This window comes from Zosterops lateralis (genome assembly GCF_965231275.1).
Source record: "Zosterops lateralis genome assembly, chromosome: 1".
In the NCBI taxonomy this organism is placed as follows: Eukaryota; Metazoa; Chordata; class Aves; order Passeriformes; family Zosteropidae; genus Zosterops; species Zosterops lateralis.
The window spans coordinates 28,928,495-29,072,673 of NC_139762.1; the positions used below are offsets into that span (position 1 = coordinate 28,928,495).

General features: G+C 39.9%; 2 protein-coding genes across 2 annotated transcripts; both read left to right on the plus strand.

Annotated features, from left to right (window-relative positions):
- Positions 1-772: 772 nt before the first annotated feature.
- Positions 773-49,017, plus strand: SCIN (scinderin). The gene is made up of 16 exons (XM_083866662.1): positions 773-976; positions 4,637-4,791; positions 6,160-6,321; positions 18,367-18,516; positions 33,647-33,739; positions 35,480-35,612; positions 37,293-37,381; positions 37,564-37,779; positions 38,815-38,936; positions 39,120-39,210; positions 41,693-41,863; positions 42,357-42,534; positions 43,079-43,200; positions 44,897-44,974; positions 46,288-46,348; positions 47,306-49,017. The coding sequence occupies exons 1-16, from the start codon at positions 778-780 to the stop codon at positions 47,437-47,439; spliced, it is 2,154 nt and encodes a 717-aa protein (XP_083722788.1). The 5' UTR covers positions 773-777; the 3' UTR covers positions 47,440-49,017.
- A 14,225-nt stretch (positions 49,018-63,242) lies between these two features.
- ARL4A (ARF like GTPase 4A) lies at positions 63,243-66,207 on the plus strand. The gene is made up of 2 exons (XM_083860780.1): positions 63,243-63,459; positions 63,682-66,207. The coding sequence occupies exon 2, from the start codon at positions 63,748-63,750 to the stop codon at positions 64,348-64,350; it is 603 nt and encodes a 200-aa protein (XP_083716906.1). The 5' UTR covers positions 63,243-63,459; positions 63,682-63,747; the 3' UTR covers positions 64,351-66,207.
- The last annotated feature ends 77,972 nt before the right edge of the window (positions 66,208-144,179 follow it).

Genomic DNA, 144,179 nt, shown 5'->3' on the forward strand with positions numbered 1-144,179 from the left:
GTGATTTGCTGTAATTTTCATATTACAATAAAATCTGCAATTGTCATGCTGATGTACCAAACATTTATAAAGGAGATAGACAAGTAGGAAGTGGGTTTAAAGCCTTTGGGCTGCTGCACAGTTTTGGAAAAACACTGGCAGAACCCTTTGAATTTTCTGAGAAAGGGAAATTTATATAAATTCTGGGCTTCATCTGGAATCCCAGATGAAATATTCCCCCCTCTCCCGAAAGATTCCTATCTGTATTGAACAAAAGAAGTGAGATTAGTGGGTGAATGAGGGCGGTGCTCTGCCATTCCAGCCGGGAATGAAAAAGCGCTCCGCCACAAGTGTAAGCTACAGAAACTCTTTGTGTTCTGGTATGAGCAGTTCATACAAGGCAGATGTGATAATTATAGAAGCAAACAGCACAATGCTACAACATCCGCAGACACTGGATTAGCCAGTTTGTACTTCTCTTTCTTGTCTTTTCTAGGTTTTCTCCTATTATTTTAGAATAGAGAAACGTTCTCTGCTTGCAGTGAGGGTGGCTGATTTTTTTCAACCACCCCTGCTACGGCGCTGGGCACAGAAGCAAGAGGGATTCCGGGCTAGGTTGTTTTCCAGGCATGTTAGAAGCGAATAACCAAAGGGCAGCTCAGCCGGCCCCGGGCGCGGCTGGAAGGGGCGGGTCGGGCGCATCCCCGCGGAGCGCTCCGCACCCGCCCCGGCCCCGCCCGCCCGCCCAGCGCTATAAACGGGCCGTGCGGAGGCTCCGCCGGCTCTCCGCGTCCAGCCATGGCACCCGAGCGGCCCTCGCCGGCGTTCGCCGAGGCCGGGCAGCAGAGTGGGCTGCAGGTGTGGCGCGTTGAGCAGCTGGAGCTGGTGCCGGTGCCCCCGAGCTGCCACGGCGACTTCTTCGTTGGGGACGCGTACCTGGTGCTGCGCACGGAGCGCCGCGGGAACAACGTCGCCTACCGCCTGCACTACTGGCTCGGTAGGAGCGTGGGGAGAGCCCACCCTGCTGCTGACGGGCCTGCCGGGCTCTGGGGGTCGGGGGCCGGGGTTTCCTCACCCTTCTAGTAAGGCTGCGGGTGTGAGGCTTCCAACAGGGGTGCTCGAGGTGGAGGCAGAAGTGGGGCTGCCACCAAGGAGCGGGGTGGTGCCCAGCGTCATCCCTTCTGATGCTGGGGGACTGAGTGGTGGGACAGTGGGGTCAGAAAGGTGAACGCTTTCTCACTTTGTGGTGTTGGTTTGGAAAAGTATTGAAGTTTTAAAGTCAAATCTTGGCTGCGCCCGACAGAGGTTCTGGAGTGAAATCCTTCCTTCATCTACCAGAAGAGTTTTCTTGCCTTTGCTTCTGTCTGGATGAAAATGTCCTCTTGGCCATCTCCTTGTGGTTTTTTTTGCCCTGGTTAGTGTCCGGGTGTGCCTCTTCCAGGTAGAATAATCTTGCTTTCTTATGGTACAGAGGTCATGTGCAAAGACACCAAGACACCGGGTTTTCTTTAAAATCTCGTTAATATCAGTCTGACAGCCTACTGGAGTTGGCTTTTGCCTTTCACCTTGACTAGCCCACTTTACATCAAAGCTGAAGCCTGACATAAAGGTTGTGTTTTACGTGACTTCCTCATCTCCTGGAGGTTTCCTGTAACTTTCCCCTCTGGCCACAGAGTCATCCTGCCACAGCGATTGCTGTTCAGCTGCCTGAAACTTACTGCCTTTTTTTCTTGTTTCACCAACAAGTTTGTGTTTGTAGGCAATCATCTCAATGAATGCATAAAGAGAGGTGTATTAACGTTAATGTGCTTGAGTTGCTGCAGTTCTCATTGTACTTTTGCATGCATTGAAAAACAATTGCAGCTAAAGCTTCGATTGTTTCTGCACAAATGTTTGAGCGTTGAGTTTGCATGTCTTCGGAGTTTTCCAGCTGGCAAGCAGGATAGTATCTGCCTCTGGTAAGAGTATAATCATAGATGACAATGTGAATGAATTTCTGGCAGGGACTTTTCTGTCAGCAGTGCTGCTAATTAGTAGCAGGGTTTGGCTGTGTAGACCTTTCTCAATGAAGCTGGAACTACTTGTGTTTTAGTGAAGGTCTAGTAGACACATTCCAGGGAGTGATGTAAGGGCTATTTGCAGCTCTTGGTGAGGGAACGTGGAACAGCGACTGACATTTGCAGCAATTAAAACCTCATTGCTGGTGGCTAAAGAGCTTTAGTTGCACATATTGATGCACGTGTTGTGCGCAGTGGTGCTATCTAGATATCCTAAATGGCTTCAGGTGATCTGGGCACCCACTCTTGTGCAGCTGGCAAGGTGGCAGCAGGGAGGCTCACTGCTGGCAAATCCCTTTGGGCTTGCAAGATACTCCAGCAGCAGGGTGGAAAAATCGCAAACACTGCTGCACGCTTAACAGGAACAGGAGACCAGGACTTCAAATAAGCTGAACTGGGAGGGCTGATCACACTCAGAGCAAGAACCACAGAATCATTCTGGTATTTTTAGCTGATTCACACAGCTGTTATGTACACCAAACTTTTCCCTTGTAAGCAAAGACTGTATAACCTGTGAGCCAAGAGGATCACAATAGGGTCTTTCTAAAGACTTCCCATAAGTGTCTCTTGATAGCGGTCACTATTACTTAGACTTCGGGATGTAAAGAAAGAATTCTTGTGATGGGGGAAACACTGCAGACTTTGGTCTTATGTACTTACAAGGGCCTTGCCATTTGGTGACACAGTCCTACTCCTGCTTGTCATCTGTGATATGTTATTGTGGCAGCCACATACAGTGACTGAGCATGAACAGATTCTAAACAGCAAAAACAAATTTTCCTATTACGTAGTGGGAAAGGTCCTCCTAATTCCTTGCTTAGGCACCCTCCAGGGGTTAGAAGAAGGTCTAGAGCATGGGAGGATGGTCAGTGACCTCAATGTGCTGACAATCTTCAGCTGTGACTGGCATCTTATGGGTAAAGTGATCCCACAGTTGTTCTGCCATGCTGAAGCTTCCTATGGGAAAACCATTGCTTTCCTAAGTATCTCCTGTACACTGAGATGCTGTTGAGGTCGGATAATTTCTGAGCAAGCTCACCTGGGTGTATCAACAGTGTTGGCATGGCCAAGCAATCAACGTGGATCTGTTTTGCTGCAGCTGTATCCACTTTTAATGTTGCTCAGACATCCTGACTCAGTTGTCTCTACTGGCACTTGAGAGATGCCTTAGCAGCTGTACTAATCCCTAAGGGAACTGTCTGGACTTGAAACTACCATTAATGGAAACAACATGCACTGTGCCAGTATGAAACTACTTGTGTGAGTGAGATTGGCTATACCCCACTTAGTATCATTAATCAAATCATGCATGGTGGTTTTTAACCCTTGTTCTCAAAGAAGTCATAAAATCTGTCGATGTGAACCAGGATCTGTTTGGTAAAAACTTGGGGTTTTTTCCATTATGCTCTGGCTTATTTGTAGCTGTTTTTGCCTTAGACTGTAAGGTAAATCTGGTGTTCATACAAGCTTGAGTAACCTATGCTTAGATTGATGCTCACTTGATTTTTTTTTAATGGTGTTTCACTTAGTATTATTGCCTAACAGTTATGAAACCAAGTCTGATAGTAGGTCTTATCTCTGACTCTGTTCAAAAACCATTTTTTCTTTAATCCCGAACCCTGCTATGTAATTGCAGGTAATAATTTAGAAGGATCTAGCCTTAATGGATATGATTGCCCCTATTTAGAAAAAGAAACGAAACATCCCTAAAACCTTCAAAACTTTACCACCAACTTTAAGGTGGTACCCAGGTCTGAGAAAGTATATTGGAACATAGCAAGTTCTGTCATGGAATGATTTGGAACCAAATGGAAGACCTTACCTTTCCTTTTTTTTCTATAGTTACTGAGAAGCCTGGTTTTTTAGACTTGATTCTATTTGTGCTTTTCTTGAAACAATTAAAACTGCTGAAAATGTTCATCAAAAATGTATGGGCACACATTAAAATCTTTGGCTTAATATACAGCCTGTTTTTGGCATGTACAGGCATCAGCACACTAGATCAAGAGGCTATTTTACCACAGTCTTGGGAATAGGCTAATCACTATAAGATACAAAACAAAGTGTGACCTCATGAAGCAAATATCTGAGCCCCAAAGCTGCTTCTCTTTCTCCCAGATGTACCAGGCAAAATATCTTGCTTGCATTATAGTGTCAAGAGGACTGCTTTTGAATTATTTTGGCTTTATGGCTTGGTGAGTATTTCTTAGAATAAATATATGTTTTACTATCCAGACAGTCTGTTCACATGACCTTTCTTTCTTTGAACTTCTGCTAAAAGTCCAAAAATCATTACAGGTGACACTTGCCATGCTAAACTCAATTAAATTATTCTTTTGTTTGAAGATTCTAATAGAAGATGAACTTCACTATTTTTCACTCTTATTTCCTTATGAATGCAATTCTACAAATAGTCAAGAAATGGTCTGGAAGATCATGTTATTTGGTGGTGAACAAGATTGTGATTCAGTGCTTTGTTTCCACATAAACATGGGTTACACAACCTGCTGAAGGCAGTGCCCAATTGTTGCAAAAATAATTTCTCCAACTGAATTCAAAATTACATTAATGCTTTATTGACATATTTCCTCTTATTTCAGGGAAAGACTGCACCCAGGATGAAAGCACAGCTGCAGCTATCTTTGCTGTTCAAATGGATGACCATCTAGGAGGAAAGCCTGTGCAGAGTAGAGAAATTCAAGGATATGAGTCTACTGAGTTTGTGGGTTACTTCAAAGGAGGAATTAAATACAGGGTAAAGAGTCTGTCAAAATACATTTTGAAATTAGATGTAACAATTTTCCCTACATAAAAATCAAATGTTTTTCTTTGTAAATAGAAAATTTTAAAAATAGTTTATTGATGCTTTGTGGCTTTAGATCTGAACTACCCATTGTAAACTGTAGGAGTCCCAGTGTTTGTACAGAAAGCAGCAGCTTGTATGTCTGTGCCTCTTCTGATATGTGAAAACCTTTCCTAATTTTTTTCCCCCCAAAATAAAGCTGAAATTTCATACTTGTGTGTCTAAGAGAGCTCACAGTAGGGACTCTCTGGGAGGAGTTAAATCTCACAGAAATAATTTCTGTCTTGCAGACCAAATATTTTTGTTCAAATGCAGAACCCAGTGTGCTCCAGTAGTTAGAAACATGAATAGAGTGGAAAAGATCAGAACTTCACTTGAATCTAAAAATTATTTTGCAGTTCCTTGTGTCACTTCCAGAAGCTGAATAGCTGAAAAGTAACTTTTTTTTTCTACATCTGTGGGGAGTCTTTAAGAATAAAGTAATGTATCTCCTGAGAATATCTCCATAGTAGAAGCTCTGGGAGCCATGGCTCATTCAGTCTTTTTTCCCCCATTATGAATATTTGTGACTTCTCTCTGCCTACACAACCAAGCTTTTAATTCTGCATAAGTGAGGTTGGCAGTGACGCACATAAACATTTACATTTTGGGGTTTTATTTTGCGATTTCATGAGTCACTCTCTGTTCCAGCACAAGGTCTGGGTCTCCCAGAGGGGAATGCTGCCTCTCAAGGGCAGACATCCAAGCTAGTTTACAGGATTATGCTTATATTTGCACTCACTGATTGTAAATCAAGTTTACTCTCACTTCCCCTAGTTTAGTACTCCTTGCCAGGTTGACTCTTAAGTTGCAAATATTCCTTTCATAAAATTACAGAGCTGCTGTGGAATTATCCATCCATCTACATGTAACCAGGGCTAAAACCACCTGGATCTCAAAGATTCAAGTTCAGAAAACTTCAAAAGGAGTTGCATATTTCTCTGCTTTTCCTCAGTCCTTGACTTTTGTCCTAATTATGGGGTTCAGTGTTATCTCATCCTCTGATGTGCTGTAAATTCTATGCTTTCACTTTCTCTGCTTATCTGAAAACCCTTAGAAGGTGGGTGATACCTGCTCTCTTGGCTAAAGGTTCACACCTGAGAGTTCAGCAGCAGCGGTGTCTGTCTGGTCTGTGGTCAGCACTATTAAGCAGTACATTACTTTGGCTTGCTTCTCACTACATAAACCATTTTTTCCTACTGCTATCTCCTCATCTGTAGCGAAAAAAGTAATTTTGCAGAAATGAAGCTGAAATAAAGCTGGCTACTTTGTTTTATTCAGGCAGGTGGTGTAGCCTCTGGATTTAATCATGTTGTCACTAATGATCTGAGTGCTCAGAGGCTGCTGCATATCAAAGGCCGGAGAGTTGTAAGAGCTACAGAAGTCCCCCTGGCTTGGACCAGCTTCAACAAAGGCGATTGTTTCATTATTGACCTTGGAAATGTAAGTATTTTCTAGAGCAAAACACTGAAAACCAAGAGTTGCGTCCCTTCCAAGGTTTGAGTCATCCCCTAAAATGCAAAACTGATTTTGTCACTCTTGTGAACCGGCAGAAAGAATCTGCTTTAGGAAATTAGTTTTAGTGTCACAGCACTTTAAAGGTTTCAAACTGCCCTAAATATTTCCTGAAGTGTGCACAGATTATCCTTCAAGAAACACTTCCCTTTCCCATTCAGAGCATTGGGTTTTTTCCACTACTGGTGTCTGAACAGCTTAAACAGTGCACTCTAAATCCAGTTTGACTTTGGCACTCTCTACCCCATGAATGGGATCAGGGTCAGTGTTCAGAGCAGACACAGATTCAACCATTCTCTTAAGAGCATTTCTTCATAGTCATCAAACTCTGATAGTGATAGTTGATCCTAAAGAAATAGCTGCAAAAGTGATTATAAAACTACTTGAATATTTCAAGAGATCACTTTAGAAGTAATCCTGTGCTTTCAAGGCTTTCTGCTGAAAACAAGTAGACACAGCACAGAAGAATATTGACACATAAGAGAAGAAAATGCTGTTTGTTTCAAATGGTTTAAAGTATAGTGCTGTTGCCTCTAAGCTGTCACATGCTAAGACCTTGATACTAAGAGTAGCAGCTGGGATGTAGTACACACTAATTAGATGCTAGTTATCAATTTGAAATTATTCCCATGCCTGATATGTTCACATATATAAAATGGAAAGCATGTGAAAGGAAATAGTTTATCTGCAGTTGGTTTTAGTTCTAGTGTTTCATAAGGAAGTGGTTAGCTGCTTCAAGATCTCAGAGTTCCCCTGACCTATTGATAAATGGGCTCTTCTCAATTCATGGTGTGCATTTAGCTTTTCCTCTGAAAGTGTCCCCTAGCATGACAGTTGAAGATAATCAGTATAGCTTCTTGATATCAATATGTCTTTGATTTTTATTACGCTTCACAGCCGTCTGATGGAACACCAAAAAGTGTTTTTTGAATATGATCCTATTCCTCTTACATCAATGTGATTTAATCATCTGGAACAGCCTGGCGATCAGTAACCAAAGTAATCTCGCAATGTCACTTTGCGTAAAAAACCCAAATCATCTATTCCCTTCCAGAGTTAGCCCATGGGAGATGGAAAGTTTGGAACTAAACATTGCTAGAAAATGCTGCTTTTGCAGTAAAGCTGTAATGTGGCTTGAGTTTTCTGGAGTTAACCTCCCATGGACATGCTGTGGAACTGGGTGTACTCTATGAATTCAGCTTGTTCTGATCCTTATTGTGCTGCAGTGACCCAGATGACCTTGACTAATTACTCAGGCTGCACTGCAGGCGAGGCAGTGACACTGATGAAATGCACTATGCGTGTATTGCAGTGTTACATGTATAGCTTGGGGCCCATCCCTTTTGGTGGGAGGAGGGTGTTGTCACTAAGCAATTTAAATATAATATGGCTTTAGAGTCTTTATCTGATACTGATGGTACATTGGGAGCCTTTTACTATTTTTAGTGTAACATCACCAGTTTCTGATTCACTGTTTGACAAGACAGAGGTCAAGCAGCAGTGCAATGCTGTGCCTCTGCAGGAAGAAAGATTAGATGGGAACAATATCTAGATTTTATTTTTTTTTTTTGCCATTTTATGGGAAATGTCAGTCAAATCACATGACTAAACCAATTCTTGGTCTTGTCATGTCAGTTGTGTCAAAGAGATGGGTTTTTCTGGATGTAATGACAAGTTAAGGGAAAAAGTGTTTTATTATCTGGATATTCATAGTCATAGGTTATTGCATAAACCAGACCATGCTGGTGTGAGGTGAAAATGTCTGACATAGTTCAAGATGAAGATGTACAAGTCTAGTGAAGTCCCCCTTAAATAAAGGGGTGTGATGGAAAATATGATGTCACAGGAGAAACCTTGTTCAATTTTTATAAGAACTATTTTTCAAGCTGAAATAACTGTACTTCATATTGAAATTTTCCATGACTGGAAGCCCACTGTAAATGGGTGAGGCTTTTTGAGCCTTTACAAGAGCTCTGCATTGAATTTAAGTTCGTTTGAAAAAAGAAAAGTATTTTGGCTAAAGTAGATTCCTTTACTTAACAATTGAAATAAAATTAAATAGGGTTGCTTTTGAGTCTTGGTATTTATTGCAGACCACTGCAGATTCATTGTCTTAAGAATAATGGGTGGTAATTGCATAAAATAATGAGCTTATGGTCAGTGCTTTTAATATCAAATTATTGTAGTGTGTCAAATAGATGAATTTCCAAGATGTAGTTTCCCCAGTCTCTTAGCTAACCAGAAGGATGGTCTCTATGGCACTGAAAAATTGCTTGTGCTGTCCATTTTGTATTGTATTTTATCAAGCCACTTATCTAATATAATAAAAAGTAATTTCAGTTTTCCCATTGAGCTCAATTACTGCAGTATTTTAAACACATGGTTTTAACAGATAAGGGAAAATTATGAAAGGTAATAATGAATAGAAATAAAATCATTACTTATCACTAGGATTTCCTTTACAGGGATAGTGCTTTAAACAAAAAGTATGTGTGGGCATTTTAAGCTAGGTACACATATTTACAGTTCAAGTTCTGATGTTTATCTCATACCTAGATCATAGAATAGTTTTGGTTGGAAGGGACCTTTAAAGGTCATCTAGATAACTCCCCCTGCAATGAGCAGGGACATCTTCAACAAGCTGAGGTTGCTCTGAGCCCTATTCAGCCTGATCTTGAATGAAAGTTATTCTATCCTGATCCAGCCTTCTAAGTTACTGGAGTCAAACCTTGGCTGGAAATAAGATCAAAAAATAGTGTTGTAACTGCCTGTCTCCTGACCCCTCTCTTAAATGTGGTCAGGATCCCATGGGGCTGTGTCCCATGTGCACAACCCACAGAGCACCTTGGGCTGATTTGTTACTAAAGCACATTTACAGCACTTCAAATACCCTGCCCAGGTCTCATCTTGCCTCCTTTGAATTTTCTTGGCTGGAAGAGAAAATAGCTGCAGAAAGCAGAAAGCAGCACTGTCTGTGCTATGAGGGGAGTTGGTATCTGTGGGAAATGTGTGAAGACCTTTTAGTCAAGCAGTCCTCTGTAACACCATGAACTGAGAGCTATGACTGTACTGATCTTCCTGTAGAGTGAGTGATCTGGAAGAGTGATGGGATGCCAGACCCTAATTTAAGTTGGGGTGGTTTGTCTACATGGGATTTCCATGACAGCTCATTGATAAACCTGGGAATTTCTCTGTAAGGGAGCCTTTGGGCAGGCAAGACAAGTGCAGGGCAGTTGCTGAGAAGGCTGGAGTGGAGCACACCTTACTTTTTCAGGTGCTGCTCAGTGCATCTTGTCTGGGTGTAACTCTGCTCAAGGCCTCCCAGGGGCTGTTGTTTTCTGCCACACAATCACAGAATATACTAAGCTAGAAAGGAACCAACCTGCAAGGATTGGGAAGTCAAACTCTGAGCCCCACACAGGACAGCCCCAAGAGTCACACCATGTGCCTGAGAGCATTGTCCAAATTCCTCTTGGACTCTCTCAGGCTTGGTGCTGTGATCATGTCCCTGAGCAGTCCATTCCAGTGCCCGACCACTGTCTGGATGAAGAACCTCTTTCTAATATCCAACCTAAACTCCTCTGATAAAGCTTCAGACCATTCCCTTGGGTCCTGTCACTGGACACCAGAGAGAAGAGATCAGTGCCTGCCCTTCCTCTTCCCCTCAGGAGGAAATTGTAGACTGCAATGAGGTCTTCCCTCAGTTTCCACTTCTCCAGGCTGAACAGGCCAAGTGACCTCAGCTTGTGATCCTCACACAGCTTCCCCTCAAGGCTCTTCCAAATCCAGTCCTGAACTGAACTGTTGCTGGTATCCAACCTGAGAGGCACCAAAGCTGGGTTTGACGTCGGTGGCCTAAAACTGCCTGGCGTTGCTCTGTGCTCCCCTTTACCTCCAGATGCAGCTCTCTCTGTTTCACCCCATCCTCCAGCCACCTCCCCTTAGACACAATCCTTTTTCTTCCTTCATCACCAAGACAATTCTCAGAACAACAAGGAGCAGGAGGACATGGAAAATGATCACAGAAGGCAAGGGAAAAGATGAATCACTGTGAGTAACAGTGATTGTAGTGAGTATGTATGTAATGAATAACATACATACAGTTTTCGAGGCTATTTTAGTATTTCTCTAGATGCATATGTAAATATACTGTATATGTGTTAAAATAAGGGGATGAAGGGCAATGTGTGATATCTTCCACTGAGGTTTGAGCTTGGGCCTGATTGCAGCTGGAGAGTTTTGTCAGTACAGGAAAAGTTCTGCAGGCAGAACATCACCCTTCTCCCAAAGGAAAACTGCAGATGGGTGAGGTGATAACTATAGCTCAAGCTAAATGAAGATTGAAGGTAAACTGTACTCAGTTATCCATTCTTCCTATTCCTATAGTGGTGCTTATAAACAGATTTATAAACAGCCAAAAGGTTGCTGGTTTGAAATGTAAAAGCCTACAATATTCTTAGAAACAGCTTTTGCCATTTAGCAATCAATATATTTCTCAAGGGCTTCATGAATCCAAACGAAAATTAAGAAGTTAGAACTCAAAAGTATGAGACTGAACAGAGTTGTCATCATGTATCTGTCAGCATGTTCCTACTAGAACACCTGATATAATAAGCATGTCAGAAGAAGAAAAATTGCTGCCTTGCAACAAAGACCCTAGAAGAAATACATCAGGCAAAAATGCTGGGTTTTTATGACAGCTGTTAACTTTGTATAGATTAAATTATGTTTACAAAAAGAAAACTAACTTCTGCTTTTTAAAGAGCAAGATAACAGATACTTGCTTTATGATTATGACCACAGGGTATGATTCAGCATCACATTGCAACCTTAAGCACAGTTGTCTTGGTGGCTTCTGTTATCTTCTTTTCTCACTATTTCTTTTAGGTGGCTTTGCTTCTCTTCCATTGGATAAAGCAGTTCACAATAGGCATATTAATTGCTTTAATAAAGTCACTGTTACGGTAAAAACAGGCCTGGAAGAGCAGATTCTTGTATTTTGCAGTTCATCACTGTACATTTCTAGTTGCTTTCCCTAGGTCTAACAACTGACTCATGTTGTTTTTCCATTCACATGTTTCTCCTATAACTAACCTCTTCCCCAGTTTCCCCCAGCTGACAGTTAAACTATTGCTCATACTGCAGCAGGGAGCTGCCAAACAAGTAGCTGAGCTTGAAGAACTAAAGTGCTTAGGTTCATAATTAACTTTATAGACTTATTAACAGCATTAAAATGTTACTCTGTCTATACAATGTGTATCTTGGTAATCAAGCATCTTAATTTTTCTGTAATTCTGTGAACCAGTTACTCCAACAGTGTAAATGCCAGCATTTACATCGGGAAGTTGTTATAGTATCAAAGTCATCAGATGGAGGAAAAAAAAATTAAGTCCTTTTGCCCCCACTTCAGTTAAAGTATTCAGAGTATGGATTTTTTATTCATACTCTATGGACTGGAGAGTTTCCCCTTACCCCCATGTGTACACAGAAAAGTCGCTGAACCAGAGATCATTGTTTAAGCTTCAGGTGGACTGGACACACATGTATCCACAAGGATTCAGTTAAGTTAGTTTTCTTCCTAATGTTGTAGGAAATCCAGATGGTTTGCTGCCTGAGCTGCTGTTGTTTAGAATTAAGATTATGCTGATATTGACCCCTTAATCCGCTGTGATATAGCAAGAGCTATTTCTAGTGCATACTAGCAAAACAGGTGTGAGAGGAAAAATGAATGTACTGAGTGCATGACTCTGCTATATCTGACTTATTTTTATTCTGAAAATTTGTTCTGAGTCAAATGGGAGACTCCAAAGTCTGTTTACAAAGACACTATTGTAATTTTACTAGGGCCAGGCTCATGGTGGCCTCAGAGGTATTCTGGCTGAATGAATTTGGAGTTTGTTTTGGATTATCAAAACTCCACAACTTTCAAAGGTTCACTGTATTACAGTTTCAACCAACTAGATTTTATGGATATGTGAAATGAGAGGTTTTTTCCTGCCTGTATCAAGAATTCAACAGTCAAGAAAGGAAAAAAGTGAATAATTTAAGGAGAAAAATGCCTTCAGAAGTCTATATTAATCTGGTTGAATCCAAACATTCTTCTTAATACATATTGTGTCAGATCCTTTAAAAACCTCGGATGTCTGAGCTGACAAAAACCCCTGCATTCCAGTTTCTTTTGTTCAGTTCACTTATTTTCCCCAACATGTGGACTTTGTTTTCTTGTTTTAGCACTTTTCTGTACTCAGAACAAAAAAAAAAAAAAACCAAACATAAAAACTCCATACTCTTGTTTTAGGGCTCTCTGTTATGTTTCCAAAAACTTGGTGTTTGAAATACAAATACCAATGTAATATGCCATTGTTTTACAAATACTTAGAACTGAAGCCATTAGAAGTATTTCTGTTGTTTGCAGATCATATATAATTTTTTTCCAAATATATTTCTATTTTGTATTGGCCTTTCTTTGTTAAGCATAGTAAGTTTAATTACAGGACTAGACTTTTAACAAGCTAAAAGGAACCTGTGCCTTATCAGACCAGCTGTTCAGTAATGACCGTGAAGAGTCTCAGCTGAGTGCCTGCCCATTATTTTGATAGTAGCATGATAAGATGTGTATAAAGCTTTGCCAATATTCATCCCTGTGCCTCTAGCATTGCTTGGCTTTTTTTTCCCACTTCCTTCAGGAGGTCAGTACTAGGAGTGCTGGCTCTTTTGGGGACTCCTACATCACAGCTCTTCTCCTCCTGACCCAGCCATCCTTACAAGCCTCATCAGCCTTCCTTCTGCCTGCTGTGAAAACACTAAAGTGGCCTTCTGGGATGTGGTTATTTGCTCAGGCTCTGATCTGCTTCTGAACAGCAGCAGCTGAATCAAAGGGGAGAGGAAATGAGGCAATTATCACATTACAAATATTCTTTTCTTGCTTTCAGCTCTTTCGTCTGAGTTGTGGGAGTAGAGAGAATGTAGTATGATGTTTCACAGGAGTGAGCAGATTTAGCTGAAGAGTCTTCTTGTGTTGAGTCCCTCTGCATTAGAGCTGTACCTCTGCTGCACCAAATGTTGGGGTTTAGAGGAATGGCACACAACATCCTGTCTGACAGACATTGAGTTAACCATAAATTGCATCATGACTACATGAAAAGGTCCACACTACAGATTTTAGCTGTCTCTCAGCTAAGAGTGGTACTTCATTTATTTATTTATTTATTTAAATTGAGGTGCTACTGCATTCTGAGAGCCTGTTCTGAGGTGTATGTGGGCAAAGGTAGACAGGTTTAAAGTGTATCAGGGCCTCCAAACAAAGAATAGAGGCATACCAGCTTGTGATGCTTGGCTTAAATTCTTTCCTTAATTAAAGTTTGAAGTTTATTTTAGCATTTTAAGGTTAATGGGACTTAAGCATGTCACTGTTATTTTCTACGTAAATTGAAGTTTCACCACAAGCATGTTTCAAATTAGAGTTTTGAAACCTATTTAATTTGTTTAGCTTTTTAATATCTCTTCATGTAAGAGAATGCAAATCAGCAGTTACAGTAGAGGCCTGGAAAATAGTAGATATTTCAACAGACATATAGGTTTGAAACGCTTGCATGTTTAGGGCATGTTTAACTACAGAAAAACTACTTCATGGATTTAAGCTTCTTGGCTTTTCCTGTTGTTGTCCTGGCTAAGATCCACAGAAATGACCACAAAAGATCCAGAAAAGATATTTTTATTTGCCTCCAGACTAGGGAGGCTGCCAGTTGAATACAGAGGTGGCTATGTGTTGGAAGAGAAAAAATTGGTTTTTATGTCACTTCTGAAATAAGTGGGTTTTTTTTGTTTTGTTTGTTTTTCCTTCTCTTGGTCTGCAGGCCATTTGGGGCTGGAGCAGGAAGCAGGAGGTGTACTTTCACAGTCCCCTTCCATGTAGGGAAAAGTGCCAAGGTGCTCTTGCTCAGGGTTACACTTGAGCTGTGCATAATCATCCTGATGCACAACTTCTGTATAGAAGCTAAATGTTTGGGCCATTAAAAATGGGTCATTTTTAATGTGCTGTAGAAATCTCATATGACTTGCACAAGGTCACTCTGCAGGCCAAAAGCTATTAGGAGTCAGACCAGTGAATTCTGACACTGTTATTGGGTGGAAGACCAAACTGTGTCGCGAAAATGTGCAGTTGAGGGAAGAGCTCGTTCTGACCACAGTGTGCATGGCATGGACCCAGCCTGCCTTCCTCACCTCAGGAACTCTAGGCTGGTCATTGTTATTCATGATAACATTTTTCACTCTAACATTTCATTATGAAGTTATTCATTGTAAGGTTTTCTTGCCCTCAGCTGTTAATTGTCCCACCATGATCTGACAACTATATTGATATCAACAGACATTAATATAGGGTATCTCTCTCAGAATTCTGTTTAAGAGGTTAAAAAAAAATAAATACTGCTAGTGCAAACTTCTGAAAATAAACTGGGTTTGGCACAGGAATTACTGATGAATGAAGCCCTTTTATTTTGAGGAGAGGGAACACTTGAAGTCTGTTTTCATTTTAATGGAAACATTTCTTGTCAACCTGCCAATTCCAAATAAAGTTAGCAAAACAAACCTAAAAATAGTGAAGGTGTAGTACAGCTAGGAAACTGTGAAAGTATGAGTGAGCTAAAGATAAATATCATATTTTGCCCATAGTTGAGCACTTTATATGTGTAAAAAATAAATACCTGAATAATGATATATGACCCAAAAACTCAATGATTTGTTGGATATGGTTAGATAACTAATTGACTGTATTTCAGGTAAATTCAGATATAAACATTAGCCTTCTCAAGAAGCGGCTTTAACTTCTAAAACTCTTTTTCTGGTTTTAAATTGTTGAAAAACTGAATCTGCCTAGAGGTTGAAATGAATAAGTTATATCAGGAAGGCAAACTTGTAGATACTCAGCTTCTCTACTCTGAGGCCTCAAAATTAGATACATTGAAAATGAGATGATTTCAGTTCAGAAGAGAAAATTAATCAAATCCAAGCTCCTGAAAGCTTCTAGCACTGAATGATTAAGATATTTTAATGATCATAGTAAATGCATTACAATATTATATACTTTGGGACATTTTCATGACTTGTGGCTGCTCACGTCCTTCTATTTGGTTATACAGTACATGAAATTTAACTTTCAGACTTTTAATAAAGAATAATGTCTTTATTCTCTAGTGCTAAAAAGAAGCAGATTCTTTCTTCTCTAGCTTTTAAAATTAGTATTTTTGAAATAACCATGTGAGATGGATCTTGCGAATCTCCAGATCAAGAATATTTTCAGACATTGTTTGTTGATTCAAGTGGTGGTTTGTGCAGTAGAAGAAAACCTGGAACATAGATGCCATAAAGAAAATAATGAAACCTGCAAATTTAAAAATCTGAAATCCATTACTGTAGATTGTTAAAGGTCTTTCTCCTTCCTCAGGGTCATTTGAAGCCTAGAGCCTGTGGACTGTAGGAGAGCTCAGTTTCTTCAGTCACTTGCTGATTGAAGGCAGACAGGGAGAATAGACTGTGAATGTGGAGTAACTTGGGTGCAGTGGGGCCTTTAGGAGGTGCTAAGAAAAGAAAATGTAAATTTATTGTCCAAGAAGTAAAGGTCTTTGTAATTTGCAGTGGCAGTTTAAGTCTCACAATATCCTTTGTGGTCAGTACAGCAAAAATGTTCATTTTGTAGATAAAACTACTTGTTGGAGGTTCCATCTCCAGTTGCCAAAAACCCAAGAGAAGGCCAGGGTACAACTGAAGCTGCACTTCTAACCTTTCTGAATGAGCAATCTCCACCAATTGCCACATCAAAACTGAGATAAAGCAATAGCTGCCTTACCTCTTTCCCTAGTTCTCTATTATATGACTTCTTACTCTTCCTTATTGCTTCTACAGACTGTTGGAAATAAAGAATTCCTGTTTATTGCTGCAGTATCTCTAGTGACTCATGATTTCTCACATAATTGCAAATAAGCTCAGTTAGTAGGATGTAGGCCAAGGTGAGACGCATGCTAAGGAGTCTGTGTTGTGGAAGTCTCTATGAAGTTGGTAGAAAAGGGCTGAAGCAGTGCCTGGCAATAACAAATGTATTTAAAAATCTGCTCAGATTGTAATATTTTACTTTCTATGCATTCAGGTCTTTAGAAAATTATTTCCCTAAGTATGAGCAGACATTTTTTTCCTGGGGAAATGTAGAAAGTCGGATTTAAGATAAGGTTCAGACCAGACACCAACTATGTCTCCAGATTCTGGATACTTGGTAAACTGACAGTATTTAAAGCAGAACTTAGAAGTTGTTTTTTTTTTAAGCCTACAGCCAAGTTGTTAAAGGCAAGTTGAAAACTTCACATCTTTCATTGCATGATACCTGAAAGTTGAAAGGGATACAGAGCTGTGAATCTGTGGTGTAATCCTGACAAAGCTTAAAACTTTGTCTTTGAAGAGATGCTTTTGAAGGGCGGAAGGGAGGTTGGAAGGGAACAGGGAGATCACTGAGATCTCCCTCTGGGTTTTTTTTGTGTCCAAACTGGTAAAAAGTAACTGTTGGAAGTTACTAACACTGTTTTGCATGTAGATGCCATCAGTATTAGCTGTCTTCTAAAAATGTGCATCTTCTAGTACAGAGAAGCTGTGCTTCATCCCTCATTTGTTTCAAACCACTCTTTCAAGTAATTTTAACGACCAACAGTGGTCAGCAGAAATAACTTTTTTTTTTAATGAGACAGATTTTTATCTCAAATCCTAAGTTTTATACAGTTGTATATACAACATAAAACTAAACCCAAGTAATTTGTTCAATGAGGCCTCTGATTAAAATTTGCATTGCAGACAAACACAAACCAGTTGAACCTTTTTAAAACTGAAAATTACTTTGTACCTTTATTACTGTACTGTTTGAGCTATTTGACAGAATCATGTGAAGAATCAAATTACCTTCTTCCAGGAGAAGGTGGGGAAAGCAACCAACCAAGATGAGTAATTTCCTTGGACTGGCTCCTTCCAGCCTAGCCTCTAACATCCCTGCAGCTTATGTTAGGCCTTTTTTTAGTAATTTTCATCAAGGCTGAAATCTAAAGTCTTCTGAAATGCTTCAAGTTCTGAATGAATAATGGGAGTTGCCAAAACTGGGGATCCTTGGTCTGTGTGGCTAATCAGGTGACCTGTCTCAGGCTGGATCTGGTGTCTCCCTGTCCTGAGACGTGCCTTGGGAACATACTGTATTCTGCAAAAGGTCAACTAATAAAAACTAGATTGGAAGATCTAACTGTACTTTAGTAACACATATAGTCAGCATCATCCTTGAGATTTTGAAATTAATTTGTTTCTTGACACAGGTGAATACCAGCACTGCTGAAGTACCATACAAGAGGAGCTGACACATAAAATTTGCAATAGCAAATTTCGAAGTTTCTGATTCTTTAATTAGCTGAAGCTCTATGTGTAATTGGGATAAAACTCAGTCAAACCAAAACTCTTGACTATTCTGTGCTCAAGTGATATCCTAATATGTGGAAGCTAAATTATATTATGTAAATATCTTGCATATTACAGTATCACATGATGCAGACCTCTGAGATTAAAAGACCTCTGAGATCACAGAGTTCAACCTTTCACTGAACACCACTTTGTCAACCAGACCACAGCACTGAGTGCCACATCCAGTGTTTTCTTAAACACCTCCAGGGGCTTAAACTCCACCAGCTCCCTGGGCAGCCCATTCCAATGTTGATTCACCCTTTCTGTGAAGAAATATCCAACCTAAATCTCTCCTGGTGCAGTTTGAGATTATGTCATAGGTGCTGCAAATATCTACGTGATTAAGCAACACTCTTCTAGGAAGTACTTCTGAAAGATGAGGATTCACTGATTTTCTGGGGGTTTAGATTCAGTAGGATAATTATTAATAAAACAATAATTTTACTGTGTTGAATCCTATTGCTAATGTGTGTGTTCTGATTATTTCAGGAAATCTATCAGTGGTGTGGCTCATCATGCAATAAATACGAGCGGCTGAAGGCTACACAGGTTGCTGTTGGCATTCGGGACAATGAACGCAATGGAAGGTCTAAATTAATTACTGTGGAAGAAGGGAGTGAGCCAGACCGGCTCATAGAGGTATTGTAATGTGCTAACTTGTTCCTGACAGAGCTGTGAATGAAAGTTTTTGCATGTTGGGAACCAAATCAGATTGGGCTGATGCTAGGAAGACAGATAAAGGGTATAGTAGGCCAGTTTATACATTTTCCTTCCTTCCTTATCCAGGCAGTGTTAAATTAATTGGGCATTACCGTGTGAGATAATTAATCATCTGAGAACAATTTTACAAGAACAAATGTTTGCTTTATTGAGTTAGCTGTACAGTGACTGAATTAACAGCATGGCTCACACCAAAGTACACTATCAGCTCTGTGTGAGGAAGGAGCATCCATCTGGGAAAGTACCAAATGAAGAAAGACACAGAATTATTGTGTGAAGAAAGTAAAATAATGTAGCAAATTGCATATTGTTGCAGGGGGCCAAGCACACTGCTTTGCATACTTCTGCTATTTCAAGATTATATGCGCCTAAGCCTCTACTAACCCCAGTAAGCCCCTTCCTCATATGTTTAGAAAGTTTAACCATTTACTTAAAATCCCCAGATTTCAGGTATCATAACTGAGCTGATCAAAGTAGAATGGAAAAAAATTTCCCAATTTGTGGATTTTTCAGATCTCAAAAAATTAACAAACACTCGTGTTGTTGCAGGCCGCATACTAAAAAAATTATTGGCACTTGGCATTAGTGTCCTAAATTAAGCTTCTTCCATTAATTCTCTAAAAAGAAGGAAGAGGGAAGCAGAATCACAAAGTAGTTCTTCAATAAAATGCAATATGTACAGCCAGGATATTATCTTGTACTCCAGATTAAGTTCAGGAAGTAAAGCTAATGGTGCATGCAGGAGGGTAATTAATTTTTTGGTGCTTTCATTCAGTGTGGTCATAAGTGGCATAACTAGTTACTGCCCGAGCAGAAAAACAGGTGCTGAGCCACCAGCCCATGGCCATGCTGCTGTGGGGACCCTTTGGGTGGACTGTCCATATGCTTGCAAAGACCTTTTTTCCTGTGGGTGTGAGTACAGATGTGGCTGTGTTCAGAAGTAGGAGAAGTGGGGCCCAGTATACTTGAGATTTTTGAAGAGGGGGAAAAAACCCAAGCAGACAATCCTCTATCTGTTTTTTTGCTTCCTTATACAGACTTTCCACACTGGCTCTGATGTGGCGCATATTTTACTCTTTTGAAAAGAGCACAGAAGGATAATTAGATTCCTGATTTGAGTCACAGCATTGGGTTGCATCCTGCTGCAGCTGTGGCTGGGTGGCTGTGGGACCCTGCCCCTGGCCACAGCTGCTGCTGCCAAGCCCATCCTGGGGTTACCCCTGGGGGCTCTGAACAGAGCTTCTGATACACTCATGTGTGACTTGGGAGCAGTGATCAGAGCAGCTCCCTTTGCTCCTCTTAATCTGGCTAAGGCGCGGGTAAGTTGGACTTATGTTCTACCCCAGCGAGGACATGAGCCAGCTTGCGGGCTGCCTCCCTGCCATCCCCCTCCTCTGAGGGGAAGGGATATGTTGCCCTTGCCCCTGCATCTCTTTGCCAGACTTTTATTTATGTGCAACTGTTGTTTTGTAACAACCTTGACATCTGATTAAGAGCAGGAAAATACCAAGGTTGCCTTTTGATCCTGTAGTGCACTGTTATTGTATCAGGGAATAAATTTTTTCTTCATTTGCACAGCAGTGTATGAAGAAGTTTCTGCTTTTCTTTGAGGATTCTGAATATAGAGGGAACAGAAATGGGTAGTTCAATGCAATTAGATTAATTGCTTTTATTGCTGCCACTGTGATGAGCTCAGTTTGAGTGAGTGTGTCTGCAGTCAGGGTTTATCTTCTAGTCTGCATCATGCTAGCCTTGCTTATGTAAGTGCTGCTTCCATTACAGGGTCTGCAGCTCAGCAATAGCTGTCCCAGTCCACTCTGAAATGTGCTACTAATAAGGAGGGTAGTTAACCTCACAAACATATAAAAGTTATTAATCCTTATTGCTGCTCAAATTGTTTCTAGTTCCTGGTACTCTTTGTTTGGATTTCTCCTTGCTTCCACAAAATTGTCTCTTAACTTGCTGTTACACTCTCCCAGGCTAACTGCTGTTGAGCTGACATAGTGTTTGTTTCTTCCCTCCACATCAGGAAGGGTGGATTTTTTGGCATCTCCAGCTTTCTTAGAAAAAGGTTGATTTATTTTCTAGGGAAAAGAATTACATACTTTAAATATTCATTTTGTCATCCAGTATGCCACTGAAATCAGAAAGAGATTTCCTAAAATTATCTCCTCTGAGAAGTGTCTGGAGTGATTGATTCCCCTTCCTGTGAACTAGAAATCTGCTTCCATATCAGTGGCCAGACTTGCTCATGCAGTGCCAGGAGGAGCTTCAGGGAGGAGCTGACATACCCACCACGAGTATCAGCAGAAAGAGCCAATAGTGATCTTATTTCTGCTCCACAAGCACAGAGTTGACTCCCTACCAGAAAAGCAAGACTTCTGTGCCTGCACCCCACCATGGAGACAAGACACAGGCTGGCTGAGCTAACCCTGCCACTCTTCTGTCCTGCTGTAGGATTAGCAGAGGCAGCAGTGCTGTGGTGAGGTGGTGTTTCCTGGCCATCCTACTGTCTTGATGGGAGCTATGGTGCTGTGGGTGAGGTGAACTTGTATGATAAGGGCAGTTACCTGCTCCCAGCTACCATTTTTAGCAATGGGAACAGGCTGCACTGATTGAATTTGCTCATGGAGAGAACTGTCTGGAGCTGCTGTAGGACTGGACAAATTGCTGTGGCAGACCAGCAAGATTCAGCTTGCTTGCCCTGGGAAGGGAGAATTACTAGAAGCTGGGTATGTGAGTAGTTTTACAGCAGCAAGCCCTTTTTCATCTACTACCACAGATGAAAAGCTTTCCACTTGGGAACACACAGTGACCACCCTGTGCTTGCACTCTGGAAACACAGCATGTCTGGAAAGCTCAGACTTGCAGCAGGTGCACAGAAGTTTTCATAAGATGCTTCAGGGATCACTAGAACTCTTGACTGTGAAGACAAGGCAGAAGCTTTCTGTGAAAGCACATCTAAGATGTTTATGTATCTGGCTTCACCTCCTCCTTCACCTTGCTTTAGGTGAGGTAGTGACTGGCAAGTTTAAAGAAACAGTGCTGTACAGGGTTGCTGCCTTGGAAAATTAAAAGAGAAACAGACTACCTTTGACAAATTGCTGCTGTTGCTGTGACTGGTCACCAGTCTCAGCAGAACATTAAAAAAATCACCAGATGCCAACTCTGCTCTGATTTTCACATGTAAACAGCTGAAGTTACCCATTCTGCTGAATTTTACACTTGAATGTTCAAATTGTGTTACAAGAATTTTTTGACCTTCATGGGACCAACCTAAAAACAGATCTTAGCAATGCTTGACTTAGTTTGGTAGCTGTAGAGTGACCATTTTAGGAAAAGACCTACACTTTTTTTTTTTAAGGAGGAAGACTAAATATATTATTTCAAAGATAACCTCATGCCAACATCCTCTAGTGTCTGTTGCTAGCCTTATCTGCCCCCTTGGGCCTATTGTGCTGACATTGATACTCATCCTTCTCACTGCTTGCTGTGGTAAGCAGAGATCTCACAGCACTGCTTTTAGTTGCCCAAGAGATCACTGAGGACTGAGAGCAATCAAAGTAATAGGCAGCCATGCTCAGGACAGGCAATTTTCTTAGTCTAGTTGAAAATCTAGTAGGATTCTGCTCTAATTTTGAAGAGAGGACAAAATTGGAAAAGCTGTATTTTAAAAAGAGTTTCCCATAATCTTGTTATCTAATATTGTGGAATAATAGCAAACTGTAGAAACAGGAATCAGAAATTACTGTATTTGTGAAGATTTCTAGTCAGCCAGCAAACTGAAGGTGCTTGCAATAATGCAGGAAGCATAGAAACACTCAGTTCTGAGTCACTCAAAGGAAAGACGCAAAGAATCCAATCCTCCATTCATTGTGCAGCAATCCCTTAATCTGGTCTCATAACTCCAGAGAGGAAGTAGAAGGGAGGAGAAAGTCTTAGTATATTTGTTTTCCTCTATGTAATTTAAAATATTAGACACTCTAATAAATGTTTTATGTTTATAGTACTTTCTGTCTTCATAGACTCATCTCCCTGTGATACATTTCAAGTATGTTGGCAGCTCTGTCAGGCCATAGGATATGAGAACCAATGAAAAAGTAGGATAAGACTGAGTTTTACCTAAACTAAGTGTTAAACCCGTGTCTGCCCCCTCTACTTAATCATACCGTGTTCAGCTAACACTTTTCAAGATGCTTCTGTTTTCTCTGAGCCTGTCTGATTCATAGAACTGCTTTATTGTTCCTCTACAAATTACCCCCTTAAAACTGCAACTCCTGGTACTATATGATTGCTGTGGGTTTTACTTCTGAAACTTCTTGTAGTTTTGCAAAGGTCTTGGTTTTCATGATTGAAAACAATGAAACATGAGAAATGTGACAGCTGAGGTCCAAAACCACAAGAAAATGAATCATCTTGTTAGTATGCACCTTTGGAATCACTCCTCTGCATTTAAACATAAAGCTCCGCCTCTTTTATTAACTCAGCATTTGCAGTTGTCATGTGCCTGTTTTTGTGAGCATTATAGAGCCCTTAAAACAGGTGAGTCCAAACCTCTCATAAAATACTTGTGTAAAGTATTCAGCTAGTGTAAATATTGAGCAACAGGGGGAACCTCTTCCTCCTTGTTGGTAAAGCAGCCTTTCTCCTCCCTGCTTTTTCTCTAAAGCCCCTAAGCAATGCTTAATCATGAGAATTCCTGAATGCCATTGTATTCAGTGATGTTTGTTTTTACCTATGGTATGAATAAATACTACACCTGAGTGGTCTGATCATATTACAGCCAGTCACACTTTCCTACCTTTGTAGCTGGAAAGGGACTGGCAGCACTGCCCAGTGCTAACTCAGCCCTGTGGATAAAATCCCAAGAGCACAGATGCTAAAGAGATCCCATTGCAAATGCAAGTTACAGAGGCTCTAGAGAAATAAAACAAGCATGTTGAAAACATGAAACTCCAGTAATCCTTAAACTAACTGGATAGATGTCTGCCTACATGGATAGAAGAACAGGATCACTCCTTCGTTTCTTATTAAGTTCAAGCCCTTAAAAAATATTTTTTACAAACCAAAGATAATTTCCCAGGACAGCATGGGGCACAGTGAGGTAGCTGGGAAAACGTGAGGCTTGCCATGGCATGTAAGTGGGTGTGAGAGTGCAAGGACATGTTGCTCTGAAAGAGCTGTGCAGGTTCCTGCAGTCCCTGGCCCTGTCACATGGATCATTACATAAGGCAGGAAGAGCAGCTTGTGCCTCACTGATGAAGGGACTGATTTGGTACCTGCTCCTTTCTCAGAGCCAGCAAGAGCAGGATCTGTCATCACAACTCTGCAAAGGCAAAAACTGCTCCTGCTACTCTCAACATTTGCGTTTCTTCTTGTTTCCTTGCTTTTGGTTGTATTATTAACTCAAGTCATGCTAAGGGGAGGTTTGTTTGTTTTGTATGCAGAGGAGTGGAGGCAGGGTGATGCAAGAGGAGGAAGAGGGGTCACTTCTTAGAATAATATTCTATTCTAATTTTTTGCAGACTACAAACTCCAGGCATTTGTTAGGGATTAAACAATTGTTTAATTGTGTAGCTTGTACACAATTTTACTCAAATGCTACATGTTCATAAGCTCTGAATTAATGTAACTGTCAGGGTCCAACTTGACCTGTTCACGACCAAAAAGATTCCCAATATGAGAAGTAATGAAGTCCTATCTATGGCCTTGGAAATATGTAAACCAAAGTAATGTCTTTTATTATCTTAATTGAGACAGCTAGAAAAAATAGACAGAATCCCAAGGAATTTTGTGAAGTAAATACTAGAAATGAATTTCAGTCCCAGGGTAGAGGCAGTATTAAACAGTCATGTATAAAGGAAAATGAATGCATTGAGAGAGGAGTGAGGACAATGGAAGTTTCACCAGTGCAAAGACTCAGTAACACAGGCATGCCGAGAAGTCAACTACATTTTCATGAGAATGCCAAGATTTAAGAAAGCTAATGCACAGAAAATAGCAGAACTACTAGCTGTAGTTTCTATTAGTAGTTGCATTGGCTACTCAAATGAACAGACAGCTTTCTCAGGCTGCTTTGAAACAAACTAAGGGTCAGTTTTACTCCTCAGGAAGATGAAAATGCTTCTTCACTGGAGTGATTTTGGGTATATGCAGGTGCCAGCAAGAATTTGGGTCCTGTCATTTTGAGCAGTAAGAGTTTGTTGGCTACAGCCCAAAATAGTCCAGGGGAATAAACCTACAGGGGTAAAAATCTTACACATGACTGTGCACCTTTCACCGCAACACCTGTTCAATCTGAGGAGTGGCAATTTACCAAACATTCCAATGTTTAATTAAGCTTTATGATGGGCTGTGAATTTGGGTACAAAGTGCAAACCCCTTGCCTTTCAGGGTGCCAGTTTCAAGCTGTCAAAACCAGGAGTCCTGTTCTCTTTACAGGGATGGAGCCTATCTCCTTCATTAAGGAAAGTCCCTTTTCTTGATGCAAATTTACATTTAAATGACTAAGTTACACAACTCATACTCAGACAAAATTTGAATGGCCTGGATTCCAGTACAGCTTAGCTGCTTTGCACCAGCTGAGCATTTGGCCCAGTATTTTCCCCAGACCCATGTAGAAGATCAAGAGGGTTTTGGCCAGAGAATGGCAGAGGCTGATAAGGAGGAATCTTCCTAAACTTCGGGAGTTGCCCATAATATTCTTCAAACTGAAGTTTTCAGTCTTGGCTGCCCAAAGCCAGGTGCTTAAATGACAGGGAGCTGAATAGGAGCTGCAGGTGGCAAACACATCTGAAAGCCAGGCTTCTAATTAAGTCTCTAAATATGAATTTCAATGCTTGCATTAGAAATTTAATTTCAAAAAAGAAAATGCTCAGGTGTATCATACTGCATGGCATGAGCTAAATTCTTTATGAGCAGCTCTACTAGCAGATGGTTGAAAACCTAATTTCTAATGCTAGGAAAGTTGCTTCTAAACTAGGTATTCTAGTGTATTTCTAAGATCCTAATGATTTTCTGGAAGTGCTTTCAGTCAAATTATAACATGTCTCATTTGCATTCTTGAGAAAGCCACTCATCTTTGTTATGTTTCCTTCTTTAGCACTGTAGTGCTTGCAGGGCTTGACTTATGACCACATAAGTCAATTATAATCTTATAATTACATGTTAGAATATGAATAGAGCATGTAATGGCTTTTTTCCTTTCTGTGCTATACTATCAAGAAATCTATTGGTGAAAAAGTACTATAATTTTCAGTTTTTAAGTGAGCCTAATTAAGAGAAGGCCAAAGGCAAGAGATGTTAGCACTTGTCTCCACATGGTGTTGTTAGCTCTTATTTCAAGGTACTTTCTTGCAACAAGGGAATTTCATGAAGAAGACCTGAAAGGGTAGATTTTCTTTGCTGTATAAAAAACTCTGAGATAGTCTCTTCCTGGAATCCTGCATCTCCCTAACAGAAATGGACCTTGAAGGGATATTTTTTCCCTTATTTTTTCTGCAGATTTATCTCCTCCCACTCCCTTGCAGAGCATCTGGCATCTGTGTGCAAGGTTGCCTTTGAATTTTCCTTAGTGAAAATTCTGTAGTGAAGAAGGGCTCAGGGAGGAAAATCTTTGTAGATTGTTTTATTGTGTTTTTTTTAAAGAACTCTGTATGTGCACAGATTGCTGTTCCCTGTCCAGACCATGTAAAACTGGAATAAGAGTCCTCTCATGTTTGGGCCAGAGTGAAGAACAGCTGTTTGGAAGAAAGCATCCCACGCGTTGGGGGATCAGTTCAGTATTTTCACCACCACAGTGTGTGATGTTGAAGAAATCTGTAAATATAATTATTGCAGGTACTGCAGAGCAGGCTGTTAGGGCCAGGCCTTCTGCTTACACAACTGCCTATGACTTTGATACTATCTGGCTTTACCTTTAAAAATAAAAGGTAGGTAAATTAAGATGGATTTAAATACTGCAGTAATGAGTGCTGCAGCTTCTAACTCTGAAGAACTGTAAATCATAGCTGAACATTTTGGCTCCTTTACACAAAATTTTAGGTCATGTACGAACTTAAAGCCTTAAAACAGGTAGTGATGGGCACCTAAACTAGCAGAAGAAAATTATTTTCAAAGAGCTAAGAAGGATATATCTCTTAGACAACGAGGTGAAAGGAACATTCTTGCTGTGCTAATAAATATTTAATTTATTTCAAGCTTCAGCAGGAATCATTAGAGAATATCTGTCAAAATACTCTCTGAATTGCTTTCTTAAATATTAGAGTCCAATCTATGCTCTTTGATTGCAGAGTTTGGTGTCATACCAGAGGAGGATCCCCTGGCATATCTGGTCTATTTGCTCTGTGGGACTGGAAATGCTGAGTTTGTGAATACAGTCAGCATTGCACTGCAAAAATATTCCAATGCCTTGAGTAGCTTTTTCCACCTTCCTCTCTCATGTTCTAAGTGCTGAGATACCTTGATGCAGCTCCTCTGCTCGCCCTGATGCTGCTGTGTATCACGGCTGCCTGCTGCTCTTTCAGCTGCTGTGCATCCCCTGGGAACACTGATTTTCTAGCAGGGTCTCTGACTGCCAATTGTGGGGCTGCTGCCTCCAACTCAAGCTTTATGGAGTGTTTGCCACACACACTCCCTTATTGGTATGGTCCAGCCACAGCCTTGGGACCAGCTGCAAAGCTGGAGGCACTTAAGGAATGAAAAGCTGAGTGTGTTGTGGATTTTATCAGATAAATATTCTTTATGTCTGAGGCTCCCCGTTGGCATTAGTTACTGATTTATTTCATTATTATCCAACACATAAGCATGCACTGTCACGCATCACATAAGATACTTTATCCACAAGGCCTTCAAACAGAGATCTGCAAAGCTGCAAAGGCTTCAGTGTGTGCCTCAATTTATGTTCCAATAAAGCAGAAAAAATGGGCATCTTAAGTACACGTGCAAGTCTCTGCAGGCTTTGGATCCCATATTTAATACTACTGGCATCAGAGGATGATGTTAACAAAAGAGTGAGATTCAAAATTTAGGTAGGAAGAATTAGTATAAATCCAAAAAAGATGTGGAAGTGATTGATTAGTTCATTTTTAATTATTCTGCAGGTAGACATGTGCTGAACAGCTCAATTCTCCCAAGTTCATTCAGCAGCAGTAATGGTTAGAAAAAGACTACTGCATTTCATAGTTACTGCCATTCACCCTCCTGGTTTCTTTAGCATGGGATCACTGTTCATCTTGAAGGCATCCTAAAAGCCAGATATTTGAAGATAATGTAGGCTGGGGGTTTCCTCATTTCATGCACACCCAGTTTCCAAGTGAATAACTGGCTTAGATACTGCCAGCTGTGCAGTCCCAGTAGGACAGAAAGATGCCTGTTTTACCTTGGAGCCAAGCTATCAAAAAAATCAGACTTGTACTCTCAAGACTGGGGTAGCCACCTTTTTGTGAACATGTTATCTGTGGCCAGTTTCACAGAACAGACAATTAATGTTAGAATATTGTTATCATGTGAGTAAAGGCTTTATATTCAAATTTCCCCAGGCAGATATGCAAAGTTGCAAATATTTTATTAAAAGCTGCCAAAGCCTAATGCCCTATTTTTAGGCAGTTAAGCACAAAGCTTTGAAAAAATTATGATTTGCATTTGAAATTCCTGAGACAACAGAAACTGGCTAAAAATGTAGGCCATAATTTATGCATCAAAAGTGCCATGAGCAGCTGATGTGTTTTGCTGTTTTGTAGCAATCTGAATTCATACAGCTCAGATTTAGACCTTAAATGCCAGAAAGTCCTTTTGATAAATTACATAGTAAACCCAGTAATTAACAGCATGCTGGAACTATTTGTTAAGATAACCCGTTCTTTTGCCCACTTCTCAGTGCATTATGGCTGTTTCCATCTTATTTTCAATCTGTGTTCAGGGGGGTAGGAGGTTGTCTGCTCAAGGTGATCACGTAATGAGATCTGTTGTTGCTGGAATTGCTAGTGAGAGACCATTTCAGGCAGAAACCCTATGAGCAATTCAGTGAAAGGACAAATTTTTCCTGTTGGGAGTGTAATTTTTTTGTGAGACAATGAATGTTTGTTCAAATTGATGGGAAGAGTTCCAGGTTACAATAACCAGTAGAATAAGTGTGTTTGGTTATTCAGAATCTAACAAATATCAAAAGTAATTTTTGTCTGGCCCAGAATATCCTCAGCAGTGGTTGTGCTCTGTCAGAGGAACCAGTAACCCCAAACAATTAGAAGTTAAACTTCTAATTGCTGCTAAAGTGGCTAGTTACTTTAGCAGCAAAGCCCTAAAGCCACCTTTGCCTGATGATCCTCTGTGCTGGTACCCAGGGTCAGCCAGGTGGTTACTGGCCTTCCCTTCTCTGATGGATTTTTTCCTGCTCAAGTACATATTTGAGAGAATACTTATTTCAAGGAGATGTTCCTTGTAACAGCTTCTCTGCTTTGAAGGTTAATAAAAATCTAAGCATTTATCTACCAATGAGGTCATACTGTGTTTGTTGTTCAGACCTGTAGTACTGCACAGTGGCTTTATTTTCTGTCACAACGTACATGTGTACCTGGAATTTGTGGAACAGGATATACTTGCTTGTGTCAAAGCATACAGGAAAGTAAGTGATGAGCTACTACTCTGACTGTTTTCCAAAAGTATTAAGTAATAAAATGTCAGGTCATTTATACAGCTTTAAGCTGTGTAAATTTCTTGCTTTTCTTTCTATTGCTCTTAGCATATGAAGAGGGGAGTTTGAGTGGTTTTGAGATCTGATATTTGGGATCACGGCCAGAACAAACAGTTCTGTTTCAGACCCAGAAACCTAACCCAAAGGGTGTATATGAAGAAGAAAATCAAACACAGTGCTAGTGTACACAAGTTAAACTGTATAAAACTGGTTTTCTCTCTTAATTAATCTTCACTTGGCATGTTGTTCAGGTATTGTTTACCTAGGTAGATTTTCAGCCTCACTGAGCTCTTTTAACTTGTTGCTCCCATTAAATCAATATCAACTATTTTATGATGCAGAGCTGGCTTCTCCAGTTATGAAGAAAATATTTGCCAAATTTCTTTTAATGACTTTATTTTATTTACTTTGTCACATTCCTTTAGATTAAAAACTTTTTGTCTGTGATTTCTTCTATTCTTTTTAAGGGTGCAGATATTTACAGAGAAGAGCTTGTGCACATGCAAATATGAAACAGGTTTTGCAGGCAGGATAAGTTATGTTGAATTTACCACAAGAGTGAACTTGGGCAATTTTAGAGGAACTCGTGTTCTGTTGGTTTGCATAATGGTATTCTTGTACTAACCTGTCAACACAAAAGTCTAACAGAACTTAAAAACCCCAAAATTTTAAGATTAATGCAGACTGACTTCCTGTCAAATGCCTTCAGACAAGATCTAAAGGTACAGAGTTAATGAATACTTCTGTTAAAACAATGCTAAGCCCAAAGAATGAAGAAGGTGGGGCATGGATTTGCTTTCAGGCCTCTTTATTACTCTTCATATTGTTATTATTGTAGTGGAGAATAATGATAATGATGATTTTAAAAGTGTTTTCAAGGCATGTGTGTGCACCTGTGTATTTATGAGATGTAAGGTTGGAACTTTGCCAGCATGGTTGGACATCTGGGGAAAAGTGTGGCTAGTTTGTCTTGTGTACCCAAGACAGCATTGCTGTTTCCAGGTGTGTAGGGTGGATTTGTGGGTCTGAGTTCTTGGCACATTTGTAAGTCAGGGCATTGTCCCTCAGAGCCAACCTAAGGCTGTCAGCACACTGGGCCATGTGGTGTCAAGACCCAGAGGAGCAGCCTGACTGTACAGAGGGGATTATATGAACACAGTCCAGTGTATATAGCTCCCACAGGATTTGTGTGAAACTAGAGTGTATGTAGGTAAGTATCACAAGACCTGGTGTTCTTCAAATAGTGTGTTGGTATAAATGATTTTATTGGGATACCTTGCTGCAAAGCTTTGGGAGCCTGTGACTGCAGTCTCAGCTGGAGTGAGATCCATCACATGAGAATTATCTGTGAAAAGAGAGGTGCTCCAGAGAGCTACAGCTCAGCCAGCAGGTGCTTATGTAATGATACAACATAATTTCAGCATAGCAGTTAGCTGTTGTTTAAATAGTTGTAATCTTACTGATAAAAGTATTAATTGTCATAACATGCAGACATATGCGTGTGGAGCCATAGCATGGGAGACTGCCTTAGGAGGATTTCTTTGGAGAAGAACTTAACATTATTTCCACATTTTTTTACGCTTTGTGTTTAAACACAGAATCTTCCCTTCCATGATCTGTCTCATCCTCCAGTCTATAAGGCAAGCTGGCAACAAATGCATGTTGGAAACTGTGAACTGTTTATAGCAATACAGATGTGTACTGACAATATATATTTCATACAATATCACTTCATATATTGAGTATATATCTATATGTATATATGCTACATGTCTTCACAATTGGTGCTTTCACAGGCCTTAGGTCATTTAGCCTTGTATCATCTTCTGTTTTGATACCAACACATGCAGGTACCACTAGTGATTCAGCTGAAGGCATTTTCTGACAGCTGTGTTGGCTGCACAGCCCTCCTCACAAGTCCTGGGTTTTCTTACCTGGTGGGAGGAGAAGCACATCGTGTCCTTCTTAACAAGGGTCACAATTCCAGGGTCTACAAGCAACTGTGACTCAAAATGCAGGAGAAGGGGACACTCTCAAGGTCCTTCTCCATTTGTTTTTGAGTTCTTCTGAGAAAAATGAGTTGCAGAAATTAATAATTTGTATTTTCTGTTTGCCTGTGCTGAAGCACAGGGCTAGAGAAGCTAGGCAGAGAAGCCCTCTTTGGCCAGAGAACCTACTATGCAAGCTGCTGTTCAATGAGTTGTGGAGGCATTTCTCTGGAACCAGAATGTCTCATATCTATAATTGCACCTGCACAAAGAGAGTTCTAAGCCCTCTCCCTGTGTTAGTACCCATGAACTGAGATTTCCTAAGACCAACTTTGTGAGTCTGACAATAGTCAGACTCTATCAACGTCAGATGAACATTTTTGCATTTGGTTTTTAGACAGCAACAGGTCAGACCAGCAATCTAACCTGTGCTGGGCCCAAATCTAAAGCCCAATTTTCAAATTATAGGGGCTGCTTACTTTAATTGCTGCCAGACTGCAGTCTCTAGACCTTGCTGTAAATAGAGAGGCTGGTTCTGTCAAGATGCTTTCACAAACACCAACAGGCACTATTTGCTTTGAAATATTCAGAATGACACTTGCAGAGTTAAAAGAAATAAAGGGATTTTATATCAACGTGCATGACTTCCAAAGATGCTGCAAAATAATTGTGATGCCACAGGTATTCTATATGCACAGCAAGGAAAAACACTGACTTTAACTGTGTAAGAAGTCAGAATTTTTGTGGGGTTTTTGGGGTTGTTTGTTTGGGGGGATTTTCTTTTACTGTAAATGCCTAATTAAGCAGAGCACTAATGAGTACAAACTTCTGAGAGTTTTATTAACAAGACTCTTTTACCCACTTATTGGTTACTGAAAGTCAAGTGTTTTAAAACCCTCAAACTTCTTCAGTGTCTGTTCAGGTAAAGATGTATGCCTGTTATTTGGCAATTTTGTGACCCTGGCATTACAAAGACAGGTAGGAAGGGAAACATTTTAGAAACCTGGTGCCAATAAACTGCATATGCCCACTGTTCTGGCCGTTCACCAGCACGATGGCACTCTGTTGTGGACATGGAGCCCTACTTGGCCTATAGAGCAGTAAACCTGCAGCCATCCAGTGTAAATTCTGGAAATGCCAATGAGTAGCTACTGAAAAGCTATGGGTAACAGCTTTATTAAACAAGACATTGCTTTCTTGTCTTCAATGAGTCGCAGATAAAATTTTCTAGCTTAAACTGCATCGCACTTGAAAAGGCTATTTTATTTTATTTTACTTTACTATTTTACTGATTTTACCAGGTGAGAAAACTCCACAGATGGCAGATTTCTATTAAATATCTATTCTGTATTGTTTTTCTTTCCAAATTGTTTGCAGCTGTATACTTTGTTTGGCTTCCCTGTTATCAAATATTTACAAGGCTTTTGCCTGTGACTCCATGTTATATTGCACAGCATGTTATACAGATAATGCACAAGTTCATAGAAAGACTGGGACTGCCCTTGTACTTTATGTTAATATTTATTCTCTCCAACATATCAATTTCTACCCTCACTCTAGGACATAATTTCATAGGAATCCATAATATTCTGTGTATAACTTTTGGATCCCTCCACATATATCAATCATTAAGGAAAGATCATCAAGAAGGGGTAACTAGGACTTAATAATGACTGCCTGACCTAACATATTCTTGATGAACCTCTGTAAATTTCTTGTAGTGATAGTTGTTGTAATATTGCCCATGGTGTAAAACTACTGCAGTGTTAAAATTGATATTCTAGTGGTAGAGCAAGAAAATGTTTCACTCATACCATAAATTATTTTCAAGACCCTAGCTCAATTTTTCCCCTCAGAATGGGACTAAGAATCTGTAACTTTTAAGATTAATGAACTCATAATCTGGTATTTTATATTGTTAATTACTTTATAATTTCAACTAATATATTTCATTTTGTCAGTTTTAATTTTACTATTGTTAAACATTTAAAGAGTAATGTCATTCCAAGAATTGTAAGATGTGCTTGACAACAGTTCAGAAGTTACTGGGAAGAAAAAAGGAAGACAGACAGGTAAACACATACATAGAATAGGATCACATACGCCTTTCTATGCATATTTTGTAGCATATAGACAACCAGCAAATTGACCTGTGGAAAAGACATCATGAAAGGTATAAAGTTGCTGGGGATCTGCCACAGTTTTTAAAAATTATGTCTATATTTGTTTCAGCTCTGAGTTCAGTTTTAGATTGTTTTCTATATAAAGATGATCCCAATTATTTGCTACTGTGACAATACAGTAGTGTACAGATATTTGTACTACAGCATCTACTCTCTCTCTGCATTGAATTTGTTATTCTCTTATACAGGTTTTAGGGAACAAGCCAGAGCTTCCTGAGGGTCGTGAAGATGACGATGAGCTGGCTGATATCACAAACAGGAGAAGTGCTAAACTATATATGGTAAGTTATTTATTAATTTAATTAATTTTAATTAGGTATGCTCAACAGTAGTCATGCTTTTATTCATTCCTTCCTCATATATGGAGTTCTGGCTTCATTTACAGAACTGCTCTTATTTTAGTTTATTTGCAGCCAACAGACAAGTTTATCAAAGGGTGTCAATCAAGATATTCCAGGTAATTTGAGGGGAAAAAAATGGATCACATTTGTGTTCACTCAGGAAACAGGTTAAGCATGGTCTATGAACCACACAGTGCAGGTCAAAGAAGAATTAACTGCTCTTAAATCATCCTGTCTTCTTAATTTTAACAGAGAGATTTCTAGTAGTCATATATGACTTAGTTATTCTTAGCAGAGTTTAAAAGATGGACATGTACATTATATTTTATATATCTACAACTTTATTCCTTTCTCCATCATCACTTAACAAGGAGGATTTGGCTAACAAGTGGCAACTCTGACAGTGTGGAGTGCTACTGGATCCCCATGTATGTGACCCTATAAGTGCCATTTGCAATAACTTGGAAGCTGCTGTGAGGTGTGAGAGGGGATGAGTCACTCCCTCTGCAGCTCCTGCACCCCACAGACCACAGGACAGAGCCACCTCTCTTCTTTCCTTGCCTCTTACATGATTTTCCACTACCCATAGGTGTACGTGGGGTTTACAAACCTGTACAAGATGGTCATTGTTACAAAGCCACTTGTAGTCATAGTTGTCTGTGTTGTGTTTAGTTCACATTAATCATTCCTTTCATGCCAAAAATCTGGTGCATATTTCTCTTCATAGCAGAGGATTAAGGGAACAAAAATGGAAAACAAAACAAGGCCTGCATGTAGTTGAAGTAAAACATAACTAGAGAAGGGAAAGTGAATTTTTGAATCCTAAGAACACTGAGATTTCTGTGGATATCTGATAAATTAGTGTAAGTACACAGGTCCTGCTAACAGAGTATGTTAGCTAGATTTAAATGGGTTGCAGTATAAACAAGTGAGTGTCAAAGGCAGGAGACAGGTCTATGGTGAGCCCTCAAAGTAGGTATAATGGTTGGTTTTTATTTGTTGTGTGCAGTAGTAATTTCCCCTTTGTACTTCCATAATATAAAATACAAGATATAATGGTGTGTTTAAAATTAATATTTAATTATGAAAGGAAATAAAGATTGATAGAAAAGTAATTATGGTAGTAATAATCTATTTTCACTAGTAATAACTGGTCTTTTCAGCTATACAGGAGTAATTTTTAAAAGGTTTTAAGGGTCTACATATGAACTTACAGTATTGGTAGAGGTCATGAAGCAGATTCTACAACAGGTCTTACATTAGAGTTTCCAGTTAAAGAACAGCAGATTATAAATGTAGGCATTTCACCTGTTAGTGTCAGTGTAGGATTATTTTATTATGGTTCCAAATGCTACTGTTCAGCAAGTACATGTACCTTTGGCTGTGTGTGAGTTACTTGGCAGCAGGGACTATACTAGTTAGAAGAGAAATGGATTTCTTTTAAGCTGTGAGATAAGGATCCAACAAACTCTCTAAAATTAACACTACATCTCCCTCTGTTGGATGTAAAATGAAATGAAACAAAAAATAATAATCTTTAGCCTAACTTCCCAGCAGTACACAAATTTCATATAACAGTTATATAGGAATGGTACCCGATTTTTATACTAATTTAATGAGCAGATTAATTTGTCTTTAAAAGCCAGAGCTGATGTAGATTTGAAATCACTATTTTCTTAGGTGTCAGATGCCAGTGGATCCATGAAGGTGTCCGTGGTAGCAGAGGAAAACCCCTTCTCTATGGCTATGCTTTTGTCTGAGGAGTGCTTCATTTTGGACAATGGTGCTGCCAAGAGGATCTTTGTGTGGAAAGGTAAGAGGTCACTTGTATTGCAAATGCAGACACAACACAGAGTGTAGTGAGGAGTTGTCAACTTGAGGAGTTGACACAATGCCCTTGGGACACCAGCAAGAATTTAACACTGGCTGAACACTACCATGCACACAGCTCTTCCCTGGTACAGTCTGCGGACAAGGATTACTCACTTGTGTAAGGATTTCAAGATTGAGTCTTATCTAAGGACCCTCTTTTTGAGGTATCTGTAAGCTGGGGTGATTAAATGCTTATCTAAATGGAAAGTACAAAGCAAACATAAATAATTCTATGAGTTCTGTATGTTGTCATCAAATCCCTGTCTTCTGGGACAAAATCTGGACACTGAACATTCCATTTGGGTAGGCATCTCCACAGAGGTGTGAAACTGAAAGGTGTGTGCCCAGGGCCTAGACTAAAAGCATAAGCTTGCAAATACTTTGATCTCTCTTTTTTTTTCTTGCAAATATTTCTCTGGGGTATCATCAGTTGGCAATTGCTTTGCCTGAACGTTTCCCTGGAGAAGAATAGTACTACTGTGGAATTAGGTCCTTGACACCTTATCGCTGGATTGCTGTAGTGCTGTACATTTTTATTTTGTTTTACCACGTGCAATACCAAATAATTACTTGATGCATTTGTCAAGTCTCTCAGGTCAGCCCAGAAAGTGTTGTAAGCATTTTGCTTGAAAACTTTATTTACAATTAGGGAAACATCCCTTAAAACGTTTGGGGAGCATTGTGCTCAGATGGCCTATGGTGTGTCTGCCCCCCTGATTCCCAGCTGTCACTCTATATGACAGCTCCTAGAACAACCAAGCCAATAGGGTCAGGCATAAAATAAACTATGATTTAGGTTCTTTGACTGCATGTTCTTTTGTGTCCTCACTTTGCTGCTGCCAGTAAAAATAATGTGTGGGAAACCCTCATTAGACTGTGAGTCTCACCCTTGCATGAGAGACTGCAGCTATCATCTCTGCTGGAAATCTTCGGGCCACTTAAGCTGAGAAGTGTGAATTACTTCGGTAATGGTCTCATGAAAAATGGGATACAAATGAATACCTTACCAGAGCATCTGATTAGACTGTGAGGTCTTTGGAATGTAGTCACTGCAACCTGCTGGGACACAGACCCTGTAGACAGTGTCAATCCCACAGAGACTTCCAGAGGTACGTAACACTGAGCAAGGCTGAGCAAGCAGCAGTGGATAGAGAAATGGATAAATTGCAAAGCCCACCCAGACAAAACAGGAGTTTCTTTTACTCTTTTGCACTGCCTGAAGAAGTGGAGGCAGTTCAGCTTTATTGACCATATTGCAGCCCAGCAAAGGCAGAGTAGGAGAAAAGACCTAGGGTACCTTGAGCCAAGCAGGTTTTTATTTTTGTAGAAATACTAAGTAAAAAAAAAAAAAAAAAAAGCAAGCCCGCTTTTTTCTCTCTTTCTGGTTTTTTTTTTTTTTTTTTTTCTTTCCTTTAAATTAATTGTTTTCAAAGCTACCAAAGTACTGTTTTGGCCATTCAACTTCATGTGAATCTTCTTGCTCATGCTACGTCCAGCATTTGTGTTTGTTCAAGACTGAGGGAAAAGCAATGTCAAAGAGGTCTCAAGGACTACTTGTTTTTGAAGGTTCTGTAAGTTTATTGCCCTTTCCCATGTACTGTTATCCTTCTGTTTTAATCAGGCAAAAATGCTAACCCTCAAGAGAGAAAAGCTGCCATGAAGAATGCTGAACAATTCATACAGCAGATGAATTATCCTGCCAACACACAGGTGCGATCTATTTATGGAGGTGATACCAGGAGAGCTTGAGCTCTGTTAAAGACATTGTTTTTAAGTCAGCAGAAAAAAATATTTTTAAGGGCAATATTTCACATACAATCTAGAAAAGTTTTTGTTTGAGTAACAGTGTCAATTCTGTTTTCCTCTGTTTCATCTGTCTTCCTTCATTTCAGATTCAAGTCCTTCCTGAAGGAGGTGAAACGCCAATGTTCAAGCAGTTTTTCAAAGACTGGAAGGATAAAGATCAAAGCGATGGCTTTGGCAAAGTATATGTCACAGAGAGAGTGGCTAAAATTGAGCAGATTGAATTTGATGCTACCAAGTTACATGAGTCTCCACAAATGGCTGCCCAGCATAACATGGTAGATGATGGTTCAGGGAAAGTAGAGGTAATTTTCATGTTGCAATAAATTTTATCTTATCTAACTAATGTATTCTGCTACTTGTAATGGGCTAAACTGCTTCTCTGTGTTTCAATTATTATACTGTTGTTTAGATTAGCACTATATTAGTGGAAGTGTTATTTCTAGCATGACAAAAGATACTTTGAGGTAGAAGGTGAATATCCACTGTATGCTGGACTGTGGTTTTTGGTGCTTATGAAAGATGTGCCAGTCATCAAGAGAAGTTAAACACCAGAAATATTACCCCTTCTACACAATACCTTGTAAATATTTACTTTAAATATGATTCTTAATCTAAAGGAAAAACTTCAAGCTCATATCAGCTTGAAATCTGGAATGGGAAGACGTGTGCTTGTCTCCCTCAGGTAGCCTGGATTTGGAGAGAAAAAGATGACTGTACAGTCTTTCTAGACCTTTCCATATCCGACTTCAGGACTATCTTTGGACTACACAGGGCTGGCATGGCATTGTGTCAACATGGCCTGTTCAATGCAGATTGCATGTTGGGCTTCTGGAAGAAAAAGAAGGGATGAATACCTACAGTCTCATTGGTGTATTCTCCAGGTTTCTGACCTCACACTTGGGATGGTCCATAGGCTTGAGCAGCCAGTTGTTAGCTGAACTGGGCTGTAGTGAATGAAATAGGAAGAAACCTGACTAACACCACATTATCTGACTGCACTGTGCCTCTCCAAAATGGCATTTTAATTTTATGATGGATCATAATGTTGTGCCATGTCATATTGTCACCTTAAGGTGTTAAGAAAGTTCAGCATAGCATTGTGAAGTGCTTGTGTGGCAATAAAGCATCAAGAGAAAGTATTGCAGTCCCTTGTTGATGGTTGTCATTACTTCAGTGGGCACAGGGTGTATTTACCTACCTCATGAAGATTCCTTCCTGTTTCTATTCAGTAACACTTGGGAAAAGAAAGGACACTCAAGGGATAAGGTAGTAAAATATTTTGTGAAGAGTCTCAGGATGAAGTTCAGCAATCTGCAGTGATTTCCCTGTTTCCCCAGATCTGGCGTGTGGAAAGCGGTGGCCGAGTTCCTGTGGGACCTGAGACATATGGACAGTTCTATGGGGGTGACTGTTACATTATCCTCTACACTTACCGTGGAGGGCAGATAATCTATACATGGTATGTTTGGTTTCCTTTGCACAGACCTGCAGCATGTGGATATTATTTTATGTTGACTTTATGTCCTTTTGAGTAGAACATATGTAAATGTAAGATCGTTCACTGTGAGTTTGTCATACAACACAAACTCTGGGTTACTTTGAAGCTAAATTTAACCATTGTCTTTCTCTTTGTCTTCCTCAGGCAAGGAGCCCATGCTACAAAAGATGAACTGACTGCATCTGCATTTCTGACTGTTCAGCTGGATCGGTCATTAAATGATCAGGCTGTGCAGGTTAGTGTCTTTTGGATAATATCCAACAGAGATTGTGTTATATGCAAATTTTGATGAGAATTGAAAGGAGGAACTAGCATTTAAAGACTGGAAATGCCAGTTGCTCAGGTATGTATCAAGCCAAGCACCATAGGATCCTGTTAAAGTTGCCAGAGATTGCCCATTTGAATCCTCCTTTCTGTATGCCAGAAGTTGAAGTAGTTGTATGCCAGAAGTTGTCCAAAAGAACACAGATATGACAGAACCTAAAACTGCCTTTTCCTTCCTTTGATTTCCGCTGTTTTAAAATTAAGTTTCAGTCCTGCCAAGACTTACAGACCCTGTGCATAGCCAGTGGAGACTGAATGATAAGACTGTCCCAGAGCAACTCACTCCAAACAGGAGTGTGACAAGTCAATAGCCCTATGGAGCTCCCCTGTCTTCTTTTGATTATGGAGGAAGTTGTGATATTTAGCTCAGACAAGACATCTGACTTTTAGAGGGCCAAAACTGGGAGAACTTGAAAGTCACATGAAAGACAGAAGAGGAAAACCTGCTGGAATTGTGCAACAGGGTCTGACTTCCTTGCCTCAGTGAGGAACATAACTGGGGTTTTCCCATCCCATAGTCTTGCAGCTCCATGAAAGCAGGACACACATCCGCATGTGCAGAAATGGGGTGTGCAAAACAAGGCACAGGACACTGGCAACTAAAGGGTGTGAGTAGATAAGCTAGTCCTTAGCTTGACTGTGTGTGCTCTCCTTATATCACTACTGAGAAGTGGTGGGTAGGTGAAGACCTGAGAGGTCTCTTTTCACAGAAAAGCTCAAGCTGTAAGATGACAAGGGACAAGCAGAGATTTTCTAGGCAGCAGGAGATAATTCTGTGTTTCCCATTTCTTAATTACAAAAGCAAAAGGCTTCCCCCACCCACCAAGGTACAGTTAATTCACATGGCAGTCCATAGTTGTAGCCACTAATCAGTTTTGATTTCTGATTGAAATTATTAAGGAAGGATTAGAACCCATTTAGATAATTACTGCTTGAAATATTCCCAACATGTGCTTTATATTTGGACCATGTCCAGCACAATGTAGTCTTGCCTGATACCTAAGGCTAATGCTAATCTTAAAGTAATAACAATATTACTACTATTAACAATATTACAACTGCAATAGTAGGGTGCTTAAAAAGTCTTTTTATTAAAGCTGAAGGAGATCCATTTCACTGAAGTAGACGTGATACTTAAAAGTACTTTCAGCCTGCAATGAGTTTAGGAATATATGTGTACATATCCATATGTGTATATATATGTACATATGTATGTGCATTTTTATGCAAACAGATAGAATATATTACCTGTGCCTAACATCTCTGTCAGCATTATTTGAAAGCTTTAAGTGTGCTATTCTATGTGGTCACTAGATGGCACGACAGTACAAATTACTATTAAAACGATGAGCTTGCAAGGGTATGTTTCACTGCGCCGTTTGGGTGATACGGGTTTTTTGAGTTTATTTGAGTTGTTGGTTTTTGATGGTTTTTTGTGGTTTGAGGGCTTTTTTCCCATTTTTAATATCCTGTTGTGGTTTGTCCCTTACAGGTATATGTGTCCTAGGTTATCCTTACATGGCAGCTGTAGCAGTCTGTCTACCTGTGAAATAAGTAAAAGCACATGTTGCAGCTGTTCCTCTGGGGACCCCAGCTCAGAGCTGCCCCAGGCCTCACTGAGGTCTCTCCACTTCTCCTACTCTGCTGCCTACACAACATGTCTCATTCCCTTTTTTCCCCATTCTTTCTGGGAATGAAAGGCAGGGAGTTGAATCCCTGTACCTTGGCCAATGGTACTGTTATAAAGAACCTGTTTTATATATATATATACTGTTATAAATGGTTGCCTACAAATAACTTTTATCATACATTAACCTAAAAATAGTCATTTTTCATAGTGTAGTATGGTGGTTTTTTTAGATGGCAATAGCACCTTTTACATCTGTAATGGAAGTTCATTTTCATCATCCATGTTATCCTCTGGATGAGAAATTTATTCTACTCTTTTTCAATCTCTTGCAGATAAAATACCTATAGAAATAATGAATACAGTGAACAGCCATTCTCTTCTGCTTAAATATAGGGCACCTAAACTTCCAAGACAGTTTTTCAGGAGGATTAAATCATTCTACAAAACACTATGAAATGACAGTTCTTTTGAAAATCAGCGATTTTTTATTACAGTAGATAGCAGCCATTTGAATCAGCTAAATACTGTGTTAGAAGTTTGAATCTTGTCTTTGTGTCACCGTGATTGACAAAAAAAATCTCACAAATGTTCTAACTCTGTATGTCTGGAACTATGCTTTTAGATATTTTCAGCTTGCCATTTCTCATTTTTGCTAACATACTTAGCATTGTTAGCTAAGATCCCCTAAGCTGTTCAGCAAAGACCAAAAATAACCAGTTATGTCCTTTTGTTTCTTTTATTGCATTTCTTTACATACGTACAGATCCGAGTCAGTCAAGGCAAAGAGCCTGCACATTTACTGAGCTTGTTCAAAAACAAACCACTTATAGTCTACAAGAATGGGACGTCCAGGAAGGAAGGTCAGAAACCTGCTCCACCAACACGACTCTTCCAAATCCGCAGGAACCTAGCAGCCATTACTAGGATTGCAGAGGTAAGGTCACCTGCTAAGTAAACCAGCCATTCCAGGTGGGAAATGATGGAGCTGCCATGAGCTCCTCTGACTAATCTTGTTGGGCAGTCATATCTGGTAGGAACACAGAACTCCAAATCCAATCTACTGCTCTATTTGATGAACCTGTCCCATAAACCAAAGAGAATATGCTGTAGCTGGCTGGAATCAGGCTACATCGTTCAGAGGAACTGTAAGAATACTCATAGTGAACAGTCAGTTGACAAAGAATAGACAAGAAGTCAACAACCCCTATGGGATGGTCTTTCCTACTACAAACAGTCCTCAGTTTTGCCCTGCAAGTCAGTTCCCTGTCTTAAATCCTTCTCTAATTTGTATCAATACAAAACTAGGGAAGAACTGAAGACCAAAAACATAGCAGAATAACATGTCTACACATTTTATATAAACATGCAAAATAGTAATTACATTATTTGAAGATTGGAAGAATAAAACTATTTCCTTTTTAATTTAGGTTGATGTTGATGCAGTGTCACTCAACTCTAATGATGTCTTTGTTCTGAAACTGCCAAACAACTCTGGCTACACATGGGTAGGAAAAGGAGCAAGTAAAGAAGAGGAACAAGGAGCTCAATACATTGCTAATGTTCTCAAATGCCAGACTGCTAAGATTAATGAAGGCCAGGAACCAGGTTTGTATGAGGCTACCTAGCTGCTAATAGACACCTGAGAATACACAGCACTGCATGGAGACAGTATGTTTAGATTAGATATTAGGAAAAATTCTTACTGTGAGGGTGCTGAGAATGGAACAGGTTACCCAGAGAAGTGATGGATGCCTCATCTCTGGAAGTGTTTAAGGAGGAAGTTGGATGGAGCTCTGTGCAACCTGGTGTACTGAAAGGTGTCGCTGCCCATGGCAGGGGCATTGGAACTAGATTATCTTTAAGGTCCCATCCAACCCAGGCCATTCTATAATTCTATGATTCTTCCTATCATAAAAATGAAAAAACATCTCTCATATCATAGAAACATCCATAATTCTATCTATTCTTTCTAATTCTACCTATTCTTTTGGTATCGGTATTTTGATAAACTGCAGGAAGTACTGTAAGAAAATGAATTCATCTTGAGACAGCAAAGAGATTGTTTGGGGATTTCTGAAACACTATCTAACAAGCTAAACTATCAAATGTTAAATCAGTTGGTGAATAAATTATATGTTATGTATTTTAGAGGAATTCTGGAAAGCACTTGGAGGTAAAAAAAATTACCAGACTTCATCACAACTCTTGGCAAAGGCTGAAGATCATCCCCCTCGCTTGTATGGTTGTTCTAATAAGACAGGCAGATTTATTGTGAGTATATGATGAATACTTTCTGTTTAATTATATAGTTTCTGGTATATTTTGCCTTGAAAATCGTGGTCATTAAATGAATTTGGGGATCTGGCTTAGTTAGCCAAATTTGGCAAAAACTAGAGAGGGGCATTTGATGCTTTAAACTATCCAAATGTGATGGATGAACAGAAAATTAATACTGCAGAAGTTTGCATTCAGAGCCTGCTCCAGCCTGGAAATAGAGACTTGCAGATGCAAAAAGATAAGTCATTTGCCCAGTCAAAAGCAATTTAATTCTTGCAGAGCATCACCAGATTGCTATCAATTTGCTGAGAAAGAACAGGTCAGTGCCTTGCCCCTTATGTGTTTGACAGTGGTGGCAAGGAAAAGAAATGCTTGCTTGCCAAAAATCCCAATAGCAGTCTGAAATTTTCCCTAGAGATTTAAGATGTGTAATTATGCCTTTAAGGTATTGGCTTGTGCTCAAGGAAGTAGGAAGACCTACTTCAGTGGCAGAAATACCCAGAGCTATGCACTGGGTATTAAGTCTGTGATTCAGGCTTAATTACTTACCATATTCTGGGAGGGCAATGCTGTGTCACCAGTTGGCAAGGACACACTCATTTTTAGGCAGGGGACATAGCTGGCAGTCTCCTTAAGGCACAGCCCAATCATTTGGAGGGGGATAAAACAAATAGGATCCTTTAATAAGGACTTTAAAATCTTATGAGAGTAGGAAAGTGTATTCTTCTAACAAGCTTTTAAAGTACTCCTGGGAAATACAGTAAAAGGAACTAAACTTTCTGCAGTAGTCTGCTGGGAGCTATGGACTTACTTTTTATTTTAAATTCCCTTCAAATTCTGTGAAACCCCCTCTTTCCTGTAGCATATCTCTAGTAACTGAATCATGACCATTAGAGGTCCCAGAAGAGGCAAGTGAGACCACTCTGTCCTTCTGGCCACGGTAAAACAGGGCAGGGAAAGGGAATATCTTTTTCACCATCTGCTTATCATCCCTTTAGCACTCCTACATGGCCACACATAGCCAAACCCTTGACAATCCTTTAAAAGTAGCAGCTATTAGCTATCTTATTATCTCTCCTTCTCATACAGAGTAATATTAAACTGTCTTTCTATCTTCCTGCACATCCTTGGAAGAAACAAGCAGTCTGCTTTTTCTTTGGAGACTAATCCTCAGTGGCTTAGTCAATTGTAATGTCCCATTGTTGAGTGACTGGGAAGCTTGGTTGGGTGTGTATTTCATCCCTGAGCTCACCCACTGCAAACCAAAGCAGTTTCTTTTCCTTTACATTCATTAATGTAAGCTGCATGAAAGTATCAGCTGATATCAGCTTGGTTGGTCCAAGGTTCAAATTTCCCTGTCTCCTTCTTCTGGCAGACCTTAGTCCCAGCTTAACAGTAGTCAACATTTATACTGTAGATCTTTGCCTCTCCTGGGGATATCTTACCAACTGGGAAAAACCAAGAGCTGCTTTTATAGGACATGCTATTATGTGATTTGTTTCATTTCAGAGAAACACCCTTAATGTATTCATCAAATCAGTTTAGGGTTTGATCCTTTAGGAGCCAAAAGAATTGTTCATTGGCCTCTGCACTTAACATTATAAAAATTGGTTAGGTCTTTGCAAAATTGTATGTCTTGATAAATCATTAAAAACTAAAAAAAGCCTTCAATACGTATTATCTTTTCTAGATTGAAGAGGTCCCAGGAGAATTCACTCAGGATGATTTGGCTGAAGATGATGTCATGTTGCTGGATGCTTGGGAGCAGGTTAGCTGTGTACTTGACCAGCGCTTTTTGTGATAACAAAGATAATTTATTCTTAATCACTTAGTTTGTAAGATGGGAGGAACAATCATCTTGACAGAATGGAAGCAGTTTTGTTTTGTTTAAATTATACCTATATATAATAGGTATAGCTATACTTTTTGAGCTAAATGATGTGCTGATGGTCACACATGCAACTGAATTTCCAAGCATAATGTGAGACCATGGCAGGCACTTATTTAAACCAATGACAGCTGCAAGAGTATAAGGCCCAGCAGTGTTCTGGAAAGGCTCTCAATAGTGTTCTTGACTTTATCACAAAAATTCATTAATTTAAAAAAAATTACTGCAGTAAATGTGTTGAGAATCCACTAAATCCTTGTAGCAGGAGCCGCCTAGAAAAAGTCCTAGTAGAGAAAGCAACCAACACTAGATAGACCCTTACAAAAATTTTCTTCATACTAGAAAGTGAATGGAGGGTGACAGAAATAATCTCCATCACTGCCCAGTTCACTGCAAACTGAAAATGTGGAGAGCTTTTTGAATGACAGGCAAACTCACTACAGATTTAGAGAACACATCTGTTTCTCACAGTATATTCTCTCTACCCTTCCTCTCATCTTGGAGGGAAGGAGAAGGCCCACGCCCTATTTGTCTTCTTCAGCCTAACCCTTAAGGAACAAAGGCTGAGGTTTTTGGAAATAAGAAGGAATGTTCATAGTTCATGTGAAAAGGAATGATGGCGGGTGGTGCGGAAGAGCTGGATGGAAAGTAGTTGGGTCATACTGACTTCAGATAAGAAGTCTTGGAACTACATGTAGCTGGTTTCCAAGCAAATCCTGGAGTGAAAAAAAAAAGGGGTTGGGGGAGATTGCAGATCAAGGCTCTGGTTGTTGGCTTTTTTTCAGTTGGCTATCTAGCAGTCATCCAGGGTAGCATATATCACAGGACACAAATGTTGATGTGCACACAGAGCTCAAACTAGAGACAGTATTACTACCTGCACCCAAAGAGCAATTTCCTTGTAAAAGTGTAAAAGACATCTATGGAAAAGGTAATTAGAGATCCTTTCATCAGAATGAATAAAGGTCTGGCCTTCCAGTGTCATAGAGAGCAATGAGATTTCAAAGGGCATTAACTGTACTTTCTCACAAGGGAGAAAAATCATCAGTTGTGGTTTGTGAGAGCTCTGTATCTCTGCTGTCTTTTCATGGCGTATGTTCTTTCTCCTAGAGGAATCAACTGTTTTGTACTTTACCAGCTGTACACAACATCCTTATAACACCAGGGGTGTTTTGTCTTTCCTCTCTTTGCAGGTCTTCATCTGGATTGGGAAGGATGCTAATGAAACTGAGCGACAAGAATCTGTTAAATCAGGTAAATCAAATCAATTTGGTAGATTTCTGAGTGAAGTAGCATCAATATTACTTAACAAAGAGGAAAATATGATGTAGAAGAAATCTAGTTATGTTTACAGTCTCAAAGTGTTACTGAGCTTATTAGGACTTAATATAGGAGATGATAATTTTCATCTTTAAATGTGCTTTAAAACTCTAAGTTTGTGAAGGATAAACTTAATCAAGATAGCATTACTGGGCTGTAGAGCTTTTTAAATAATACATAGGAGACCCCTATGAAAAGTAACTGCACTGAAAAGAGAAGGAATTTTAAAGGAGGTCCCTACTGACCTGCACCCTCAATAATGTCTATAAAGAAAGGATTGCCAGCAAGTCCTTATAGTGCCATCCTTCACTAAGTTAAATTTGCAGGAGGAAATTCCAATTACAGAACAGAACAAATCAAGACAATTTACATGGCACATACCTCCTTGAAAAATCATGTGTCATCCCTGATGTGACTTGATATAGCTGAGCTATTCTGACAGAGTTCTGAAAACATGCTGAAAACCCTTGCATGTGTTTGCCTGGAGCAGCTAGGGTTACCTGGCTGTGTTTCCATATGTATTGATGTCATGTTGAGATGTCAAGGGAAACTACACTCACTGGCTTTTACATGAACAAAATGGGAAGGAAGCTTGTGCATCCTCATAGCAGCAGCAAATGCTTTCTCCTGTTTAAGAGCCAAAACCCAGCTGTATGGCAACAAACTGCTCAGAAAAGCAATCCCTCTGTTTCAACTTCATGGAAATTCCTTCACTGCCAGCTGGGAAAAATCAGCCTTTACCTGATCATCTCATTGCCTTTGAAATAATTAATCGAATACTGTATTATCGCAGCCCTGTGTTCTTTCACTATAGCTTTTAATGTTTTTTTTTTTATACCAAAGGAATGATCTAATAATATATTCCGTGTTTTATTTCCTCTCTGTTTTTAGCCAAACGCTATATTGAAACAGATCCTTCTGGCAGAGATAAGGGAACTCCCATTGTAATTGTGAAGCAAGGGCATGAACCCCCCACATTCACAGGCTGGTTCCTGGCTTGGGACTCAAACAAATGGAAGAACTGATCTCTCCAAGGAGACTCCAGCTTCAAGCCAAAGAATGATCAGAGCCCAGCTACTTTCTAGTATTTCTAAGCATGACCTTATGCAACAATACGATGCATCTGTTGTTACATTTTCCTGAGCTTTGATATATTTCTGTGAATAACCTAGAAATTCTTAGCACTGGAAGGGATAAATTATAATTGTAAACTGACCAAATGGTGTGAGTGGGGCTTTTCTAGTAATAAATATAGAAAGTGCAACCAATCTTTAATCTTAAAAGAAAGAAATAAATTTTCTTTAATCTACTGATTCTTTAAAGAGAAGCTGTGAATCAGTTTACTTTAATGTGCTAAAATGGACCAAATTCTGTCTTCACTTAAAAATCCAAACTAATGCCACAGAAATTCCTTTAGGTTAAGGTCAAGATAATACTGTGCAGAATTTGGCCTGATAGAGGAATAAAACTATCCATTGCAAGGAAAGGACTGCACCTGATTTAATTACTAGGCCCATGTATTGCTACACTCATTGAAAATTTCAGATAATGTCTGATCCACAGTGGGACTTTTGGCTCACAGGGGGCAAATAATGGATGGATATTTGGAGAAAGCTGTGCTTAACATGTTTGTTTATCCTGTTAATACATGTATGCATAGAACTTTGGACTAAATACAGTCAGAATATGAAATCGACAAAGGTTTTTTGAGGGATTGTCTAGTGTATTGCAATGAATTCCTTCAGATTTATCTCTGAACTAGCACCAGCTCCACCAGGTCTTTTTAACTAAAGCTCTTAAACACGTTGTAGTGCACTACTGCTTTGAAGTAGAAGCAAAAGTAACAGCTTAAAAAACACATACTCTGCCTTAACCAGGTTGCTCTTAAGCCATACTTCACCTCAGTTGCCTTATTCAGCAGTACTCAGTTCTTCTTCAGCATGCAGACTGTTCATCTTGTCAGCTGCAGGATGTCTTTCTAATTTTCTGTGCAGGTGTTAGACAAATATCAAGCACATCAAAAGCAAGGAAACCCCTGGTTTTGGTAGCATTTCTGGGAATTTTGGAATGTGAGTATGCACCGTAGAATATGGCCTTCTCTTTTCTCTCAGGCACATTTACTTGAGCTTTTTTTTATTCTGGTGAATTTAAAAGTGTTTTTTCAAAGTGGCTTTTATTTGTAACTTAGCCAGAAAAAATCTACTTAAGGGCAGTGGGAAAGCATCTTCAAATCTTTAGCACTGCTTTGATCACTTACCCAGTAACGCTTGTTTTAAACAACAGCTCGTACAGCTGTAAATCATACTAATGTGGTTTTTTAATGACAGCATTTCAGCAGTTTTATTACTCTTGTAAGTTAGGTTGGAATGTGCAATTTTAGATATTTTTGTATTTTTTTAACATGCTTGGGATTTTGAATCAGGATAATGCAAAAGGGTGCATTTAGTCTGAGCTCATAATATCAATGACAAAAGAATTGTGAAGCTAAGAAATTAATTATAGGAGTTAGCTTTAAACATTTGTTTAAATGTCTGCTAATATAGCTGGGCTGTATCTGAATGTAATTTCATTTAAAATAAAGTTACAAAAAGCAGTATTCTATATGCCAAGCTGATCTTCCTCTCTCTGACATATTGTAGGGCAGTGCTTCCACTGGTGTTTAGCAAGACTTCCTGAAAACCTAAGTAGGTACCTTCCTTTTAAATGGACAGTGCAGTGAGAAGTTACTTGTTTTTACTTTGATGCCATTTTGCCCAATGGAAGCTTAACTCTCCTCAACAACTTGACAGTTACAAACCTAAGTCAAGATCAAAGAACTGGGTGCTTATTAGGTTGTTATTTTCGTCTTTGAGAAAAACCACCATTTTGTTAATCAAACTCTCTGGTTCTATAACTTTTTGCTTGCAAAAATAATTAAGTACAGAAATAACTACTTTATAAAATAGGAAGAAACAGGTTCAGGTTTGTTTTTAAAGGATACATTTTGCTTTTTATTTGTGAGAGTAGATAAGATGTCCTTCTGCTGGAAAGAGCACAAAGATCTTTTCAATGCCTCAGCCTCTGAGCAGCCTGTAATTATCTGATTGTCGTCTTCAACACATACATATGATTCTTCTCATTTTTAAAAAATAACAGTTATAGTAGCTTCTGAACCAAGGATTAGACAAGATTTGTCCTTCTTGTACATAAACATCTTCCGGAACACTGAGGGCTCTGAATTGGCACAGTCTGCCAGCATATTCTCCAGCACTGTGAAAGCCTCTTTTCAGTTCCCTCACATAAGACAGAGGAGCTTTTGTGGTCTCCTGGCCTGGGCTTTTAAGTTTGTAATACATTGTTCTGGCATGTTGATTACTGATGTTGAGAAGAGCATTGAGAGCTCATAAGGGAACAGTGTTCTCCACTGGGCTTTAAGCACAACAGCTGCTAGCAACATTGTTCTTGGGTTTATTTGCCAGTGAGGAAGTTTATTTTTCATACATATATGTGCAGTACACACAAAGGCGTATTTCTTTCTCTCAAGAAGAAGAGAAGGAGGGAAGACAGACAGGATGGACTGTGAGTGCTTGGAAGTGTTAAAGATTAGGTAATTTTCAAGAAAATATTTAAGCACCTAACTTTATGAATACACATATCAAACCTATCTGCCTTGTTTTCATAATAGAAAAAATTTTGCAGATCTTTATACAGTCAAGAATAAGCTGTCTTGCAGTAATAGTATGTTCACTCTACTTGTAATGGCAAAATTAGATCCTGATTTAGGAGTTTCATTATGCTACTACCAAACAGAAAACATTCATGTTCTATTGGTTGTAAACACAGCATAATTTTTCATCTTTATTTCATTGCAACAGAAAGATGTTAGGAATCCTTAGAACTAACAGGACATCATAGTACTACATAGTATTTATAATACATAAAATTACAGCTTCCAAGGTGCAAGCAGGAGAAGGGCTGACCAGTGGGAACTGGGAGAGAACCTCTGTGGCATAAAATTTATGGATTATTATTTTGGTCCTTCTTCCTCTGCTTGTCATTTGCCTCTCGACTTTAAAGCATATTTGCATTACAGGGGAAAAATTGCCCCTACAGAACATAATATGTAACAGATTTTTTTTTTTTTTTTTTTTTTTTTAAATAATAGCACGGGAGCAAGCAGAAGGTGAAACAGTCTATATCAGGCTTCTTCCTAAACACATCCACACTTTCACCCTGTGAGTGTTCTCTCCTCAAAGGGTTGTTATGAGTGTACTGAGAACCACAACACTGTACATTTTACCACCACATTTAATCAGTCAGCAGTGAAATTTGGGCCTCTGTGGACATGAAATGAAAGCATCAAGTGAAAGCATTGATTTTTATTGTTTGTTAGACAGCATATCATTGCCTCAAAAATTAGCTGCATGGAGGCAAGCAGGGGAGACTGGAACAATCTGATCAGTATCCCACTGAAAAGCCCAGAGACACACAGCTGCTTTTGCAAGATGCTTTGATTGTTTTAAAAAAGCCTCTTGACTGGTGCTAGAAGAGCACAGTTCTCCTTGCTGCTCTTCAACAGATATCACAGAGGTGACTCAGGGTGATTTACCTTGATAACATCAAGGCTGGATGCAATCAAGTGATTTTAGTATCATTTGCCCAACAGTTCACCATGCTTTTTGTCTGATACCCTTGCTAGAGAACTAGCAGCTACAGAAACAATTGTGATTAAAACAGAGCACTGATTGGAAGATTACAAATTTCCCTCGAGGCTCAGATTTTCACAGAGGTGTCTCAGAAAGGTCACAAGTTTTCTGTAGTGTGCCTTGCAGCACATCAAAGTCCCCATTTAACCTGTCGAGTGGGATGCAGAGATCTCTAATGGCACCAAAGATTGCTGTCCTTCCCAATACTGACCAGCTGCTCTCCTACTGTACTTGGGTAAGAAGGGCAGTGAATGTCCTACCAGCAAGAAAGGCAAGAAGCCCACTCTAATAATCCCCTACTCTATTTCTAGATAGGCCCAGGCAGCCTTCTGCTACCAGACTCCATCCCATCCTAATATTTCCAGATGCATTCAGCATCCAAATAATCCCATGTGTGAATTCCCAAAGCTCAAGGTGATCTTTTTTTAAGATTGTGTGAAGAAAGGTGATGAAAACTTGTCTGATATTCAAAGCAGCAAACAGGGATTCTGGTACCTGTATTTCCTGTTGTCTGTGTGAAGTGAATCACTGAATTTCAGTCCTGTTCTCTACCTATTAAATGAGGATTTCCTCAATCCTTTCCCTGTTTATTTAAGCTGCTCTGTCTCTTACCGTGTGTTTGCACAATGCTTGACCTAGTCAAGTCACTTCTCAAAACTGTCATCTTGTAGGTACTGCTCATAACCCAGACAGCTGCCCAGGTTATTGGTGCCAAGCTGCACAGACTTGCCCAGAGCAGGATTAGATGAGGTGAGTGCGATGCCTCAGAGACCTGGTGAAGAATGGGTGCAGTTCCACCAGCCGTGGCATCAGGGCAGCAGAGGATGAGCAGAGGCCAGCTCAACTGGGAAGTAAAGCTTTTATGTTATAACACACATAAGCTAAAATTGATCTCTCACCCTCGCCTGTTCAGCCTTGACACTCCATTAAAGCTGTAACTATGGGTATATCTGCATCAGATCCATAAAAATTCCTCTCCAGATTGGGAGCAACTGCTCCGGGCAATATAAGTATAAAACAGAGACAAGGCTCTGCTGTGTTTACAAAGAAATAGCAAAATCCTCAGGTGCTTCTTTACTTCAACTTGGAGAATGAAAAGATTTGCTTTTAAAAGGGATGGCATCTTGTCTGATTTTCCATGTCCTGAAACTTTTCTGCTGCTATTGTTGAAGACATGAGGCCTCTCTGCAGTACAGCTCATTTTTTTTTTCTGGCAGTGTTGTTTTGTGGTTGATTTAAGGACTGTGACTGTTGATAGTGTATTGGATGTTTCTTTTATTATAACTGAATTATACTGGGTAACAGACATCCACTGACACGGCATCAATCTAGAGACTGAGCATGTCTTGTCCACAGTCAAGGGTATGAACTGAGAGAAACAAAAAGTGCTCACTGACTACAGATGGAGGGATAAAGATTACCAAATTTCTTGTTCATTCTGAAGCTTTGGTTTTACATTTAAATGTTGTTTCCATTCTTCAACAAATGTCTGCTTGCTGCTGCTATTGCTTTCACATAATTTCATCACTCTGGCCCAGTGAAAGCTGGGAGTTAGGGCCTCTGTGGTGACTGCTAATGGCTATCGTTTTATCTCAACTCTGATTTACCACAGGTCTGAAAAACACAGAAACACATATATGCTTTATGTGCTAGACTGCTGTGCCTTCAATCAATCCTCAGCAAGGACTCAAAGATGAATGATTTGCAGGGAGTGCAGTGACACTAACTTAAAAATCCCTGTATCTACAGTTGTGCTGAGATGAAAGACTGTGCAGATATCAGTGTCCCTAAGCAGAAGGGCAGGGCTCTTTAAGTGACCCTCAGCAGGCAGTCTCTCTGAGATTTAGTAACAGGCTTTCACAGAATGACCTATGGCTTTAGAGGCCTTCTATCAGTAAACCAGGAGGAAGGGATATAACCATTTGTCCTCTTTAAACCTTTCTTATGCTTCCTCTGAAGATTCAGTTTGGGGTTGCTTCTACTCATGTGCTTAATGTATCATATATTTATCATACACCATCTGAAATACAGAATCTTCAAAGCACGAAGACTTCCTTAAATAGATTATTTCTGTTTCTATGTCCATGCTTATTTTTTCCTTACATAAGGAGGTATAATTAGTTGGATTTTTCTTTTCCAGCAGTAGAGAGGCCTTGAATAAAATAATTCAATTAGGAAAAGAATTGATTATGTTCCTATCCCACTTCTGCTTCTGCTCCCTAGAGTCCTGCCTGGACTCTTAATCTCCTATGATCAGTCCTGGGAGAGGTAAAGAGGCAGGCCTTCAGAGGGATGAAAACTGCAGAGCTTACCCTCACAGCACTTCAGCTACCGGCTCTTGCAGTATTGCCTCAATTCACTGGAGTTCAGTAACACAACTAAAATCTCAGCTAAACAATCTGTTCCTCCACAAGTTCGTTTATTTCCCTTCCTTGCTTTGTTTAAAGCCTGCTAAGTAGTGTGGTGTGGCCATGACAGCCAGAGAAGGGGAAATTTATATCCTGATAAAATACTGTGATGTCAACAAAAAACTTTAAAAAGTATGCATTTAAAAATTAGTATTTTGGCAGGGGTTTATGCAAGATTACAATTCTAGGGGCAGAAGCTGTGCTAAATTTTCTGAAAGGCTTTCAATTTTCAGTATTATGGAATTGGAATGTATGATGTGGTTCTTATTCCCTGGGAGAGGAGAGCAAAAATGGATTTTGCAGGGACAGGTTTTATAAGGTCTTCAAAGTGAGTTTACTGTTGTTTCTCTCCAAGAATTGAAACCTAGGATGTCAAAGAAAGCTTTCTGCCTAGCACCCCTGTGATTAGCTTTCAAATCAATTTTCAAGTGACTTAGCTTTTAACATCTAGCAAGCAGTAGGCCTAATCTTGCATTCACTGAAGTAATTTTGAGATTTAGTCTTAACTTAAAAAGAAGACGTGAGCTGATAAGATTTAAAAAATCTAGACTACAGCTGAGCAAGGAGATTAAATTACTCCTCCCACCCACACAGTCTTTGTCTTCCCTGAAACCTTTTTCTTTCATAGTCCTCTCTTTGGTTTGTTTCTTCTTCCCTTTTTAATCTAATCATAAATACAAACCTGGGAGCTCCCTAGGGTAAGGAGTTTGGTTTTCCTTTTGCTATAGCACACTGTAATAGGCTCAGATTTCATACTGAAACTCTTAAGTATTGTAACTGAGAAGAAGAATTATCTTTTTTTTTTTTTTTTTTTTTTTTTTTTTTTTTTTTTTTTTTTTTTTAATTTGGCTTTAGTTCTAGAAACTGCAACAAATATCCAGTACTTAAGTATAAGATGCCCATCATTTCTCAATGAAAGAGACTGAAACCTTCATGCCACATTTCAGGCTAGTTGGTGAAACTGTCCATGGCCCTGGGGGGAAAGAACTCCTTTGCAGGCACTGAAACTCGTAGTTCTTATCAGCGGCAGCCAAACAACTCTGTTACGGCTTGAAAAAAATCCAATCTAGAATGCTTAGCTCTCATTCACATTCTGCTGACTGAAGTTTACTTTTCACACCAGAAATCAAACCAAAGGAGTATTTGATATTTCTATTCCCTCCTGGAAAGCTGATTTTTAACACCCTCTTAACACTCATTCAAAACAAAATTTAATGTATTGGTCAAAATCCAAATATGCACAGGGACTGGATGCAGTTGCCACACAGCTGGCAAAGCTGTAGGACCTGCTATATCATGGTTTGCATGTACTGCACTTGGGAGTGCTGTTGTGTTGGAATAGGGGCAAACACAGATAAGTCTTAGCTCAAAACTCCTAGTGCCTGTGAAGTCTTCAAATGAAAAGCCACTCAGAACTATGACCTTCTTTGCAAGCAAAGAATTAGGTAATATATAACTCTGAATGCAAATTTTTGTTTTATTTTGCTGGGCCATATTAAGTATTTCACTGTGCACTACAGATGCCCGTTGACTAAAAAGACAGGTTAAAAGATCCAGCCAGTGGCTCAGTTTTTGAAAACTCACAAATACCTCACAACTAAAATTAAATGCCTGGGAAAGACTTCTGGAAGGAAGCAAAGTAAGGACTGCAGAGAATGAGACCAGTGGACTGCACTGATGCTCAGTAGGCTTTATCAGTCTTCTGTGGTTTAAAAAGACCAAGTTAATTTATCTGTTAAAGCACGTATTTGTTGTTTTCCTTCAGGAACATTGTTAATCTATTAATTACCTCATTTAAAGATATTACTACTATATTTGAGCTCAGTTATCTGATTGAAATTAATAATAAATTGTTTCTTTCTTTTAAAAATAAATATAAAAACCCCCACAACCCTCCCCTCTATCCAGGGAGCCAGCAGGTCTGTCTCTTCACTCACCTAAGAGAGAGATGCTTTCAGAAAGCCAGAGAGTAGTTGTATTCCATAGTATTTGTTCTGTATGTGACCAGGAGTTATAAGCAGCACTCACAAGCTCCTATTATTAGGAGCACTGATAAATTACCAAACAGTGGTTGGAGAACATCAAACAAATTGTTTATGGTCTATTTCATTGTCTCAGTGGGGACTTCTCTTAGCTGTTGCCTCTGAGCACCAGGCTCAAGGAGCTGTGATATTATCACTGTACTACCTACATTATTATACATTAAAGCAGAGACTTTAGATTTTTCACAGCCCTCCTGGGAGCTTACGTATATCTCCCATAAAATTTTATTTCCATACAGTGTAATCTCTGTGAAATCCGTTTCTATTGCTGCTGTGCCTTTTTAGGAGAGATGAGCAACTGAATTTCCTCTTCAAGGTGTGCACTTAACTTGATTTATACAAAGTTATTACAGATCAACAGCCTGCTCATTCTCACAGTGAACCCTGTATATTGGATGGGCATCACCTCTCAGTTGTTGCCAAAATGGTGGGAACACATCCAACAGCCAGCTGTGCACATCACACAGGCACAGGCTCCTTGCTCCAGCCAGCCACTGGAACAGGCCAATCCCTGCAAATTAGTGGAGCTTCAGTGCTTTGTCTTTTGTGTCTGTCTTTGAAATGCTCTCATGGCAGGTTTCAGTGCACTATATTTGTCATTTAAGCATTTCATTAACCATATGCTAACTCTGACTCTGTGCACTGAGTGCTGTGTGCTTCTTCCTGTCCTGGCACTTCCTTTTGGATATACACAGCACCTGAAGAACAAAGCATAGCTTTTAAATAAGTAACTGTTGCAAGCAGATGGATTGTTAGGAAATAACTGGTTTAAATGAATGTTTCATCCTATAAACACTTAGTCAGAAGCTTCAGTCAGAACTTGTAACTTTTTTTTCACTACAGTAAATCAACTGAGATACAAATTTATCAAAGAAAAGCCTTCTTTGTTCTGATGTCCAAGGTCTGTTTGTTTGTTATTACAATTCCAGCAAATGTCAGCACCTTTATACATGTTAAATAGTTATACAATATTTGAAAAGTTCTTTAGAAAAGAAAAACATTTAATAGCAGTTTTTTCTTTCCTTCATTATTACTCTGTGCTAGCAATATCTCAAACAGCAGTAGTTATACTACCAACATTTCCATAATTATTCTGGAGCTGGGAAAATACCTTCCCATATTAAATCTGTCTATACAGGGGCAAAGTAAGACATGCCGCTCTTACATTTGTAATTGTACTACTTATAATCTGGCTGCAAACTGCTCCCATCATATTAAAGTGATATATTTTAAAACTCCACAACTCTTTTCAAAGAAAGCAATGTGAGAAGATGGCAGCTGATACTGAAATCTCAGCTTGATAGAATTTTAAACTGTTTAGAATTACTCTGGCATGCAAAAAATAAAAAAAAAATTAAAAAACAAACAAACAAACAAAAAACACAACAGAAAAAAAAATCAAAAAACAAAGTTCCCATGGCTTTTCTGGGAGAAAAAGTATTGAGGAAAAAATATTAGAAGCTATTCTCTTAACTGGTAAGATTTTCAAACAGTAGCATTGAGTAGCACTGCATTCTCAGCAAAAGAGTGTGATGACTTGAGTCAGTAGTTCCAGAGGAGAAAAAGCCCTATAAAAGCAGAAGTGCTGTCACAAACCTGGAGGTAGGAGGTGAGGAACCTGTTGCTGAGGTGAATTTAAGTCTTTGATCAGTACACAACTATTGAAAAAACATGCAAGCCAAGGCTTGCTCGTATGTAGTATCACACATTGAACACTGGAATTGCTCATGGTGGTGAAGTCTTACCTCATGTAATGAAGGATTAAAGTAGGAGGTATTTTGTCCATTTATTAAATAAACATATTTGCTGGGGGTTTTTTAGCACCAGCTTCTTAGTGAGATGGGGGTGGAAACCAGGGGTTCCTGAAAAAAAAAAAAAAAAAAAAGCTTTAAATTCTTTAAAACTGCAACAAGTCCTATGTCCGGCTTTGGATTTTGTGACTATAAACTTTGTATCATATGAAGAGGAGATCTATGCTAAACCCTTATTAATTACAGTCTGCTATTAAATGAACCATCAGTGTGGCTGAGAGTTTTGTGATACAAGTCCTTAACACAAAGATGCTGTTGGGGACAACCCTTCTGCTGTCCCACTCTATCACAGAAGGCGGATTACTTGTACAACCACATGCACAAAGTGGTGAGACTGTTCCCCATGTTCCACAAACATGGAGTCACCACCATTACAGCCATCCCATCAGAGGATGAAACAACCAAATTCACAGAGCTTGGAAGACAGAGGTTGCAATTTCAGTTACCCTCAGTGTGACTAAGAACATTTATGAGTTATTACAGCTTACTTTCAGCTAACACACCTGAATAGAATCGAAGATGCAACAAAGTCTGACTGTCAGTATCAAAGTAGAGGCTTTTTGTTTGTTAGCCTGCTATGTGGCATTATGTTTATTTATGAAAATGAAGGTAGCAAAACATAGATGTTAGACTTCATGTGAAGATATGTATGAAATGACAGTAAGTTTAATTAACTGGTGTAATCAGAGTGGTAACTTAAATTGTAACACACAGCAACTCCATCTCCTACTGCTCTAAGCTTATTTATTTTGAGGAAATAAATTAGATTTTCTACCACCAGCTACTTTTTAATAATCAAAGCAGAGTAATTCATGCAGCATGTAAGTTATCATAAAAGAATTCAGCAGATGTAGCAAAGATGATAAAAGGCTTCTTTGTGCAAAACATTTTGTACATCAATTTAAGAGGTAGTCTTAAGAGCAAAAGTTGCAATTTGTCAGCTATTTCATCCTTACTGCTTATATTCAAGGGAGTTCTCAAAATTCATGGTGAAACTGCTGTAATATTTTATGTACCACGTAACAACTCAAAGCAGTACTTTCAGACCATATAACAATTCAAACAGTACTTTTTTAGCTCTAATCTGAGACCTAGGGTATAGCTGAAGAGTAGTAACTTCCATTTTTGAAAGTACAACCAAGCTACAGTTGGTTACTGTAATAATAAACATTATTGCTATTACACAAACATTAATACATATTACCCCAGCATAGGTCTGCCATGTCATTGTACTGAAATGCAACTAATTTTCTCTTTCATACACATTCAAAAATCTGCTCAATTTCTACATGCAGCAGCACTAATTGGTGGTGTATGTTGCTAACACATCTCTCCTGCGAAGACGGGGGGTTGGGATCCCACTGCTATAGGCCAGCATCCTGTAGCTGTAGCTGGCAATGCACAGTCCTTGCAGTAATTCCATTCTTTTTATGACTTCATTCCTTTGTGCCTGACAACTAACTCAGCGCTGTGATGCAGCTGGCTCCTTCCTATCCCTCCTTCAGCATTTGCTCATATTTTCTTGTCTTTAGTTCTGGCCATATCTCTCTGCATCTGCAGTATATGGCCAGATCAGGATCATTTGTCTGATGTTTCACTTTTCATTTGATTTGAATCAAATTTGCTACACACGACACATGGTGCTATTAAAAAAAATAATTCTAATTATTAGCTATTGAACTGGATAATAAATTCCATCAGCCTGTTCTTCAGAATTATATTTAATGAAAACAAAAGGAATATTGTGCTTATCTGGCCATGGAAATTCAAGCCCACTATCTTGGCTTTGGAAAGAATTTCTCATGTGCTTCATCACTAGATGTGGTTGTATAACAACAGTTGTACCTACTTGAGTGGAATTTAACTTTAAAATGACCAGCACTAATGAAAGCTCTGATTTAATGTCCTGCTACATTGAACCTCTCATGAACTGCTAGATTTAATTCCCATGAATTGCTATTCCATATGAAAGATGATTTCTTGTGAAGAATACATGCAGTCTTGCAAGTAGATATTTGATGATCCTTCGCATTGTTATCTGGGCACTGTGAGACAGCTCCTGAAATGAAGGACATGATATGTATTAAAAGGTAACCTAAGTCTCCACTGGGTAATAATATTAAAATTTCCAAGAATCTTATCTTTCCACTGTATGCCAATTCTTTCTTGGCAACACTTCAACCAATTTCATGGTCCATATCCCTAATAAGGACGATCTAAGTTTCTCAGAGGCAGTTAATAACTGCAGCATTGGAGGCCTGGCCCTCCCAAACCTGCTCTGAACCAAAATTATCCCTGGGCCATTAAGGATTTTTTTTTGTTTTTTAAAGAAAAAGACAAAACCAAAAATGAAACTACTTTACCATAGTGAAGAAGCTGCATATTATGCAGGTACTGCTTCTTTTTCTTGAAACACAATGATTTGTCCCTGGCTGTGTCCTCTTCCGTGTGGAAAATATTTATAGCATATATATAAGAAACCTATGTAAAAAATAATATATTACTATTTACACCGGTAAACTGTGTAAACATGAAAGGGGAGAAGTTTTTTAGCTCAGATGAGCTGAAGTCACCGTTGTTTTCATGAGCTAAGGAATGCTGAGCCAGAAGAACTCAGATCTGTAGAGATTAGATAGGAAATGAGAAAAGTATCAGTATGTGAAACTACCCCAACACAGAAATTATGCACCTCCTTATTTTGCATTAAAAATTCTGCACATGGTTTGAGCCTTTCACCATTGTTTCCTCTTACATGTATCTTGCAGTTACTTTCAGCTGTCATCTAAGAACAGCCCATTCCCATTTAGCTATACACTTGAAAAGAACACTTCTTTCCGTTCACCTCCTTCATTGAAGACTTCTACAAGATAATCAAAGCCTTGCTTTACCCTTACCCTCAATTATCAGAGGTTGAATGTGTCAACTCTTCTACACTCCCCCTAATTTAGATACCATTACTCCGTAACACCTGCCCAGTCTGCACGTTTGACTTCTAAAGTAGCATGAAGTGTATGGGAGGAGTTTATCCACTTGGATTGTTATTTAATAGCTGTTTTGCAGAAGTGCCTACAGACATCAATTAAGATCAAGGTGCAAAGAACACTTACAGTGAAAAATAGTCTCACCCCCAGAGAGATCATCACTCACTTCATAGCAAGTTATAACAGGTAAATGTGATAAATTAACTGTAGGGAGTGTCCAAGCACTTTCTGGAGAGTACAGATTATTTCCATGTATATATTTACAAATACAGGTATGCTCATGTTGTTGAAGATGTTAATTCCTGTCTAATCTTAAAATGACCTCCCTGATGTCATAAAATTCTTTTTCCAAATAAATGCATAATTTTTGAGATTCCTTCTCCACCTACTGTGTTGGATATGCTATACCTTAGAAAAAAAAAATCAGTCCTTTATCCCTCCCTTTTCAATAGAATATTATGTATTGACTGCTTTTCGGCAGAACAAGAGATAAAAACAAGCCTTATGCATTTTATGTTTAAAAACAAAATACCTTCCATGAGGGTAGGAGCTAGCCAATATCCATTCTCATGGAATTAATTGTAAAATGTATTATTAGGAAGCTGTGTTAAAGTTTGAACAGATCTTGGTAACAATCAGACATGAAGGTTTAGGAGACTGTAATATCTAACAGGCCTATTTTTCCATTAAAAATAGGGTATAGGTAATTTTGTAGGTGGAGATAAAGGTAAATTTGATTTATTTCAGCTTGTCAAGCTTTATGAATAAATCTATTATCTGCAGTAATATTCCTTAACAAGGTATTTCTAGCTGGTTTCCTCCAATTTTGAATTACTGAAAACCATCCATGAAATAATTAAGGCCCACTTTTCCTGTCACTGTAGATGCTTTTCTATTACACTGTATGCTGTGCAGTTCTTTCTGTTATGCAAAAGTACTGTAAAATACTGCCAAATCAGAAATCTTACCAGCTGGCCTTAGGGGTAGTAACTTACCCCTCCTTTCCATGGATGCAAAATCACCTTCCTATACAAACAGGCCACTTCCTCCAAAGAGAATCAGCTGCAAGATCAGGATGTAAATAACCAACAAAGATAAAAGCAGTGAAATATTAATCTCAGATGTAAGCAAATTAGAATTTTGCTATTTTTAGTAAGACTAGAATGGTTATCTTAACATTTTAATAACATGAAACATTGCCTACAGCACATGGTGGATTTTTTTTTTCTATTATATGTCCCTTTGCTATTAAATTACTTCTCTTTTACATAAAATTCTCTGTGGTTTAAAATATGGAGTACAATGCTTTCAAAGGGTAAAAAAACAAAATATGATTGTCTGAATATTCTTGTAAATTAACCCTTTTCAGCAGCCACATCAAGAAATCTTAAAGTCCTCTAGACAAAAAGACAAGACTAATATTGAAAATGTCACTCCTCTTTTACTGAAACCCAGCTGGTCAAAGATTTGGGTGGTTGCCCCATCCCTGGAAGTGTTCAAGGCCAGGTCGGGTGAAGCTCTGAGCCACCTGGTCTAATGCAAAGTGTTCCTTCCTACAGCAGTGAGGTTGCAACTAGATGACCTTTAAAGCCCCTTCCAGCCCAAACCATTCTATGATTCTATGATTGTGATACTGAGTACAGGAAAATATACACTTGGACTGGTAGACTAGAGTAGCACAATAGCTTCAGCTAAGAGTTAAACATACGCTTTTATCATAAAGACTGATTTATTAAATTTTAATCTAAGGGCAATAGATTAAGATTTTTGTAGTAGGCTCTGCTCTGATCCTTGTGTGTGCTATTTTACCCTGATCCGGGGTACATCCGACAGCAGGAACCATCTGTACTGCCACAGCTGGGCAAACTGCAGTGGCAAAGGTGCTACGTGACAGGAGCAGTGGGAACGAACAGAACCACAGTACAACAGCAAGAAGAGCTGGGACAAAACACTCCGCCAGGCCTCCTCTAACACCTGTACGCTCTGGAAACGGTAAATGTAGTAAATGTGTTATCAGACACTCGTAATTAGTTCTGGGAAACACTTCACTGCTCCAATCAGGATTACTTAACATATTTCTGTGCTGTGGGAAACCTTTCTTGCAGCCTCGGCAGGTACCACTGCGTGCTCCCTCAGACCCGAGCACTGCGGCCCTCCCTGTGCGCCGGGCGTCCCTCAGGACGGGGCCATCCACTGTGTTATTCCCGGCTCCTCCCGGCCTGTGTCTCCGGTTTCGCGGAGACCTGCCAAAGGCAGATACAATAACACGTACGACGAGAGCACAGAGCCGGGCCCGGGGCGCTTTTATTTAAGAAGCGCCTCCGAGACCGCCCGCGCGGAGCGCGCTCCCGGGGCCCTGAGCGGGGCAGGTGCGCGGGGAGGCACGGCCGGGCCGGCAGGGGGCGCGCCAGAGTGACGGCACCCGCCCAACGAGCGCGCGCTCTCCTGGGGAAGGGGCGGGACACCGCGGAGCAGCCCCAGGGCGGCCGGGGGCGAGGTGGAGTGACAGCACCTGCGCCCAATGAGCGCGCGCTCCCCGAGAAGGGGCGGGGCGCTGGGGCCCGCCGCGGGGCGGAGAGGCTGCAGTGGGCGGAGGGCGTGGCCGCGCCGGCTTCCCCCGAGCGGCCCGCGTGAGGCAGCGGCTCCGCCTCCCGGTGGGGGAGGAGGAGCAGCGGGGGCCGTTCAAGGCAGGGCGTGGGCGGGGAGGGCCCCTTCCTCAGGAGCGCTCGGCCCGAAGCGTTCGGCTGCGGACGGTACGACTCGAGTTTCCCATGAGTGGCCTGAGCCGCCGGCCAATGGGCGAGGCCGAGCGCGCCACGGTGCCCGCCCCCCGCGCGCGGCGAGGCCAATAGGGGGCCGCGGGGAGGGGCGCGCGGGGCTAGGCGCGCGCTGGGAGGAGCCCCCAGCGGCAGATGCAGAGGAGAGTCCTGCGGGCGGCGGCGGCAGCGGCAGTGCCGGCAGGAGCGGCTGCGGGTGCAGCAGCAAGAGCAGCAGCGGCTGCGGGAGCAGGAGCAGGACCAGCACCAGCAGCGGGAGGAAGAGCAGTAGCGGGAGCAGCGGCGGCGCGCGGGCATGGGGTCGCGGGCAGCGCACGCCTCCCCGCGCTGAGGGAGCAGCGGTAGGCTTGGGGCGCGGCGGGCGGGGGCGCAGGTGCCGGGAGCGGCCGCGGCCACCGGGCGGGGCGGGGGACGTGTGGCGTTCCGCGTCGCGCTGCCCGCGGCCGCCCCCGCAGTGGAGGCGGCGGCGCCGTGTCCGGCGCGTTGCGGGCGCGCAGCCCCGGTGCCCCCGGTGCCGGCGGAGCGGAGCGCAGCGGGGGTAACGCCGCCTGTGTCGTTGGCAGGATCCGAGCGCAGCCGCGGGAGGCGCCTCTGCTCGTGGCAGCCTGCTGTCACCTTCCCTTCCGGCAATGGGGAATGGACTCTCGGACCAGACGCCGATCCTCTCCAGCCTGCCTTCCTTCCAGAGCTTTCACATCGTCATCCTGGGGCTGGACTGCGCCGGGAAGACGACGGTGCTGTACAGACTGCAGTTCAATGAGTTCGTCAACACCGTTCCCACTAAAGGATTTAATACGGAGAAAATCAAAGTGACGCTGGGCAATTCGAAGACGGTCACTTTCCACTTCTGGGATGTGGGCGGCCAGGAGAAGCTGAGGCCGCTGTGGAAGTCGTACACAAGGTGCACCGATGGCATCGTGTTTGTGGTGGACTCCGTCGACGTTGAGAGGATGGAGGAGGCCAAAACAGAACTTCATAAGATTACTAGGATATCCGAGAATCAAGGAGTGCCTGTCCTTATCATTGCTAACAAGCAGGACCTGAGGAACTCTCTTTCCCTTTCTGAAATCGAGAAGATGTTAGCAATGAGTGAGCTGAGCTCTTCAACACCCTGGCATTTGCAGCCTACCTGTGCAATCATTGGAGACGGACTCAAAGAGGGACTGGAGAAACTACATGATATGATAATTAAGCGAAGGAAAATGTTGAGGCAGCAGAAAAAGAAGAGATGAGTTCTTTTTTGACCTTTCTATTTTAGAGTAGTTACATGGTCAAAATTTGACGTAAGACAGCTTCCAAACCTAGGCCCGCCTGTTTGGATGCCGTTAAGCTTAGTTACGTTAAACAATCAGTTGCACAATCTTGCTGTGTGCAGGAAGGCTGTGCATTTGTGGATTTTATTTTATTTTTTTTAACTAGTCTCTTCTGAGTTTTTTGGCTCTGTATTATTTCAGAAGCCCTAATAGATGATGTAATGCTATCAGGAAATGGATGGGTGGGTATATGTGACATGGATGTCTAAATAGCCAAATAAAACGAGGGTTTTCTGCTTAGTGTTGTACTCATATGTTTGAGGGTGCCCTCTGCAAGCAATTTGCGTTGAAGGTGTTCTGTGTTTTTAAACTTCTAATGCTCGTAAGTGGAGTGCTTAGGTGAACATTATACAGCTTTAAAAACATGTATGAAGCTAATAACCCATAATTTTGTTGAGGCTGGTTTTTTACCTTGTTTGAGGTTTTCTATGAAAGCTTGGCTACATGTGTAGGTTTTTTTTAATTTGGCACTTTTTGAAATTGAATCATGTTCAGTTCAAGCACCTGAAATTTTAAGTGCTGTGGATTCTTCGACTGGTAAAAGAAAGACTTTGACAAGTAAAAACTGTAAACAACACGATGGAGCATGAAAAAGTGGTTTCCCAACATATAGCATGTTTTTTGGTATGTAAGGTTTTTATTTTTTAGAAGTAGCCATTCATCATTATGCAGTGCTAATCAGGTTTAAACTGTTACTCAAAATCAGTAATTTATTTCTGAATGGTGAGTATTATGTCCTCCTAGTATCAAAAGTCAATGAATTGCAGTAAAGGAGCTGTAAAGAACAACTATGGCTGCTGTGGTTCTAACCAGTGCAGCATTCTTTGCCCTATTGGTGACTTGCCTGGCAATATAACATACTTATAATGAAGTAAAGATTGAGTTAAAATTAGTAGAGCACATCTTGTATCTCCCCAAAATACCCCCTTTTATTAAAGTGGTAATGCTATGTCACTTTCAACGTATGCTTTTTTTGTTGTGACTCTTACAGTATTTTGTGGTTAGGAATGTAATAATGCTTTATACACTCAAACATTAGACACTACCAGGGGCGGGGACGGGGCGGGGGGGAGGGAGAGGGGGAAGAAGATTTTCAAGATTGGCCTGTGTTCTGCTTTAATTATGCTTTAAGCTGTTCTTGTTTACAGAGTGTGCAAACAGTGTTAACTGGGCAGGATAGTGCTTGACAGAAAAGGGAGGGTAGTGTTTCTTACTGGTACAGAGCTTCAAGTGACTCTTTAGATACTTGGTTAGCAATTAAAAGGGCTAAAGCAGAGCCTGGATTTTTAAGACTAACTTTAGTGGTGCTGTAGAAATTCATCAGAATGTTAGATTATCTTTAAACTTTTGTTGGAAATACCAGAATAAAATTTAAAAAAGCAAAATCAATTTCCTCCTCTCAACCAGCAAAGTAATACATTTTTCTTACCTGCTGCCATGTATCAGGAGGATGACAGCTACAAACCTGAATGTCAATTGATGTAATTTAGCTATGTTAAAAAAAAAAATCAAACTTTTTAACCAGCAGCTGTTTGACCAGGAGGTAACCAAAAATGCACTTTAATGTCTTCGATAACTGAAAGTGACAGCTGTTTGTGGTTTTTTTATGACATCTTGGTCCTTTTTGAATAAACTGAAGTAGCTTCCAGTGGAGCTTTTGTATGTTGGTTATATATGTACCTGCACTGGTGACATTGTAAGTCACTTACTCAAGTAATGTCTATATTTATAGAAATGTGGATGACTTCTTAAACCTCAATAAACAATTCAAAACAAGCCTGCATAGAGAAGGTGTCTGACTTCTTGTGCTGCAGTGGTACATTCTTATCAACCTCTGTGCACATAGTTCTGCTGTTACTTGAATCAGTATTTCTGTTGAATAACCAAAGTCTTTAATTGTAGTCAGGCTTATAAATGTCACTTTGTTAGAAATTGGAGAAATCTCACTGAAAACTTTGATCAATCTGTCTTTATATTCACAGAAGAAATACCTGCTGCCATGATTTTTTTCCAAAGTGATGGCTCTTGCATAATTTGAAACATCTTGTATATAGGCTGAGCCTATTTTGTGTTATGTGCAACGCTTAATAGGCAATGTTGGGCATATATCACATGTACTCACAGGTGGTACTTGATTTAGTGTCTTGTGTATTGGAAGCTGAGGGATTCATCTGCAGTTAAGCCTTGGGTGACTTTTCTCTGGGATGTTATAGCAATGAGTAGAATGTGTTGATATGGCAAGCTTCTAATTAGTTTCAGAACCCAAGCATAGACAAGGAAAACTTTTTGTTTAGCCTGCAAATGAAAATGGCTAGGTTTGAACAAGAATACCCATTCCTCTCTCTTGAAACCCTGATATTTTCGTTTTTGTTTATATAACTGATGGCACATCAAAATGTAGGTTACTCTTAGTCCTGAGGAAAAAGCTGTATTACTGATGCTGAGTCCTATGAATTTGGTGTAAAACTAGTATAATCTGGCTAATATTTTCCTTCCTATTGGATCCACTGTACTTCTAGGCTGAGGAAGGTGAGATGGCAGGCTGGCTCTTTGTACCTGGTAAACAAATTGATACCAAATACTAATTGCTTCATTTTCAGTACTCATTAGGCTTCTGTTGGGAATAGTTGAAAAGGCATACTGCTTGAAAAAAAACAACTGTGTTTTGTTCTGCATATTAAACATGCTAGTGTTTTATCTGGTGGCAGTCTCCCTAAACTCTTCTATGCATAAAAAACAGCAGTGAATGATTTTAATTACAAAGGCTTGACAGATCTGTATTTTAGCACTCTGGAGGAAAAAGTGAGAGAAGGTGGAGAGTACTGTTTCTAAAATGTCATGGTTCTTACTGTTAATACTGACTTGGAAGTAGAAGACTCTAGGGGAAGAGTTTTAGATTCAAGCTCTGCCTCTATCTGTACTACAACTGCTTTGCTTGAATTTTACAGTGAGAATTCTGAGAGTAAGTATACAAATGTAGTTGTACCTCTGAAACTGTGTTTTGTATTACTGTGACAAAAGTCTTCCAACTATGAACAAAACAACGATTGCAGGAGAGCATTCAGTATCTGAACGGAATGAGTTCCTGCAGGCACGGTCCTGCCAGCTGTGGATCACTTTTTTTCCATGTGATAAATTGTCAGTTCTGGTCTAAATACTGGTTTGTGTAAGGAGATCTTTAGAGTAGCTGAATAAGCACATGTCATTTTGTTACAATGCTGACGTTACAAATCTTAAATTGAAAACATTTTTACTAAAAGGACTACACCTGAACGCTGTGTTCTTCAAGATTTTGGGTGACTATCTTAATCTGCTTCTTTAAGGAGGTAAGGAATTGCATCTGAATTGGTGCTATTGAACAAACTACAAGGTCTTGTCACCTTATCATTTGTTTTAGCTTACAAAAGTTTGCATAGCATTGCCTTAGCTATTTACACATATGCAATCACAGTTAACTGGCCTTCAGGATCTGGTTTCTGTTTTCTAGCTGCACAGCTGTGTGTTAGCATTGGACTGTTTCAACTAGGAAAAATACTGCAGGATGATGAGGCTCCTTCATGTTTTCACATCACTTTTAAGTTGCATTGCACTGAATGTGCATTCATACTTGGAAAAAAAAAATTGCTCTTCAAATTTTCATGTTTTAGTGAGACATGATTTGTGTCTCACTAAAACATTTTTGTCTCGCTTCGTGTGGAAAGCAATACCCACAGCCAGCCCATGCCTCCCAGTCTGACTTGGGTGCTTCTGTAGCCTTTGACACAGCACCCTGGTCCTGCAGGAGTTCATTACCCAGGACTCTGTGGAGAGCTGGAAGCAGTCAGGTGGGGGCTAGCTAAGCCCTTCTGGACCTCAGCAGGTCTGAGTGAAAGAAAATTTTGTCTTCTTGGGGGGATGTTATCTGTATCTTGGATCATTTGTTTACTAATAGCAGAGTGTTAATTAGTGTCTGGCTGAAACTTGTTGAGAGGTGTGTGCCATTCTTGACAAGAAGGGAGGATTTAGATACTACAAATTGATGCTACAAAATACTTGGTAAGGCAGAGTGTGGAAAGCAGAGTCGACCTGCATCCACTATATACGGGGCACTAGTCTGAACGTGCAGTCGTGAGTCAGCTGTCAGATTGTAGTGCATGAAGGCTGGCAAATGTGTGCTCATAATGCTGCCTAACTTCTGAGAGAGAAATCTAGGCATGAATCAGTGCTTTAGGATCAGTGTTTTCACTTTACTGGTGGGTGACTCATCTTTTGAGAGGGTCACAGTTTACAGCTCACTCTGGTAGATTTGTGTCCCCAAGCCAAAACTACCCTTGTTGCTGCTGGGAGGGATGTGTAGGGAGCTGTTTGTTTAGTCTGAGGGTTGAGGAAAGCTTTTTCTTTTTTTTTTTTAATCCTGACTGACATAGGTATGTGAAGGCCTGCCCCTCATGCTGCTCTGCAGGCTGTGATTATTTTTAGGAGCAGTATGAGACTGCAGAGCTGTGTGAATAAACTGAAGGGAAATACACAGCCTGGCTTCACAGCAGGGTGATGCTGGGGGTTGTCATGTCGGCTTTCACAGTCATCCTTGCCTATCTGAGGACAAAATAAAGGGCCAGTACATAGCTGGATAGCTGGTACCTTGCTCTTCTTTAAAGCATTAGTCGGTCTTAAACCATCTGTAAAGAAGAAAATTGCAGTTTTGTAGACCTAACTGACAAAAGATCCAGCAAACGAAGGACCTAAATTTCCTCCCTGCCAGCGTCCTGTTCTATTGGTGCTGGCTGGGAGTGAGCCCAGGGCCTCTGGGTGAGTGGGTGATGCTGCCTGCCTGCTCACCATGGGACAGAGTAGTCATACACTGGTTTTATTCAAAGACAAACCCAAAATCTAAGGCGAAAAAGTAGGCAGGGTGGCTAGACAGTAATTTCAGGCTAAATACCTGCTTGCAAACAGCTCAGGAAAGTAAGAGAGAATAATCCCTGAGCTTTGAAGATTATGGTTTCTTAGTTCCAGCTATATTTACACAGCTGCTCCACTAGAATTAAGAGCTAAAGATGACAGAATAGTTAGAAAGGAGAAGGTCAAGTACAGTTGTTGGCTGTGGGGTGTGTGGAGGGAGAGAGGATTTGAAACTGTTGGGTTTTCCTAGCTTTTCAAGACACATTGAGCCCTAGGGAAATAGATATGATTTTAAACTGCTTAATTGGTTCAAAATCTTTATTATTTTATACAATGTAGCTTTCCTATTGCTGAAATGAAACAATACCTCATTTAAGAAAGTCACCTAATCACTGCATTAATCTCAATTGACAAAAGAGAAAGTTAGCAGGGTTGTTGAGCCTTGTTAAATGTGCTGAGGGCTCCTGGCTGGCTCACAAGCTGCCGTATTTCAAGGTTCTTTCTAAAAATACTAGAACAGTAGAATATAGGTCAGACAAAGTAAAGGTGTGAAGCCTGATACCTCAGACACTCCGCATACTCCAGAGGTACCACCAACCCTGTAACTGCTTATCTTCTGTTACCAGTTTATCGATGATAATTTAGGATGATTTCCTTTGGAACATTACATTTTCATCCCTTTCCTGTTTCCATGTCATTCGCCTTGAAAGCTTTAACAGGTAGTTTTGATATTAGAACATCAATGAATTGGATATCAAAAAGATGAGTTTGTGAATGGAGAGGATCAGGAAAGAGTATTCACCTGTGCTTTAGTGACTTGGTTAGGTAAAACCAGTCTCTTTGTAAAGCAGCCTTAATGGGATGAAGATGACCTTAAAGAAGGAAATTTTCTAAAAATATCCTCTTGTTTCTAATATTAGCTGAACTACACTCATGTTAGAATTATTGTATGCTGTTGAAGCATGGGCTGCTGTTCTTCTTTTGACAACAGTTGCATGATGATTTCTAAAATGCCTTCAAAAGTTTGCAGACAATAGGTGTAAAGTCTCCACAGTATTTCTGAATATATATATCTATGATGTATGTTTTCAGTTGTCTTGAGGTGTTCCTGTGGGTCAATTTAGTTTCTAATAGAACCTTGATCCTTTGGGAAACATATCAATATCTCTGCAAACACAGTTTATGCCTATTTGGTTCCTATTATAAGGGATATAGTAAAATGGCAATTTATGGATTATTAGTAATGTTTCACTTGAACTCCAGCCAATGAATTTCTATTTAAATCACATATACATGTAGATATATTCCATTGTTCTTGATTATGCTGTATTTTGTATAGGAGCTGAATTTTGCTAACCTTAGAAGTACTAGTCACCCTGATTTTAATTAGCTTAGAAAATTGACTTGTACATTTAGAGTCACTGTAATTTAGCTGTAATCAGTCATGTTACACTGGAGACAAATGGGATTCATGGACTGTGCCCACACTGATGCTTTCTGACAGCTCTCCTATTGCCACATCAATACACATCCCTCACTGCTTGCTATGGTAGCACTGGTACTAGGAAACTGTGTTTCTACATGGTTCATCAATTGTGTTTCTCTGTGTGCCACTCTGTCATAGAACTGGCTTATACACAGTTTGCTTATGTCCTGCTATTGCTGTAATCATGAGAGAAGACAGAAAACATTCTGTACACAGATTCAGGTGTACATTGCAACTTTAAAACAAATATATAAAAAAATGTAATTTAAACTCCCAGAGTTAATGCAGGAAACTGGAAGTTTAAGACTGAAGATTAGTACATCCAGCCCAGCCACTGTTCATTCATTATTTTGTCTCTGAAGTTTCTTCATCAATGCGTAAAACAAGAATCACGTAGTTGCTCTTACATTTAAATTCATGCTTAAAAGTTCTGTGAGATATTAGGATATCTAGAAATACAGTGAAATGGAAAATAGTAAACTGTGCAACTAATTCAGATTTTTCAATCAACTTGCAATATATTTGTGTTCAATAGTTATGCATGAGGAAACTGTACTATTTCAAAAGTAATGCATTTTAGAATTTAAAAATACAAGTTCAACATATTGTATTATTTCTGAATGCATGCACTTCAGCTTCACAGAAAACAAAAATATTAATATAGTTGAAAATAATAATAATGTATGTCATATACATCAGTGAATAAATATTCATAAACTGTATCAGTTTATGATTACCTGATTTTTGTTTGAGGTTGACCATAGCTATATTAAGCAAAAGGGGTCAAAAGTATTTGCTTTTATGTCTAAATTAAATTGGGATGAACATATGGTATCCAAATCAGGCATATGAGTGTTTTCAAGTAACAGTGACTTGCAAAGATCTTGAGTTAAAATAACAGTGTCTTAAAATAAGCTTTTATTTGGAATAATTACAAAAATGAGTGGAAATGCCTTTGGAAAAGTAGCTTTATTTTATATAGTGCACTGAGAAGAAGCATGTTAGTGTGATTTCAGACCTCAGGGTTCAGAGGGTCTCCTCTTCTCGCAGCCTTTCTTGGCTGTAATGAATCTGTCTGCACAGGATGTGGCTGCTAACAGATGATAATGCAAAGTGAAGGGCTGGGCCATGAAAAGCTCCAGGGTGGCTCAGCGTGGTGCTGAGTTCTCACGAAGAGCTGATTGCTTTCCAAAAATAAGAACAGGAACTAGGGCAGATAATCCATGTAAAATGCACTTTCCACCCTTACCCCTTCACAACAATTTATTATTTTCAGTATTATAGAGCTTTACATGTTGATTACATACATAATCCATCCAGGCACCCACATCAACCTACACACACTTCTGCTGTATTCTTGCAAACCCTGTTTGTGAGAATTTCTGTGGAATCCTGTTTTGTGGGTGTAACTTGAGAATATATAAATAGATTCACGTTTTCCCACCTTTTAAACCCAAATGTGACTGCAAACATAACAGCAGAAATATGATTCTTTGAAATTATTTCCTCAGTTTTAAATCTTTCATTTTATTAGGCTAAGGTAACCTGGGCCATTCACATTGTGCTCTTGTTGGTGGCATTACCACTGCTCAGACTTCACGTTGTGTCAGCACTTATTTTATAAATATAAATCCTTATTTCAGCAGCTTAATAACATAATAAGTCTTGAAATTTCGTATGTGCTTCAAACTTGGCACAGAGTATTCATTTTGCCTTTTACCACATTAAATAAAAAGAATAATATATATATTAGAGAGGAACGTAAATAAACAAAAAGTAAGTTTGTGTTTTGCTGCTTCTTCTATCTCAAAGTTAGTTTTGTTTATGAAATGAAATGGTTTGAACTTGCAGCTCCACATGGAAACCTTTGAAATTTTTTTTTTTTCTTAAGTCACAATAGTTAGCATTTGCAAATCAGGCCTACACACATCATACAAACTTGCAGAGCTCACTCACAGCAAGTGAAATTCTCTCATCAGTGTCAGTAGAGCTATTTCTGTGCAGTAACAGTTGTAAAATTGAATGTGTACAGAGAACAGAAAGATGAACATGCTTCTCCTTTGTTTTTTTAATGTATAATTTCGACTCCTCTCCTTAACAAAGTTATTTTTCTTAACAGTGATGATGTTGAAGTAAATCAAATGCAGGTTTTTGTCCATCTTGTGGAAAAAAACCCCACGCTTGTAAAATTTCCAGGCTGTTTTCTAAACTATTAAAAAAATATATATGGAGCAGGCTCTAGTCTCAATAGAAGTATTGAATCTTGTGATGTTTGCTCACTCCTTCTAGATAACCCTGACATTATCCTGAGGGTTACTAAGGGCATAGCTTGCCTGGGTATGATATCTTTTGCACAGATGTATATTTTTTCTTAAAGGCAGAACTAGTATAGAGATCCAATATTAATGATAGCTTTAGTCTGACCTAAATCACTTCCGGCTTTTTCCTTACGGATTCACTTAAGCCTCTGCACAGGGGGTAAAGGATCTGGCTGTTTGAATCTGCAATACTTCATTCTTCCTTTGCATTCATTTCATCTGCACTTATGTGCCTGCACAAAGTGCTCTTCCTCAATAAGAAGAATTGATCTGCTCAGAGTAGACCTACTCTTCAGTCTTTCTTTTCTTTGCCCAGCCAATTTTATACAAGGTACAAAACCTCTAGAGTAGGGAAAAAAAAAAGTGGCTTTTTTTTTTTTTTTTTTTTTTTTTTTTTTCTCATTCCATTCAAATCCCACTTTCAGTGGGATGGCCATTATTATCTACTTTGTGTTGGAAGATCCTTACTGACTTCAAGCACTTAGGGTCAAGTTAGAGTATTCTTCCACTCAACCTGATTTCTTTCTCTTATTTACCTATGGGAAGCTTACCACATCTATAATATCCTTGCAGAAGAAATGCTGTGTGTTTTTAGTATAATACAGGCACAGCAGTCAGGATTCAACTTACTTAATATTAGAGCTATAAAAGTTAGGCATTCATTTTCAATTTAGGCATCTCGAGGTCTTTTTACAATTCATGGAAAGAAACATATTTGTCTAGGGTGTGATTCATATTAGTTCAGGAGTGCTATCCAAAGGAGGTGAGATAAATCACCCTATGCTGTGGCTTGTTTCTCTCTCTGCTCTACAGAAAGCATAAGCTGATTAACTCAAATATAGACACCTGCCTTTTACACCAACTGTCTATATTTATATCTGAAATGATAACCCCAAATCTGTGCCAGCTCCTCTGCTGGAAAATGCAGGTGTCTGCCATTTGAAATCTGTGTCAATCTATGGCAGCTGAGAGCCTCATGCAGTGCTTTGCCTTAGCAAACCCACCCCAGTGCTTCTGGGTGTTGGACCATTGCAACACTCTTTGTAGAAGGAAAACACAAAGACCAGTATATTAAGTAATATTTATTTTACAAAGTGCAGTGAAACGTTTTATTTACCATGAAGACTACATTTCACAGTCCAGATACTCTTGTTAAAGAAATTGTAAACCAGATTACTTCCTCTTACAGTGTGTCAGTAAAGCTACTTGTGCATGCAAAGGTAGATTTTCCATCAAATTCAGTGGGTGAGAGATAAGGCTGTATAATTGTGCAACAAAATCGTTGTCTAGAAAATCATCTAGAAAAACTTTTAAGTATTAAACTTTGATTTTTTTGTTTTGTTTTTGTTGGGGTTTTTTTTGTTTGTTTGTTTGTTTTTTTGGTGGGGTTTTTTTTTTTAATTTTTTTTTTTTTTTTTTTAAAACACCAGTAGATCCCCACCTACTCATTGAAACTGTAATTGAGTCCAGCAGCATCTGCACCTACTTCTGCACCTGTTGGGAGTTGCAATTGCTCTGGTGTAAGACAGAAAGGGTACCGGCAATCAACCTGAAATTGTTAAAGAGTGAGAGGGAGTTGCTGAAATAAAGTTTGCTACCTGGTCTTTAGGGTTGACCCGAGCATAGAAACAGGATGTAGGTATGGACCTCCACGAGAAAAGGACATTACAACTTGCTGTGGTGTCTCCAGGTTTCCTTCTGTTTAATAAGGTATGAGTAACTGAAGACCTTTCTAATGAGAAACCCCTAGCTTTAGAGGGGGTATGAAAAAGGGTCTTCCTTGTCTCTGTGTTGTGAAAGTTGTGGTAGTTTAATATTTTCTAAAGTATCTGTAATGGACAGATTTCTTGTTGCCTAAAAGGTTCAAAATTCACTACAGATAATACTCTGGAATTACATATAACTCATTTCTTTAGGAAACTCAGCTGAAATGCTGGAAGCTGGGGTAGAGGGAGGAAGATACCCCCAAAGTAGGGATTTTAGGGTGTGGTGGAGCTTTGGTTTTTAGCAGATGACTAAATGGAAGTCTACTGTGTATTCCTGTAGGCTTGGGGAAAGCGTGAGACTTTGTCTTGATGAAGTAACTGCTTGATCTTAAAAGAAAGCCGTTGTGCAGGCTTATGGGGATTTCTGCTTCCCCTAAATCACCCTATCATCATATGAAAGCACCGTGAGGGTGTACCTCCTGGGGGCTTATCTCTGATGTGAGACCAGGTGCTATGGCATCCTATCAGTTATCTCCAGTGAGAAAATAACTGTACTGAGTCTCCGAAGCAGATATTATCTGCTTCCCTAAACATCCTGTTCACTCTGTGTATTGTGTGGATTAAACTGGGTTGTGAAGACATTGAAACTGGAACTGAGACTCCTGCTGGAAACTTGCATTGTTCCTGTTAGCTTGCCTTTTCTGTTCCACTGTAGATGTGCTTAGAAAGCCTTTACCTATTGCTTCTTAGGCCTGGGGCAGTGAATTAATAATGCATAACATAGAGAATTCAGCACTGGTAAGTGGTTGTGCTGGCATTCAAAGAGTTTTCAGTTCTGAAGAAGAGAAGAGTGGTGCAAGGGTTATACTCCTGCAGAGGACTAGAGGACCAACAAGGCTGCACTTGGATGTTTTGGGTAGAGTGATTAGGAGTTTTCCTGTTCTTAGGATTGGAACCTAGCAAGCATTCATCTAATTTCTAATATGGAGATGGTTGGGCCAATGATTTTTAATTTTTTTATCATGCTTTAATTATTACAAAATGAAAAGTAGAGATGTGGGAGCAAAGATTTAAACCAGTCCAAAAGAATACAGTTTGTGAAAAGATGTGACAGTGTTTGGGAGCTATTGTTAAAACAAAGCAACAACAACAACTCTCCCACCTCCCCACCCCTTCCAAATAAAATAAACAAAATCCAAGAAAACAACATTAAAAAAACCCAAAAAGCTCAAAAAACCCTTCAGCTAACAAGTGACTCTAAGTTTTGTTTGGTAATAGTAAGATTTCGTAGAGTGAGGGATGTGGGTTTTGCTGTGGCGTTTCTGGTGAGGGGTTTTTTGGGTGGGGGGTTTTGGTTTTTTGTTTTTTGTAGAGGTTGCTTTGTTCATTGTTCAAAGTGAACTACAGTTGTACTCTTTTTATCAAGCCGTTTAGTTCAGCAGTAAAGCTCCATGGATGCAATCTGGAACAGGTCTGGTGGTGAGCTGCTTTTTTTCATCATGCTGAGCTGATGGAGGTGTTAGGTTACTTCTGGTGCAAAGCCAGAGCTTGTCACTGGCACCCAGAATCCTTTCCTTTAACAAACTCTAGCATGGCTTGAGTTCTGTGAGTGTGCCTTACCCAGCTCCGTGGTGGGACTCTCCCAAACAGTGTGTTCTGAGCAATTAAAAGCTGTTTCAGTGCCAACAGCAGGTCACCTGTGAAGGAGGATCCAATTTTGTATTCCTCCTTTCGTCTCAGACTTCTGGCCTCTGCGGTGATGGTGTTGGACTCTAATGCATTTCCATCCATGTACTGTACTGCAACTCTGAAAAACTGGATTTAATCCTGGTGCAGATCAAATAATCCCATATCCAAGCAGACCCCTGAATTTCCTCCCTCTTCCTTGCCTTTTGAAGCTCAAAGAGAACACCGAGAGTATTGCAGTGACCTTGCTACTCTTCCATAAGGAATGGAAAACCAGGGTAGGATCTCTTGAGAAATATTTTGTTGGGAAGTGTAGTAATTTGTTGTTACTTTATTTAAAGAGCCTTTTGCTGCCCTTCTTTGGTGAGTTGTCAGGGTGTCTAGAGCTAGAGACTGTTAGTGTAGGTGTCTCTGGCCTGCAGAGGAATGCTACCCTTGGCTGACCAGCCAGAGGCTTCATCTGACCTGTGAGCTCCAAAATGTGCCATGCTGCTCAGAATCTCTCCTGGGGAAGAGGATTAGAGCCACTCTGGCATGAACTATTGGTATGGTGGCATCACTGCTGGTGATTGGGGCTGATTATGACTTTTCAGAGCACCAAGGTGCTCTCTTTCTGTTTGTGCTGGTTTGGTGAAATGATCTGGTTCTTGCTGACGTTAATATGGAAAAGAAGCAGTGAGTATTCCTTATGGTTCCTTTTTGGATACTTTCACTGATGACTCTTGGGCTGATAGGTGCTTGGACAGACTTTGGTTACAAACAGATGTATGCTCTCCTCCAGGGAAAATGGGGACAGTAGGGACCCTTAGGAAGTCCCTGCCTCTGGATGATGGGGCTGGAGGTGCTGCCCTTTCCCAGGGTATATCCCAGGTAAGACATGCCTTTCCCCAGCACGGCCCCAGCCCCGTGTGCAGCCAGGTCACAGCCGTGCTGCGCTGCCACATGCGGTGCAGCCTGCGGAGGAAGCCCTGTGGTCCCAAGTCCTCTGCTCCCATGGAACAGCCATGGGTCAGGACGGGTGGGAGAGCCCAGCCTGCAGATCCAGGACTCTGAGGGGTTCGAGGTGCTACAAGCCGGGATGAGGTGTCTGGTATAATGCTTCTCCCAGCTCCTCCGTAGGCAGGACTAGAGAACAGCTCCGAGCAGATCTTAGCCTGTTGTATGGGGGATATTGGCAAATGACAATAAATTGTTCTCACTTTGGAAGGTGTTCAGATAGAGATATCTGGCAGGGACAAGCCAGCCTTCCCTTCCCCCTCCCTCCCTCTTTGTCCTTCTGATAATCAATGGAGAGCAAAGCACTTCCTTTGGAAATGCAGTATTAAACCTTGCCCTAAACAGTGGGTCCTATTGCAGCTTCTGACTGAAACATTTACCCATCTTATCTGCAAGCTCTGCATTCTCTGTAAGAGAGCTGGAGATGGATCTGTTCTTACTCACTGCCTCTCCAAGGCACGTGGAAAGATCCAAGGCATGTGGAGAGGTCTGGTCTGGGCAGTGTGTACTTGACACCTTTTCCTAGTGCTTCAACACAACACAGTGCCATTTCTGTGCTTTGTCCTGGGTGCGTGGTCTTTTTGTGGCAAGCTACTTCAGTGTCTCATCTTACAAACTTGTCTGTGGCTTCCAAGTATTAACGGTCTCCTAAATTTCTTCACTGTGATGAAGTGAAAGGAATATAATCCAATGGAGTGCTGCATCTCCCAGGGAATATTGTCTGGATAAAGGCATTCCTGTAACCAAAGTTTTGGTTACCGCCTTTTAAGAATGTTATTTCCAGTATTAGTATTTCCCTATCAGTGGTTTTAATGAGCTTTAAAAGTAACTTGGGAGATTTATTTAATCTTTGGATTATGATGTATTTATTTCTTAAACTCAGTATTAAGGTTAGATTTGATTTGATTTTATAGATGGAACCTCTGACTTGTGAATATGCATAGACATATGCAGAAGAGTTTAAAAATTTTTCAAAAATGTAAACAACTAGATTTTGGATCTTTGGTATGAAGCATTCAATAAAAATGTTGATTTGCATGCTGTTGCTGTGCTGGCACAGGTACCTATGCAGCTGTATTGTGGCCCTCACAGTGAGCTGATCTGGCTTCAGTGAAATTCCTGGGTTATCTTCCAGTTTATCAATTCAGACTGCAGCTGGCTGGACTCCATGCCAGCACAACTGGTGGGAGTTGTGCAGAGAAGATAGGGCTGGATGGTGGGAGTAGCTAAAACTAGTGCTGCTGCTGAAGAATTTTGGATCATGAAATCAGGGCCTTGATATTTGCAAAGTAGTATCAATGTGCACAAAACATAATTCAATGAAATGTTACTTTCTTTGTTTGTAAAAGCTGAAAAAATGTTACCGACTTGAAAGCCTTCCTAGACAGGTATGGTTGGTCCCACTGACTGTCATCATGGGTGTAATGAGCTGGAGTTGTTTTAAGCAGAAGAAAGAGGTGAACCTTAGTTCTTAACAGTATCTGCCTTAATCTAAAAAAAGTTTCTTAGGAATACTATTTTGATATTTTCTTCTGTTATATCACTGCACAGTGTACTGGTGGCATTTTTTCAATCTCAAATCAAAGATTCTAAGTTTCTGAGAACTGCAAATGTACAATTTGCTATACTTATTTATGGTGATTTGCTCTCTGATTCATTGGTCAGAATACAAACTTGTTTCTGCAAAACAGGAGGAATTTTGTAGGCTAGTATGTTATAAGCCACTTTTAAGCTTCTTAAAAATTATCTGGAAAGTAAAAAGGGTAAAATCAGAAGTTGAAAGCTCTTATTACTACCAGGAAGTTTGTGAGGCCAACAACAAGATGTGATGACTGTCAAACAGTTGGAAAATATTTTTTGTGGTACTTAAGGAATTTCTTAGGTTTTGGTGTGGAGGTTTAGTTGTGATGTTTTTGTGGGTGTTTTGTTTTGTTTTGTTTTTTGGGGGTTGGTTGCTCTGGGGATTTTTTTTTTTCCCTAACCTTCAAGGGCAGAAGGATTGAGAACCTGATCCTCTTCTGAAGGCTGGCAAATAAAGCCTGGAGGCATCATGGTGGTTCAGGACAAGGAACTGTCTGTTCTGAGGGTCATACTGTGGTACCTCAGCCTGACTGGCTGTTTCTTGATGCGCATAAGGAAGGCAGACCTTGATCTTAATTGTACCTATGCTTGTTCCCTTCCCCTTCTAACACAGTTGTTCCCCCACCAACTGTGTTAGGAGAAAATGTGATACCTTAGAAATATCATGCTTTATTAACGCATTGCTAGGTACCTTCTCTTAAAGCTTTTTATCTTCAATTAATATGGAGTTGTTGAACATACACAATACCTGACTTCAGTATTAAGTAATATTGCAGCTTAAATTCTGATTTGAAATTATTTTTATTCAAATTTCATATTCAGTTTCAGAAGTGATATTTGTAGAATCTAGTAGATATTGTCTACTGACAGCTTCAACTCTTGGCTAGAGAATTTTAGACAAGTATGAAAGCTTATGGTAATAAAAAAGGAAAAAGTCATTTTTGCTTCTAGTTTCCTTAAGTTTTTGAATTGAATGTTTGAAGTGAGACATTATATTTGTTTGGCTCAAATGGTGTTTTTCCTTTCAGATGGAGGTGAGCTGTAGCTTCTTTTGAGATGGATATAAATCACTCTTTAAAAGATGTAGTAATGGTAGTGTTGGCTATTGTTACTCTGTCAAATTCTTTGATTAGTAATCCAGGAGCGGAGGGTGCAATTGATCTCCCTGGGCACCAGAGCTTTGCCATTCTCTTCCTTTCCCAGCTGGAGGGGCAGCCCATGGGGCAAGGGGCAGCAGGAGCTGCTCCCGGGGCTGGAAAAGAACCATGTACCAGAAGGCTGCTGCCTCTGGGCTTCTGGACAGGCCAAACAGCTGCCTGTGAGGTGCCACTTCCAGGTGGTTTGAGTGGTTTGGGTGCTCTCACTCCAGCGTGAGGAGGTGCTCTGGCAGAGAGAGAGCATCTGTCTGTCTTGCTGGACACATCTGTCTGACCCATGGGAACTGATGACTCACTGCTGAGCCTATCTCTAGTGACTGCATAAGCTGGAACTTACGCAAAGGAGCTCCCTCTGTCCTGGTAAACCGTTCCCTCGCTTCCTGTGTGTGGATTTACTAGGGTTTAAAGATGTGTGGGTGTGTAGTTAAGGGATTTTCAGCTTCTTCATTTTCTTCTAAATTAGCAGCTTGTTGTAGCAGAGCTAGGAGCTTGGGCTGTCCCCATTGGATGCTGCCTATTCCCTAGCTCCCCTGGCAATGCTGCGGGCTGGGGGAATTGTCTGCCGCCCACAGCATCCCTCTACTCCCTGCCCAGTCAGCTTGGGGCTCACCCACTCCCCTTCTGTGGTGCTGCGTGTATCAGGACAGACACCTGGATTAATAAAATAAAATAGTAGTAACGTATTCATTGTTTTATAAATAGAAACAATTACAACTCATATTTGGTCCCTCATAGACTTTCACCCAGTCTTGCCTTTTCTAAATTTATTTAGACAAGAAAAAAATAATATAGTGATGTTCTGCTGTATTATCTGAAGTGAAAACAGTCTTAGCTGAGTAATGTGATTTGCCTTTCAAATCTGACTGACTTAATTGTGATTTCTGTGTCTGTTTGGGCAGTGGAATGACAAAAGATCTTGAAATTCATGAAAACAAGTCTGCTGAGATACATAATGATAAAAAAAAGAACTGGTATGATTTTCCTTACCTTAATTGTGTGTCTTGTGGTGTACAGGTAATATCTGTTCTGCTTAGTCTGTTTTGTATGAGGTAATTGTTTTTTCTGTCACACTTCAGAAATCAGGAATTTATTCTCAATGGAATTGACTAACATAATCCTGTTATGTGAGTATCATGTCTTAAGCACTTCAATAGGAGGCATTTTATCTATAAACCATCTCTATTAAGAGTGGAACTTATGGTAGTATAACACCATCTGTTAATTATTTGGTATAAATATATGTTCATATATACTTTGTATGGCATGATCATTTCTTTAAGACACTCAACCTCCTAAAGCAGAATTTTTTAATGGCAAACCATATACATATATATATATATATGTATATCTCCATGGTGTTTCTAGGGACATTCTAGTTGTCAACAATTAAATTCAGGTTTATTATGATTAGCTACCCTTGGTGCTTATTCAGAACACACCTGGACATTAAAAAGATGCAGTACTTGCTCTTAAGGTTTATAGACTACCAGGCTAGACTTGAAATTAGTGGGAGGGCATTGAGGAAAAACAGGGATAGCTGGAGGAAAGAACAAAGGCTGTGCTTGCGTGGTTGTGTGGCTTACGTCACTTCGTTAAGCAAACAGGGTGGTTCTGCTAAGCCCTCTGACTTTGTAGTTGTGAGGATACGTGCTCTTGTACCATGCCAAACCATCCCACTGATAGCGAAGTTAAGTTGTTCTCCATCTACCTGTCGTCTTGCCAAAAAACAATGCGTAGATTGTGATGTGGGGGATAAGATCAAATGTAAGGGATCAGTAGTGCCTTTGGGAATATCTCCCTCCCTCCTTCTCATGAGAGATTTGCCTGCTTGCTGTCCTCAGCTTAGTCTTATTGTTGCACTGTTAGTATTTCAGATACTTGTTCTTTTTGTAATCTTTTCTGCAGCAATCATTCTCTGATGGAGGTAGTGGGTATTAAAAAGGAAGATCCAACAAGGATGTAGTTATATCTCTTACGTGCTGGACTTTGTGCTTCCGCCTGTGAAATTTCAGCTGGCAAAGCATTGATGCAGAATCACACTTTGGCGTTGTTTTTACGTGTACTGGTGTCGTAGATGTGATCGCAACAGACAAAAATGCTTGTGTTGGTATAATTTTGCTGGAGAGGTAAGTGAAGTTAAAACATTATACCACAATAAATAAACCTTTACTCATAACATGAAGTTGAAGATAAGGAAGGATCTTCCAGTTTTACTAGTCTATCTTGGGTATGTCTGTGATCTTAATGGGTCTTTCCCATCCTACCTCATCTGAATCTGATCATATAAACTAATGGGGATAATCAGTTAGAAAAGATTAATTTCAAAGGGAAGATTGTCACTCTTGCTTGAAACAAGATATTTATCTGGAAGTCTCTTTCCTTCCAAGGCTTGTGAAGGCATATGGGACCAATGCTGGTGCATTTGTTAGCACTGCTATAGCTGCTTACATATATGGAGAAGTCGTTGCCAGTGCTTAAAATGTTCTCTTTCCTTCCAACATCCTTAGCCTGTCATCTGCCATGGTGACTAAAAAGACTTGTTCCCTCAATGTGTTGCTGTCTTGATATTACTGCTCTACTATCACCACATGCCTTCCTGGCTGTGTACAGTGGATTTGGGGCTTGTCTCCAAGACTCATTGGTTGACCAAGTCTGTTATCACCCTCTGGAATGTGCTTGGGGTGACTCTAGCACACCTGGGAGGAAATGAGGGCCACTTTGCCCCCATATGTTGTTGCACGTGCCAGGGTGCAGCGAGGCAAAGTCCTTTCATCAGTATCATCAGGCAGCTGTAATAGCCCAGGTCTGCATAGGTCAAGCACTGCATGTTTCAAAGGCAAACGGGGCCTGTAAGAAGCCTGAACAAAACTAAATAGCGAATTTTTAGGAAAATTATGGGCTTTGCACTCTTCCTTGGTCAGTGTACTTAAAATAGTTAATTCTGGTTAGTTTGCTACAGGCAGACAGTCTTTGTTGATGAAATTAAATTGAATTCTGAGGAAATCTCTCTTTATATCTGAATGGGCAGTAGGTTCTGGACTCCTTGTAGCCTTGGACTGCTACTTGCTCTGTCTGATGCAGCACTGAGTGCACTGACAGCTCTAGGCTGAGGAAATGATTCTGGAGTAGTTTAGCTGGCTAAACCTGGCAGCTGAATTGTGTTAATCAGCATTCCTTGCTTAATGAAAACCAAAGTGAGTTATTGAGATATCAGTCACACTTCTTGATGCCACCTCAGCTGATGTGACCACTTTTTGGATGTGATCCGAGATCTTTGCTTCAGCACTTGCCTGACAGTCATCCCTCTCTTTCTTTCCTCAGCTGTGAGGAGAGATGCAAGTATGTATGACTGTTACTACAGTAACACTGTGATTGAATGTTCTAGTAGGAATGTGTTTATCTTAAAACCTATATTTGTCTTTTTTGTGAACAGTCTCAATTTAGCTAAGACCCTTTCAAAGTGAAAGTTTAAATTTATTCCACTGGAAGATGCTTTCTTGTGACAAACTTAGAAATATATTATGAACAAATTGTGTGTGCAGAGGGGGCGTTGTCTGAAAAACGTTCTTTTTAGAAATGAGCTAGATGCCTGAAATATCTACCCACAGCAAGCAATAAAAAACTATTTAACTGATTTTTCCCAACCAGAGCAAATATGATAACAGATTGAACTAAACTGAAGAAGCCAAAACTGAACTTCTGAGTCTGATTTAATGTAAGTGGCAAAAAATATGTATTTTACTTACTTGCATATGCTTGCATCAAGCCTTGAATTAGAAATGGAGAAAAGGAGAAAAACAGTGGGCAGAAAAGGATGGGAGCCTTTCCTCCACTTTCAGCAGATGACTCAGATTCTTATCCTATGGCCTCTTAGCAGAAAGGCTCTCCCGTGTAAGCTGAGGAGAACCACATCCTGTCTCCTTCCTTCCCTCTGTATTAAGTCTGTGGGCCTGCTAGAGCATGAGGAGAAAGAAGCAATCCATTGAAGCCTGTGGGCTATCACCTTGTTAAGTAAATGCTGCCTATCACAGATGGAGCTTTAGGCTACTAACCAAACTTGTTGAGCACTGGGAATACTAATGAGCAACCATGGTTGGCACTGATGGAGACAGGACTCTCAAGCTCATGAAGGCTAGGATTAATTTTCCATGGGAGGGGTTTTTGACTGAAATCTCTTGTCCTTGGTTGGCCACTGACTGTATTTTGTTTGACTTTTTGAAGCCAGACTGCCTTTTTTTTTGAGAGAGAAGTTCAGGTGCAGAGTGTAGGAATATGATTTTATTGCAATTCATGTAATCACTGGTGTCTTTGCTCTTAGCATTGAGACAGCAAGTATATTAGAACTTGTAACAGGACCAGTGTTCTTCCAGTTAGTTGATGTAACTGGTCTAATTTGTATGAGCATTGTACTTAAGACCTACTTATGGACCTGCACATCACTGTGCAAAGGGCTATGCAAACACAGACCAAAATGTCAATACCCAGCCTTGTAATTCCAATAAGATGACGAGGAATTAGAAGGATAATGGAAAATGGGAAGTAGAGAGCAGTGAGCAGATGCCGTTGTGCTATATGGACTCATGTAAGACAACCATTCTTCAGAACTGGGATGGAACTTCATCATACTGGTAACAAAACAAAACATGGAGGCTACTCTGCCTTCTGATGTTTCCTACTGCTGACATTTAAATGAGACCCATTTTAATTGGAATAAAGTGATTTGAATATTATATTGGTTTTTGAGAGTTGTTACTTTTTTGCCACAAAATTGAAACGCCTTAGACAACCATGCTGAAGCCTCTTTACTCATAGGTTTTGTCTTGGAGACTGGAGAGGGTAAGACAGTTCCAGAGGTTGTAAAGGAAGAAAATGGGATTTTATTCACTTCTGTTGATGTTCTCTTCTGTGCTAATGTTTCTGACTTTGGAAAGAGGTGTTAGTAGTCTGTGAGAATTCATGCAGGTGCAGTGTCTGCAGTCCCTACCCTGGGAAATGATTTATCAGCAGCCTAAAGCAATAACTAAAACAGCCACCTGCCTTATGCCATAGCAGTTGGCAGTAATGCTGTTGTGTGAAGGTTGCCATGTGTGTAGAGAGGCCATCATCTCTTTCTGCCCTGATCAGGAAAGAACTGTGCTGAAAGCAGAAAGTCTCTTCCATGCTGCCTGAGACTTCAAGTTAATGATTTGTTTGACTGGCTGGCTTGCCTGTAAGTGCATTGTCAGGTGATCTTATTGGAATGACAGGGCAGGAGAGCTCTTACCTCTTCTACTATTAATGTTTGTTTAGGCGTGTAGAAATTTCCTGCAAAGCCAGCTCAACAGAGCGACTAGAGCCTGGCCGTGCATTTATCTGTAGTGCAGGAAAGCTAAAAGTTCAGTCTTTAGTTCAAGCTGTTCTGCAGTTTGCATAGTTTACTCTTTTGAACTTGGCAGTATAATCTCTTCTGCGTGTTTGTGGATTCTGCTTAAAATCTCCAACACACTGGAGTTTATCTCAAAAAGTAAATGAGAAGTAGGGAGAACAGAGTGCCTCTGAAAGTCTTACTTCAAGTTATTTCTTCCCTTCTTTAGGTGAAAGAAACTTCATGTGAAGTTGTGCTGGGGTGTCTTGATCTTTGGACAAGAAAAGCCTGGATCTTGGCATTCATGATCCTTGAATCAAACTCTTGCAGGATGCACAGTCCAGCTCCCAAAAGTACAGCCAGCTCTGAAGTTGGGTACAGCTGCTCAGAGCCTTGCCCAGTCAAGTTGTGAATATCTCTAAAATACAGAACTAATAAAACACAAGAAGTTCCACCTTAATATGAGAAAGAGCTACTTCACACTGAGGATGGCAGAGCACAGGAAAAAAAGGTGCCCAGCAAGGTTATGGAGTTTTCCTTTCTGGAGATATTCATAACTCACCTGGATGCATTCCCTTGTAACCTGCTCTAGGTGACCCTACCTTGGCAAGGGGGTTGGACAAAATTATCTCCAGAGATCCCTTCTATTCCCAAATATTCTGTAATCTCAAAGGATTGAGGTAATACAAAGGGCAGCCTGGGCTAGTATTTGGTCATCTTTACTTTGACTCCTCCCCATGAGACTCAAGGGCTTCTGATGTCTGACTCTTTCAGCCCAATTAATGGTACTCTACTTCCTTATATGCCAGTTCTCTACTTTCCTTATATGCCAACCATTCATCCCATACCCCTGACTTGGCTGGTGTAGATAGTGAGGGAGGCTGTTGGGAAGGCTTTGGGAGGGCCAAGCTAAAGGATATCTACCACTCTTTGTTCAAAGTCACCTTTTTCTTCATAGAAGGAGATCATATCACTTGAGCACTATTTCCTTTTGCTAGCTGTTCATGATATTCTCATTTTTACAGTGCTTAGAAATGGCTTTGAAGAGTTTCTCCACAGTCTTTCCAGGGACTGTGATTACGTCTGTGGTTTCCCAAGATAATCCTTCTTGAAGAGGAATCTGGCCTTTTTGCATTTCTAAAGTAATTGGGCCCTCCTGAAAGTGCCATGACCTGTTAAAGGCAATTAAGGATGGCATCTCAGGGGTGCTGGCCAGCAGTCTCACTGGCCTCATTTGTCACATGAGCCCATAGGACCAGACAGATACTCAGTCTTCTCTCCTCTTGGGCAGAGGAACCAGCAAGGCCTGAGATCAAACTTCACCAGTAAAGGCCTTTTCTTCTTCTGTTTGCACCAAGTTCCCCCAGCCCATTCAGCAACAGAATCGTTTTCTATAAAATTGTTTTTTATGACTCTGTACCAGAAGAAGACCTTATTGCTTCCTCTTACACTTTTTTATTAATTTTTGGCTCTGAGGCAGCTTCAGCAGGACCCTCCCTGTACACTGGCATTGTTCAAGCTTCTGTAAACCTTCTGCTTTGGTATGCTTTTGTGGCATCTCATCAACTCATTCAGGGATGAGTTTAGTTTTTTTCAAAACTAACAAAGTAAGTACTTGCTTGGGACTTTGTTTGAGTAAAAGCAGTATTTTTAAGATTAAAGCTCAGAAATAGTGCCCTGACAGCATATATGATTACCCAGGGCTGATGTAACTTGCCGTGTTTGGGAAAGAAGTATTGTGTGGGCTGATAAAGTATTTGTGGGTATGTAAAGGGACTGCTGAAGGTGATCTTATTTTTGATGAGAACTCATGAATATTCACTCACTTCCTTTTCAGTTTTAGTAGCTATTTCCTATTGCAGCCTGTTGTGTATTGAATTGCTGGGGATGTATTCCACACCCACTCTTCAGGTGTTGCCAACTCTCCCAAGCATTCGTTCTGATTAAAGGAATTGCTGGGCTATATTATCTGAATTCTTTTGGCCTTATTCGTGTTAGCCTGAAGGAAGAGAGAGGAAAATGCACAATTTTAAGGGCTTCAAAAGCCACAGCACAGACAGCTCCTACCAGTGTGGTACAGGGCAGGATCAAGGTAGCTGTTACAGCCAAGCTCCTGACGACTGGTTACAAGTCTGGGAAGCAATTACTGCACTGCTGATGCTTCTCCCAGCACTCAGGAAGAGGGGGTTAGCCTGTGCACTCCTTAACCCACTAACTTGGTTTTGGTCTCTGTACAGCCTGCTGAAACACTTCTGGCTGCAGAAGCTCCTGTGAGTAGAGCAAGAAGGAAAAATATAAAATTTCTCTGAGCTAGAATGAATATCAAACTCAGTTGTGTGTTACTTGACAGACAGCTCTGTTGGAGATGAATGGAGATAAATGAGAGCTTGGAGCTGTAATGTGGCTCTTAGTGCTTGAGCATGTTTCACTGGCACTGAGTTTAGCTTTATTTAGCTTGGGAAAACAGACAACACTGTGACGTCCATTTTATAGATCTATTACTAAAACTGACTTTTTTACAGCTTCTGCTGCCTTCAAGGCTGCTAGAAATCCCCAGGATGAAGCCAGAAAGAACATCATCTGTTGAACTGTGATGCTGAAGCAGATTTGCAAACATCAATAGTGAATAAAATATTCTGCTTAGAAACATAAATCACTACAATCGCTGAAATAGCTGACTATGATAAAAAGGCAATGAATTTTTCATGAAGTACAGCAATAGCACCAGATGGCTACTGGGCTTGTGGGAGAATCTTTCCATTTCACATTAATTCTGAAAAACAGTGAATTAAAAGCAGCATGCAGTAATGAACTGGTCACACACAATGTTAGTTTGGAGCTAAAATAAGTGGATGGAGTCAGATTTGTTCTAAACTGGCTTATTGTCCTGGACTTCTACTTGAGATCTGGCTCCATGAGTTCTTGTCTACACAGGTCTCTCTGCAGTGTGTAGGTGGGTGGTGTTTGGTTTAAATTGCTTTATGCTCACACAGTTGTCTTCTGTCCTTTTTTTATCTTGTCAAATCCTGCTATAATTAGCCTGCTTTCAAAAGAGGTATTACTTCAACACAGAATGGATGAAACCACTGTAAAAGTTCATGTGAACTTTTCTCATGTCATATAAGCTTCAGTGGTATTATCTGCAGTGCGTGGCTTTGTTATTTGAAAGTCATGTTAGTTTAGTGTTGTACTTCCAATGTCAAAGCAACATTTTTATTGAACATTGGTGTGTGCCTGTTACTTACATTTATGGCAGTTTCTAGCCAGGAGTGTATTATGTCTAGCGTAATGTCTGCCCTTAGTCATGCCTGCTGACCTGCTTTGTCATCCCTAGTAGGATAACAAACTAGAAATCGTAGAGTAAAAGTACAAATTGCTGTTGATGCAATGCTTAGTGAAGGAGTAATATGGGGCTCAACTCTGTGACCTGTCAAAACTTAAGAAAAATGCTTGGTTAAGGATGCTTCAAACAGAAAATTTATTGTCCAGAGCTTTTTTTCCCCTTCTTTCTTAATTTTTTTTTTCAAACCTATGTCATGTTCTGAATCTCCGTTTGGAAACCTCAATTAATTTTTTGTCACCAACTGTGATTTTTGATTATTCTTTTTCTTACCTTTTTATTTTCATAGAGGCACCTCAGCCAGTTTAACAAAAGCAAAACGTTGTTTTTAGCTATTGTACTTCTGACCGCTGTACTTCTGAGTTGTGGGAAATGATTTTAAATATGTTGTGGCATATGTACAAGTAATGACTGCCTTAAACTGTTCCATAATAAGATTTAATGAATACTAATCCATATGAAGTTAAAGATTTTTTTCCTAGTTATGTGATTTTATTTTACTGATTTTGTCAAGCACCTTTCACAGCTTACACCCTCACTAGGAGAGCCTTTTTATGGAGAATTTATCTGCATGTACTTCGCCCTCATCAACCTGCCAACACATGGGCGTGTCCAGTCTTGGCAGTGAAGCTCAGAGTTCTTGTTCAGCTACGTGGTGGCTGATGTCCACATGGTACAGTACAGGTCATGGAATAGCTCTGGGGAGAAACAGTGTACCAACATTAGCTTGATGCTATTCCTCAGCTAATGTGCCGTATCTTCCTGCAAAGTTAACCAGTGAGGCTGACACAGCTTTCTAACTAATCAGGATAATGCTAATTAATCAGAATATACATTCCTGAATATACATTTCAGGAGCTACACACAGTGATGAGTGAGTACACCCATATCAAGGCAAGGTATAGCTTATGTTTCTGTGTATAAAATAGATTAAGATAATTGAGTCTAAATATTGAGTTATAACATTGCTTTAGATTAGCTCCTAAATCATGTTAGTCTGATGCCACTGCACCCTGCTTGTGTAGCAGATTGACATGTGTGGCTTGGTGAGTGGAAGTGAGGAGGGGATAGAGGGCACCTGATTTCCAAAGTCTGGCTGCATATAGTATGTGCCTAGGATTGGGCTGGGAAGCAGGAGGCTTGTGCAGCCCCACTGGGGCAGGTAAGGCACTGCACCAGAGAGCAGGTGCAGTCTCCCAACACCAGCAGTTTAGGGGCAAATTACTGAATGGTATTTCATTATGGGCTGTTTCTGGCAACAGACTTTTGGTTTGGTTGGTGGTGTTTTTCTTGCCTTCTCTAGAATATTGTACTGCAGTATTATATAATCATTCTTTGCAGGCCTTAGGCACGCTGCAAAACTGGCCAGCTTGGATCTCAGAGCTGGGACTATGGCAAGAAGTGCTGGAGCTGCAGGGAGAGAGTACTGTGTGTCCCCTTCCTTTCAGGAAGCCAGCATAGTTTATGTGCTGAAATATGTTGTTATCTGAGCTGCAACTCCTTGTTTCTGACTTCATGAGTCTTACCTAAAAGCAACTGACCTGTAACTCCTGGGTTTTTATTTGTTTAATTTAAACCACCTCAGATATGACCCTGAAACCAAATGAACAGGAAGATTTAAGAGCAGACTTGACAAAGCCTATTAAAAAAAAAAAAGTAAGGGGGGTGTGAAGGAGAACTGAAACTGTGCCAAGCAGTTATGGAGGGGTGAATGGACTAGAACAAGAGTGGTTTGAAGTAGAGGAAGCTGGGCAATATGCAGAAGCAGACTTACAATGTAGTAACGTTACTCCAGTGTAAACATGTGCAACATGCTAATCCAACCCAGTTCTGCAAGATTCTTGTATGAACACAAGGTTCAGAGCACTACTGTTCAGTGGTGTGCCCCAGCAGAACCAAGCAAATAAAACCCTGTCAGTGTTTTAGTCACTGTGGCTCTATCTACGTGTGTCTGTTGATGATTGCATATACAAGCTGTATTTCAGATGTGTTTAAGTCTATGTTGTAACTGTCTTGAAATGTACTCTGAAGATGTTATTGTCGTATTTAACTATATAAAATTAGTAACAATGCAACTGTTTACTGCCAAAGTCATTCCACCTTAAACAAAACAAACCATTATCTTTCTCTCTCTACATTCTCTGGGTATAAACACAGGACTGCTTTTGCTGGCGGGAGAACTGCTCTGGCTATTTATAGCATTGCAAGAATCTTTCCACATACTTGTTACCTATTAACAGGCCGTTCTTTTTGATATGGGACAAAATAAAAAGTCTCAATGATCTTGAAGTGGACAGAATGGAAAAGGCTAGAGAATCCTGAGAGATGCAGCATTTCTGTTGTCCTTTTTGCTTTCTGGCAGTTGCTCCCAAATCACTCTGCTGATCTACAAGATACTCATGAACAATTCTCTCGTGAAAATACTCTCCGAAAAGCTTCATGATTCAGAGAAGAGGAAGATAAACACCTCTAGAGCTCTCACTGCTCCCTGACATCTTGTTTTACTGATGAATGCTGATTAGCTGGACCTGAGAAGTGGTGTTCTCAGTAAAACAAATGGGGGCAGCAGGAAACGTGTGGTTATGTTGTTCTCATTTAATAATTTCTTTTTTTTTAGTTGCTTTCAAAGTCATATCTCTGTGTCTGCTTGCATAATATATGTAAAAAATACTGTACTTTAGTGTAAAGAGAACATAGCTGAACATCTGAAAACCTGTCTAAAAGTGAAATGAGGCTTTCTGAAATAACACAGGAGAACTTCATACTTCAACTTCATATTCCTGACCTCTGGCAACTGCTTGAAGCATACTGAAGGAACTCGTGGTGCTGGTGGCTCAGAGGTCTTCAAAAGTAATTTTCAAATAACGGTGCGTATCTCTGCATATGCAAACGTACACACGTGTATTTAGGGGAATGCGCGTGTTCTGTGGCTGCCCCTCCCTCCCTCCCCTGGCCGCTCTCAGGCTGCAGCTGCTGCGGGCACGGGGCAGGGCGTTCCCGGGCTCTGGGGCCAGCCGAGGTCCCTGCTGGGGGCGGAAGGTGTGTGCCTCCATTCACTCCTCCTGAATTGTGCAAGGCGAGCGTCAGCAAGAGGTCAAAGAAAGAGTCAAGTGCATTGATGCTATATAATGTTTTTTTTCTTTCAAGTGATTTTTCTTTTTTTTCCTTCCTCCTCCCTGACCTTGTCTATTTTATTTTTATTTTTTTTTCATCCTGGCAGTGCCCCTTTCCTCTTGTGCTGTGACAGCATGAACCAGGGCAAGCGTGGCCTTGGTGGGGCTCTGAGATGGAAGCGCGTTTCCTTTCCCAGCGCGGCGCTGAGTCAGAGCGGCCGCGGGCTGTTCCTGGCAGCCGCTCCCGGCCGGGTCCGGGGCCGCGCCCGCTGCCGCATAAACAGAACACTCTGTCTGCTTACCAGCCCTGTACTTCGGCCAGGCCGGGGCATTTTTTCAAAGCTGTTCTATTGTTGTTTTTCCTTTGATGTGCAAGGCCGAGCAGGAGCGTGAGCGCCTGTTTCTGCAGCGAAGAGCTCGGGAGATAACAATGTTATCGGAGCATGAGATGAATATCCATGTAATGCTGTTAATATTCAGATAGCACCGGCTTGCAAGAGATAATGGAAGACTTTCAGACTTTTCTGCCAGGCTCTTCTGCTTGTAACATTTAGGCTGGACTCACCCACTGAGAAAAAGGGATGTATATGAAATGTCTGCCCTTGATTTAGTGTAGTCCTTAAGATAACCAGAACGTACCCAAACGGAGCTGTAGGTACGCTCTGTGTGTAATTAGACAGGTAATTAGAGGCAGTTCCACATCAAACAGATTTGTATCGCTGCCCACAGCTAAGCAAAGCACAGGCAAGGAGCGGGATTACTTCCCTGCTCCTCCTCATGAACAGGGAAGCTGAGGAAAACGTGGTGGGCTAGAAAAGCCTCGGAAGAGTAAACAGCAAAAGTTTGATTTTCTTACAGGGGAGAGGTTATTTTAAAGGTGTTTGTTTTTTTTTTTTCATCAATACAATTAGGGTGAGGAGTGTGGGCACAATGTCAGGTGGAGTAGGACCAGTGAATTAAAATTTTAGGATAAACTACACAGCCTTCTGCTCTTTGGCTGGACGCAGCCCTTGAGAAGGACATCTTTTAAGCTAATGGGAGGTTAGGGGAAAGATCAGAGGACATGTTCAGAGCTTGCTGTGAAGCTTGCAAAGAAAATGAAGGTCCAGCACAATCTGCTGTCTTTGCAAACCATCCAAGACTCTGGTGGCAATCTTCAGCCAGGGTATTTTTTTTTTCTACCGAGCTAAGGTGGGTCCAATGGCCTGCCTTATTGTCTATTAATGTTACTTTTCCATTCTGTGTACAAGTTGAGAGATAGGCAAACATATTTTTCTAGATGTTGAATAGGTACATTGCCTGGATCTTTTTTTTTTTTTTTTTTTTTTTTTCTGCAACTGCAGGGCTAACTGAAGGAACAAACACATCCAAGATCTGTATTAGATGATACAGTAGACTACTGGTACCTTTGTAGTTCCTTTGTCCTTTGGTTCATAGAACAAGGGAGTGAGCTGAGAACATGAAGTACACTTTCCTTGCAGACACCAGGTAGTGCTGAGACACTTGAGTCTCTGAAAAACCTAATATAGACCTACAGCATATAATTGTGTTATGTGTGCACAATACTTGGGTTAGATTTCTGAGAAGGAAACAAGGCATTAGGACTATGCAGTCTCTAACAGCCATTATCATTAATAATGTATTAAAAAGCAGGTTTATAGCCCTGAGGCTATCATCTCAATGCATAATCTCAGAAATGTCAAGGTGACTCAGGATGATGTGATGCACCATGACATCTCTGAACTGCTCTGAAACGTGTTGTTCCAAATAGCACACGTGGCAAAATGCACAGGGTGCTCAGACAAAAAGGCTTTGTTGCCCTCCAAATCATAAACACTCTTCTCCTTGGCAAGGATACATATCAGCAATGGTGTGTATTGTCTTTGCCTTCTGAAAATGTGGGCTTGTTTTTATGGTCTGCAGCTAATTTGGGATATGAAAGATTCTGTCAGCAAGTAATAATCTAATTCCCCCCTTTATTGGGATAGAAATACTTTTTGCTTATATTCATAGTGGGGGAAGTTAAATATGGCTCAAAAGTATTTAGATAAATAGGGACATATTTGCCACATTGTTGCAGTCTAGCTGGAAGTTCATACAATTAACAATGTCTGTCTGTGTTAGTTTTTGGCTGTGTCACCCTACCTCTCTCTTTGATAACATTATTCTTCTGAGGACAGCAGCCTCTGTTCACACAGTGGGTTAACCAGCACTGTGTTCTTGTTTGTAAATTGCATCAGAGAAGCTTTGAGCTCTTTCCTGGGGTCAGTGCAAATCAAAGTTGGGCACTGCTGCCAAAATCTCACATTTATTCTTTGACTAGTGGTGCTGGGGTTTTTTAATTGGATATTGTGGTGACACAATTCAATGTAAAAAAAAAAAAAGAAAAAAAAAAAGTTGATGATGTGAAGGGAGTTTTAGGAAGAAATTAATTAGAATTTTCCAGACTATACCAGAATGTTATCTATAAAGGGTAGTTGATCTGAGTGTCTTAATTTTTGAATATATAGTTGCAAGTTCTTAGGAAATAGCATTCCTAGTAGGGACCAGGTGGTTGAGCCACTCCTCCCACCCCGTGACCTGATGCTTTAATTTTTTTTTTTTATACACAGACTTTTAACAATAGCCTTTTATTATGCTTAGTGAACTTTTTTTGCTTTATAATGGGCTCAGCTTCCTGAGCAGCAGAACATCTACCTCCCTTGATAATTACCCAGGAGTTTCTCTCAGAAAGAAAGGAGTTTCTCTTCACTTAGAAAGCTTTTCTCTTACAGCACATTATGTTGCCTCAATAAATTTGATCTGCCTTTTGCATTCTAAGTGGGTTAGGCCATTTTTGCACAGTTGACTTTCTAGTTTGTTGACTAGTTAAATTAAATTGACTTTCTAAATTAAAATAGCCTTGCTAGTATAACAGTGCAGGTGCATATTTGTTGAGTCTGGAACAAAACTGAGATGGACACTTGTGATTTCCAATTTTCTATGTTAGAGGACTAACACCTAAGTTATTCTTGGGGTCTAGTGTGGCTGAGGCTGTGCAATGGGAAATTTGTCTATGCCCATTGTGTGTCACAGCACAAAGTGACTTTGGGTAGTGTTAATGTGAGTCAGCACTCTGTGGTAAACATCTGGCTTTTACTGAGTTAGTGGCCAAGCTCTCATTAATTTCTAATTTCTATAGAGTCAGGCTTGTAAATCTCTTTTTTTTTTTTTTTTTTTCTCCCTTCCTCCTCCACCATCGGGCACAAAGGCACATATGAGCACATACCTGCCTATACATTCTGTTTTAAAGCCAGGTGACCCTGTTAGGTGAAGGTAGGGCCATGCCTGAGGCTACAAAGTCGTGGTGAAAGGCTTTCTCTGCTAGGCTGGGCTTGGTGCTGTCCTAACATGCTCATGCAGACACTTCTTTTCTAGCATGGCACATGAACTGAAAACACTCTCATCTTCTTGGCAGAAGCCTGCAGAATGCAATGCAGACAGATCCCTGTCTACCATCCAAGTGAATTATACACCAAGCCTGCATTTCTCAGTTCTTCTCTGTAAAATGATGGCAATTTTTTCACCCCTTTGTAGGATGGTTTGGACAAAAGGTGTTTGTTTGATGTAAAATGTAACTGTTAGCAATGTACCTCATCATTTCCAGCTGCTCATGCTGCTGACATACAACCCAATTCCTTTTGTATCAGCCTTTACTCCAGTGAGGAAGAATGAGTTTTGGTTGCCCTTCAAGCACTCATATCCCAAGTTCATGACACTGCTGCTGTTTTACCACCCTAATGAATGACCTTGATTTTGCTAGTGTTTTTCCAGATTCTGACAAGAAAAGTAACTTTTACTTCTGACAGTTGACTCCAAATATGTTTGATTGGCTACCAGTAAAACTAGGAGTTTGTCTTTAGTTAGGAGGATTTCTTAGCAAGGAGCTGAGCTGGCTGTATCTGAAACAGGTTTCTTTCCTGCTGGCTTTGCCTCATTGAGACTCTGCTCACTGAGTGTGGGGCTAGTAACTTGTTCTACAGGCCATTGATCCATCACTTGTGTCTCACTGTAACCAGATTGCCTCTGGTGCTACTTTAAAAAATTTCATTGTTTTCTTTTCTGGCCAGGAAAGGTTGCTGCAAGTGCAGTAAGTAAAATCTTATCAGACAGTGTGTTTAGAGCAGTTCAAAGTGTCTATAAGGTTTAATTAGCTGGTTTAGTCCACAGCACAGATAATTCCACAACTTCTAATTTCCTATGCATTCCTTTCTCAGAAAGGCATGGATGGTAAAGCCACAGGACTGGTAAGGAGATGTTCTGAAATAATACCCAAACTAACACTACCACCCCTCCACCAAAAAAAACCCAACCAACCAACCAAAAAAAAAAAAAAAAAAACCCAAAAACAAACAAACAAAAACAAAAACACCAAAACAAACCCCCACGCAAAAGAACTTAATATATAGTCCTTTTTAGCTCTTTTTTCCTTTTCTCTCCCGGGCCTGTGCTGCTCTTGTGCTGCTCTTGTGAGAGACCTGTTTGGATTGCAAAGTAGAAGTTTGCTCTTGGCAGGTCTTACAAGAGCTTGATGAGAGAGGAGTCATTATCTAGTATCTGCCAGCAGCTCTGGAAGAGAGAAATGGAATTTGGGTCTCCCTGAAGGTGTCTGAATTAAGAGAAATGCAGCCTTCAGGTGCTTATTATGTATAATCATATAACCAAGGGTTAATTAGGAAAGCCCCTGTGGTATTTAGAATGTTTGAGGAATCTCCTAAGGCTGAGCAAACCAGGATTTGGGATAGAAACTGAAGTCTTAAGAGGCAGTCCCGTGGGACTTCTGCAACTGCACGTGACTCTCACTTTCACTGGCTCAGCTTGCTCTTTTCCAAGCTGTGACGCAGGTGTTAAAACAAGAATAGGGAAGTATTAATGCCTGATAAGCAGCATTTTGCAAAGTCGCTAAGTAATTGAATTTGAAGCAGATTACCCTATTCACAGTCTGAATGCCAGCACATACACTAGCGCAAATACAGTAGTATATAAACAGTCATGATATTAACTCATTTAGTACGTGTTTGTCAAGGGTGTGTATGGTTTTCTCACCAGTGCCAAACTGCAGGCTAGCTCTAGCAGTATAGGATGTATTTAATAAGTGACAATCAGCGAGGTAAAATTTTAGGTACCAATAATTCATCATCAGGAGTCCATAGGCATTGTAGTGTATCCTCTGCATCTGGTACACAGCAGATGTTTGAGTGTTGGCTTGATAAACCTAGAAATCCTGACTACATGCTTGAAAGCAGCTGTGTAAGAATAGTCTGTATAAAAGGAAATAGTCCCTTTTGTAGGAATATACTTCAGACAGCTGTGGAGCTTCTACAGAAATAAGGCTCTGTTGTGGATTTTTTTGCCTCGTCAGATAATCTTGACAGAAAGTCCTCATTTCATTTCCCTAAATGACATAAGATAATTCAAACACCATAAGGCACTCCAGTGATTTCTGCTTTGTCTCTAGCTGCTGTTCCAGGAGGGTACTGGTCCCATAATGTTTGATTAAATACACAACCTTGGGCCTTGGATAGGCCAACAAAAAATATAAAGCAAAAAGGAACTAATTTCTTCTTGTAGTACAGTACTGTGAAAAACTGTAGAATAAAAATTTTTCATTTTCCTAAAATACAAGTTTCTCTAGCATCTTATCTGCTTGAGCAGCTGAAAAGTCTCTTCACTAACAATATAAGGGCTTTGAAGATGGAAAATGCTTTGTTTGTTTTCTCAATGCCAGATACTTTTCAGTATCTCTGACCAAGAGTTTCTAACTGTCTAGAATGTGATATTAGGTTTTGTGGGGTTTTATTTTTTAATAACTTACTTTGATCTCATAATTTGTTTTCTAAGTTTTAATCAGTAACAAGTTAGTCCTGTGTCACTCAATTCTCAGTTGAGATCTGTGTGTTAATGAAAATCAACATCAAGCTGCAGCACGTATTCCCTTCCAGGAGTATATTATGCAAGCAGCAGCAGTAAGCTGTGCTCAGGAAAGCCTGTCTGAGAGCACGTAGCTGAAAGCACAGGGCCAGAGACTGTGGGGCTGCACAGACCAGTGCAGGGCTCCAGCATCACAGGATTGTACATCTAGGCAGATGTTCTTTAACACCGGGTTTGATGTGTGGTGTTTATGACAAGTAAACTCGTTTAAACTCACGTTCAAAATCGGTTGAACTTAGATTGTACAACTGAATACTCCCTCACTGTACTCTGCTTAGTCTCCTTACTGTCTTCACAGTAGGAACTATTTCTAAAATTATTAATGTGAGCAGGGGACTTTCCCTGACTTTAACAGAGATTGGACCAGATATCTACTCTTATGCTGGGATTTTTAAAACAATTTTAGCCTGACAGAGTTTGTGCAGTCAAGACTATCTTCAGAACTACGTCAATTACAACCAACAAAAGATCTTACTGTTATCTCTTCATGTTGAATAAAATAAGAACACATTTACTTGCAATGATAGCAAAATATGTCCTTGGAAGGTGTAGGCATAGAAAATTAAGTATTTCTCTCTGTTTCGGCTCTTTGGTCAAAAATATACCCTGCTCTTCAACCCAGTGTGACCAGCTATTATTCAGGGAAGTTGTAAAGACAGATTCTCAAACCTATCACTGCTGGGGGGGATGTGGGGAGTGAAGGTGGGGAGGAAAGACTGTGACAAAATCTTGTGTCTTTGAAAGCTGAGAATGTGGTGATTTACTCTTCTGGATTAGCAGCTGCCGAATTTTCATTAAAACCGGTATCAAGAGACAGCTATTTGCAGTCAATTTTCTACGAGCAGGATTTTAGTTTGAGAAGGATGGTTTCTAGTCAGTGTAGCTCTGCTGTTCTGCAGCTGTTATGATGTTTACTAGGTTACTTATCTTCACAAGGCTGAAGCTGCATTTAATCACAATGTCACACATTCCACATGAACTTCTTGCATACTGTAGTAATCCTTATCATATTATTCTATACTTATAGTGAGCCAAGCAACAACAGGAGTGTGCTACCCATCTTTTCTTTGTTTGTTTTTGTTTTGTTTTTTTTTTTTTTAATCATTCCAGTAAGTGAGTAAGAAGGATAGTTCAAACTCGGTATTTGTTGTGGCAATGTACTCTTCAATAACACTGGATTATAAGTGTTCAGTGATGAGACATCTGGCTAAAAAGGAGGTTACAGTATCAAAAAGAAGTTTTCTTCTTTCTTAGCAAACGAAGTTTTCAATAGAGTTATGGATATCATAAAAGTGACCTCAGTTGTATGGAACTGAAGAGTAAAGGTAAAGATAGAACCCAAGAAAATGGTGGATCAATCTCCAGGAAGCAGGCAGTGGGTGTTTCTAAGGAAAGTGATCCGTGCTTTCCTCCTTAAGACTGTGCTGTACGGCCCAGTGCCACAGGCTGGGGGTGGCAAGCAGGCAAAGCATTCCAGATGCAGGCTCTTGCCACGGAACCTTTTTGTTTTGTTAATTGCTGGCAGGCAGGGAGGGGGCTCCAGGCTTCTACATCAGTGCACAAGTACCTGATCTGCTCTCATGTCTATTGCCTTGGGGCAGCACTTCTCTTCTCTTTGGGAGAGGTGCCTTTAGAAGCTGTTAGCTGCTGTTTAGTGCTGCTGAATAACGATCAGGTATTTTCTTCTTTCTTCCTGTTTTCTTTTTTTTTTTTCTTCTGAAATTAGCTCCTCTGTGACTCTCAGCCTTTCCACCCCACATACAATCTGCTGTTATCGGTGTTAGAACCCTGTTCCCAAGGTCTCTGTCTGGTTTTGGTGAGGACTTACTATCTATTTGCTTCTCTCCTACGTATTTTTGAGATGGACAGTGGCCAATATCAAATACCACAGGGAAAATATAAAGACTCTTCTAATACTTCTTGTAGCTCTGGAAGAAAAAAAAATGCTTTAATGTAAACCTCTGCTCATGAGTTCATTTTTCATTTTCCCTTGTTGCCCTATTTGTTTTCTTAAGGGCACTGCCTCCCACCTAATGCAGGTGTGAGCCAGGTGTTCCTTATGACTGAAGATGGTCTATTTGGGGCAAGCATGTGTCAGCCAAACTCCCCACCTGCTTTCAGAGTGTGTTCTTCAATGACAAATTCAAAGGATGGCTTGAAGGTCAGAGGGGATTTTGTGGCTGTTTGCCTTTGGTTACATGTCTGCATCCTTGTTATATTAACCAGAAAAGTAAAATTGAGGGAAGCACAGCTAGCTGAATTCTTGACAGATGATATAGTTTGAATGTGTTTGTATGTGTGTAGAGGGAGGCAGTTTCATGAAAAGTGCAAAAATGAGTCTATGAGGGAAGATAGACTTAGTTGTTAATATTGGAGAGCTGGTGCTGGTTTTGGCTGGGGTTGATTTTCCTCATGGTGGTTAGTTTGGAGCTATTTGCCTGTAGTGGTTTAGTATGGAGCAGTGTTGATTATTCAGGGATCCTTCAGTTCCTGCTGAGCAGTGCTGAGCCAAGGCTGCTCCTGCTTCCCATCTCAACACTGGGCAGCCGGAGGTGCACAAGGATTTGGGAGGGAGCATGGCCAGGACAGCTGACCCCAAATGACCACAGGAGTATCCCATACCATATGGCATCATGTTTGCCAATTAAACTGGGGGGAAGGTTGGTTGGGGAGCTACTGCTGAGGGACTGACTGGGTATTGGTACTGAGTGATTGTTTTCATTTGCTTCTCTTTTATTTCTTGGGCTTTGTTTCTTTCTGCTGTTTTGATTTTATTATAATTTGTTGGTTTTATTTTATTTCAGTTATTAATCTGTTCTCATGTAAACCCATGAGTTTTCTCACTTTTACACTTCCAGTTCTCTTTCCTTCATCCCACTGATGATATTGAGTGAGCAGCTGTGGGGTGCTCAGTTGCCAGCTGTGGTTAAACAATGGCACAGCTATACCTGATGACTTCACTTTCTCTTATACTGAAAACCTTTTAATTAACTGCCCTGGATTTTCCTAGAGAAGAAGTTTTTTTTTTCTCCTTTCTAGGTTTGGTTGGTTGGTTGGTTTGGTTTTTTGGTTTTTTTCGGGGTTTTTTTGGCATGGAAATTGTACCCTTAAATTTTTTTTTATGGGTGTCAATGACAGTGCTTGCACCCTCTGAGAAATCAAATTTAGGGGATATTTTGATGAGCAAAATGAACAAACACACCAATTCAGGGAGTATATAAAAATGTATTGTAGTAATTTTTTTAGCCTTCATTCTAAGTCTGTCTTAAAATTACCGTAACACAGAAGCATGTCCATTTCCAAACTCGCTGGTTTCTTTTATTTTGCAGGATCTTGATGTGCATTATTTCACATGTGCAAACATACTACCAGGTGCCTGAATACATATTATATTTTGGTTAATCTTCTATGGAAAGTCAAGGTCTCTGAAGAGAATTTATTATTAGACCTGAATGGAATTAGAAACTGAAACACAGCAGTGCTACAGTGAGGATAAATTTATACCAAGGGCAGCTCCAAAATGATTTGCATAGCTTCAGTTGTTTTCTGCTACCTGGAAACCTCAAGAGGCTGAATATATTCCTACATACTTGCAATTTATGAGGGCTATAGGTGTCTCTAATCCACAGTTTTCTCTTCATAGAAGTATGTTTTCAGTTCCTGAGCCTGGCCTCCTGCTATATTTGTGTAGATAAGTAAGAGGTTTTTTCTGCAATATCTTCGGGCGTGCCTGAAAAATGTTTTCTTTTGATAAAGAATTTGTGGAGTTTTTTTCAGAGCAGCCCTTGCCATAGAAGTATGTTTTTAATTTAATACTGATAGGAAGTGTTTATTTTTAAAAAAGCAACAAAAAAACAACCTTTTTTTTTCTTTCATAGTCACCTCAAGATAGTAATTTCCTAACTCACCTGAGTAGGACCATAGGGTCAGGATGATAGTACTGCAAGTTTGTGCTCCCTTTGAGAGGCCACTGCTGATAGTGTTACTCCAGCAGGATTTTGCTGAAAGCCTTTCCCTGTGTTCTAGCCAAACACGGTACTGGTGAAATCGTGGTTGTCAGAAGTGCTGGTGTGACCAAAGAGCTCTGTGTATGGCATTTCTGGACAGTGCAGTTGTGTGAACTTCCTGATAAGCCCCAAGTAGCTCATGCCCTTTCTGCCCTGTGCTGGAGCTGCCTCTTGTAGCCTTCCCTGCAGTCAGGAGAGAGCTCACTTACATAACCCTCCTGTCCCTTCCTTACACAGGGAAACAGAAGAGGGGGTGGGGAGGAATACACAGATGAAAATCCTGGCAAGAGAACCTGAGCAGGGCTGTGCTGCAGCACTGTGATTCAGCTTCTGTGCCTCATCTCTCTCACCTGGCCCTTTAAACTGCTCCAGTTGGTGGTCTGGCCCCAGACAACAGTAACCATTGCCAGGAGAGTCCTTTTGGTGCCAGTGGTTTTGATGTGCTTCTGGCTGCACGGAGCCCGGGCTGCAAGCCTCAAAGGATGGGGCTCCTTCTTTGGGATAGCTCCTGAGCAGCTTTCCAGAGAAAGATCATTTATTCCCAAGGGCATTTTCTCTGACCTGATAGAAAAGGCCTTGGTCTGCTGCTGCTGCTTTCCTAAGAATGATTTGAAAACCTTTGATATTTGAAAGCTGATCTGTTATGATCAGACAGATAAATCACATGGGGAGCTGGGCAAGAGTGTTCAGTGTTAGATAATACTGCAGGAAAACCCTCCACTTCCTTTCACTGTCCCTTTCATCAGGGCTGGTTATCTAGTCTGTGACTTCAGTTTTGGGTAAGGTAACTGTGGGAAGTCCTGTACCTATTGGGATTACTGCATCAAAATTTACTTTTTCTAAATGATCTTCACTGTTTGCTTTTAATTTATTTTAAATGTCCATATTGGCAAACTTACTCTGCCAACCATTTATAAAATATTCATGCAAACAAACAAACCCCTGAGGCTCAAACTGAAAAGTTTTTGCAGACTTCATTGAAGTGTGTTTATTTTTTATTTGCCTTATATTGGTTTATTCCCTTTTATTAAGGTGCTGAGGCAGTAGCTTGGAGCATTTTTACTTTATTTTTTCCCTTGCTTTCTGCTCTGCATCTCAGAAACACAGGGAAGAATATATAGGAACTGTGGCCAAAGACATTATTTTTCTTTGCTTTGTGTCCAGAAAAACTGAGTTATGAATTTCATGAAAACATGAAATCTAAGCAGCACTGTGCTTTCTCCCATTTCAAACATTGATATGGGATCCATGGACTCTCCAGAGGGCTACTATGAGGTACTTGAGTAAGAATTAATGAATCGAGACCTCAGGAACTTTGTTCCATGAAAAGGATATCAAGACAGGTGTATATGAGAAGACAGTTGCAAGTAAATAACCTCACTTCTTAGTCTTGAAGATTGAATAATTCTGTATGTATTAGCAAAATAAATTACAAAGCAAATGTGCTCGGGCAGTGCATCCGGAGGGACTTCATTTTGCAGCTAATTTATTCCTTGTTTTCACGTCAGTTGGCCTGTCAGAAGATCTACTTCTCTCCTGTATGAAGCATTGTCATTCTTGCTACATGCTGTTCTCTGCTAACAGGAATAATGTTTTCTAAGTCAAAGAATGAGATCCTGTGAAGCCTGTGAATGAACAGCCTAGCACTAGGCAAATAGCATTTACCTAACAAACAAATGTGCCTTTTCAATTGTATGTGATTGGCTTAGGTTAAACTTTTCCCTGAGGGTTGATGAGCAGAACGTTTCGGCGTTGAAGGTGAAGGGACAGGACCTTTTAAGCGCAGGGCGCTAAAGAAACCCGGCTCTTGTGTGCTGGGCAGATGCTTGTCCTGCTGAGTCATCCGCTGTTTGGGTTTTGTCCTTAAAGCTTCAACTTCCTGAATCAGGGAACATGTAATTAGCACAACGTTTGTCTTTTGTCTTGTCATTGTATTCTTGGCAAGAGCTTTGCACGTTTCAGTGCACCTCCCTAACCTGAACGATGCAGTAAACTTGGAATACACTCTCAGAGGGTTGGTGGGGATTTCCCCCACCACACATAGTAGCTTGGGTTTAAAGGAGAATATAGTATGTTCCTCAGCTTGCTGCAAAATTATCAGAGCTGGCAATGCTGAGTGTGAACAACCCTGCACAAAATGCAGCAGGGTGTGCTGGATGGCCTCCTGGTCAGCCTCATGCAGCGCCCTGATGCGACTGAAGCAGAAGGCCACAGCTTGTACCCCATGCTGGAAATGCAAGAGAGCTTCATTTCTAAAACGGGGTTTAAGCCTTGTTCTTGGCGGCAGCTCTGTTAAAGCATTTTCTTTTAAATGAGCAGGAGCAATAGTGTGGCTCAGGCATCTTGGATCACTCCTAGAAGTGTCAAGCATGAGGGAACATGAAGCTTAAGTCTCCCATAAGACCTCCATGTGAAATTGAGTTTAGTGTGCATAGCAAAACTTTTAAACTCTTCCTAGGTGAAGCTGTAGATTAATTCAAAATGTAGTATCTGGCAGCAGTTCAGACTCAGAAGACCATCCAACTGTTATTCTGTTTTGGGGTTGTTGTTGTTTTTTTAATCTTTATTTGTATTCACTGTTGGCACAGTAAAGGAATGTGAATTCTTTCTTTTGTTTTTGCTATGAAGCCTTGCAAGCCTCTTTGCCCAAAGCAGGTTTGCTGATTTCAGGTGAAGCCTCATCATTTAAGTGATAATCTCTTATTTTCTTCCAGAGAGGTGTAGATGTAAATAAATTAGTCTGAATTACTGTTGGCAACCCTTTGTTCAAGTTCATGCATGCTCCTGGCACTCATGCCTGTGTGCCAAAGAGTTCTTGGCTAATACCTGTCAACAGAAACCCTCACTCAATGCAGGCATCGTGAGTTACCAGTTCCTAGACTGGCTCAGATGGAAACGATAGTCTTTCACCTCTTTTCCCTATTAATTACAGGGCCAGGTATTGAATTATCCAGGGCTTTGTTAGGAGAGGTGGCCGCTCCCCAAGGAATGGAATGCTGCTTGCCCATCATTCTGAAAGCATCCCTTGCCACCTTTGGCTTATGGTTAAAAATTAAAACCTTGCACATCCGGTGTATTGACAGCAGATATAGGCTAGAGACAGGTGTGCAGAAACAAAGCAATTCTTTCTTATTTCCAAAGGATAAATTTTAATACCTCTCCCTCTGTATTTTATTAACCTACAAAAATTTTTTAGGACACTCATGAAAAATATGAATGCATCATGCTAAAACTTGCCTTTATTGAAGGGGGCTTGCAGTTAAGATGTTGCATGTCCCCCCTCACATGGGAATTGGATAATCTGAGTGTGTACTTGACATCCTTCACTCTCCTGCTGTAAATATCTTGATCAATTAATTTTTTATGACATTTCTTTTAGCATTCTTTCTACCAGGTCATGACCTCTCCACTTTTTTTAGGCTGGAACAGATTGATGCCATTTGAATCAGAGTAGAGTTGTTCCTGCCCTGATGCTTACTGAACTGAAAACAAATCACAGAGTGGATCTTCTGCCTAGCAGGGCCATGTTTACAGTAGTGTAGAAGTCTAGTTTGGCACAGAAGGTATTTTACCATATTTTAGTATTATGATGAGTTTAGGTGATTTGACTCAAATATGAAAAATCTCCAATGTTAATAAATTTCTGAAACCACAGAGACTGGAAGTCAGGAATCTTGGAAGTAGGTGGATTTTTTTCGCCTATGCGGTTTTCTTTTTCATTACAGAGAAGATTCTAAAAAATATTAATTACTCTATAACTTTTAAAATTACTAGAAACCAAGAAAAGCTAGTTAAATCATAAAAGTTTGCCTATGTAATATATTTAAACCTCATATTTAATATATACGTGTAGGTGCAAGTGGGTTTCTATGATTTTTATATTGAGCGTGTTTGGTATGCTCTGTGCCAGTGGTGGGAAAGATGTGGGATTGAGATGAAGATGTAATAGGACAAGGAAGGACTTTTTGGAAGGCTGACTCCTAATAAGAAAAGAAGCTGGCACAGAGCTGAAACTCCAAAAGAAATTCACACCAGCTGTGAGTGACAGGGCAGGAGGTCAGTGAAAAGGGAAAACAGCAGGAAAAGGCATGAAATCAACAGGTAACACTTGTTATTCAGGGAAGTTCTGGGACCTGTTTGCAGCAACCATGCAAAAAGGGAAAGCAAGTGTTCTTGGTGACCCTGACATATGCAGCAAGGAATGTGCAAGTTTTGCTGAATAATTTTAGGCATGCTTAAGTTCTGTTGGAAGAATAACTTGAAAGGTCTGGTTTGGATGAGACAGAAAATGAATTTTGTAATGAAGAAGTGATTTGGAATGCTATGTATATACAAAGAGGTCCACAGGATACCTCTCTACACAGGCCAAAGGGTGTGTGTAACTTCAAAGTGTACAAAAGAGACAGAAAGGGACTGAATTAGATCCCTTTTTATGCTTACAAATAATGAGGTTAGAATAGAGCTGTTTATCTTCACTATGGGCCTGAACACTTCCCTCCCAAATACAGTTAGTGAAGATAGTATAAACTATTTGTGTTGCTCCTTCCTTGCTGCTTGCAGGACAAACAGTGTTGTTGTTTTTTAATAAACTGTAGTTTTGTGATTAGTTCATGAAAGAAAGCTAAAATTATTTCATTTTTGTGTGCATGGCCCTTCCCCCACTAAGTTTAGTTTTGATATCTGTTTCAGAGGAGAAGCTCCAGTCCCTGGGGCAGCTGCAGTTTGTTTTGGTCCAATACTGGTACACAATGGAGCAAAACTAAAATTTACTGATTCTTTTTTCATTATTTATTTTGCTGAACTTGCAAAAGAGACGCACCTTATTAAAGACAAACTACTTGATGGTTTCACAAAGTTTCTCCACTTTTGCAAAGTTTGCAGAAAGGAGTTGAAATTTATGGTATGAGTGTGCATTGAAGCTCTTTGTTGATTAATGAGGAGGAGTGTGTGGTAGAAAATTACTTCAAATCACAGTAGAAATTTCTGTTCCCTTCTTCAGCAATAATGTTGAAAGTAGCCATAGTTTGCTTTAAAAGATAACCTGATAGCAGAGGCAGGCATATTGTGTTCCTTGAAGAAAAAGGAAGAACAGAAACTTGCTTTGTTCTTCAGATAAGACAGTTCCTATTCTGTCTTTTCTACAAAGTCTGGAGCTGTGTGCTGGGGGAATGCCAGGGACTGATTATTCTGTGCCTCTGTGCTAGTGTGAGGCCAAGTGTACCCGGCCCTCCTTAAAACATGTTCTCCTAGTGTCTGTTCTTGAAAACCTTCAAGAATGATTTTCCAGTCTTCCTAGCTAGTCTTAACTTTGTGTTTCATCCCTTTCTCAGTGCCTTCAGAATTCGCTCTAGTATTTAATTTGCGTGCTAGTTATTGGGAATTAGGCTAATGTTCTTGTTTTCCTGTTCCTAGTGGCTATGAAAAATAATTGCTTTCTGCCTGATTTTATTTGGAAACTGATATTTTATCTGCCTCTGGCATGATTTTTTTTTCCCAACTATGGCAATTGTTTGGTGGTTTTTACTGTTTTTGTTTGCCTCTGAATTTTCTATATGGAGTTTTGTTGCAGAAGAAATGGGATCTTACAGATCAGGACAACTTTGCTGAGGTTTTATTAGAGCTGTGAACTGAAGATATACACTTGTATATAGTATGCTTACAGCTTTCATTTCTGGATTTCCATTCTAGATATCTAAATACTATTTAATTTCACTCTGTCCTTTCTAGAGCCCTCTTGCTCTCACTTGATTTTCTTATACCACCTCCCAAGGGTGAATTTTCTTGTAGTGTTCCTCCGATTTAACATCAACAGCTGCTCAGTCAAGAAGGCAGAGGGGAGAGCCTGCTAAATGCTAAAGGGAAACTAAGATCCTTAGCAGCCTTTTGACTCCTGCAGAAGCATTAAAAAAGTACACCAGACTTTCCTGTGTGATACAGGAGGGGCTTAGGTATGTGAACACCAGTCAGACTATTATGATCATCTTCAAAATTTCACCCTGAATTTCCTACAGGCATCTTGGTTCTCATGGCTGAGATAGGGCAGGAATATTTAATTTAATTTCAGATATGTCTTTCTAAAGGCTTCAAATTATTGATGATATCATATTACCTGTGTAGATTTTTTGCTTAAATATGACTGGGGAAAAACATTGTAAATGTTATTTCTCGTTTGGGATTCCCCATCAGTCCTTGCCTTTGTTCAGCTACTTTGCACTCCCTTTCAGTCCAATGCCCTGTGCTCCTTATTAGCATTTGGCAGCAAACATTGGCTTTTTCCCACCACAGGTATTTATTAAATCAGCCAAAAGGCCAGAAAATCCCCCACCATATCTGTGGTCAAGGTTTATAATAAAGGCTTAACATTTGTAAATGATACACCTCAAGACATTCCAAAAGTTGTCTGTTGTAAGAAAAGAAAATTGACTGAAATAATGCTCTTTGAAGTGTCTCTCCCTTCAAAACAGGATCCCTTGCTTGTTTATCCCTGCATCCCTGTAGCTGTGAGCAAGAGCAGAACAATTTAAAAATTTTGGTTGTACTCCTAAGTGTTGAACAGAAGAAAACATTTCACTGCGTGAGTGGAACAGCCAGTTTCTCTCCCAAGGAGAACAAGCACAAAGCTGAACTGAAATTAGTCATTGTTTGTTGCATTTGCATTCAGCAGGAGTGCTGTGCATGGAGGGCCCGTGTTGCTGAATCACTGACTGTGGCTTGCTTTCCTACAATAGAGAGAGGTGATGGGTATGAATAATGCTAAGGTCTAAATGTGTATAATTCTTATGCTGTCTTTATTCTCATGGATATGTGGGACCTTGCCATGTCAACAGCAATTCTTCTCTTCCCTGCTTCATCCCCATCAGTCATTTCTAAGGCTATTTGCATGTGAATCCCTCTGGACACCTCTGGCAACACTGGGGCTGACCTGCTAAAAGTAGATCTCTTCGGCTTTCAATCATCTTGCTGCACATAATAGCTACATAATCCTGCCTGACTGCAAGAAAATGCCTACACACTGAAGGAAAGGGCAGATCAAGGTTCTTACTCTAACTACTCAGACAATCCATGCTGGTGGTGAGCAACAGATCACACAGAAGCTCTGAAGAGCTTTCCTGATGTGCTGATACTATGCACCAAATTGCTCAAGGTACTGACTGCACCCATTAAGTTAAGAAAAGGTCCCTATTCCACGATCTATACCCCGGGGGCTCCTCTGCATTACCCTGGTTTTGAACTTGTACCTCTGCTGACACTCACAATTGCTTAATGGAGTCCATTCTTCCCCTTGAAGTGAGTGTGTTATTAGGTCTTGGACATTAGATAACCTCACCTGACAGCTAAGCCGAAATTTGGCTGCATAAACCTTGTCTGAGGGCCGGTTGGTAGTCCAGCATGTTGCAGTGGGGAAGGTGCAGGTTTCAGAAGGGTAACATAAGAAAATGTCATGCTAAACACTGTTGAGGATTTGGAGCTCTTATTTCTGCAGAAGTGGAGGTTCACCCACAGTCTGTTGTAACTATATCACCACAGACAGCAATGAGAAAGCAGAACTGTGGCATTTGTAAAGCTGTTTTCATGTAGAGGAGGATGCTGTGAGTGCAGCTGTTGCTGGCAACAAGAACAGCTTGGAATTTGGTTAGGCAAAGTGGCACTCACATAAAAAGTGTGTGGGGGGGAAAGACTTGTGAAAAGCAATTGTAGGAAATACGGTTTGGAAAAGTGTCTTAAGATTCATTAACATGCAATGTAATTAATACTCTGCCTGTGCTGAAGCACTTGTGGTTATATAATAAATAGAGGCTTGATGGGACAATATGTAGTGCTATCTCAGCAGGAAAATTCCATATCATGAGCAAAGAAGCTATCTATGAGCTGATAGTTTTATATACCCCCCCCGTCAAACTTTCTAGGCATTGCATGGTGCAACACAGTGCACAGAGTAAGAAATTAGAAGCAGTATTATTTTCACTTTTACTTATAGGATTAAGGAGTTCTTGGAAGTTTTAGTGAATGCAATGCACTCCTGGTCATTCTCCAGTTGAGCAGTGGAAGTCAACAAAGCTTATTTTTCAGTGTTCACTTGGTATTGTTCGAAAGATCATGATGGGATGCTCCAGATCATTGTTGTCTGCCTGCAAAGGATAATAGAATGAATAGATAAAGAGAAGAGATAAAATGATCAATTTTACTTCTTCTAGAAGCATTTATTCTTGGGGTCCTCATGGAGGATCTTTACAGTTACAGAAATGTGAGAAATAAAAATGAAAATACATAAACTTTGAGGATATTATGAAGCTGCTACCACTACATTTTCTTATACCAAGGATTTCCATTTTCTGTATGTTGACCACTTCCTTCTGACCCCCTCTTTTCTTAAAGGATTTCTAGAGATTTTTTTTAATGACACAATTTTGGTTAGACCTGTCTATGGATATAATTGGAGATTTGTCTTTTTCTTCTCCTAGCTCACCTTTAAAAAAAAAAAAAAAAAAAAAAAAAAAAAAAAAAAAAAAAAAGAGGGAATTTTAACTTAATCAGGAACCAAACTGGCTTTTCTAGAGTTCTTGTGCTGGTTTTAGAGAAGCATTTTGCTTCTGTGACTTGGGAGATGTTTGAAAAATTGCTTATTCATGTCATCTTAGGCTCTGAAAGTAAGAGCTTAACTGATATCTTTCAGCATGGAAAACCTTGTAATTTTCTTGTAAAAAAATTATTTTCCTGAAACAACTTCCTCAGTATTGTTGAGTGGGTTTCCTGTGTTTGTTTTTTTTTTTTTTTTTTTTTTTTTTTACCATCTCTGGGATGTGAGGTTAGCTGTTCTACTATTCAAAAAAGTAGGACTTCTGAAAAATAGAGTTAAATAATTGGAATATATTAAATGAGTAATAAATTTGCTGATTTTTAAGCTCTTACTTTTTTTTTTTTTTTTTTTTTTTCCTAAAATAAATTACAACACACTCATGTAAGGGTTTTTTTCTATGGTTTAAATAAATAATTTGGACTCTTGATTTTTTTGTTTTACCTTCTCTTGTCATGGCTTCGGAAAATACAGACTATTGTCTTCAGGATGCTTCAACTTTCACATGCAAATATTCTCATTTACTTCAAAGACAGTAACAACCTGTGAAAGTTGTAGTTCTGTTTAAGTCTTTGCGGAAGCATGGTTTTTGTTTCTGTTCTTTGAATCCTCAGAGGGTACAAGTTCCACATCCTCCTTGAAGAAACTCTTCTAAATCTGTTCTGTACTTGCATGTAGATGTCTTCTTGTTTGCAGTGATGCAAGTCCCTCTTGCTGTCCATGTCAGAAATAACAAACAGACTGCAATAACCACTGTATATTAAGAACACCACTGTTTTTCAAGTTCACAGTTCTCTTCCCTTCTTCCTGCTCTCAGTCCCACAGTCCCTTTGAAAATTAAGGAATTGAGTGCCTGTCAGGCTACATGTGCTGTATCCTGCTTGGGAAGGGAAGGCATACTGGGTGTTAGCTTGTGTCAATTATCATCCCTTTCCCTGAAAGGGAAACCTCGTGTCTCAAGTTCACATGTGCCTTTAGTTTGTATGCTTAGAAACCATTTTTTTAGCCAACAAGGAACAGTGAATTTTGTAACTGTTAATTCTAGAAGTAGCTGATAAAAAATAGAATGAATTTACGATGCATTCCAACAACTGAGACTCAGTCCCTAACATATCATTGAAATTCCTCTCAGGACTTATATTTATGGAGAAAAATAATGGGAAAATAGATCAATTCTCTATAATTTTGTAAACAACAAAAATATTTCTTTATTGTAAAGTTTGTGGTATAAAGGGATAAAGAGAGAGAGAATGCAATGAAATGCAGTCAGGTAAAACATGATATTCTTTAACAGTCAGCAAATTATTTTCCTTCTGGTCATCTTTAAAGAAGACAATATTGTTCTAAAAATACTGGAAATGTACCTTTCTATTGTTTGTCTTGCTAAAGGATGATACTGAAAGAAAGCAGGTAAAATAATAAGTTTTCTGTTTTGTGCATATTCTACTACTTACCACAGAATGCCAATCTTGAAGGCAATGCCTAGATGTTATAAAAAGACAATTGGAAATCGAGAAGGACCTGTATGCTTTCTGCTTTGAGAATGTTCTTTCCTGAACTTTAACAAAATAAGGTAAAACCTAATGTTTTGTGTTTTTTTTTTTTTTTTTTTTTTTTTTTAAACTTCCTTGTGGGGAAAGAGGTATTTATAATATAAAAGAATTCCACAAAAAAACTCCTGTTGGTTCAGTCATAAAATCCAAAGGAACTAAATTGAGTGTTGAGTATTTTGTGGGCTGTAGGTAGTACCTGGTGTTTTTTTTTACAGAGGATTTGAATTCCTCAGGTTGTATGGTAGAAGTGGTGCATCCATTTTACAGTCCAAAGCCAAATGTATGTTTTCCCAAATATGATATGATTATGCATATTTGCAAAAATGAGGGTTTTTATTACCTAACTTAACAGAATCTACCTAAATTACTGAATAAAGTTAATTCTACTCAGAACCTTTCAGGTTTTGTATTTCTCTGATGAATAACTAGTTTTCTTTCACTGGAAAAACCTGGTTTGCACGAGGATCCTCTTGGGACTGTGCTTTCTCTCAGAAGAGATGGGTCTGACTGTTGCAAGAGACTCAGGAGACAGTGCAATTTCTTCTGGGAGAAAGCACAGCCAGCTTTTGTGATTGGAGGAAGGGATTCCTCTTTCCATGTTATTTTACATGCTGTGATGACAGAGAAATGCATTAATATATATACTTTATGCTAGACTAAAGAGAGATAATAGTGTTAACAACCAGGCTGTGCTTTCTGAAAGTCCAATAAAAAAACTTCTCAATCTTTGAAACAAATTAAAAAATTAAAGGCTGTGTGTCAGAGCCCTTGGAATGCTTTTGTTCCTCTGGAAAGTCTACCTTTGCCAGTAAATGTTTTAATTTATTAAGAATGATCTGATTATTTCTCTTTGAGAACTAGTTTTTTTGGTGTTTTTTTCTCTTTGTTATTGAGTCTTTTAAGTTCTCCTTCATTTTTACTGAATATTGTCTTTTAAAGTGCCAGTAATTTACAGAAATATTTAAACTATCGCTCTCTCAATGAAATGTCATTTACACAGACCCTCCTTGACGAGTGTCACAAAATATATTTTTTTTTCTCTTTACCTATAACTCTGAGCACTCTGATGTTTTCAACCTTTTTTCCACAACCATAAAGTCATAAAGCTAGAACTAATTATTTTCAAATCAAACTAAATGAAAGCTGAAGTGTTCTTGTAGATACTCCGAAAAGAAAATTTTACAGCAAACTCAAGTTATAGGATTTGCAATAAAACATTAGCAAGAAGACATTTAAGAGTGATTTCAAGGAGTCATCATGAGTTGACATCCAAGCTATGAGTTACTCTGAAGAATTCCTCCAATAGATTCCTGTAATAAATATGCTGCAATACAATAGATAAACCTAATGTATTTTAAGATAATTCTTGTTCTATCTATATGGGCACACATTGATGGCCTAGTCCTACATTTTAAATTAAGGGTAGTATTGTTTGTTACATTTAATTTTTTTTCTAAGTACTGCTGGCAGTAGTCTTTCAGTACCTCTTGTGTGGTTCCCTTTCAAACCTCTGGTGCCTTGTGTAGATACATAACAGAATAGCAGACTGTGGCTGTGTCCTGAAGGGCTGTTTTCTCTTGGTGTTGCTTTGGAACTTCAATGCAGTTGGACTATTTTTGAAGACCAGCCTCTGAAAGAGAAATGCATAACATATATCCTATGGTTAGCATATGTTTCCTGTGATGAATAGTCTGAGAAGGTGGTGAATTGTAGTCAAAAGCTTGATGCCACTTGACCATGCTATGCTGGTTTTGGGTGGGGTAATTTTCTTTTCAGTGGCTAGGATGGGGCTATGTTTTGGATTTGTGCTGAACACAGGGTTGGTAATACAGAGATGGTTTTGTTATTGCTGAGCAGGGCTTACACAGAGCCAGGGTCACCTCTGTTTTTTCTACTGCCAGACTAGCAAGGACGTTGGGGGTGCATGGAAGGCTGGGAGGGGACATGGCCAGGACAGGTGAACCCAGACTGACCAAAGGGATATTCTGGGCCACATGACATCATGCTCAATGAGGGGAAGGAGCAAGGGGGGTGGGGGTGTTCAAAATGATGGCATTTTTCTTCCTAAGTACCCATTGCATGTGATGTGGCCCTGCACTCCTGGAGGTGGCTGAACACCTGCTGGCCCATGGAAAGCAGTGAATTAATTCCTTGTTTTGCTTTGCTTGTGTGTGAGGGTTTTGATTTCCCTATTAAAGTATCTTTATCTCAACCCGTCAGCACTCCATCTTTTAACCTTCAGATTGTCTGCCCAATTCTCTTTTTGGGGGAGTGAGTGAGTGGCCATGTGGGATTTGGTGGCTGGCTGGGCTTAAACCATGACACATTCATAGGTAAAAGTAAGTAACTGATCTGATCCTCAGAAGGAGAATAAGTAGGAGAAGGATCTACTATTGCTTTTGAAAACTTTTTTTTTAAAGGCTATGGTTCTAATAATTCAAAGAAAAACAGCTGCTGCTTCTCTTGAATATCCTCTGGCATCTAAAGCCTGACTCCAGCTTTGCATGTCCTTTCCCAAGCATGCTGAAGGACAAGAATGTTTGTTTTGAAATCTAACAATAATCTTTCCCTGACTTTAAGAATAGCTTTTATTCGACTTCAGCTACCATTTAATACACTATCATCAGTCTTCTGATGCAGAAAAATCAAAATCAGGCTAGGTCTCTCTCTTCCTTGGTGTTCAATCATCTAGTTGATATGGACTTGTTATTAAATTGCTTTATGAAAGAAAGGTGGAGAGCAAATAAATGCAATATGATGAAATCTATTACCCTAAAGATGTAACATGTGTGTGCATTTCCCCTCTCCCCTTGTAGTGCAATGTGGAAGTATGCCTGGAAACCACAGTTGCGGGACACAACAAAAAACCTCAGCAACTTGGGGTAATAGAAACTGGTTCTCCTCAGTCAAAGGAACAAAAGCAGGGGAAAGTCTGCTAAAGCAAACATCTTGGATTGTGGCAGCAGGACTTGAAAGACTGGACCTGTCTAATGACAGTCTGCAAGTCCTTGCTGAATGAATTTGTACAAAGCGCTAATGAAGACAAACAGTCTATTTAGGCGTGCTGGAAGGCTCCCATTCAGGCAGCAGCTGGCATGAATGTTGTCAGTCAGAAGACGCAAACAGATGACAAAAAACTGAATATGTGGAAAAAATGAGATGACAATGAGCTGATTTCTCATTAACACTTCTTTTCTTCTTCTTTAGATACTATAAGCACATTATTCAGGGTTGGTTGTAATGGCCTCCTAAATGCCAATAAGTCACGGCTGGAGCAGTGTGCAGATGGGAGGTGCTGCTGGATGGGACAACACTCCCTCTCCACTGGAATCGCTGGGCACTTTGCATCCCAAGGTATTCAGAACTCTCTGTGCTCCAAAAATAACTTCTGTGGAGTACAGGAAACAAAAGTTCTACGTAAGCAGGGTTCCTGTGAAGTACTCGCTGACTTTTTTTGCTCTGATTACAAAAGAAGCACCATTTTTATGAAAATTAGGTGGTAGGTTTACTATCAAGAGTAGAGATGGCAGAATACTTTAAAGGGCATTATCAAAGTAGAACATCTGTCTATATTTTTTCTTCACAGACTTTTGCATGTCCTTTTTCTTAGGATAATGGAAACCGTCAAATAACTGAGAACTAAAAGCAATTAAAATTGTTGAGGAATTACCTGGAGAGGCCTTCTGCTGTATACCAGCATGGTATAAATGGCCCTGGCCTGCAGTGTTTTGGATTCAGCCTGACATCCAACGAGTCAAACAGGACTATTGGGCACAATGGTTAATTATACCTTCTAGAAACTGGAGATTTGATGTTTGGTATTTTGCCTTTCTTCTTCCCCTTTACCCCCATATCTGTCAGAATTGCCTTGCACAGTCACAGTTCCTTTTACAGTTTGGTCCTTGATATAAATTCAGGAGGTACCAAGCAGATAAGTTCCCTCACTGATGTGTTGAGCTGCTTGTGGGTTTCCTAACTTCTCCAATTGAGGCAAGAGGTGATCTTGGGCTATACCTGCCCATGATATCCATATCTGACGTTTGAAAGTTTATATATTTGTTTGACTTCATTGAAAGTTTAAATCCTTAAGCAGAACACAAGAGTTTCTGCTTCCTAAACTCAAATGGTTAGTCCAACTGAATGTGGCACTTTTTCAATATTTACAGGTCAAGAGTTTATTTTGTATGTGGGACATCTTGTAGTTTGGTTCTTTTGCTCCTCTTTCCCCCCCTTCATCACTGGACAACTGCTCTCAAAATGTTTTCCTTATTAAGTTGTGGGTTCTCCAGTTTAACAGGACTGAGACGTGTGTGTGGATTTCTGTTCATTTGCATAGATAGATGGTGCCTACATGGTCAAAATGTTGCTTACGCTTCCTCGCAGAGAGGATTGCAGTGGTCAGCTGATAGATCCAGTCCTTCCACAGGCTTCAAATCTACCACAATTGACTCAAATTATTAGTTATCCAGGATTCAGAGTACTTTTTTCTCTCTCTTTCTGTGCAGTCCTCAGTAGTCTGAAGTACCTACAGGCATTTGAAAATCCCACTTGGTGCTTATTTACTCTTTTGAAATCATGTTGAAAATATAACCTTTAGCCATTTTACATCTATGAAGGATGATGATACTTTCTTTAATGAAGGAATTTTTCACAATTGGGGGAACCTGGTCTGCCCCAGTAGTACCCAGACTGAGGTTAAAAACCAACAAACCAACCAAAATATCAATTTACTGGGCCTCCTTTTAGTGCACTCTGCCGTGCTTGAGTGTTGAGTCTCTTTCCCCATGTGGTGGGAGGCACCTGTCTTGGCTTCACAGGCTGTGGAGGTGTTTATATTTTTCTGACTCTGAGAAGTTCAAATTTTACAGTGCGCTAGAGATGATGTAACTTCAGACTGCTGCCAAAAGGCTCCTTTTTTGTACCTCCTTCCCCCTTTCCATGTAGGTTTTTTAGAGTACTGAGCCAGCTGTGCTCCAGCTGGGGCTTGGGGGTTCAGGCTTCAAAAGGGTGTTTTTCTTCCACCTCTCTGTGCACTCATTGCTACTTATAATGCTCCCACATCCCAGCACAGAGGCTGTCAACAGGAGAGAGGGACTTAGGCACACTTATTTGCAGTTCCTCTGCCAGGCTCCTCTTCCATTTGGCTGAGTGCTGATGTGGCCAGACCTGGTCTTTGAAACTTCCCTTTCTTCTTTTCAGGTTGAACTTTTGATACACAGTGGCCTTATGAATACCCTGAATGATCTATGATAAATTAAGCAAAAAACCAAATAAACAGAAAAACACTCAACCTCAATAAAATCCTTAAACATATGTTTTCCTCCTAAAAAGCCCAGTGTTCCTGAGAGATGCTAACTGGTGCTCTACTATGTGATGGATTATGTGGGGATTTAGATCTCTGCATATTTTAGCAGCATCTGTATCCATGAATGCACATTGAATCTGCCCCTTTTTCCTCTGTGTCAAAATACATGGTGACAGTTCATGAAAATAACATCTGCCAACAAGAAGTACACAAGGCAGTGAAACAAGAACTACACTGTAGCCACTGAACTGGGCCTGGTTCAGCCTTTTGCAGGATGACATATTTTTTGCACAGTGAATGCATAACGTATCTTCATAATAAGCAATGCCTGTTGCAGTGGTATTTTTTTGGGGGGGTGGTTCTATGTAATTTGTAACAAAGCAGATGCAGATCTTCACTATCTGTGTTGTTAAAATACCTCCCTTTTATTCATCATAATAACAGTTTAATTATTGTTCAATATTTTTGTACCTTGAAATCCAAGACATATTTGCACCATATATAAAAAAAAAGGTTTAACTAATATCCCATTCTCAGATAACTTGTGCCTATTCTGCAAAGACTGTAATTAATTTTATTTCTAAGTGATGTTTCTCATTGATTTTAGTGTTGCACTCTGAATAGCAATTACATGGTAAATAAGTATATTGAAATTATATTAACCAAGAAAATAAGCAAATGACAGAAATAATGACCAAAGATGGACTAAGATAGAGGAGGATGCATACAGGGTTAAATCTTTGCCTAGGATGAGCTTTCTTTGCTTCCTGTTTCTGCTATCAACTGCCTGTGAGCCCACCTTTTAAGCAAAAAAAATGTAAAATGGACCTTTTTTTTTTTGGTTGAGGTTTTATCTCAACCCAAGTTCTTCAGCTGGAGTATTTTACTGTTGATGTGTATGCCAGGGAGTACATCCTTGGGATCCTAGTTTGGTTACATACTCAAAATAGTGCAGTAATAGTGTTTAATGATGATCATGATGGGAAGATATAAGTTCAGCACTACACACAACAGATAAATTTTGTGAATGCTGTTGCTTTCGTGATATGGGTGATGTTGATGGCATTCCAACATTCTGGCTATCCATACCCACTTTTTTTCTCATTTTGTTTAGAGGTATGCTTTTTATAATCACTTTTTTTCCCAAAGGAAAAATGGTTGTGCAGTCTTAGAGAATTACACTAAGGGGAAATTAGCTGAAGCTGGTCTCATCTAAAACATGCCTACAGCATCATGAATTCTGTAGGCTGTGCCAATGCGTGGCTGGGACTATCAGGAATTTCCCAGGTTAGACTTGTAATTTACAAGCGGTTTGAGTGATGATCCTGTAGATTTAAATATCTCTAGGGTACCACCACTGGGATTGTATAAAATTATTGCTATAGGTGTGAGGACAAAAAGCATATATGAAACAAAAATGATTCTGTTACGTGGCTGATTTTGGTGGTAAAAGAATAGACAAACAGCCATATAAGCCTTTTGTTTGAAATGAAATAGAAGCAGTAAACTTGAAATTTTAAGATATAAACTCACTATAGCCTGTCAACAGGAATAGTGCTATGAGGAATTAAAAAAAAAATCTTCTATTGCGAGAACTCTGTCTGTCTGTCTGCAGTGCATGTGATGTGATAAAGGGTTTTCTTTTCTCTGTGTGGTCCCATTTGATTACAATGCTAGGAGAGCCTGGCTGCATTCCATGTATAATTAATTGCAGCTTTGGTTTTAGATTGCAGCGGGGCCAGGCTGCCTCTGCCCCTTGCGCTTGTTCACATCTTTAGATATCTTTCCACCGTGCCAGCTGGTGAATGAATGGAACCTTTCACAGCAAGCCTAATAGGCATGAATGGTTGAGTCATTGTTCTTGCTGGCTCTCTAGTTAATCTAGTGACAAACAAGGTTGGAGCTGCTGCAGTTGACATTCTCTTTATTGCCTGCGTTTTCAGCGTAAACACCCTGTGTAAAGGGATTTCAACTTTTTGCCAAGTCGTTTCTGTTTCTTGCTGGTTTTGGAAGGAATTTTGTACCTTGCATTCTTTATGAAGAGGTAGCTGTAAAAACCAGTATGTGTTAGGTTCATTTGTTTACTCCAAGTTTCCAGCAAAGCAGACATTTGAATGCCTCAGGTTGTGTGTTTAGGTTCCAAGTTTTACAATTATTTTTTTATTCCTTCTGAGGTTCAGTTCCTTCTGCATTGTATGTGAAGTTAAGTTACACTAAGCTATTGCTTCAGTTCTTACCTGATTGTATGGATGTCTTTCTGAACTGTTATTTATTTTTGCAGTATACAAGCTTAAATAAAATTTTAAAAGTGGGTTTATTTTCTTACAAATAAGTGTTATAGAAGTGAAAAAAATATTTTAATACCCTTTTTGATAGATGTAAAAAGCAGAAAATGTAATCTGATGAGGAAATTCTCTAACAATAGAAAGTGTCCTTTCTATGAGTATTTTCAGTTAATTTGAAAAGAACCATTTTTTTCTGAAATACCTCTGACACTCTTCTTATTAAATACTAACAGTTAAACTAACTTTAGATAGCATGTAGTGAAAAGACTTGTCAGAAATGCAGATAAGTTCCATGTAGTGTTTGAAAACCATGCATATTTTCATAAATTGTTTTGCTTGACCAGGATATCTAAAAATTTGGGGGCTTTTTAAAGTCAATAAGGAAAAGAGAGTGCATGCCAATTTCTCATTTCCCTATTTTCTAGTTCTGTCAAAATCAAAGAAGGGAAAGTGAGTCAAAAGGGCAAAACCAACACCCAGCAAAATTGTTCACTGAGGATCTTTTCGTTTATGGAGCCAGGAAACAAAAACGCGGTTCTGGCAGTTGCTTTTCTTCTATAATGAATTGTGTGTAGTACAAAACTAACCAAACAGAAAAAACAAAACAAAACAAAAAACCCAAACAAAGAAAACAACTCAATGACCTTTTCCTGGCTGTCCTACAGGAGGAAACAGAAACATGGGAAATGTTGTCACCGGAGTGATGTCCTGTTACCCGGGTGTGATGCAGGCATGCAGGGAGTGGCCTTGGCACTGTTGGGGGCCTTTCGTGTGCCTGGGCTCATCAGTACCACCACCAGCATTGCTGGGGGGGCATCTTGTGCTCTGCTCTCCCTTATCCTGGAGAAGCCAGGAGGGTGGGAAGTATCCTGAGCAGCAGCACGGGGGTGTCTGGGCTGCAGGGAGAAGCAGGATGTGTTCCAGGGCCTCTTGGATAGAGGAGCCATGCTCTGTGTCTGTGCCTTTACGAGATGATCTTCAATTGCAGTTCTTGTGTGCTTGCTTCCTTGTCTTAACAATACACTTCCAGCGTTCTGGGACCTGCCTGGGCCTCTACCTATCTGTGCAGTTATAAATGAGCAATCTGTGTGTGCTACAGTCCTTAACAGGCCCAGTCTTGAGTCACATGAACGTCCTGCAAGTTGAAGGGTTTGTCTGGAGCAGGTGCTGTCAGACCTGTACTGTAGAGGAACCCAGAGCAAAACTCTCATTAATGCTAAGGGAGAAGTTTGCCTAATTCCCTGCTAACAATGCTAAAAACCTCCCCCAAGAGACACAATTTAATAGTCATAATTTAATTTCATTTGCATTAGTCCTCTTTGCCTAATTAAAAATGTATATAAAAAAGCAAAAGGAACAGAGAAAAGAACTGTTAAACTCTTCAGTATTTGGGGCTTTCTATGATGTTTCACCAGTGCAATAAGAGCAGGAAGAAAACAGCCTGTGTAGACTTATTTGAACATTAATCCCCCCCGCAAAAGATACATTTGAAATGTGATGTTCCAGAGTAAAAAGGGGGGTGGGGTGCAAAGGGGCATGGAGAAGAATTCATTCCTTTCTTCGTTCTGTGGAGGAGCTTCCTCAAGAGCTGCACATGTGTTGTAGCCCGTGTCCTTCAATCTTGCTGTGCACCACTGATATTAAGCTGTCTGTTCCAGGAGTCTCTGTGACTAAAGGTCACATCACAGGCTAAATATTATTTCATTCTGTATTGGGGAAGTACAATTTGAATCCTGACAAAAAGAAAAATCTTAAATCCAAAGTTGAATTACGCTCATAGAGATTGCTAAAATCTCAGTGTATGAAAGAAGATTTTTTTTTTTTAATTCTGCCCTTTCTGCAATAAATAGCTACTTGAGTAGGCATTATGTTCTGTACAGGAGTTTCCTGCAGAGGGTTCAGTGCAGATTTGTTAGCATTAAGGAATACCTTGGAAGGATTAGGATAAGATTCTTAGCAGACTAAGTCTCTAGAGGACATTCTTGATGACATGTGACTGACTTCTGACACTTGACCTTTCCCTTTAAAGCATTGGCATCAGGATAATTATCACAAGGCTCCATAGAATATCAAAAATTTAAAATATTCCCTCGAATTAAGATTTTGTTTACATGGAAATAAAATATGACATATGTAGAAGTCCTTATTGGTGGTGATACTTCATGATGACATAAAAATAGTGCTTTTCAAACCTTGTATCTTGATCCAAAGAATAACCTTAACTTAATTGAAATATTATTAATCAAAAAAAGATTACAATGAAAGCAGAAAGGAACAGAGTTCTGGATCTGACTATTCCCAGTCCTCTTCTGATTTCCCTATCTTACCCATCACCCTTTGATCCATACTAAGAAGGGGATTTAAAGATGGTTGCCTTGCATTCATGCTGCAAGACATCCCTTTTTCTTCACTGCCAGCACTGATGCAACTCCACTAGTGCAAGCACAATCCACTCTGAGGCACTTTACTGTCATCTTTGTGGAGATGAGCCAAAAATGTTTACATGAGGCTTAAAATTAAAGTCGAGCAGGCACCTGACATGCTCCCACTTGTTCCACTCAGAGGTGTTCCTGAGGTAGCAGCAGCTGGCGTCTTTTCAGGAGAAGAAAAAAAAATATTGGTCACACCCCAACTACTCTTAGAAACAAACCTTCAGAAGCAAATACAGAGCAATTCTGCATTTACTATTCCTATGCTGTTTTAAACAGAACTATAAATTTTTTGCAGGACTTTGATATTTTTCTTTTTTTCCCACAGAAAACAATTATGTTTGTTCTGCCTAAAGAGAAGATTTTTGTTAAATCCCCTTGCAAATGGTCCCTGATCTCTGTTTATATTTCCAAATCTTTCCTCCTTCCCAGCAGAGTGCATTTGAGGGAGGAGCAGAATCACTATGGCAGCAGGCTGCTTCCCAGACATGTCAGAGAAACCTGCCAAGTTTCTTGGGTTCATTGTGAGTGGTGCTGAGATTTGCTTTTGTGCTTGTCACGTAATCAGTTGAAAATAGCAGTGTTTGAATGAGGATTTCACACTCCCTTATTCTGTCCCTGGCAGTGCCACTTGTGTTTCCTCGACCATGTCAGTCTCATGCTTGTTCCTGTGAGGATGGAAAGGAAACAGTGGGGCAAAAGCCTCCTTAATTTGCTTCTGAAGACAAAGGTCTCATCATGCCTCTTGTACTGGAGCACTGGTACAAGTCGAAACAGCAGCCCCCTGAGAGTGTTCAGATGGGGTTTTCTAGAACTGTGTCTCATTAGCTTTCTCATTGGAAGGTCAGAAGGGCTCAGGGAAATTAGTAGCAGTGGATCAGTCCTGTTGACACTGCAAGACCCAGCTGGTTTTTAAAATTGTGTCTGTGGTCAACACCTCCAGCAGAGTGACTATTGCTGTTCAGTCCTCCTGGGAGCAGAGAAACTCTGAGATAGATGCTCCTCTTGGAGGTTGTGTTATTGTCATCAGGAAAACACTTCCATGGCTTAGGCATGATGTGTTTACTTCAATCTGTCAGACTTATTTCCAAGCTCTGTTGTAGGGTCATTCTTTCAAATTGCAGCTGAGAGATGCTGGGGTGCCACACCTGGTCTTGGATTATGTACTCTTGCAGGCTGAGGGTTGGGGGAATGTGATAATACTTTTGAAACACCTACCTCTCAGTGCTGTGCATCCATGAGGAGTACACTTGTGTCCAGTTTTTGTGGCATCCTCACAAGTATTCAGCTCCACAGTGTGGACAAGTCCTTAGCCTCCAGCTGTGTCAGCTCTTTCTCGTGGTGACACCAAGTCAAGAGAATGATGTAGCACCTTTTCTCATGAGTGTGTGTGCTTTGATTTTGGGATATCCACTAGAGAATAGGTATTGCTCCATGCCTGTACACCAGGTTTTGATGTGTGCCTGTGTTTTAATTACTCGATGTACACTACAGGCAACTCTGTTGATTCCCTATGAAACGGCTGAGTTTGGAGCCAAAGCTACCTCTGTTATATGCTTTAGAATTACTCTCCAGAGGTATCCATCTCTTTCTGCTGACTGTAGGGGAAACAAAAATTCCTAACATAAATTCATTGAGTTACCCTGTTTGTCTGTATGCCTTTGCAGTGTTGAACTAAGTCATCTGAATTCACCCCATAGACTTTGAAGTGCCTAATTTAGAGGCTTTTGTTGCATTGTTCATTTGTTGCTTGCCGTTTTTCTCCCTTTTGCAGTGATAGCAACAAAGAAAGCCTTATTTCAGTGCAATTCCATCAGTTGTGTATAGAAATAGAACAAATACTTGGGAAATCAGAACAGATCCCAGAAGGGCCTTGTGGCAATTTCTATTCCAACGTCAAAAGGTACCATTTACATAACACAATATCTCCACTGAAAGGAATAAACTGTAATTTAATGCAAGACCTTTTGTCTTTTATATCTTACATTTAAATAATAGATGCATAAAATTAAAATATTTAAAATAATGATGTTTAACCAAACACCTCACTTTAATGAAGCTGTGAAATTGAAGCCTGTTTCTGATGCACAGCATCAAAAGTTTTCACTCTTGTTCTAGCAAGCAGTAAGAGGCAAGCTCATATTAGCTGATCTAATCCAGTCCAACTTTATATTGTAATTCTGGCTGCTCCCCCTGCTTGGCTTCAATTTAGATAGTACTGGGCTCCCCCTGATATCCCTTCCTCCTTCCCTCTAAGACTCAGAGGAAGACAGCTCAGGAAGGGTCACTACCTGCTAAGAAAAGCATGGACAAGTAAAGTAAGTATCTATATGTACTTTTCTTGCCTTAGGCTCATACCTCTGCTATATAAGAACCTCTCTAGGATCTCTAGTTATTATAAAGAAACAATACTTTTTTCCATTAACAAGTGCTTTCCATATAGTTCGTATAGTTTTCTTTTTTTTTCTTTTCTTTTTTTTTTTTTTTACTGTGATTAGATAATTCTCTGGAAGTGTGGAGGAGATTCCCTTTGTTCTAACCAAAGGATTTCTAGCTTCACTACTAAAGCTTCCCTGTATAGGACTTTTACAGCCTGTAAGCTCCTATAGATTTCTTTCTTTATACCGGTTTTCTGAGGAGTTATTCTGATTTTTTTTGGCTCTGGGGTTGTTGGGGCTTTCCCCCTAAAGCTTTTGAACAACTACTTGCATTAGCCTCCACCCCCATCTCCCTCATTTTCAATTCCTTCCTAATCCTTCCTTGCTGGGAGAGTGTTTCCTTATAAGTGAGGAGCAGCCCAGAAATGCAGCCCTACAGCTTTTATGCACTGCAACTGTCACATGTACCTCCCTGAACAGCCAGATTAAAGGAAGCCAGTTTCCAAAATGTTAAATGTTAGCAAAGATCACCCAGCACATGCTGGATTTGCCATCTGTTACAAACAGGAATGAGGCTTCAATGGAGGAAGAAAAAGAATAAATCCTGCTTCTTACTCTGTGCTGTGTATCTTGCCATAACACGATTTTCCAAACTAGTTCAGGATTCCTTTGCTGATTTGGCTTTCAGCCTTTACCTAATATATGCAAACAGACTTTGCAGCTGCTTCTGTACCACATCTCAGGCACTGGTCATTGTTACTGCCCTTCTAGCTGGAAGTGTGGTGCTAGGAAGTTCCTAAGGACTCTTAGAATAGATAAAGTTAAGACTCATATAGGAAGAAGCAAAGCTTCTTCCTCCTCAAGGCTCTATATCCAGGCTTTGCAAATCTGAGCTGGTCCTCTTGTTATTTCCTTTTGGCCTTATTGTTCTTAATCAGATGATGGAGGGCAGACCCATTAGTGCCACCACTAATTCTATTTACAATGCCTTATATACTCCAATTGCAATAAATCTCAAACTACATTATGCTTTGGCATCATATCATAGCATTGATGCTATGAAGAAGGCTAAAAAACCCTGCAGTGAACGTAAGTCTGTTCTTCACATCTTTGACCCTTGCAGATGCTGTCAAGTGGGCAGCTGGAACCTGACTTCCTGTTTTCAGCCCTCCTCTCAGTTTCTTTTTTTTTTTCTTTTTCTTACTGAGTATGTTCTTAACAAAAGAGAATGTGACCATCTTTCACATGGGAAGCAGAAGTTCAGATTCTGGGTGCTGTTTTACATTCCCTAGGACTGGTGATTTTGGTTTTTCACCTGTCCCATCCTGCAGGTGTTGAGATGGGGATTTTCAACTTGTTCCCTCTTTCTCTTACAGAATATTTTATTTTCTTCTAAGGTAAGAATTCTTCTAGAGGGTGAACATTTCACAAGAAATGCTCTTTCAGTAAAGGACTTTTCTATCTTCCTGTGCCTCCCTGCTCTTTAAACCTGAGGTGTGGTGCCTAAAAGAACAGGGTTCTGTAAGATTAGAAAGTGTGAAACCATGTATAACTGCATACGTTTTTGATAAATCTGAGAAAAAATGCTTAAAGACACAGAAAGATTGACTGATCTTTGTATAGCCCCACTGAATCCTGGTAGTACAGGACCCCTTTGCACAGAGAAAGCCCTTCTTACACATCAGGAGTAACTCGCGTACTTCTGGTAAGGGTTTTGAGAGAAGCTAGACAAATTTTTGAAAGTCCTTGATCTGAAATCAAGTTCTTTATTCGGAGATGTGTGGTATTTTTTGCCTTTTCTTTTGTTGTTGGTTTGGTTTTCCTTTTTTGTTCAGGTCAGCTAGTTAGGACATATGCCAGAAACCAAGAGGCTACTGGAGCATGGTAGCAATGTTTATGACTGTTGTTTATGACCCTGACAGTAGCCAGCTTTCAGACTACTTCTACTGTCAGGAATACCATGTATGCGACTAGAATGTCAGTATTTGTGAATATAGCACAACTACTTGCTTTTTCCATATTTATATAAAAAGAGATTTATAGTTCTTCATAATGAAGCTGCCTTTCTTTGGATACAGAGTTTTACTTTGCTGCAGCTCGAGGGACTTCAGACATGCTCTTACAAAAGCATTATCCTACATTACAGCAGGCTTGTCACAGTTAGTGGATACTTGAGATGTAGATGAGAGCAGAACCCAGGTTGTGCACCTTCCTGTCAGAGTAAGGGAAATTGTAATGCCTTCCTATGTGGTTATGGTAAGACTTGTATGTCATTAGGAGTTCTGCCAGGGGAAATCCATGTGTCTGACACCTTTAAGAGATCCGAGCTGCGTTAGAAACTCTTCAGTTGCAAAAAAAGCTGTTGAATCTTATTGAAGCAGACACAGAGAGAAAAGGTTTTGGTAGCATAACCAAATGTACTTCTGAAGATTAGAAAAGTGCAGCACTGCAGTTAAACACACCTGCAGAATTCCTGGAGTCTGCAACGCTTCAGAGGTTTCTGTACAAAATAAATTACAGAGCAGCTACAAATAAGGGAGAACTGGGAGATTCTGTTTCCTGTGTTTAGAATAGAGTCAAAGCAGACTGTAAAAGTGAAAAAAAATTCATACCTCTTCTGAATGCACAGCTCTCTTTTTTTCTTTCTAGTATGCAACATAAACCAACAGATTATTTTGTTTTTAAGTGGTTATTGTTTTTTAATGTTTCTTTTAGATGTGGATTGTCTATCTTGGAAGGGATTACTGCAGAACTGGAGAATAAGTCCCATAGGGCAAGAATTCAGCAAGGGAAAATGATATTTCATTAGGATGCTACAATATTAGATTGAATTAATTGCTCATGTACGTTGCAGGCAAAATACTAGAATGCGAGAGGTGCTGGGTCAGCAAAAGGAAAAAAGAATTATGGGAAGGAAAACATTATCAGTTTGATTCTTTTTTTGTATGATTGCTGCTCCCAAGTGGAATAGAAGAGTCCTACTAGAAGAAGAGAGGGTGGACAGGAGGGAATTTCCAATTAGAGGTATCTCCAATCTTGTTTATAAACAAGATTAATAACAAAGCAATTCCAATCCGGCTGAACAAAAAAAAAACACTTTGGCATTTCGCCCTGCTTATCTCCTTAGATACTCTTCATAAAAATCAAGTAATTCACTTCAAAATGTAGAATAAAACTTATTTCATAATTTCCTTGAAACATCAAACTGCTACGGGGAAGGACTGGTGAAAATAAGTTGCATTTGTATCTCTCGTGGGCATGAGAGATGCACACATGGCAGCCAAAGTACTGTCACTGTTTCAATATTAAAAGACTACCAAGGTTTTGTCCCTGGTACAGCGTGTTTATGTCCCTGGTGTTGATGTGGCTGGTTGTGTGATAATACAGAATAATGAAAATCCTGAAGAAAGTGTCACATTTTTACACAACACTTGAAACTGGTGTAGGGAGCAATTGTTGTTGTGTTAATGTTTGGTTTTGATAAAAATGACAGCCATATCTAGACAGATACGTTGAGTGAGCCACAAAACAGCAGGTTCTGATATAACACTTCTGACAGGGAGTGTTTTCTGAGTACCCAAGCTGAATGTGCATGGTGTTGCTACTTTTATATGAAGTTGAATAGCACAACAGTGTCCAGACCCTCCTAGAAAAAAAACTGGAAAATCTATTCTATAAGGAGGAACATCCACTCAACTATTGCTAAGTCAAACAGCTCCATGAGACAAAAGGTCTAGCTGTTATGTTGTAGCTTCTTAAAGTTTGTGTGTCTTAATAAATTTTCTGATTAAAGTGGTTTGAGTTAATCTTTTTCTGGTTTTGCGGCATTTGTCTTCCTCCTACAAGGATTTCTGGATTATAATGAGGTTTTCTTTTCTGTTCTCTGAAATGTATGGAACTTTTCACCTTTTGGTATATTTGGTTGAAACTGGTCAACATGTCCTGGAATATGAACACACATGAAAAATCAGACAGCTTGGAAAGATGTAAATGTTCCAGACCAGTAACAAAAATAGGAACATTTGCATTACATTTCACTTTGCCAGGCTTGAAAAAAAGCCATTGTCAAGACTGACTGGTAGTTTTAGTCCTCATTGAAACAGCTGAGCCTCTTTGTCTGAACCAATTACTATGGTTTTAGTGGGATTGGGCAAAAAGGCAGCTCAATTCAAACTGCTTTATTGGCATGACTAGTGTAGTAAGCTTTGCCAAAAGACATGGTGCCATGAGGGATTTGAGAGATTCAACGTGTCAAAATGATTTTGGTCTTAAAATAAGTGCTACTTGATACTTGGTTCTGCAATGATTGCAATAGGAGAACTTTTAGATCTCTGCTTCTGGTCTTAGGGGTTTGGAGAAATGGTCTTAGTAAAGATATAAAAACAATAAGGCTCTTTCCAGTGTCTAGAGAGAGTCTAGAAAACAATTGGATTGAGGACACAATGCACAAATCCCCTAACAGTCTTTTCCAAAACTGAAAGAAAGGTCAAATCCTTACAAATAGTCTGTTAATTTGCAAGTAATTGCTGTAATACTTAAAAGCTCAGTTAGCTATGATATTTGGGCACTATTTAGAATGACAGGACAAAGAGTTAAATCGTAGTTACTTTCAATCCAATATTAAGGCAACATTAAACTATACCCCAGAATATGTATGTCAATTGTAACCAGGCTGGTTTGTACTTCTGGGAGTCTAGTGCTGTGTAGTGGAAAATGTTAAGCTGATAAAGAGTAAAGAGCTGCACTATTTTAGGCTCTCTTATCCAGTTAGCTGACTAAAACTGTTTTATAGCTAGAACAGAGCATCTGGGCTGGTACACATAGCATTCATCAGAGACTCTAAATCTGTGAAAAAGAGCAGGGAAACAACGGGCTTGGAATAGATTCTGTCAAGCCTACAACATCTGAACAATTTGTAGTTAGAAAACCCTGCTGCTGCTCAGAAGTCACAAGTATCTGCCAGTCCTTTGAGATTTTTTTTTTTTCTCTGTGAGCATGTGCTGTTTTTCTGAAGTTCCTATGTGTCTTCTAAAAAAAAGTGGAAGATGGAACATAGTGTACTGAGCAGCAAGGAAACGAAGCCAGCATTCAAAGAAGGAAAAACAATTCAGACTGGGATGCTTTTGCTATCTCCCAATTTACCATAGTTTGCATATAAAAAAGATGATAATTTAGATTGTTTTCTTTTTCCCCTTAAAGTTTTAATGTTAAAACTACAGAAATGTTAATTCACCAGATGATTGTCTAGTGCCCTGTTGGTCCCATCTAAAACCTCCAAAGAGGTCATGAAGTTTATAAAGGACTGTCAGCCTGGGGCAGGCTATTTACTAACTACAGTAGTGATGTAGGCCTTAATCTTGTCTGTGGTTTTTAACCCAAGCTGTCTTCCTGTAAAAGGCTCAGTAGTGTGATAACATGTGTATTGGTTTCCAGATTCTTAATAAAGTAAAAATCCAGGAATTTATCTCTTCAATATCCTTTCCTGCAAAAAGGCCTTGTGAAGCACCTAAATTTTTTGGTCTTAACAGAAGATGTTTGACTGCATTGATGTTTACTAGAATGAACTGAGGAATCCTGAAACTAACTCTGCATTTGTCAAGTTAAAACAGACCTAATTTTAACTAAAAATACTTAATTTATTAACCCTACAACATAACAATTTTTTTTTCCTTTTCAACATTTAAATATGTTATGAACTCCTCAGTTACATTCATAAGGGAAGTGTAAAGAAAGTGATATGAATTTTGCTTTGGGGTGGCTGTGACCTTTTTGGGTTCTTGCTGATACGGGTTTTGTTTTCAAGTTCTAAATACTTTTGCAACTGAACTTGGATATAGCACTCTTGAGGACATAAAACAGATTTTCAGGGAAAGAGAAAAGGATTTTCAGAGGCAGAGAGTGGAAGATGTTGAAATAAAAAGGTGTGCTATAAGTGATAATAGAGTGGTCTGATGGCACTGTGACATTTCTGCTCTTGGTCTTGAAAGAAGCAGGACTATGTGGAGGGGAAACATGGTGTTGGAATAGAAAGTGCAAAAGTCACCTTTGGTGGTTCTTTTAAACTTATCTTCTTTATAGATTTTCACTGCACACATTTGTTCTGACCTTTGCTTTCTGAGCACTCCACTGTACCAAACTTATGGGAAAGCCCTTGATTTAAGAAAATATTATTGTTCCACTCTTCAGCCTCTTCCCACTGCCTGGCTGCAGGGGTGAGGTGGGGAGAGGCTGCAGAGATTTAGTTTTGCATGGCCCTGAGGTCATGGGCAGCCTTGGTGGTCTTGACCACACGGTAACTATCAATTGGTTGAGCACCTCCGCTGCTGTAGGCTCAGGTTATGTGTCATGGTTTAACCCCAGTAAGCCACTAAACCCTATAGGGCCATTCACTCACTCTCCTAAAAACAGAACTGGGGTGCGAATTTGAAGGTTAAAAGATGGAGCACTCATGAGTTGAGATAAAGATACTTTAATAGGGAAATCAAAACCCTCACACACAAGCAAAGCAAAACAAGGAATTAAGTCACTGCTTCCCATGGGCAAGGAGGTGTCAGCCATCTCAAGGAGAGCAGGGCCACATCACGTATAATGGTTACCTGGGAAGACAAATGTCATCACTTCAAATGTCCCCTCTTGCTCCTTCCCCTTACTTTATATGCTGAGCATGATGTCATATGGTGTGGAATTTCTCTTTGGTCAGTTTGGGTCAGATCTGCCCTCTGTCTCTCCTCCCAACCTCTCATGGACCTCCAGTCCCCTTGCCAGTGTGGCAGTTGGAAAAGCAGAAAAGGCCTTGGCTCAGAAATAACCAAACTATCTATATGTTTCCAACCCTGTGTTCAGCACAAATCCAAAACATAGCCCCATAATAGACACTGCAAAGGAAACTAATTCTGCCCTAGCCCAACCAGCACACTGGGGATGATCCAGTTCCCACAGCAGCCTGGGGTCTAGGGGGTGCCTGAAACCCTGTCTATCCAGGAAGTCTTTCTAGCTGAGGACTGCTCCTCTGAAGGTTTTCCACCTCTGTTTCCCCATCTCTGTGCAGGCAGAGCTGATCTCAGGAGTGGTTCCTCATGCATGTGTAAATATAGACATGTTGCATTTTCCCCACTCAACAGTCCTGCATGCACTGTATAGATTGGGCAGTAAAATGCAGGTAAAGAGTGACTGCTTTATTCCAAATATACACCATGTAGCACTGTGAGTTCACAGGCTGACCTTTGTTTATTAGAACACCACCAGGAGTGACATCAGGCTGTGGAAGGTCATTTTCCTCTCTGTGGAAAACAGTGAAAAAAGTCTGTCACTTCAGACACTGAGCCTGCCAGAGGTGGTATCACAGTGGTAGTAAATGTTTTTCTTGGAGATGGCAGTGGTGGTTCTACCTCAGCCTAATGAACTGGCTGTATCTGGGAGTACCACTGAGTTTGCCATTTTTTCCCTGGATATATTAATCTCTGACACTTTTCCTGGTGTGGGCTGGTACCAGATGACCCATCCAGGCTCTGCTTCCCATCCAATTCCAACACTGGGGTCACTGTCAGATGGGTGCCCTGCTGCACTCCCACTTTTGCTAGCTGTGGCAGGACAACACTTGGGACAGTGTCTGGCACATGAGAACATGAACTGTAAGGGTGAATACTTCCCTGAATACCTCAGCAGCACCCTTGTGTGTCATGGTGGCCCTGAACTGTCAGGCTGTCAGTGAGTGTGGGATGGCTTTTCAGCCTGGTATGGCAGGAGAAAGGCATTGCAACAGGACTTCTGTGAGTCTTGAGATCTCAGCCCAAGCCAGGGGCTTTCCTCTCTCATATTTTCTGCATGTGTTTTCTGGGCCTAGCAAGATAATTAGCTCTTTCCTGGGCAATTTTTTTTTTTTCTGATCTAAGTGCTGTGATAAGGAGTTACAGTCAGTGCCCTTCATAGCAATGTGAGGGGATTGCTAAGGAACACAAGGCTGTTTTAGCCAGGCGTAGCTGGAAGGTGTCCATCTGCACTGCCAGCACCTCACTGCCAGTGAGAGAGGGAGGTCAGGGTGGCCATGGCACTGCAGGCAAGTGGATCTGGTTGGGAGGAGCAGGCGCTCCTGGGAACAAAATCAGGAACCATGCAAAACTGAAAGAGGCTACTATGCTTACACAGGGGGATTTGCTTTTAAAGCTGACATGCAGCGAGCCATTCTATTTTCTCCACCCTGTTGAAGTAGATGCTGCCAACCTCATTTAAGGGTACCTCCTGTCTTTGGTCTGCTGCAGAGTGGGAGGGAGGACTGGCTCCCACTGTGTCTGATCTGGTTAGTTATTAATCCTGAATATTGCCTGATCCCCGCTTGCTACAGAAATAGCATAGGCTTTGAGATCACTGATCAAAACTGGTTTTTATTATTTTTTAATGTAGAACTAAGTGTTCCAAGTAAAGCAACAGCAGGTGCATGAGAGAGATAGAGGATGAAGTTTTAGAGGAAAGGGAAACTATATATGAAATTGAGTTATGAATTCAAGAGCTTGTTCTTATGGTTGAAAGAGAAGAAGATGATGCCCACCCCATTCTTAGGGACCTGCTCTGGCCAACAGGGGATTTTGCTGTTTGCCTATGATCCTGTTTGGATTTTATACCTGCCCTGTTGCAAACTCCTGAAAGGCCATTCTTTGCTCACCTTCTACAAACTCACAGTCTTGTTCAGTGTTGGAGGTGGGAAGATTTTCTGCTTTTTGTGGCTTTTCAGGAGCTTTTCTTAAACAATGATCCCCAACAATCCTCAGTTTTTGTCTGAGGTGGGATAGATGGTTAAATTTGGGAACTGTGGTTGAAGACAAACTTCAAACTGGACTGGAGAGGCTTTAAGGATCTCTTCCATTAGGTTTCAAGCTGAGATCATGGTATGGGTTTTATAATGATTATCAGATCCAAAACACAATGAGGTGTTACATTTGTCTTTTCTTGTATTGAATAGGAACTTCTTGATTAAGAATGAGACAAAGGAAATAATGAGACAAAGAAAATAAAGACTGAACTATCTAATAGTTACTTGGTCATGGGACATATTTAGATTTTGATGTTGTTTTCTGCTACTATCACATGCATTGCAGCATGCTCTCCAGAATAACTCACTGTAGGAGGAATTAACTTGTCTTTGCTATATGATTTCTATTGCATTTGAAGAAAGGGGAATGAAGCTGCTTGTGATTCAGCTATTAAATTTTCTTTTTTGCCAGTTGTGCCCTTTTGTTATGGACTAATTGCACCTGGCATCAACACAGCGTAGTAAGGGTTGTAGAAAGCTGGATTTCCTTAATTGGAAATAACCAAAGCTATTTTACTAAAGCAGTCTTTGCCAACCAAACTCCACGGCGTACATGACTTTGTCTAGTTTTGCTCTTGAATAGTCAAGACCTTGGAGTCAATGTGATTCATTGTGCTCCATGTAAATGAGGCTGTACTAAATGACTATGGGGTGTTAACCATGCAGGTCTGAGATGAGGAGTCTGGGGGAAAATGATAGTGTCTGACTGATAACAGCTACCCACCAGGGAAGTCCCTGGCCTTCATTTCTGAAAAGATATGAGCATAAATGTATTATTACACTACTAAAAAGCCAGAGGAAGGAATTTTTCTCCTTGCCCTTTTTTGAGGGCACTTGGGTCTTTATCCTTCAGCCAAGAGCAATTTTTGCAACAATCTGTCTTCTTGAGGAATTAAGTCAGTGTCAAAGAGAGGGGAGGCAGAACTGTTAATTGCAGGCAAATCAGTTGGGGTGAAAATGCAATTAGAAGAGACATTGTGGGAATTGCAAATCCCAGGCACTGTTTCTTTATACCAAGATTTTCTATATTCTGATTCATGTGTTCAGATGTGCCAAACTACCCACTTGGCAAAGCCTGTAGCAAAAATGGGAATTTATCAGCAATTTATGGTGAAGATAAGGTAAACCTCTTTGGCATCTTATGTCAAATTTCACCTGATAATGCACTAATTTAAGGTTGTACAGCCCTACCTATACTTTGATTGTTAAAGATACGCTCTTTCAAACAGTTGAAAAGAACTATTCTATGAAAATTACTGTATAAAAACAAGCTTTCAGGTAAGAATACTTAATGGCTGAAAGATAGATCACTGAATGAAATTAATCACTTGACCTAAAACAAAACATGGTGGCTCAAAGGGGAAGGTCTGTTATTAGAATAGATGTTTTTATGTACTATTATTTTATGAAGAACTTGATTCAGAAAGATTCTTGTGCAGCTCCATTCAAACCAGGTTTTGTGCAGTAACAATTTCAACTCAGATCTGGACCTGCACATCTCATTATCACATCCATCTTTTAGAATTCATCTATTGCAAAATTTAAATATAAAAAACCCAAAACATTAAAATTCATAGAGGGAGGACTCTGAAATGAACTGCATATAAAGAAACATCTCGTATCATATGCAAACATTAACTCATGCAGCTGAAGTAGTGAAGGTCCTACATGTCTTAGATCCTTCCATTTCCTTCCCAGCATTCAAAAAGGTGGTTTTTTTTTTTTTTTTTTTTTTTTTTTTTTTTTTTTTTTTTTTTTTTTTTTTTTTTTTTTGTTGGTTGGTTGTCTGGATTTTTTTGTTGTGTTTGCTTTTTGTCTTTTTTGGGGGTAGAATAGAGGAGTTTTCTTACGGAGAAAATAATGAAAGAAATATGCCTGTACAAAGACTCCTTTCCAAGCTCTTGGGACTTTGGTTCCCTCAATTACAAATACCTTATAATTCAGGATGGAATATACACAGTTTTGGTATTGAGTTCAGTATCTATGTGACTAGACTTCTAGATCTAGTCTGAAGAGATACTAAAATGTTCATAGGCTGTTCATACCTTACTAATGTTTCCTCTGATAAAAAGGATAAATGCCATGGCATTTGCCTCCAGGCATGCTGTTTAGGATTGTTAAAAAACAAACCAACAAAGAAACCTGGGCAGGTAAGAGTACTTGAGAGTTGATCCATGACTGATGGTGAAAAATGTAAGTTGGATGGAATGTACTTAACATCATGCTATGTGGAACAGATTCACCAAAGGAGTGTCAGTTCTGGTCTCCAGTCCTTGCCTGATTCTTGGTAAAAACTGAATGGGACACTGATAAAATACCTCCATCTCATTTTGTATGAGATGCCAGAGTATAATGAAGAGATCTGTGAAGAAGCTGAGGTATTCTAAACAAAAAGAAAAAAAAACCAAACAAAAACAACAAATAAACAATGTTTGGGAATGAAAATTACTGCTGTCTAGTACCTGCCCTGAACTCTGCAAGAAGGATTGTTTTTCAGGGGTTTGTTTTTGTTGAGTTTTTTTGGTTGTTTTGCTTCTTGTTATTTTTGTTTGCATTAAAAATATGCAATAGGTGACATAGTGTCTCTAACTTGGGTTGCGGCATTTGAACTCTATCTAGTCACTATGTGTCTCCTCACACTGTAGTCAGAAGAGGGCTGCAGCTTGTCCAGGTACATCTGAACTAGGCAAACTAGTTAAGAAATACAGGTTTTGCAACATGAAGCATCTTTAGCTCTGGAAGGCTTTTTATCTGTTTCCACATGAAAGCTGCTGTAGCTGAAGCATTGCTGTTGCTTGTTGGTTTGATTCCCTGCCAAAATCCAGAGGTCCATTGACTCACCAAAAAAAGTTTGAGCTAGTCCTATCCTTTTTCTTGAGCCAGCAGTAGAGTTGCACAGATGCCTTCTGAGTTGAATTGCTTGCTGATACAGAGTTTGGAATTGAAAGCAGGAACAGTGGCTTGCCACTTCTCACAGCAGCATTGTCTTTAAACATCAGAACAACAGTGCCTTGAGCTGGTTTCAAGTTGACTCAGACAAGCCTATGGAGGATGTAGTTACAACTTTGCTGTTTGTCTGTTCAAACCCAGAATGTTAAGGGTGTCATGCATGGCGAGAAAAAAAATCACATTTAAGTAGTATTAACAATGCTGGATTCTGATCTGTGCTGCTTCTACAATCAAATTGAAAAGAAGCAATCAATTTCTCTGCTGCTATAGCAACTGAGATTTAAATGTGTCTTCTCCTGAATGCAATCCAAAGCATTATGTATCATGTGCCTAGGATTGATGTATGGGAGACAGAGGATGCCACAGATGACTTTGAAGAATGGGCTATGGCAGTTTGAGAAGTTACTGCCTGCAGTAGATACCTGCAGTATCTTCTGCTCTTCTGTAGGAATTTCTGGTGTCCACACTGGAGCTGGTAAAGGCAAAATGTAATCACAACAAAACTACTTCAAATCATAATCTGGAATATCAGCTTAGACTCATAAGGCTCTTTCTTGTGTTTTCAGGGAGATTTGGCTCCTGTTGCCCAACAGGGTCTGTCTTGTCCCCATACAAAAATGTTGGGAAGGAGAGCTGGACAGAATTCTTAGTTGATTCTGAACTGTCACACTTTACACTGAAAGTTTACGAACTCTGGCAGCCGAGGTGTGGATTCCCATCCTCTGTGGCTGCCTCTGTTACAAGGTGCAGCCCTTGTAGGGGGAAGTGTGAGATAATGGGAGATGCTCCCAGGCCCAGCTACACCTGCCTAAGAAAGAAAGCTGGAAGCTCTGTCAGACCGAGTGGCAATGTGCCTGTGGTGCAGGTACATATTCCTGTCTGCCAGTCCTGCTTTGGGGTGGTAACCTTTCTGCAGAAGTGTAGAATAAATAGGGTTTGCAAGAGCCATATAATTTAACTGTGACAGCGAGGGCCAAATAGTGTTCGTTTGTGGCATCTCTGGATGTCTCAGAAGGCCACCAATACTGGGGGTGTGGAGCAGGCAGTTGTCTCAAGTCACTAGTGCTGAACTACTTAAAACTCACTGATGTAATGCTGGGGAAGAGAAAACTACCTGTCTACTTAGGGTAGGAGGTATTAAGGTACAGTCTGGTGTCCTTCAACCTAAATTCTGCTCAACTCCTTCAATGTGGAGTTATTATTTTCCTTCAAGGCCTTGGGTGAAGCCTTACCTTCTGAGTAATGCACTCAGCTGTCCTGAGTAGCATGGTTAGACTATTGGAGCCCCACCAGGGCAGCATGGGTTGGTTATATCTGGCAAAATACACATGCAAAAAGGGGATATGTGTTTGAGACACATATTAACCATTGCAGAAAAATCTTTGGTTTGCAAGTATTGTGATGAAAGAGTTTCTGTGGTCAAGACTAGGGAAACCAGTGACACTTTTTGTACCTCTCTGTTTTAATGGTCTGGTTCTTTTGTTTAGTACTTAATTTTGCATCAAAACCTGACTAAATGGATTTAATGACTAAAAAAAAAGGAGCAATAAAAATTTTATCCCTAGAAAACCTCGTTGAACCAGGGATTTGAGAAAGACCTTAGATGATATTGTCAATCCTATGGTCTTATATCTGCCAGTGGAAATAAGGTCCAAGAGCAAGACTCCCAGTAAAAAGAAAGTATTCAATCATTCATTTGTTTTAGAAGTAACTAAAAAAAGACTAAACTGTTCTTCTGAAGGGAGATAATTTTGACAGAAAATAACTTTTCCCAACATGCATAAATATTTAAGGTTTCTAGTATAAAATATTAACAATGGTAGGAAAAAAGATACTATCTCCATTTTGGTTTTTTTTCCCCCACAAAAGAAAAAGAAAATTCAAGTAATTCAAGTAATTCTATTGAAACAATTAAAATATTCACTTCATTCCTGGTATGTGTTGTATGTATCCTTAACGTATCATAACTAGGATACATAGGAGTAAGAACTGTAAACTCATTCTGCCTTGTTGGAAACACTTATGATCAAGGACTGCTGAACAGCCTAGCAATCATCAGTGCATGATAGATTGCCGGGTTTGAGAGTTCTTACAGATATATTTAACACTGTTTTAAGTCTTAATTTCTTTCCATTAAGCTTTCTTATGCAAGGGTTGGATGATGATGACTATGTCTTGTGGCTGGGAGTAAATGAGTAGGGGCTTAGGGGCGCTCCAGTCACCTCCTCCAGTCACCCTTCCCCCTCTGATTATCCAACAGAAAAATGCACTTCTGCCTTATCTTGACTTGAAATTTAGGAAACAAATGGCTTTGTTGTTTTAGTCAGTGACTGTGAAAAACCATATAAAACTCATATACCCTTTTTAGGAACAAAGAAATATTGGGCAGGAGCCTCCTTTCTTCTTCATGCATGTCCAATAATCATTTGCAGGATTAGTCTGCTCTTCTTGTTAGAAAAGCACTCTCCCAAAAAATACATACGTGGGTCTTGGCTCTTCTGATTTTCTGTTGCCATGCAAGTAAGTTCCTAACCTCAAAGTTCCCTAAGTAAAGCATGGAATCATTGAAAGATTTGGGTTGTAAGGGACCTTAAAGATCATGCAGTTCCAAACTTCCTGCTATGGGCAGAGATACCTCAACTAGAGCAAATTCCAAACCCCCACCCAACCTCACATTTGTAGGCTGATTTTTCAATTTTTAACTTTTTTAAAAAGGAAACTTGAATCTGTTAAAAAGAAATAAACACACTCTTAGTTTACCTACTGGGACAGGTATTTTGGGAGTTTATATAGGGCAGTTGTAGACCCTTGTGCATCTAGGGTGGGAGCCTGCTGCTTGGTGGCTCAGCCCAGAGTGGTTCTGCACCTGGTGAGGTCATGAAGAGGCTGGGTTGGTTTCAAGGTCAAGATTTTTTCTACTAAAATTATTTATGTAACTTCCCAATAACTCAAAAAACTTTTTAGAAATATTTATTCAGATTAAGGCAACATCTGTGTATCTAGCCTAATTTAAATAAATATAAATTTAATATGCTGTAAGTAATTATCACATTTTTCAGTTCAAAATTCAGACTGGTGTTTTTAAACCTTTGTTCTTATTCTATTAATGTTTTACCTGACTCTTTTAAATGAGCAAAATTCCAATTTTCCTAGTTCTCTTGACTAATGCAAGTAGAATTGTAAAATTTCCAAATTTCTTCTAGAAATGCTACACTTCTGCAGACAGAATAATTTTAAAGACTCTTCAATGTAAGGTGGAGATTTTAAAAAATAATATTCAGGTTATTAAGCTACATTTATTTTTTGCCTCGGGTATTTCCATACAGCTATTCCCTAAGTGCCAGAGACTATAGCTAGCTGGAGGGAAATCAGATACAGTTTAAAATCCCTTCATGAATTATTTTGTCACATCAGTGACAAGAATGAACTGATAAGTAGTGGCAGTTTGTTTGTCAAATGAATTCCAGCATAAGGCCCTCTACATAAACACAATGAATACTTACAGACTGAATGAATGACCATAAAGATCCTCTAATACAAACCCTCAGACTTCAAGGGTTTGAGTTCTGAGGTACATCTCTTTAATTAACAAACCAGTCTGACCTTTTTCCAGGCTCCTCACCTGGCATCTATCAGATGTTTTGTCATCAAGTCATCCCCTCCCCACCCTGTTAAGATACTGAAGAAAACAATGAGCAACCACTAACAGTAAAAGAATTATAAGCCCTGTTTTAAAAAATTGTATTAATGGAGACAATTGTCTTCCTCATTGCATGGAGGGAGAGCCAAGGACTGTGTTATAAGAAAGTAATTCACTGAATTATTATAAAATGCTTAAAGACAGATCTTTTCTAATATGATCATAAAACTGTAGAGTAGCCTGGGTTGGAAGGAACCTTAAAGATCATTTAGTTCCAACCCCCTGGCCATGAACAGGGACACCTTTCACTAGACCAGTTGCTCAGAGCCCCATCCAACCTGGTATTGAAGACTTCCATGGATCGGGCAGCCACAACTTCTTGGCAGTAAAGAATTAGTTTTCTGCTGCTTTAAGGATCAATGGTGGCTCTGTTTTGCTGGAACAGTTTGGGATTATTTTAATGTAACTGGGAGCAAACCTGTGGTGTAATACCTAGGGACTACAATGAAGTTTACTGCCTTGTCTCTCTCTTCCCTGCCCCTCAGAAGAGCAGAACCCATGTGGGAAAGAAAACCTGTCTGGTATTTCATTGCATGGAAGCTTGGTGGAAAGCACTGTCATATCAGTAAAAATGTCATATCATACTCCTAAAATATTTTACTCTTGTTGTACAGCTGTAAAACTGACTCAGAGATTTGAACAGAAATCTGATTGTTTTGTATTGAAAAATAGATCCTCCAATGCACCTAAATTTTCTTAAATCACTTGAAAGTTGTGAAATGCTTTTGTGAGCAATTGGTAGTAGATCAATGTACATTTCCTGATGTATATCATGGCCTCAAGGGTGCTTTTTCCAGAGGGCTGAGGTGGGAAATAGTGTAGTACAGGGTGGGAGAAGAGTAGAGGGTGTCGCTCCTTGCTTCAGCTGGATCGTGGATGTCATAACTAATTTTACCCTGTTGTTATATGCAAAACTGCTGTGGGCCAGCAATATTTGTGTCTCAGCCAAGGTTTATTGTATGGCAAAGCTGAAAGTGGCAGTACAATGTAGATTTTAGATTGTTCAGTGTTTGACTCATTGATCCCTCTCCTCTCATTTGACACCTCTGGGCTATTTGTTTCCTATAGTAGTGGCACATGCTGGGCTTATATGGATGGCTGCTACCTCTGTTCCAGGCAATTTAATGCTTCATAGTGTCACCAGATAAACAAGTTTCCTAGCTTATGGAAAATACAGTGATTATTCTTCAAAATCATGTTAAACATTAACCAAGAAGAGGAACTCAGTATGCATGATAGGAGAAAATATTCCCTGTGTATCCAGTGCTGAATAAATCGTGCCTGATTCTTAATGCTACATTGATGTTAAGGAGTTTTTCCTACCAATTTTGGTAACAATAGGACAATTTTAAGATGAAAAAAATGTTATCTGCTGTTGTATCTTCTAGTCTTCCATAGTGCACTCAATCTGGTTCTTAGTTTTGAGCCCTCTGGACAATTTGACCATTGACAATGTTTATTTCAAAGGGCTTTTCAGGTGCAACAGAATGATTTTGAGTAAATGTGACTCTCAGAGTGAAGGGACTCTAGTTCTGCTCTGCTTGAAAACAGGCAAAACAATGATGCTTTGACAAATATTTCTCTTGGCTATGAAAGTGGGGGAATAGGAAAAATACTTGGCTAGTCTAGGTAGTGCCTGCATTATGGATGTAGGTATAAACATGGATCTTGCATGTACTTGTGTATCAAAGTGGCACCAGAAACACTGAAGCAGAACTAATTTTAACTGAAAGAGGTAACCTTATTTTCAGTGTAATTTCTACTGTAGCAGATTACCCTTCTACCTGTCATGCAAACAGGACACCATACAAAATGCTTTTGTTGGATGAGAGTGGGTGTCTCTGAATATTTTAGAAGCTTATTTCCTGGAAATGTCTTGTAAGTGAGTATCTATTTAATATTCGCTAGGGTGACTACATTGCAGGTGTATGCATAAGCAAAAAGGCTGTACTCCTTTCTGATATAATGGGGAAGATGATGTTGGCATTAAGCCAGTTTATTTGCTGTCACTAAAAGGTTGTCCTTATTTCTTCCCCTTTTTTTCTACCTGTCTCCTGCACCCAACCTCAAGGATCTGTCATCTTCTTCTGCGTTGTCCTTGCCCTGTGACTCACCAGAATGGCTGGTGCTTAAATTCACTAACCCAACAAAAATCTATTAGAAAAACTGTGCATATTTGAGTTTGTTTTTTAAAATTATTTCTTAGACTGGACAAATGAGTTGAAGCACTTTGTTGTAAGATAGGTCTATTTATGTCAGAGAAGGGAACATATAGCTGGAATTGAATGGAAGGAGAAACAGAAGCAAGACATTCATCTTTCTGCAGCTTTGAGCTGTTAGACTTGTTCAGTCCAGTATTGTGCAATAGCCATAGGATGCCCTAGGATAAAAATAACTGACTAATGCTTAGTTTCATATTCAGACAGAAAAGAATGAGAGGATCATAGAAGGATCACCTATTATCTCTTGTTTCATGGGTTTAATTTCTTTTCTGTCTATATTTCAGCCTCTGTCTTATAAATAGCATCTGGTAGTTACTGCAGAAAGCATTAGCAAATATATTCCATGTAAATTGAATTTGTTCTATGAGTAGTCATAGTGATCAGATTAGTTTTCAGTGGAATTTGTTATTTAATAAAGCTCTGTCAATAAAATTGGTTGTGAAATTTCTGGTCAGTAAAACCTCAGCATGCAAGGATTTGCACAAACCTCTACATGTATAAGTGCTTGGACTAAAATTGTTCAAGTCCCATTTCTGAAAGAAATCCCATTGGGAAAGAGAAAAAAACTGCTTCCACTTGTGGTCATTTAGCAGCTAACATAAAAAATAATATTGAATATTCAGTGGACAATCTACTAGCTAAAACCGGTTTACCATTATTAAAAGACTGGCTAAAGGAAAAAGATAGAAACAGCAGAAGGGTTGTAAGTAGGTCTGAATTCTACAAAGATTCCTGGCTTGGATAAGTCATTGCTGCTTCAATTGTTTGAAGGGAGTTAAACCACTTTACATCAACTGGAAGTCTTCCATTCCCGTGGGGACTCGTATTTGTTCAGCTGTAGTTCTTATAGTTGTACAACTCATTAACATCTCCCAAAATTATGTATTCAAGTGGTACTTGGCCGGTTTTGTAAATAGCAAATTAATGTGAATAATTAGAACTGTGTCCATAGAATTCTTATGACATAGGGAAAAAGAAAGTAATTTCACAACTTTGGATTTAAGCCTTGTTCAGCAATTTTAGGTAGCCTGCCTTTTTTTTTTTTTTTTTTTTTTTTTTTTTTTTTTTTTTTTTTTCCAGTTATGGCTGTTTGAACAGTCTTTGGGGTTTCACAGTCAATTGGCACAATCCTTTTCCCCCTCACTCTGAAAAGGCTTTTCTGAGATTGCTCTTGCACCATTTAGCTTTTCCCAGTTCCCATTCCCAAGTAAAGGCAGGGTAAAGCTTTGGCCAGATGTGGGTTATGAAAGAATTTAGATTGACACGGAGCTTTGTTAGCTGACGTGTTTGAGGCAAGACGCTATTAACTTGTGGAGGGTGGGGAGGGAGTTCCCTTCATCAGTGTGGTTTCACCTGAAGCCTACAGAGAAGAAATAAATACTAGTTAGCCTTATCTTAATCTCTAACAGTTTCTGTCTTTCCATCAACTGCTTCATAACATGATGTGATTATTTCAGTAGAGGTGTCTGAGGGTTGGTCTCTGATGGGTGTTCACCTATTGAAGTGGAAGATGTTACTCCTTCCTGCAGATGGATTTAGTGGGGGGTGAAGGAAAGTGTGTGCATGGCTCCTGCAGTGCTGCTGCTCACTGCCTGGCTGATGGTTGTGCACTGCCAGCAAAGGCAGCCTTACATGGGTACGACAAGTAGTGAGCAGGGATCCAAGCATGTGTCCTGGTTTCCCTACTCCCCTCAGCAAAGGATATGTTCTGGAGAATGTGGAAGTCCGCTTTTCATCATGTTCCTCTCCCCTTCCGTTATCATTTCAGATTACAATTATCAATTAAAGGCCTAACAAAATAGGCTTCAAGAAGCATCTAATAACTCTGAGGATCCCAAATTCAACACAAAATAAAAAATGAAACAATTTGAGTTATAGTCTCATCAAGTACTGATAAACTGGACAGCCCTTAGGCAAACACCTGCTACTTTTCCTTCTCGGAACACTGTTTTTGTCCCTCA

Excerpts from the sequence above, each read along its gene's own strand:
- SCIN (XM_083866662.1), top strand. The coding sequence starts at position 778 with ATGGCACCCGAGCGGCCCTCGCCGGCGTTCGCCGAGGCCGGGCAGCAG. Across the intron at positions 6,322-18,366 it reads TCATTATTGACCTTGGAAAT|GAAATCTATCAGTGGTGTGG; the intron begins GTAAGTATTTTC and ends TGATTATTTCAG. Across the intron at positions 44,975-46,287 it reads TGCTGGATGCTTGGGAGCAG|GTCTTCATCTGGATTGGGAA; the intron begins GTTAGCTGTGTA and ends CTCTCTTTGCAG.
- ARL4A (XM_083860780.1), top strand. The coding sequence starts at position 63,748 with ATGGGGAATGGACTCTCGGACCAGACGCCGATCCTCTCCAGCCTGCCT.